The 109,410-nt window shown below is 42.5% G+C and overlaps 1 protein-coding gene across 1 annotated transcript; it reads left to right on the top strand.

Annotated features, from left to right (window-relative positions):
- The first annotated feature begins 30,920 nt into the window (after positions 1-30,920).
- Positions 30,921-82,431, top strand: ELAVL3 (ELAV like RNA binding protein 3). The gene is made up of 6 exons (XM_040415013.1): positions 30,921-31,097; positions 62,138-62,345; positions 68,859-68,962; positions 73,433-73,586; positions 74,147-74,372; positions 82,103-82,431. The coding sequence occupies exons 1-6, from the start codon at positions 31,089-31,091 to the stop codon at positions 82,428-82,430; spliced, it is 1,029 nt and encodes a 342-aa protein (XP_040270947.1). The 5' UTR covers positions 30,921-31,088; the 3' UTR covers position 82,431.
- Positions 82,432-109,410: the final 26,979 nt, after the last annotated feature.

Below are 109,410 nucleotides of genomic sequence, written 5' to 3' on the forward strand. Positions count from 1 at the left end.
TATACAGGAGATGCCCAGGTTATACCAGCATGCTCCATATCACTATATACAAGAAGATGTATAACTTATACCAGCTGTACATATATAATTATATACAGGAGATGCCCAGGTTATACCAGCATGGTCCATATCACTATATACAAGAAGATATATAACTTATACCAGCTGTACATATATAGTTATATACAGGAGATGCCCAGGTTATACCAGCATGGTCCATATCACTATATACAAGAAGATGTATAACTTATACCAGCTGTACATATATAATTATATACAGGAGATGCCCAGGTTATACCAGCATGCTCCATATCACTATATACAAGAAGGAGTATAACTTATACCAGCTGTACATATATAATTATATACAGGAGATACCCAGGTTATACCAGCATGCTTCATATCACTATATAGAAGAAGATGTATAACTTATACCAGCTGTACATATATAGTTATATACAGGAGATGCCCAGGTTATACCAGCATGCTTCATATCACTGTATACAAGAAGATGTATAACTTATACCAGCTATACATATATAATTATACACAGACGGTGCCCAGGTTATACCAGCATGGTCCATATCACTATACACAAGAAGTTGTATAACTTATACCATCTGTACATATATAATTATATACAGGAGATACCCAGGTTATACCAGCATGCTCCATATCACTATATACAAGAAGATGTATAACTTATACTAGCTGTACATACATAATTATATACAGGAGATACCCAGGTTATACCAGCATGGTCCATATCACTATATACAAGAAGATGTATAACTTATACCAGCTGTACATATATAATTATATACAGGAGATACCCAAGTTATACCAGCATGCTTCATATCACTATATACAGGAAGATGTATAACTTATACCAGCTGTACATATATAATTATATACAGGAGATACCCAGGTTATACCAGCATGCTCCATATCACTATATACAGGAAGATGTATAACTTATACCAGCTGTACATATATAATTATATACAGGAGATACCCAGGTTATACCAGCATGCTCCATATCACTATATACAAGATGTATAACTTATACCGGCTGTACATATATAATTATATACAGGAGATGCCCAGGTTATACCAGCATGCTCCATATCACTATATGAAGGAAGATGTATAACTTATAGCAGCTGTACAGATATAATTATATACAGGAGATGCCCAGGTTATACCAGCATGGTCCATATCACTATATACAAGAAGAAGTATAACTTATACCAGCTGTACATATATAATTATATACAGGAGATACCCAGGTTATACCAGCATGGTCCATATCACTATATACAGGAAGAAGTATAACTTATACCAGCTGTACATATATAATTATATACAGGAGATACCCAGGTTATACCAGCATGCTCCATATCACTATATACAAGAAGATGTATAACTTATACCGGCTGTACATATATAATTATATACAGGAGATGCCCAGGTTATACCAGCATAGTCCATATCACTATATACAAGAAGATGTATAACTTATACCAGCTGTACATATATAATTATATACAGGAGATACCCAGGTTATACCAGCATGGTCCATATCACTATATACAAGAAGATGTATAACTTATACCAGCTGTACATATATAATTATATACAGGAGATGCCCAGGTTATACCAGCATGGTCCATATCACTTTATACAGGAAGAAGTATAACTTATACCAGCTGTACATATATAATTATATACAGGAGATGCCCAGGTTATACCAGCATGGTCCATATCACTATACACAAGAAGATGTATAACTTATACCAGCTGTACATATATAATTATATACAGGAGATGCCCAGGTTATACCAGCATGGTCCATATCACTGTATACAAGAAGATGTATAACTTATACCTGCTGTACATATATAATTATATACAGGAGATACCCAGGTTATACCAGCATGGTCCATATCACTATATACAGGAAGATGTATAACTTATACCAGCTGTAAATATATAATTATATATAGGAGATACCCAGGTTATACCAGCATGTTCCATATCACTATATGAAGGAAGATGTACACTGCGTGCAGAATTATTAGGCAAATGAGTATTTTGACCACATCATCCTCTTTATGCATGTTGTCTTACTCCAAGCTGTATAGGCTCGAAAGCCTACTACCAATTAAGCATATTAGGTGATGTGCATCTCTGTAATGAGAAGGGGTGTGGTCTAATGACATCAACACCCTATATTAGGTGTGCATAATTATTAGGCAACTTCCTTTCCTTTGGCAAAATAGGTCAAAAGAAGGACTTGACAGGCTCAGAAAAGTCAAAAATAGTGAGATATCTTGCATAAGGGATGCAGCACTCTTAAAATTGCAAAGCTTCTGAAGCGTGATCATCGAACATTCAAAATAGTCAACAGGGTCGCAAGAAGCGTGTGGAAAAACCAAGGCGCAAAATAACTGCCCATGAACTGAGAAAAGTCAAGCGTGCAGCTGCCAAGATGCCACTTGCCACCAGTTTGGCCATATTTCAGAGCTGCAACATCACTGGAGTGCCCAAAAGCACAAGGTGTGCAATACTCAGAGACATGGCCAAGGTAAGAAAGGCTGAAAGACGACCACCACTGAACAAGACACACAAGCTGAAACGTCAAGACTGGGCCAAGAAATATCTCAAGACTGATTTTTCTAAGGTTTTATGGACTGATGAAATGAGAGTGAGTCTTGATGGGCCAGATGGATGGGCCCGTGGCTGGATTGGTAAGGGGCAGAGAGCTCCAGTCCGACTCAGACGCCAGCAAGGTGGAGGTGGAGTACTGGTTTGGGCTGGTATCCTCAAAAATGAGCTTGTGGGGCCTTTTCGGGTTGAGGATGGAGTCAAGCTCAACTCCCAGTCCTACTGCCAGTTTCTGGAAGACACCTTCTTCAAGCAGTGGTACAGGAAGAAGTCTGCATCCTTCAAGAAAAACATGATTTTCATGCAGGACAATGCTCCATCACACGCATCCAAGTACTCCACAGCGTGGCTGGCAAGAAAGGGTATAAAAGAAGAAAATCTAATGACATGGCCTCCTTGTTCACCTGATCTGAACCCCATTGAGAACCTGTGGTCCATCATCAAATGTGAGATTTACAAGGAGGGAAAACAGTACACCTCTCTGAACAGTGTCTGGGAGGCTGTGGTTGCTGCTGCACGCAATGTTGATGGTGAACAGATCAAAACACTGACAGAATTCATGGATTGCAGGCTTTTAAGTGTCCTTGCAAAGAAAGGTGGCTATATTGGTCACTGATTTGTTTTTGTTTTGTTTTTGAATGTCAGAAATGGATATTTGTGAATGTTGAGATGTTATATTGGTTTCACTGGTAAAAATAAATAATTGAAATGGGTATATATTTGTTTTTTGTTAAGTTGCCTAATAATTATGCACAGTAATAGTCACCTGCACACACAGATATCCCCCTAAAATAGCTAAAACTAAAAACAAACTAAAAACTACTTCCAAAAATATTCAGCTTTGATATTAAGGAGTTTTTTGGGTTCTTTGAGAACATGGTTGTTGTTCAATAATAAAATTAATCCTCAAAAATACAACTTGCCTAATAATTCTGCACTCCCTGTATAACTTATAGCAGCTGTACATATATAATTATATACAGGAGATGCCCAGGTTATACCAGCATAGTCCATATCACTATATACAAGAAGAAGTATAACTTATACCAGCTGTACATATATAATTATATACAGGAGATACCCAGGTTATACCAGCATGGTCCAAATCCCTATATACAGGAAGATATATAACTTATACCAGCTGTACATATATAATTATATACAGGAGATGCCCAGGTTATACCAGCATGCTCCATATCACTATATACAAGAAGATGTATAACTTATACCAGCTGTACATATATAATTATATACAGGAGATGCCCAGGTTATACCAGCATGGTCCATATCACTATATACAAGAAGATGTATAACTTATACCAGCTGTACATATATAATTATATACAGGAGATGCCCAGGTTATACCAGCATGGTCCATATCACAATATACAGGAAGATGTATAACTTATACCAGCTGTACATATATAATTATATACAGGAGATACCCAGGTTATACCAGCATGGTCAATATCACTGTATAGAAGAAGATGTATAACTTATACCAGCTGTACATATATAATTATATACAGGAGATGCCCAGGTTATACCAGCATGGTCCATATCACTATATACAAGAAGATGTATAACTTATACCAGCTGTACATATGTAATTATATACAGGAGATGCCCAGGTTATACCAGCATGGTCCATATCACTATATACAAGAAGATGTATAACTTATACCAGCTGTACATATATAATTATATACAGGAGATGCCCAGGTTATACCAGCATGCTCCATATCACTATATACAAGTGATTTTATTCCGTATGATGGGCCCTTATGTACAAACTCACCATTCTCTGATGCACGTTTACACAGTGCTCTTGTTATATCATTACAAGAACATGGGGTGTCGTTATTTTTGGTAGGTTTATCTACGCTCTGATTAGTAGAGGAGAAAAATCAGTTCTCCGTTCTTTGCAATGAATAATTAATGTCTCCACCTCTGCTCCGCTCTCAATTACCAGCCATTAGCTGTGATCAATAATTAATGACCCTACTGGTCTTGTGTCTGCTGCACTCAGTCTGATCAATCCATCGATTGATCAAGATTCTGAGATGACTTAACCCTTTGTGGCTTCATCCATTCCCATGATGACTAAACAGGGCAGAGAACTTTTTTTATTATCAAATTCAGACATTTTTTAAATATTTTGAAAAATCCTCAGAAATTCTGGTCCAGTTGCCTAAAATATAAATTTTATACAATGTTGCTACCATCATACAGTGCAATAATAATGAACCATGCTAAGCAGTAGTACCATGCTCTGTGCATAAAGTATAAATAATACTGCTATACAATGGTTGATGGTCACAAGCCTCAGCTACCAGACCATCAGGAATGACTGGAAAAAGGAGCTATCCATACTCCTCTGTGAAACCCCATGGTGATTGAAGAATGTTAGTTTCTTGGGTTCCTCACCATTGTCTTGCTCCATAATAGTCCAGGAGGTCACTAAGTTCTATATATACCCCAGTAAATGACCAGACGTCTTGTAGATGAGGTGTGATGGATATTCTGACATACAGAGATCGTTATCAGCAGGTCATGGGACTATAGAAGACTCTGAGAGCCACTTGGGTTTGGACAATATTCAGGGTTCCAAGAAAGCAGTCAATTAGTGGTCTCCACCATTCCAGGTTCTGTGACACCGAGCCTTGATGGTCCAAACACATGGTGAGGCTTAGTAAATACAGAGGCGGTCTTCAATAAGGTGGTTATGACCTGGAAGACTGGGTTACTTTGGGAATGCATATGCCCCGTTTATGAGATATATGTGGAAGTACTGTGAGAGGCCATAAGCAGGGTCCCCCATTTGCCAAGGTTGGCTTAGTGCTAATGCTTGCCCTGTGATAGGATCCAGCAGGACTCAAAGCTTTAAGCTTCATCTTCGGATATCGCATGTTCTATTGCCTCTTTATTAGGTCACATTGTAGCAGTCATGCTAGCAGGAAATCACCACTTTGAAGAGAAGAAAGGGAGGCCTTATATAAAGCATTGGCTGGGCATCCTGTGGGACAGTGCAGGTGTGAGGGAGGTCTCTCTTGGGACCATTATTTTGACTGTAAATAGCTAAGGATTGTACCTTTAAGAGATTGAGCGTGTGAGCGCAAACCAACAAGTTTGATGTGCCCTTGAAGAGACTGTAACCGACATGATTAATGCCCTCATGTGAGAGACTTCAGATTATGTTTATGCAGTGTTGGAAGTCAGCGCCCTCTTCTGGCGAGATTACGTGTACATATTATGTACAGTACAAAGCTGTACTGTTGCCACAAAGAACTTACATGCCTCTGCCTTATGTCTGCCCCCGTAAATTGTCACCCACTCTCTCTGAACTTTAAATGTTCAAGGGTCAATAAAGGCATGAGGGATATAAGTGCACATTGGTGAGTGCAAGGTGTGGCCATATTATCTCTACAGGAAGCAGTAATTAGCTGTCCTCCATCACAGGCTTGGACACCTCTGCTTCTCTTATCCCGTTATCTGCTACTAGAAATCTGTTACTTCTCAGCACTAATTCACATTTGCATATAGACACTAACAAGTACAGATGCCTGAGCCGCTGACCTCTGACCTCCTGACATCTGTTCAGGCCACAAGGATCATTCCTGTTGAGAAACGTATAGGACATAGACATAAGGAAACCAGCAATACTCCCAGGAGCTCAGATGTCCAGAGAGCAACACTTGGACCAGTGCAGGAAAGACCCACGTCATGTCACCACCCCACAGATACCTGGTCTTATAGAACAGGGTGCACTGATATTTAGGACCCCAGAACCATGAGGTTGTGACTTACACTCAGGGATCCAGCAATGAGGAGCACCGATACTAGTGATAGAAGACCAACGGTAAAGTCATGGTAGCTCAAGTCACATTGCCACATCAACCAGTCCACCCAGTATTAGCTGGGCGACAAAACGGTCTCTAACAAACATGGCGACAGTTCATAAAATTAGGGAGGGCGGGTGGGGCGATGTTCTTGAACCTTCTTGGACAATCTCCAACCTCTGGAAAGCGCCGCAATATAAAGGGGAGTTTTTACCGCCACTGGAAGTTTGAACCAATCAGCAAACTCAAATCTTCCCGCTCTTGAACCAGAAAGAACCAGATCAAACTGCTCGTGCTCGGCACATCTAACCCATATCTGACCTCTTCAGATGGTAAGTGCCACTACAACAATAAAAGGGGGAGTGGGGAAGAGACAAACAGGAGAGGGGGAACATGGAAATAGAAGGGGAGAATAACAAATAAAAGGAGACTGACCCCAAAAACAAAGCCCAGAACGATAGTGACTGAGCCACCATGTGTCCCCCTAGTGAACTGCTATGGGAGGCCATCATACACATGACAAACTGACGAGACCAGCAATAATCTGTGAGGTAAACCAGCAGCAAGTGTTTAATTTCCCTGCAGCACCACCACAGGACAAATGAAGTATTACACAATTCCCATTGAAATCAATGGGCGAGCCATGTAATACAAGGACATAGTAGGTCCTCCAGTGGGACGCTCTTTGTACCTCATTCTCCACTACAAATCCATATTCTGAGTGTAGAGCCCCCCGCCCCCCCCCCCTTTTATTCAATTTTTAATTCTGACAGTTTATTCATTGATTTGATCATTTGAAAACCAAAAAAGTTCTAAAATGTCGAGAAAAATACTGACACATGACATCACTGATACTTGTAAGGTCAGTGCAAGCGTTTTACCTTCTTAAATATGAAATCTAACTTATTATATAGTATTTTTAATTTATTTTATCCATTGTTGGTTTTATTCATTAACATAGAGTTGATAGAAGAGAAAAATATCGATATTATTTGTATTTTACAAAAATCTATATATTTTTAAAATTCAGAAAATGTAAGAATAGATTTGGAAAGAAAGAAATTTTGAAATAAATGTAAGAATGTGTATAAGAAATTAAGTAATTTTTAGGAATTTTAATGTTTGTACTTTTTTGTTTTCATCATGACACATTACACAAAGTTCTAAAACCCATGTCAATTTGTGAAACAACTTTTAGAAATGAATTTTAGGCAGAAATGTTATCATTTATATACAGTATTTGTTGAAATCCTATTGTTTCAATTGCATATTATATTCACTTTTTTATTATTGTTTTATACTGGTTTAATGTTATAATTTTTTTACACAATTCCTCACTAGCCCTCTGGTCTGGGATCTCTTCAGGGTGGGCAGATTGCAGTAGATGGAGAGGCAGGGGGCTGGGGTGACAGATGTAAAGAACTATAGTTAATTAGTGGCATATGGTTCTAACCACAACCTTCTAAGAGAGGCGTGGGCAAGACCCGGCCATCTGATCCCATAGAAAACAAGGGTGAAGCCCTTAGTGTGACTGTACCATTCAACCAGAAATAGGAACTCATACTGTAGATACAGGGATCTGTTCTGTAGAACTAAACTGATTACATCCTTACTAATAATGCCTAACTTTATATATTAAATCAGAACCGGCTGTTGAAAGCAGAGGAAATAAAATTAGCACATTAGCACAATTACTAAATTTTATTTCCTCTGCTTTTTCAAATCAGTTATTTTTTTACACTTTTTAAAAAAAAATTCTTACTTATGAATATTACCTTTTCTTAATATTATTATTATTATTATTATGTATCAGCTCCAATAAAATATTTACAATAAATGTAAAGTTTAAATAATTTTTTTTAATTGTTTAAATTTTGGATTTGAAAGAATGGATTTACTGAGATTTCTTATGTTTCAGCTGAACTAGTTTTGCTTTTGAGAAAATGGATGGGCGGAGATTTTGTAAAAAAAAAAAAAAGAAAAAAAAAAGAAAGATTGTTCACTGAATTTTTAATGACTTTTGGTAAATTTCCTGACAGATGGTAACCGTAAAATGTTTTAGACTAAAACACATGCTGAAGCCAAAAACATGACAGCAAGGCCTGAAATGTATAATGATTAGTGAGGCTAAGTGTAATAACACAATATTAAATTATATACAAATTATAAAAAATAAAAATAAATCACAAAAAATAGTAGTAATAGTGGCCGTACCAACATTCACTTTACAGTAGCTCTGCCTAATTCTACTCAAGGCTGGATTTCAGTCTGGGCACAGATGGAGGCACCCCCCAGTGCAGCAACTGGTCAAGGGACTTTATTGTGATCAGTATGGCCCATCTACTACTGGTTCCGTGGACTCAACTTCTTCTCAGATCCTTTACCGAGGCAGTTCATGCAGACTAAAGATTCTGTAAATAATATGCATTGGCACCTTCTTATACTTATAGACAAGGTAAGGAGTGAAGACAGTTAAAAGGAAGAGAGCATATGACTGCAAGTGGTGACATCTGGCACTTCTTGCCCCCAGAGAAGAAAGACAGAAACAGGTGGATGTAGTGGAAAGATGTTCATGGGGTTAATAAAGAGTAATATAATGTATCACTAATATTAATAAGGCACAATGATCATTCATATGTTGTATTCTAAAGAACTAATAAATAATAAATATCGAACTTGAAAAAGTTGTATTCTAAATTACCGCTATTTTAAGGGTCCATTCACACGTCCGCAATTTCGTTCCGCATTTTGCGGAAACGGAATTGCGGACCCATTCATTTCTATGGGGCAGCACGATGTGATGATGCCTGGATACGGAATGGCGGACCCGCACTTCCAGATCCGCAAATTCCGTTCCTGAAAAAAATAGAACATGTCCTATTCTTGTCCGCAATTGCGGACAAGAATAGGCATGTTCTATTAGTGCCGGCAATGTGCGGTCTGCAAAATGCGGAACGCACATTGCCGCTGTCTGTGTTTTTACGGATCTGTGGATGCGCAAAACAAGTCACGGACGTGTGAATGGACCCTAATACTGCTTAGGGTACTTTCACACTAGCGTTATTCTTTTCCAGCATTGAGTTCTGTCCTAGGGGCTCAATACCGGAAAAAACTGATCAGTTTTATCCTAATGCATTCTGAACAGAGAACAATCCGTTCAGGATGCATCAGGACGTCTTCAGTTCAGTCTTTTTGACTTTTCAGGATAGAGATAATACCGCAGAATGCGGAACACTTGCCGGCATTTTTTCCCATTGAAATGCATTAATGCCTGATCCGGCCCCGAGTGTTCCAGCAAAACGGATCCGGCATTGCGGTCTGCGCACGCTCAGACCACAAAAAATTTGAAAAATAATTAATCCGTTTTTCTGGATGATATCGGAGAGACAGATCCGGCATTTCAATGCATTTGTCAGTTTTTCCGGATGACACCGGAGAGACGGATCCAGCATTTCAATGCATTTGTCGTACGGATAAGGATCCTGATCCGTCTGACAAATGCCATCAGTTTGCATACGTTTTGACGGATCCGGCAGGCAGTTCTGGCGACGGAACTGCCTGACGGAATCCACTGCCGCAAGTGTGAAAGTACCCTTAGTACTATAATTAAAACGATTATTACATAATACTGTTCTCTATGTACAAACTACTACAAGGGTGGCCCACGAAAAAGTAGCCTGCCTCCGGCGATAGTATGACAAGAACGAGCTAGTGGATTTTTTTTTTACAAAAGATGCAGAAAGTGGTCCCCGTTCAGGCCTCTGCATCTTTGGGGAGGTCGGTTTATGTTGGCTGATACTTGGTGCTGCAGATGGTGTTTGTGATGTTCTCCTTGAGTTCCTCCAGGGGACGTGGATCGTTAGCAGACACTTTCTGATTTACATTTCCCCACAGATAAAAATCGCATGTGGACAAGTCTGGGGAATGTGGCGGCCATAACCCCTCATCCACAGTTCTCTCCTCCATAAACAGTTCATGAACCCGTCCAGTGAGGTGCGGCATGTTACCCCATCCTGTTGGAAGAAGCAGGAAAAATTTTTTTCTGGTGTTAGTTGGTTGTAAAACTGCTCACAGACGTCCACATAAATGGTGATATTCACAGTTGATTTGAATAACATTAGGCCCACTATATCCTGACACTGCGCACCAAACGCCAATTATCTGGTGGTGACGTGGTGTTTCGTGAGTCAACTGGGGATTTCCATGTGACCTGATAAATGAAACCAAGCTTCGTCCGTCATGACGTCCAGCAATAGGTCCAAATGTCTGTCAGCAAATTATAGTCAGCAACCAAGTCCAGTCATTTCCGCGTTTAGCTTTGTTCAGTTCCTGCACACACGTTATTCGGTGCGGTTTCAGGTTCAGAGATTTCAGCACTCGAGTTCAAGACACACAAACTTGCTGACACAGTTGTCAAGTTGATTTTTGGGGGCTTATTGCAGTCCACTGCTGAATTTCATGCACAACTTCCGACGTTCTGATCGATGGAGGCCTCCAGTTTGATGCCATTTCAGAACCAGACTCAGAGTACAACGTTTGGTTGGTGGTTTTGTTCCTAGGTACTTGTCGGGTCTCTTGCTTTTCCTTAATCGTTCTGCTTCGCACATAGCCTTCCATAATCACTATTTGCTGTTTCAGGGAGCACACCATATTTCTGACACAATAGGCCACTTTTATCAAACCGAATAACAAATCAGTCTTAGTTGCCCATAGCAACCAATCAGAGCTCAGCTTTCAGTTCCTACAGAGCTCTGAAAAAATGAAAGCTGAGCTCTGATTGGTTGCTATGGGGCAATTAAGACAGATTTACTATTAGGTAGCTTGATTTGGGGATATTAGAGGCGGGCTACTTTTTAGTGGGCCACCCTGTATAATACTGCCTCTTATATACAGGAATATAATTACAAGGATATAACTACTATAATACTGCTCCTATGTACAGGAATATAACTACTATAATACTGCCTTCTATGTACAGGAATATAACTACTATAATACTGCTCCTATGTACAAGAATATAACTACTATAATACTGCTCCTATGTACAAGAATATAACTACTATAATACTGCCTCCTATGTACAAGAATATAACTACTATAATACTGCTCCTATGTACAAGAATATAACTACTATAATACTGCTCCTATGTACAAGAATATAACTACTATAATACTGCTCCTATGTACAAGAATATAACTACTATAATACTGCTCCTATGTACAAGGATATAACTACTATAATACTGCCTCCTATGTACAAGAATATAGCTACTATAATACTGCTCCTATATACAAGAATATAACTACTATAATACTGCCTCCTATGTACAAGAATATAACTACTATAATACTGCCTCCTATGTACAAGAATATAACTACTATAATACTGCCTCCTATGTACAAGAATATAACTACTATAATACTGCTCCTATGTACAAGACTATAACTACTATAATACTGCTCCTATGTACAAAAATATATAACTACTATAATACTGCTCCTATGTACAAGAATATAACTACTATAATACTGCTCCTATGTACAGGAATATAACTACTATAATACTGCTCCTATGTGCAAGAATATAACTACTATAATACTGCTCCTATGTACAAGGATATAACTACTATAATACTGCCTCCTATGTACAAGAATATAACTACTATAATACTACCTCCTATGTACAAGAATATAACTACTATAATACTGCCTCCTATGTACAAGAATATAACTGCTATAATACTGCTCCTATGTACAAGTATATAACTACTATAATACTACTCCTCGGTACAAGAATATAACTACTATAATACTGCTCCTATGTACAAGAATATAACTACACTGCGTGCAGAATTATTAGGCAAATGAGTATTTTGACCACATCATCCTCTTTATGCATGTTGTCTTACTCCAAGCTGTATAGGCTCGAAAGCCTACTACCAATTAAGCATATTAGGTGATGTGCATCTCTGTAATGAGAAGGGGTGTGGTCTAATGACATCAACACCCTATATCAGGTGTGCATAATTATTAGGCAACTTCCTTTCCTTTGGCAAAATGGGTCAAAAGAAGGACTTGACAGGCTCAGAAAAGTCAAAAATAGTAAGATATCTTGCAGAGGGATGCAGCACTCTTAAAATTGCAAAGCTTCTGAAGCGTGATCATCGAACAATCAAGCGTTTCATTCAAAATAGTCAACAGGGTCGCAAGAAGCGTGTGGAAAAACCAAGGCGCAAAATAACTGCCCATGAACTGAGAAAAGTCAAGCGTGCAGCTGCCAAGATGCCACTTGCCACCAGTTTGGCCATATTTCAGAGCTGCAACATCACTGGAGTGCCCAAAAGCACAAGGTGTGCAATACTCAGAGACATGGCCAAGGTAAGAAAGGCTGAAAGACGACCACCACTGAACAAGACACACAAGCTGAAACGTCAAGACTGGGCCAAGAAATATCTCAAGACTGATTTTTCTAAGGTTTTATGGACTGATGAAATGAGAGTGAGTCTTGATGGGCCAGATGGATGGGCCCCTGGCTGGATTGGTAAAGGGCAGAGAGCTCCAGTCCGACTCAGACGCCAGCAAGGTGGAGGTGGAATACTGGTTTGGGCTGGTATCATCAAAGATGAGCTTGTGGGGCCTTTTCGGGTTGAGGATGGAGTCAAGCTCAACTCCCAGTCCTACTGCCAGTTTCTGGAAGACACCTTCTTCAAGCAGTGGTACAGGAAGAAGTCTGCATCCTTCAAGAAAAACATGATTTTCATGCAGGACAATGCTCCATCACACGCGTCCAAGTACTCCACAGCGTGGCTGGCAAGAAAGGGTATAAAAGAAGAAAATCTAATGACATGGCCTCCTTGTTCACCTGATCTGAACCCCATTGAGAACCTGTGGTCCATCATCAAATGTGAGATTTACAAGGAGGGAAAACAGTACACCTCTCTGAACAGTGTCTGGGAGGCTGTGGTTGCTGCTGCACGCAATGTTGATGGTGAACAGATCAAAACACTGACAGAATCCATGGATGGCAGGCTTTTGAGTGTCCTTGCAAAGAAAGGTGGCTATATTGGTCACTGATTTGTTTTTGTTTTGTTTTTGAATGTCAGAAATGTATATTTGTGAATGTTGAGATGTTATATTGGTTTCACTGGTAAAAATAAATAATTGAAATGGGTATATATTTGTTTTTTGTTAAGTTGCCTAATAATTATGCACAGTAATAGTCACCTGCACACACAGATATCCCCCTAAAATATCTAAAACTAAAAACAAACTAAAAACTACTTCCAAAAATATTCAGCTTTGATATTAATGAGTTTTTTGGGTTCATTGAGAACATGGTTGTTGTTCAATAATAAAATTAATCCTCAAAAATACAACTTGCCTAATAATTCTGCACTCCCTGTATGTGTATGAAATGTCAACTTTGTATCTTGGATCTTGACCTTATTCAATAAAAAGATAATTGACAAGAATATAACTACTATAATACTGCTCCTATGTACAAGGATATAACTACTATAATACTGCTCCTATGTACAAGAATATAACTACTATAATACTGCTCCTATGTACAAGAATATAACTACTATAATACTGCTCCTATGTACAAGAATATAACTACTATAATACTGCTCCTATGTACAAGAATATAACTACTATAATACTGCTCCTATGTACAAAAATATATAACTACTCTAATACTGCTCCTATGTACAAGAATATAACTACTATAATACTGACATGGGGGCATGATGGCTGACAATGGTGAGCTGATGGCTGACATGGGGGGCTGATGAGTGACATGGGGGCATGATGGGTGACATGGGGGCATGATGGTTGACATGGGGGGCTGATGGCTGACAAGGAGAGCTGATGGCTGACACGGGGGTCTGATCTGAGGCACTGGGGTTCTGATCTGAGGTCTGATTAACATTGGGGGTCTGATTGCTGGTCTGACCTGAGGTGTAATGGAAAATATTTTTTCCTTATTATCCTCCTCTAAAACCTAGGTGTGTCTTATGGGCCTGTGCGTCTTATAGGGCGAAAAATACGATAACTACTATAATACTGCCTCCTATGTACAAGAATATAACTACTATAATTCTGCTTCCTATGTACAAATATATAACTTCTATAATACTGCTCCTATGTACAGGAATATAAGTACTATAATACTGCCTCCTATGCACAAGAATATAACTACTATAATACTGCTCCTATGTACAAGAAAATAACTACTATAATACTGCTCCTACGTACAGAAATATAACTACTATGGCGGAGTCTGACTGCTGACCTGAGCAGACGCATGTAGGAGAAGCTCCTCTGCATGCATTCCAGCATCCTGGTTTATATTGCACCATAACTCATCAAAGTATGGGGAAAGTTGGCAGATACCTCCCTAAAGATAAGACCGACTCTCCGAAGCCGGACAGAGGTTCATCAGATATGGAGAAATACCTGCAAAAGAAGACCTCCGGTGCTGTGTGGGAGGCAGCTAAGATGGCGCCGCATGAACCAGACGACTGGTCACAAGAAGCTGAAAGTGCCACCAGAGATCTAGAGGAAGGGCTGCAACCGGCAGGCATAGCCCCTATATCACAGAAATTTCTCCAGCAGGCTCTCTCAGCAGCTATTGCCCCAGTACTAAATGAGCTCCAGGAGATAAAAGTAGATATTAAGCAAATAGGGCACCGAGTGGAGACGCTGGAGGGGAATCAAGCAGCCATAATTTCCTTTGCACGCACGCTAGGAGATAATACAGCAGCTTGCATGGATTCCCTGGATAATGCCTTCTCACTCATCGAGGACCAGGAGAACCGCAGCAGGCGGAAAAATATTCGGCTGCGCGGTCTCCCAGAGCAGTTCCAGCACGAGGATTTACCTGAAGCAGCGGCGGCCATCTTTGCCAGTCTCCTGGGAGCAGAGAGCACGGAAGGAATTGAAATAGAGCGCATCCATCGGTCACTCAGACCAAAGCCAAAAGAGGGTGAAAACCCTAGGGATGTCATCTGTGGCCTGCTGAAATACACAGATACAGCAGCCATACTGAGAGCGGCCAGAGAAAAGAAAAACCTCACTCATGAGGGCGCTACGATCCTGCTGTTTCAGGACTTGGCGCCAACGACGCTAAACAAAAGGAGAGCCCTCCGACCCCTGACGGACCATCTGAGGCACATCAAGATCCCATATAAATGGTTATTTCCTTTTGGTCTTACGTTTGCGGTCGGGGGCAGAAGATGCACCATCCGGGTTCCAGGAGACCTAGCAGCAGCTTGGGAGCTACTCCAGACCGATCCGTTAGACATTCCGTCCTGGCTGCCATCGTCTGAGGTCGGAGTCCCATTGCCGGACCTGCCAGGAGTACAGAGATGGTCCAAAGCAATGCCAAGAAGGAAGATTGGCCCTAGATCCAGGGACACATGAATATTGTGACTTAAGTGCTTGCCTTAAATTCACACTTGTTTATGCCGTGAGTAATATATTGAGCTGAGGCGAATATATATATCTGTTTTATCAGTCCTGCAAGTATTACTATGTTCTGTATATTTGCTGACAGGATGAGGTTGTGTGTGTTAACCTGATATATATGCTCCGGTCACGCTCCTGTCTCGCTCCGGTTATACATGTCCCCATATATGTGGTCAAAATGTATACAAGCTCGTATGATGAGTTATGTCATCCAGATTCTTAATTGTACTGCACCAGGTTAGCTGGATCTGCTGGTTACCTATGTTCTGTACAAGATCTGTAGGTCCCCCCCATATATCTTACATCAGGGGTAAACTAGCGCAGTCCTGGTGTCAGCGCATTAGCTGGGTGGACGGCATACTGACTGTATGCTCCTTGTTAGGAGTTGTCAGATGTACCCACTCCAAGTTCTGTTATGTGGCCATGTTCCTAAGTTCTGTAAGGAATAATGGCCGGGTTCAGTTATACTCAGTTATGTACAGTTTTCAATCTCTTGTGCACAATATATTGGGCTGCTGTAGGAGGGTTATGCACACATAAAAGATGTCGCTGATTAAATGTACATCCTTTAACGTAAGGGGGTTCAATACTCCGCAAAAAAGATCACAAGTCATTCGTTTGCTACGGAAGTACCGCACAGACATATGCTTTTTTCAAGAGCTGCACTTCAGAACCACGAATGTCCCCACGCTGCAGAAGGGATACTTTAATAATTGGTTCCTGAGCACTTTTGACAAAGCCAAAAGAGGGGTTGGTATTGCCATAGCAAAACGTATACCTTTTAAGATGACAGCCACCCAGACAGATGCTGAAGGTAGATTCATCTTGGTGAAAGGGCTAATAGGCACCCAAACGGTAACCTTAGCGAGTTTATATAGTCCCAACAGAGGTCAGAAAGAATGGATCTCTAAGACAATGCAGGTACTTAAGGCTTTTGCTGAGGGGATCTGTATTGTAGGCGGAGACCTTAATGTGGCTCTGAACCCCAGTATTGATACCTCGGACGGATCCACTCAGCAAACACAGAGGACCTTGGGCTGCATTAATGCTCACATTGCTGATGCTAACTTAACTGATGCCTGGCGTCTGACGCATCCCACAGACAGGGATTACACCTTTTACTCTGCTGCACATAATGTCTACAAAAGACTAGATTATCTTCTGATATCAAATTCCTGCATAGACATGGTGGAACAGACGGTGATCGACCCTATCACTATTTCTGATCATGCCCCTGTATCGATGGTTATACATATTGCCAGTCTACCCTCCCAGTGCAGGCAGTGGAGACTGAATGAAACCTTACTAGATAGAAGGGAGGCAGTAGAGGCCTTATCAAAGAAGCTGTCATGGTATTTTGCAGAAAACCTAACTCCAGAGGTTTCCCAGACTATAGTGTGGGAGGCGCATAAATCTGTCATGAGAGGAGAATTTATAGCCCTGGGGTGTAAAATTAAAAGGGAGAGACAGCAAACACTCCATTCCTTACTCAAGCAGATTTCAGATCTTGAAGCCACTCATAAGAGGTCTAAAGCTCTGAAAATACAGCAAGAACTCCTCCTCCTGAGAACGAAACTGAAGGACCATCTAAACATTTGCCACGCCAAAGCGTATCAATATGCGCAGTTTCGGTTTTTTTCTCATGGGGACAGAGGTTCGAAGCTGATGTCTTCGCTTATAAAACAACGGAAAGATTCTATGTTTATCCCCAGCATAAAAGCTTCGGATGGCAAATTACTACATAGAACTGTAGACATAGCAAAGGAATTTAAAAATTTCTATCAGGAGCTCTATGGGTTAGATAAAAGCTCTATTAGCCCAGACCCAATAGCAAATTCTATGATGGAGGATTTTCTGTCTAACTTAAATTTGCCTCAACTTAGTAGAGAAGAGGGGTCCTCACTGATTGCTCCGGTAACAGAGGAAGAGGTAGGGAAAGTGCTGAGGTCAATGCCCTTGGGAAAATGCCCAGGACCGGACGGAATTCCGGTAGGATATTACAAGAAATTTGCGGATATTTTATGTCCTCATCTCACGAATTGGTGCAACTCTCTCCTTACAGGTGGGCATCTTCCTGCTCAATCTTTAGAAGCTAATGTGACCATACTGCCTAAACCTGGGAAAGACCACACGCTCTGCGGGAGTTACAGGCCCATATCTCTTCTGAACGTCGACGTAAAGGTTTGGGCCAAAATCTTGGCTACCAGGCTTAGTTCCTTCCTTCCCAAACTGATCCACCCTGACCAAGCTGGTTTTGTACCAGGAAGGGAGGGGAACCATAACTCCTGCAGAGTCGTCACGGCAATCCAGTGGGCTAAGAAGCATAGTACTCCACTAATCCTTTTAAGTGTAGATGCGGAGAAGGCCTTCGACCGGGTTAAATGGAGCTTCATGGAGAGAACATTGCAGAGGTTTGGTATCCCTGATCAATTTCAGAAAGCCATTATGACTCTCTACACCAATCCGAGTGCTAAAATTAGAGTAAACGGCACTCTTTCACCTTCCTTTCCCATCTATAATGGCACCCGGCAAGGTTGTCCATTATCTCCTGCGCTATATATTTTAGTGATGGAGACCCTTCTCCAAGCCATTAGAGACCACCCTGGTATAAGAGGGGTTAGGGCCAAGAAAGACACAATTGAATATATTAACGTCGCCTATGCAGACGACCTCTTGGTGATGGTGTCCAACCCGGTCGAGGCCTTCCCGCATCTCCTCTCCTTATTTGAACTGTTCGGTGCGGTCTCTAATTACAAGGTAAATTACACTAAGTCGGAGGTTATGAATATTACAGCCCCATCAAAAAGTGTATCTTCCCTCAAAGCTACAACACCCTTTATTTGGCAGACTTCTCACATCACTTACCTGGGAATTAATATCCCGTCTAAACTGGAGAACATTTTCCAGCTGAATTATACCCCCCTTTTGTCCGATATACAAAGATTATTAGGATCTCTCCGCATCCCCTACACCTCCTGGATGGGGAGAAAGAATCTGCTGAAGGCCTTTGTGTTACCTAAGATATTATATGTCATGCAGATGCTGCCTGTCTTCCTTCCCTCCTCCTTTTTCACGCAGATCCGGAGATTATTTTCTACATATCTGTGGGGGGGGAGGGGAGCCAGGATAGCTTACAGTAGACTGATTCTGAGGAAGACTCAGGGTGGGTTTGCACTGCCGGATGTTCAGTTATACTATAGGGCAATCCACCTTAGACGCTGGATGCAATTACATGCTTCTAACTGCTCAACGTTGGGTGGTGCCTTGGAGTTACTCCAACTCTCTCAACCACAAAGAGCAGCATTGTGGGGTCTGACTACCACATCTCTGCATAACCATACACTACTTAAAGGCACAAGTATGGTGATTAAGCAACTTAACAAAGATCGCGGCTTGTTAGGCGCCCCCTCACTAGTTATGCCAGCAGACTTAGCCCCCTTTGCAGCAAGACCTACATTAGCAAGCACTTCCCCAGCGTGGAGTTCCCTGAGGGAGTTCACTATCAAAGAGTTTTTGGATGCTGCTCTAGGCAGTCTACCAGCTGACCATCCCTTTCACCTAGCCATGCAGTCCTCTAACTTTCTGAGCTTGGCTGACTTTAAGGCAGTTAGTAAGACTCTAATAGATAAACAGATCCATAAACAGGATCAAACATGGTTCGAGAAAATCCTGTCCTCCAGCTCGCCACACAGTAGATTGATCTCCCTATTCTATTTAGGCCTAAACGTACCCAGAGCTAATGACACTCCTCTGTTTCTGAAAACCTGGGAGTCAGAATTAAATAGGTCCTTCACTGAGACGGAGGTTCTTAGATTATATGCACACTCACACGGCTTCTCCAGGTGCGTCAAGGTACAAGAGCACTCTTTTAAAGTACTCACCCAATGGTATATGACACCGAAACAGTTGTTCCTCAGGGGTTTGAGCCCCAGTGATCAATGCTGGAGATGTAAAGATGGTGTGGGTACACTTTCACATATCTTTTGGTCCTGTCCGCTGATACAGCCGTTTTGGGCGACGGTATCTAAGGCCATTAACTCTATTACACACAAGAGGATAACTTTGTCTCCTGAGTTGGTCCTTCTATGGTTACCCACAGAAGATCTTTCCCCTTCTAAGAATAGCTTAGCCACTCAACTGATTCAAGCGGCAAGGTTGATCATTCCACAAAGGTGGCTGAGCGCAGACCCCCCCACTTTAACCCATTGGATGAATAAGGTAGATCATATACAGCGCCTGGAGGAACTAGCCAGCTGGGAGAATAGATCTCATGAGAAGCATGCTAAAATGTGGAACCCTTGGTTACGTTATCGCTTGTCACAAACATCAGTTACTCAATAAAGGTCATCTGACCCTTACGATCTGAACTACTTCACTTTACCTCCAACACCAGATTGCCTTATACTTCTACAAGATGTGCTTAGAGATTTACGTTACGGTTATGAATGTTTTTTGTGAGGCCGTTGCCTTGCTGTTCACCAATTAGATAAATCGTCCCTGTAAACCATGTGACCGACACAAGTACACACTAATGTATGTCCAAGGCGTGCCCCCACAATGATCCACTAGTGCCTATTATATGGATGTTATACTATATTATCTTTGCCTCATGCTATATCTCTGGTCTGTTTAATTGCATTATTAATACTGCTTAAACCTGTTTGGGGGATGTGCCTATCCACCCTGGTTTAGCAAAGGTACATTCTTTTTGCCTTATTACTATGATGCAAGGTCACTGATGTAACAACTTTTTGCTACTTTTCAATAAAAAGAAAATTGTCAAGAAATATAACTACTATAATACTGCCTCCTATGTACAAGAATATAACTACTATAATACTGCCTCCTATGTACAAGAATATAACTACTATAATACTGCTCCTACGTACAGGAATATGACTACTATAATACTGCCTCCTATGTACAAGAATATAACTACTATAATACTGCCTCCTATGTACAAGAATATAACTACTATAATACTGCCTCCTATGTACAAGAATATAACTACTATAATACTGCCTCCTATGTACAAGAATATAACTACTATAATACTGCCTCCTATGTACAAGAATATAACTACTATAATACTGCCTCCTATGTACACGAATATAACTACTATAATACTGCCTCCTATGTACAAGAATATAACTACTATAATACTGCTCCTGACGTACAGGAATATAACTACTATAATACTGCCTCCTATGTACAAGAATATATCTACTATAATACTGCCTCCTATGTACAAGAATATAACTACTATAATTCTGCTTCCTATGTACAAATATATAACTTCTATAATACTGCTCCTATGTACAGGAATATAAGTACTATAATACTGCCTCCTATGCACAAGAATATAACTACTATAATACTGCTCCTATGTACAAGAAAATAACTACTATAATACTGCCCCTATGTACAAGAATATAACTACTATAATACTGCTCCTACGTACAGGAATATAACTACTATAATACTGCCTCCTATGTACAAGAATATAACTACTATAATACTGCCTCCTATGTACAAGAATATAACTACTATAATACTGCCCCTATGTACAAGAAAATAACTACTATAATACTGCTCCTATGTACAAGAATATAACTACTATAATACTGCTCCTATGTACAAGAATATAACTACTATAATACTGCTCCTACGTACAGGAATATGACTACTATAATACTGCCTCCTATGTACAAGAATATAACTACTATAATACTGCCTCCTATGTACAAGAATATAACTACTATAATACTGCCTCCTATGTACAAGAATATAACTACTATAATACTGCCTCCTATGTACAAGAATATAACTACTATAATACTGCCTCCTATGTACAAGAATATAACTACTATAATACTGCCTCCTATGTACAAGAATATAACTACTATAATACTGCTCCTATGTACAAGAATATAACTACTATAATACTGCTCCTACGTACAGGAATATAACTACTATAATACTGCCTCCTATGTACAAGAATATATCTACTATAATACTGCCTCCTATGTACAGAAATATAACTACTATAATACTGCCTCCTATGTACAAGAATATAACTACTATAATACTGCCTCCTATGTACAAGAATATAACTACTATAATACTGCCTCCTATGTAAAGGAATATAACTACTATAATACTGATCCTATGTACAAGAATAACTACTATAATACTGCTCCTATGTACAGGAATATAACTACTATAATACTGATCCTATGTACAAGAATATAACTACTATAATACTGCTCCTATGTACAAGAATATAACTACTATAATACTGCCTCCTATGTACAGGAATATAACTACTATAATACTGCTCCTATGTACAAGAATATAACTACTATAATACTGCTCCTATGTACAAGAATATACTACTATAATACTGCCTCCTATGTACAAGAATATAACTACTATAATACTGCCTCCTATGTACAGGAATATAACTACTATAATACTGCTCCGATGTACAAGAATCTATGATCCAAAATGGTACCAATTGAAACGTCACCTAATCCAGCAAAAAATGAGGCATCACACAAGACCATCGGCAGAAAGATTTTTTAAAAAATATGTCTGTCAGAAAATGGTGACACACCTGGTGACAAATATGCCTTTTTTTCAAAAAAAGCTTTTAATGTGTAAAACCTTTAAAAAATTGAAAAAATTGCATACTTGGTATCGATAGGTTCATATCAACCTGCTCTATAACAATATTACATGATCTACATTGTCAGATGAATGACATAAAAAAGAATAAATAAAAACAATGGCAGCCCATTTTTTGGTCACCTTGCCTTGCAAAAAAAGTAATCAAAAAATCTAATGCACCCCAAAATCCTACCAATGAAATTGTAAACTCATTTGGCAAAAAACGGGCCATTACACAAGACCATCACCAAAAAATAAATAAATATGCCTCTCAGAAAATGGGGACACAAAAACATGATTTGTTTTAAATGCTTTGTGCAAAAGTAGAAAAATCTTAAAAAAAGCTATATAAAATCTGTGTAATCGTACGGACCAGCAGAATAAAGTTAATGTCATTTTTCCCGCACTGTGTACGTCACAACACCAAAACCCAAAAAGCAATGCCTTTTCTTTCTCCTGCTTTCCAAAATGCTAAATAATAAGCAATCAAAAAGTTGTATGTACTCCAACATAGAACGACAGCAACTCATCCCACAAAAAAATACGCTGTCATACAGTGCCATCAAGAGAAAAATAAAAATGTATAGTTGTCAGAAAATAGCGGTACTGGTATCTAGGAGGCTGCCTGAAACAACATGGCGCCTGTAAGGGTATGGCTACACAGTGACACTGGTCGTAGCCAGGATCGTAGGGGTATTGCAATGTAGTGGTGATCCCAAAGAAATTAATGGGGTCACAGCGTAAGTCGCATGAGTTCCTCAACTGCGACCTGTGTGTCACAAAAAATCCAATCAACCAAAATCTGCTGGATTTTTTGTGATGCATGGGTTGTAGTCATGGCACAAGTGCAGATTGCGCTGTGACCCTGTTAATTTCTATGAGATCACCGCTATACTGCAATGCCCCTGAGATCCTGGCCCCAACCAGTGTCACCATGCAGCGGTACCCTAAACCAATCCATCAAAATATGCACTGCAAATACCAAAAGGTGGTCTTTTCCTTCTGAACCCTTCAGTCTATCCAAACAGCAGTTTACATCCACATTTATGGCATTGCCATACCCAGTAGAACTCAGATGACATAAACTGGGCACAACATATAGGGAACGAAATGTCGTATCTGTGGAAAACTTGATGCCCAGCATTCCTTTCTGCAGAACACCTGTGGTGTCAAAATGCTCAATCCATCCCTTGATAAATAACTTGAGGGGTGTAGTTTCCAGCATAGGGTAACTTATTGTAGGTTTCCACTGTACAGGAACCTCAGGGGCTCTGCCAATATGACATAGTGCCCGAAAACCATTCCAGCAACATCCGCGCTCCAAAAAACAAATAGCGCTCCTTCCCTTCTAAACCTTGCCTTGTGCCCATACAGCAGTTTACATCCTTATTTACAGCATTCCTGTGCCCGATAGATCTCGCCTATGTGTGGTGTAAGTCTCAGATGGCACAAGCTGGGCACAACATATTGGGCACTGAAATTACATATCTGTGAATACATTTCCAGTTTTCATTTTTCATGGTCCGCTGCATATACGGTACCTGTGGTGTCAAAATGCTCACTCCACCCTATAATACCTTGAGGGATGTAGTTATCGATATAGGGTAACTTTTTAGGGGTTCCATTTATTATTTAATCCCAGAGCCTCTGCAGTTGTCAGCACACAACTACAACCCTCTCATATGTTCAGGCAAAAGATTGGGGCCACATGTAGGATGTTTTGAAAACCAGGAAACACAGCATGATAATAATAAGAATGCTTGCTTTTTACACTGGCACACGGTCAGCACAACATACTGGTCAGTGAAATGGCATATCTGTGTAAAAATTGCCATTTTCACTTTGCACCATCTGCTGTGCATTAATTTTTACAAAACACCCTGGGGGTCAAAATGCTTACTGCACTCCTTTGTAATATTTGTGAGGGGTGTGGTTTCCAAAATGGAGTCACTTCTTGGGACTTTCTTTTTTTATTTAACCTCGGAGCCTCTACAATTGTTGGCCAGTGCTGTATAAATCACCAAAGTAGGCCTCAAAACAGTCTGAGCACGAGCACCGCGCCAAGGTTTCTCAAGTAGCTCGGGTCCTAACGCTAAACCTACCTGGGCCGTATGGGCAATACCAGGAGCCAGTGGGTGAATTACAGGAGCGCAAGGTCCGACTCATAGCAATCTCCCAGTAACCTCCAGCATGCGACCATGCATACAATGGGAGGAGGCAGAGAGCTCTGAGCTCTGCCTTTATTTCCATCCACAGGCAGCATTCTGGTGCCCATGTGAGGCCCGGGCTATATCAGCCAGTCTTGGGTGGGGCTCAGAGCTCTCTGCCTCCTCCCATTGTATGCATGGTCACATGCTGGAGGTTACTGGGAGATTGCTTTGAGTCGGACCTTGCGCTCCTGTAATTTGGCGACTGCCTCCTGGTATTGCCTATACGGCCCAGGTAGGTTTAGCGTTAGGACCCGAGCTACTTGAGAAACCTTGGCGCGGTGCTCGGGCTCAGACATGTCTTCCAAGCAGGATATGTTGGCTAATTCTCGATTTTACACCAGTACGAGGCTTAGTAAGACCGCAGAGTGCACCTGTCTTTGTTTTTGTTATATTATTTTTACTGTTAAGGGGGCAGGCCGCTGTGGAGGTCACTGTTAAAGGGGCAACTGCTGTGGAGGTCACTTTTAAGGGGGCGGGCCCCTGAGGAGGTCACTGTCAAGGGAGTGGAGTGCTGTGAAACTTACTGTTAAAGGGGTGGGCTGCTGTGAAGGTCAAAGTTAAGGAGATAGGCTGCTGTGGAGGTCCCACTTTAAAGTGACGGGGCACTCCACTAGTGTTAAGGGGTGGGGGACTGTGGAGTTCACTGTTAGGCCTATTGCACACGACCGTATGGCTTTTTCAGTGTTTTGCAGTCCGTTTTTCACGGATCCGTTGTTCCGTTTTTTGTTTCCATTGTGTTTCCGTTTCTGTTTCGTTTTTACGTTCCGTTTTTCCGTATGGCATATACAGTATACAGTAATTACATAGATAATATTGGGTTGGGCATAACATTTTCAATAGATGGTTCAGCAAAAAACGGAACGTAAACGGAAGACATACGGATGCATTTCCGTATGTGTTCCGTTTTTTTGCGGACCCATTGACTTGAATGGAGCCACGGAACGTGATTTGCAAGCAATAATAGGACATGTTCTATGTTAAAACGGAACGGAAAAATGGAAATACGGAAACGGAATGCATACGGAGTACACACCGTTTTTTTTGCGGAACCATTGAAATGAATGGTTCTGTATACGGACCGTATACGGAACGCAAAAAACGGGTCCTTCTGCTAGTATTGCTTCTAAAATTCTAAGCCTTCTAACATCCTAAAAAATAAAATGACATTTACAAAATGATAACAATATAAAGTAAACAATGTTGATTAATATCACTATCTGTCTTAAAAGCACAGAAATAAACATTTAGAAAATTTAGAATTTTTCAAAATTTTTGGATAAATATTGGATTTTTTAACCACCTCAGCTCCCCCTTTTTACAATTCTGCACTACACTACTTTCACGGTTTATTGCTCGGTCATACAACTTACCACCCAAATGAATTTTACCTCCTTTTCTTCTCACTAATAGAGCTTTCATTTGGTGGTATTTTATTGCTGCTGACATTTTTACTTTTTTTGTTATTAATCGAAATTGACCAAAATCTTTGCAAAAAAATGACATTTTTCACTTTCTGTTGTAAAATTTTTCAAACAAAACTACATTTCTATATAAATTTTTCTCTAAATTTATTGTTCTACATGTCTTTGATTAAAAAAAATGCAATAAGTGTATACTTATTGGTTTGCGCAAAAGTTATAGCGTTTACAAACTATGGTACAAAAATGTGAATTTCCGCATTTAGAAGCAGCTCTGACTTTCTGAGCACCTGTCATGTTTCCTGAGGTTCTACAATGCCCAGACAGTAGAAACACCCCACAAATGACCCCATTTCGGAAAGTAGACACCCTAAGATATTCGCTAATGGGCATAGTGAGTTCATGGAAGTTTTTATTTTTTGTCACAAGTTAGCGGAAAATGATATTATTATTTTTTTTTTTTTCTTACAAAGTCTCATATTCCACTACATTGTGACAAAAAATAAAATTTTACATGAACTCACCATACCCCTCACGGAATACCTTGGGGTATCTTCTTTCCAAAATGGGGTCACTTGTGGGGTATTTATACTGCCCTGGCATTTTAGGGGACCTAAAGCGTGAGAAGTAGTTCAATCCAAATGCGTAAAAAATGGGGAATCCAAATGCATAAAAAATGCCCTGTGAAATCGTAAAGATACTCTTTGGAATTTGGGCCCCTTTGCCCACCTAGGCTGCAAAAAAGTGTTACACATGTGGTATCGCCGTACTCAGGAGAAGTAGGGCAATGTGTTTTGGGGTGTCTTTTTCCTCCTCGCCTGGCTGTAGAAACGGCCCTAGGAGGAAGCATGGAATCCGGAAGCCGCAATCCTCAATCGCCGCCTGAACTCCACCGTGGCTCCGTCACTTCCCATCGCAGTCGCATGAGCAGCTCTGCGGGCCGGATAAGGCCACTTTTACACTGGCGTTTTGGCTTTCCGTTTGTGAGATCCGTTCAGGGCTCTCACAAGCGGTCCAAAACAGATCAGTTCAGAACTGTTCCATTCTGAATGGAAAAGGATCCGCTCAGAATGCATCAGTTTGCCTCCGTTTCGTCTCCATTCCGCTTTGGAGGCGGACACCAAAATGCTAATTGCAGTAAACGAAACTGAGCCAAACGGATTCGTTCTGACACACAATGTAAGTCAATGGGGACGGATCCGATTTCTATGACACAATGTGGCACAATAGAAAACTGATCCGTCTTGGCTATGTTAGAGATAATACAAACAGATCCGTTCTGAACGAATGCATGCGGTTGTATTATCTGGACGGATCCGTCTGTGCAGATCCTGTGAAAGTAGCCTAATAAGGTCCACTGGGCCGTATATGGCCCGTGGGCCGTAGTTTGCCCATCACTGCCATAGACTATAATGGGGTCCATTAGGTTTCCACTCAGAAGATGATTTTGAAGCGAGACAAAAGTCCTGCATGCACAACTTTTGTCTCTGCTCCAAAATCATCTTCTGAGCAGAAACCCTAACGGACCCCATTATAGTCTATGGGGGTCCGTAGGCTCCGTTCTGCTCAGTTATGTGCCTTCTCCTAAACGGAGCAGGAGAACGGAAAGGCTGAAGGGTGATGTGAACGAAGCCTAAGCTGAAAACTGTCGGTGTCCTGAAGGAGTTAAGGATAGATTCTGAGAATATTACAGGAAGATGAAGCATGGTCTTCTGCACATGGTAGCACATACTACAGGGCGGGCTATGTGACTCTCCGGGCACAGTCCTGGGACTCCATGTTCAGTACCATGGACAGTGGAGAAGAAGTGCAGATATAATGCGCTGACGTTATACAGTATAGCAACCCTTGGGTCTCCAGCTGTTATACTACAACTCTCAGCAGACATTTTCAGCAGCAGGTCTATCCTCTAGTTCCTTCCCTTCGGGTGTCCCACAGATGTGGTGCTCAGTAGAGGATGAAGGTATTCTGGATATACATGGTCCTTTATCAGAGGTCAGAGTAAAGGTTCACCCCACGGCTGCTGAGAGGAGTAATAGAGGAGACGTGGCAGGTGCTGGACACAGGGACATCACAGCTGGAATGTGAAGAGACTACCCCCCCCCCCCCCTTCCCTTCCCGCACTGTATGGGCCTCTATTGTCTCTTATACAATGCAGAGAGACAATCTCAGCACATCTCTTCTTATAGGGCAACCCCCCACCCCCACCCAGATAAACTGCTGGAGCACGCTTTAGACTATGGGCCTCCTGTCCGTCTTTCCTCCTACCAACTTTCTACTCATTTTCTTTTTCTTTCCTAGTCCTATTTTCACATTCACACTTTCTGCTCCTTCCCTACGTGATTATTTCTTTCCTTCTGTACTCCACTCTATACTCTCTCTTCACTCATTCCTTTATTGCTTCCTTCTTCCCTTATTTTCTGCCCTTCCTTTTATGTCTTTCTTTCTTTCCCATTGTATGCTTTCTTGTTTTTTTTTTTCTTTCCTTCCTTTTACTCCTCTTTCTTTCTTCCTTTCATTATTTCCTTCAGTCTTTCCTTCCTTCATTCCCTTCCTATGTATTTATTTCCTTCCTTACTTGCATAATTCACCCTTTCCTCTATTACTTTCACCTATTTTCTTCCTTCTGCCTTCTTTTTTTCCTCCTACATTTATTCTTTCCTTCTTCCCCTTTCTTTACTTCACTTTCCATCTCTCCCTTCATTACCTCCTTTATTCCTTCCTCCCTTCCTTCCCTCCTACCTTCATTCTTTCTTTCCTTATTTTCCTTCCTTTACTTTCTCTTTCATCTCTCCCTTCCGTATCTCCTGTGTTCTTTTCTCTTTTCTTTTCCTCCTACCTTCATTCTTTCCTTTTTCTCCTCCTCTTTACTTCCCCTTCCATCTTTCTCTTCCTTATCTCCTGTATTCCTTTCTCTTTTCGTTCCCTCCTAGCATTATTTCCCCCTTCTTCCCATCTCTTTACTTCCCTTTCCATCTCTCCCTTCATTAGCTCCTTTATTCTTTCCTCTTTTTCTTTCTTCCTTCCCTCCTACCTTTATTCTTTCCTTCTTTTTACCGCTTTAATTCCCGTTCCATCATTCCCCTCAGTATCTCCTTTACTCCTTCCTCTATTCTTTCTTTCCCTCCTACCTTTATTATTTCCTTCTTTCCCACCTCATTCCTTCCCCTTATTAACTCCTTTATATCTTCCTCTCCTTCTTCCTCCCTCTCCACTTCCTCTTCCAACTCTCCCTTCATTATATCCTTTATCCCCTCATCTTCTCCTTCCTTCCATCCTACCTTGTCTTCTTTCCCCACTCTTTACTTCCTCTTCCATCTCTCCTTTCATTGTCTCCTTTTTTCCTTCTTCTCATCCTTCTCTCCCTCCTACCTTTATTCTTTCATTCTTACCTCCCTCTCTACTTACCCTTCCTTCTTCCCTTTCATTCCTTCCCTCTGTCCTCTTCTGTTGCTTCCTCCTATTCTCAACCTTTACTAATCTGTAGCTTCCTCTTACACATATCACATATTGGGGGAGAATTGTGAAGATGTCAGTCCTTCTGCACACCACAAACAAACCGAAGTTTCACCAAAACAGCCAAAACTTTGATAGATTAGCCGCCCTGATTTCCTGACCACAGGAAATGTACCCTGAAATGGGTACATGGGATGATGTAAGAGTGTCATTTAATAATATAAATATATAGTATTTGGGCTGCAGAAAGGTCCTCTTATGCATACACTCACTTGTCACAACTCCTAGGACTGCAGTACAATGCACATCAAGTCCAGCTCTGCCACCTCAGCTCTGCTACATCAGCCACACACATTACACAACTCCACTTCCGACAGGCTGTAGCAGGGAATCAGACAGGACCAGAGATATGGGCTACAAGTGGCAGAAGGCAGGGAGTAAATGGGGAGAGATGTATGAAAATGGGAGGTATTATACAGAAGAAAGATGCAGAGGAGGATGACTGACACTAGGGTGACTTCCAGAGGACGACCAGCGGCAGATACAAGGGATGGGGGGATTGAATGATAAAGCTGATGGATGGAGACGTAGAGGGGCAGCTTGGCAGGTGTGACCGTCCCCTCCTCTCTGTCCCTCTTCTCAGGGGGCCTGGAGCAAAGAAAAGGAGGAGAAAGGGAAAAAAAAAATCACAAGAAGAGAGGAGGGAGAGATTCATCATCTCCACCTCCCTCCTCCCTCTCCTCGCACCCCCTTCCCACCACACAGCCAATAACGGAGAGAGCTGCACCATCCGCAGTGCCATATATAAATGTGCAGAGGGGGATCAGACCGCTCACATGAAGGGAGAGTAAGGTGACGCTACTTTGGGATTAAGACGAATAACATCAGACTCTTCCCTCTTCCCTTTCTCTCAATCCCTGTCTCCAAAATCTTGTGCCCCCCCCTTCCTTTTCATTCCAGACAAAGACCCCCCCACCCCACTCCGAACGGCCTGCAACTGCACAGCACTTTTTTCCCTGCCTGATCGAGACCATATTTTTTCTATCTATAGATATATCTATTTTGGGATCTTTTTCTACCATTTTTGAAATATTTTTGGATTCCCCCTCCCCCTTTTTTACGAAGCTGGGTGGACCATTTTCACAGTGCTTGAATTTCTTTTTAAATTTTAAATTTTAATTTTTTTATTTTTTCACGTTCCGGTTTCTTGTCTCGATCTCGTGACGGCCGCTGGGAGGGGGCAAGGGAGCGGCGGGGTGGGCAGGCGCACCTCGGACGCCAGAACGTTGAGAAAAGGAACCAGACGGCAAGAGAGACGCAACCGTAAATCTACAGGATCCAACCTACGTTCCCTCAGCATGGTGACTGTAAGTACCGCCATCTTTCTTTTTTTTTTTTTTATGTAGAAAAAAAAGTGGAGGGAAGGAAAGAGTTAATAAGGAGGCTGCTAGGGTTATTTTTTTTGCATTGTGCTAGCAGAGGAGGAGGAAGAAGAAGGTGCAGAGAAAGGTGGAGAGATGGAAAACGAAATCCCAGGGGAGTCCCATCTGGGACTTGAATGGATCTTACAATGCAGCAATGAGAAGGACAGAAAATGGGTGAGGGAGGGGGTGAAGGGATGCTGTGTATGTGCTTAGTGCTCTGTGGTACTGCCGGATGGATGGATGGATGGATGGATGGATGGATGGATAGATAGATAGATAGATAGATAGATAGATAGATGATAGATAGATAGATAGATAGATAGATAGACAGATACGAAATAGATAGATACGAAATAGATAGATAGATAGATAGATACGAAATAGATATAGATAGATAGATAGATAGATAGATAGATAGATAATAGATAGATAGATAGATAGATAGATATTAGATAGATAGATAGATAGATAGATAATAGATAGATAGATAGATAGATAGATATTAGATAGATAGATAGATAGATAGATAGATAGATAGATAGATAGATAGATAGATGGGTAGATAGATAATTTGGGATGGATGGGTGGGATAGGCTATAAAAATGCAGACACTGCACAGACTGATACCACAAACACCCTGCCCAGTTGCAGCTGGTACCTACAGGAACATGGGGGTGGGGGTTCTTGAGAACAATAGAAGAGAAATGGCAGTCACTGGGCGTGTGAGCACGCGGGTGTGTAGGCACGCCTGTATGAAGGATATATACAGTGAACACTTTGTAATATTTCTCCATATCTTATAAATGTCCATACCTTCATGAATACATAGATAGGAGTGGCCGGCTATCCATCAGATCTATACGTGCCCCGTGCGGTCACATGACACACACTATACACTGCTATGTACGGAATCACATACTGACATATACTTTTCCTTGAGTTGCATAAAACGATACACCGACCTATGTCACATAGTGCCTTATCTACACTGTACATGTCATATACCTATCTATCTATCTATCTATCTATCTATCTATTATCTATCTATCTATCTCCTATCTATCTATCTCATATCTATCTATCATCTATCTATCTATCTATCTATCTATCTATCTATCTATCTATCTATCTATCTATCTATCTATTATCTATCTATCTATCTCCTATCTATCTATCTATCTATCTATCTATCTATCTATCTATCTATCTATTATCTATCTATCTATCTCCTATCTATCTATCTCATATCTATCTATCATCTATCTATCTATCTATCTATCTATCTATCTATCTATCTATCTATCTATCTATCTATTATCTATCTATCTATCATCTATCTATCTATCTATCTATCTATCTATCTATCTATCTATCTATCTATCTCATATCTATCTATCTCATATCTATCTATCTATCTATCATCTATCTATCTATCTAATCTTATCCACCATGTACTCTCCTCACTTCATGGTCTCTTGGGTCACACAGTACTTTAGATCTACTGTCTTGCATTACCAATTTCTGGAAACATCCAGCTCCATGTCATACTTCCATGTGTCATCTCACACATTTCCTGGTGTATACAGTCCTACATTACATTTGGCTTGACACAATATTGTGTGTGCCACATTCTGATGCAAAGCATGTGTTACACGTGACCATAATATAGTATCTATCTCATATCTATCTATCTATCTATCTATCTATCTATCTATCTATCTATCTATCATGTATCTATCTATCTATCTATCTATCTATCTATCTAGATATCATGTATTCAAAATTAGAGGCAGCACTCCAAATACATGCTACATCTAGTGTTAGTCTTTGGCCTTTGGCCTAGTGCTGCTGGTTTCTATCTATCTATCTATCTCATATATATCTATCTATCTATCTATCTATCTCATATCTACCTATCACAGTGGGTACCACATACTGTATAACTGGTCTCATAAATGCTACCCCACATCAGCGGTCTAGGTGGTCACCCATGTCCTGCATCACTGCCTGACAGTCCACCTTATGTCACATACTGCCAGTGCCCCCGTCTGTGCCACTCACACCTCTTCAAAGACTCCTTTCTGTAAAGACCTTCTCTCTCCTCCCTCCTCCCCCTGTTTTCTCTGCATTACCCGTCCCTTCCTAGTCCTTTCTCTGCCACACACAATCCATCCTCTGTCTGACACGCTCGGTTTTCACACCCTATGCACACTAACCCAAGATAGTGTACTGTACATTCAGATGTAGCAGAGCTGAATTGAACTCATTGAGAGCACATTAGTAGAGAAAACAGTAAGTGCACCTGCAATGTTAGGTCAATTAACAATGACATGTGGTTTTACAATGAGTTGTGCTGGATATCAAACTCATCTCTGGTGCATCTAACAAACATTTGCATATATATTATAGTCCTGTATCATATGGCACAAGACATATCTGCCGACCAACACACATGTGCCTCACCAACCAGTGTAGAGATTTATATATGGAGGTGCTGTTTATGTGCGGTGGTATTGAACAAGGATGTTAAATTGAAATAGCAGAGTCAGGGGCGGTGGTGCTATTGACAGGGTGATGGATGAAGGAGGCTCTAATGAGATTTGGAGAGAGGCTGCGGAAGGAAGGCACTGATACCCAAGATGGAAGCAGATTGATGAGGAGGAAATTTCTAAGACAGAGACGAGAAGTGAAGACAGGGAGATGAGGCACAGTTTGTAGGCGGCGGTTGTCCCCATGATGCATTGGGTTGGGAAGAGGGTCATAGAATGGTTTAGAAGAAGATGGAGGGGATGTAGAGATCGTTGGAAGGGAAATCTATCATATGGTGCAGCAGGATGTGGAGAAGGAGGAGGAGGGAGAATAGAGGTGAACGCTAAGAGGAATCAAGGATGGTGTGAAGGACATTGGGAAGGAGAAGGGATGAAACTCAGCATTGTAATCAATGGGTCCACCTATGGGGGATTCTGCAAAGCTATCTATGTAGATTGAAAGCTTCGTGTGGTACAGATTTATACTAGTGTGTATAAGATAAAGGAGAAACGCCTCAAATGACTCGACACCATATTGTAAATGCAAAACAATGAAAGGGCTGAGAACATGAAAGCTCTTCATCTAAACATGTTACAGCTGTCTCTGAAAGAGGCCATGTTGCATCGCAACCATACTTCTTTGCCAGAAATATACCTGATTGTGGAGATAAAAGTGGTACCAAGTGCCATTTCACTTGTAACTGAACTATCAATTCCCTAAAAGCGTATTGTATGTTCTGTAAAAATACTTCACTCTAGAAGATACACCGATCCTAAGGAAGATGGAATGAACTAGGGGTGTATGAGGAACCCATAGTGGGACCCAAATGAAAGTTAAAATTTGATGAAAGGGATGAATCCCATTTGGGTACCGCTGTGGGTCCCTCATACACCCCTGGTGTCAACCATGTTATTATTTTCTTGAATACCGTATTTGTGATAACACACTTCTGAAAGTGTAACCTAACAAGACATTTTGGACTCAAAGGGCAAAGTTTTAGCACTGATCTGAGGGTATTAAATCTTATAGGACCTGTACAATTCCGCTTTTTACTGTTATATGGAAATGCACGTTTTAATGAGATGATGGTTCTCGAAGCTTCTGGGACATATTCATTTAGATAGCACTACCAAGCTCTCTCTGCCAATCATAGGCACATATGGGGCCCATTTAACTTCATGAATCCCCTAAATGACCTCCTTATATATAAATGAGTGTATATGTGTCACCCTGTTCCTTTAACAGCACTATCGGCCACAAACATTACCAACAAACTCAAGTCTACACAGCTCCTACCTAGAGCCACTGTAGACCATGGCACCACCACACTTCAGTAGATGGACCATTTAGCTGATGGGCAATACATGTGAATTTTTGAAGGCAGAAATGGCCACTATGAATGGATCTGCCCTAAGAGGGCTTCTGTTTATTTTGTGAATCTAAAGGCACTAAACCAGTAGACAACAACCATTAGATATTCTAATTAAGCAATTAGATGGCAAATTGTCACTTTACAGCACAGCTTCAAAGGGCCAACAATTATACAAGAAAGACCGAATGAGCGACTTAAACTCGAGCAGTTTTGTTTGGACTAATTAGCATTATTTTCCTGGTAATGAGGAGCGAGCACAATGCAGCAAAGAGCCTATTAATGACACTTTATACCAGAGTGATGTGACCTGTGAGCATTAGCATGATGTCTGCAGTGCCCGCCATGTCTTCCCTTCACAGTAAAGACAATCTGTATCCCCTAGCCCTATTCAAGGAGATGCAGGGAGTCCTAGTGCTAGTTATACTCCATTACTGGCTGGTTTACAGTATATTATCACTTCAGAACCACTGGAGAACTGTGGCCTACCAAACCCTATTTCCTCCACATCACCCTCTGATACCAAACTTTTTGAGTTGATTTTATATTTTGTCCATCCTTGCTTGGTTCTTCTTTTACCTTCCTTAAGGTGTTCCATCATTCTTGGCAATTGAGCCAACCTCCGTCAACTCCTCATTCATGCATCACTTGGGGGAGTCCTTACTTCATCTGCTTGATAATTTTGCTCCATCCGTGGGACCATGGCAGTCTCTTGTTATGGCACCTTCTTCCAAGTCTGGTTGTTTATAGCTTCTTTGATGGGTTTTTATATTCCATGTGGCCAAAGACTTTGCCTCAGCTTGTATTTGCTCTGATCAGTCGTAACATTAAAAGCCACTGAAAGTGGCACTTGTTGATGTGTTGGAAGCAGAAAAAATGGACAGGGGTAAGAATATGAGTGACTTCAACAAGAGCCAAATTGTGATGCTTAGATGATGCAGACAGAGCATTTCCAAGATGGTAGATCTTGTGGGGTGATCTTAATAACAGGGTCAAGAACACCCAAGACTCATTGATGTACATGGAAAGTGAAAGCTAGTCCATCTGGTCAGTCCTACAGAGGAGCTACTGCAGAGCAAATTGCTGTAAAAGTAAATTTTGGCTATGACAGAAAGATGTCAGTACACCCAATACATCTCAGGCGGCTATGCATGGGGCTATCCAGCCACAGACCAGTCAGAGTGCACATGATTACTAAGACTAAGATTCTGTGAGCATCAGAAATGGACCATGGAACAATTGAAAAAGACAGCCTGGTCTCATGGTTCACATTTTCCTTTACATCATGGTGGTTGGCAAGATAAGTGAGCATCACTTACTAGGGGAGGGGATGATACCAGGATGCACTAAGGGAAGAAGGCAAGTTGGCAAAGGAAGTGTGATGCCCTGGGCAAGGTTATGCTTGGAAACCATGGGTCCTGGTGTTCATATGGATGTGACATCTACTATCTCAAGTACCTAAACTTTGTATAGACCATGTACCTCCCCCTCATGGCAGTGGTAATGGATTCCCTACTGAAAGTGGCCTCTTTCAGCAGGATAGTGCTCCGGCCACAGTGCAAATATCGCTCAGGAACATTATCAAGAGATCAAGGCGATGACTTGTCTCCAAACTCCCCAAATCTCAATCCAATTGCTATCTGTGCGATGTGCTGGAGAACCAGGTCCAAACCATAAAGGCTGCACCTCACAACGTACAGAACAAAGGATCTCCTCCCAACATCAGACACCAGAGCCACTGTTAGTCCTGAGAAGTCAATGGCTCGATGTCTAAGAGCTGTTTTGGTGACACAGGAGGAACCTACACAATACTAGGCAGTTGGTTAATGTTAATACTGATCAGTATATAATAGTTCTTCCTCTTCTTCTCACACTTCTACCATTAGACCATAACAGGTACACAAAGCAAAGGTATAGTATACACATGTCCTCCTCACACTACTACTACTACTACTACACCATGACAGGTATACACAATACAGGTACAGTACACACATCTCCTCCTCACATTACTACTACTACACCATGACAGGTATACACAGCACAGGAACAGTACACACATCTCCTCCTGATACTACTACTACACCATGACAGGTATACACAGCACAGGAACAGTACACACTTCTCCTCCTCACACTACTACTACACCATGACAGGTATACACAGTACAGGTATAGCACACACATCTCCTCCTCACACTACTACTACACCATGACAGGTATACACAGTACAGGTACAGTACACACATCTCCTCCTGATACTACTACTACACCATGACAGGTATACACAGTACAGGTACAGTACACACATCTCCTCCTCACACTATTACACCATGACAGGTATACACAGTACAGTACACACATCTCCTCCTGATACTACTACTACACCATGACAGGTATACACAGCACAGGTACAGTACACACATCTCCTCCTCACACCACTACTACACCATGACAGGTATACACAGTACAGGTACAGTACACACATCTCCTCCTCACACCACTACTACACCATGACAGGTATACACAGTACAGGTACAGTACACACATCTCCTCCTGATACTACTACTACACCATGACAGGTATACACAGTACAGGTACAGTACACACATCTCCTCCTCACACTACTACTACACCATGACAGGTATACACAGTACAGGTACAGTACACACATCTCCTCCTCACACTACATCTACACCATGACAGGTATACACAGTACAGGTACAGCACACACATCTCCTCCTCACACTACTGTACTACTATTACACCAAGACAGGTATACACAGCACAGGTACAGAATACACACTTCCTCCTCACACTACTACTACTACACAATGACATGAATACACAGTACAGGTACAGTACACACATCTCCTCCTGATACTACTACTACACCATGACAGGTATACACAGTACAGGTACAGTACACACATCTCCTCCTGATACTACTACTACACCATGACAGGTATACACAGTACAGGTACAGTACACACATCTCCTCCTGATACTACTACTACACCATGACAGGTATACACAGTACAGGTACAGTACACACATCTCCTCCTCACACTACTACTACACCATGACAGGTATACACAGTACAGGTACAGTACACACATCTCCTCCTGATACTACTACTACTACTACTACTACTACACCATGACAGGTATACACAGTACAGGCACAGTACACACATCTCCTCCTGATACTACTACTACTACTACTACTACTACTACTACTACTACTACTACTACTACACCATGACAGGTATACACAGTATAGGTACAGTACACACATCTCCTCCTGATACTGGAAAATATACAGTATTTTCCAAGACTTCTGTGGGTCGACTGCATCAGTCTCATTTTTATAAATACATTTTTTAGCAAGTGTTTTTTTGGGGGTATTTATTATTTTAATTGCACGATTAAATTCATATGTAATGTTTTTTTCACATTATTATGTATGCGATGTATACATTATGTGAACACATATGGGCCAGATTTATCATTACTCTGACAGCTCACTCCACTTTCACATATGGCTAAAGTCAGTTTTAGCCAAGTCAGATTTATGATCGGCCCTTTAAGACTGTAATAAATGTGGTTTGACGGTAGCAGTTTATCCGTCAGTAAGCAGCTTTACAAAATCTTTACGAAAAAGTCGCACGTTTTTATGAAAAAGTCGCATGTTCTATTAAGAAGTCTCATAAGATAAGCATGGTCTTTGCTGGAGTGAAATTGCGACTTTTTTGCGACTTTTTTGCGACTTTTTAAATAGTCCCAATAGTAAATCTGTCTAGAGTTATATTTACATAAGAAAACACGCCCCCACTTTCAGAAAACTGGCGAGCATAATGCAGAGCAGAAAAAAGTCGCAAATTTGTGCGCAGTTTTAGCGTTTGGAACTTTTTTTGGGACTTTTTCACTTCATTATTCTGACCTGAGCTAATGATAAATCTGGCCCTATGAATTGTCTAGCACTATGTCAACTTTAGCACTTATGGATTTATTGATTTTAATTATTTAATATAATTACGTGGGACACATTTAATACATAATTTGATTCATTATAGTCTATTCATTGTTTTTATATTATTTATGATAATTATGTGTATAAACATGATTGGTATATGTGATATGGTTTTGATTTAAGATGTTCCGTATATGAATTAATAATTGTATATGGAATACTAACATATGCTGGTATTAGATAAACAATGATAGGTAGTGCCTCCTCTATTAGTATTGTTATACTAGAGGTCCTAGCAAGGATCATGATGTCCCCTTTAAGACGAGAATCACGTGGGCGCACGGACGCGATCCGACTCATGCGCTGCTCCACTCCATCGGGACGTGCTCCGTTACGTCACCACCCGGGCGCGCAGGCGCAGTTGGTGGCGGGGAAGCGCTGAGCGATGGATCGGGACATCATGGCGGATTCGCGCCACTTACAGTGTTTGCTCAGGTGATTTGACTTTACGTCTCCTCCTCTTTGGTATATATGCCACATTCTTTCTATTCAGTATCACCTCCTGACGAAGCCTTGAGGGGTGAAACGCGCGTCAGTGTTTTCCAGCCGAGGGTGGCACTACATTGTAGTATGTCTAAGGGTATGTTTCTTGCTATTATGCATTATTGGATTTTAGGACATGCCAGGTTATTTATTCATTAAATGGGACTACCTATAGGTCCTATAGCATATGCGTTTGTGCTCCTATTTACAGCACTGCAGTAATGTCATATGCTATAGGAACCGTCCATAGCATATGCGTTTGTGCTCTCTTTCACAACGTTGTAGTTTAGCTATTTGAGCACTATTCACTTTGGGGTTATTTTCCCCATTTCCTATTTATAGCGCTGCAGTACAGCCATATGCTATACAGTATATGTCTGTTATTACTTAGTAGTTTAGTACTATTCACTTTCGGGTTATTTCCCCCCCCCTTGAATGTTTGTGTTTAGAGAGCGTGTAGTGCTGTTTTTTATGAAAACATAACTTTAAGTGTGCTTTGATGTGGAAGTACTGGTATATCATCTGCTTTTTGGAATATAGGATTTATCTGTAAAAAGCATGTGGTATATAGTGGCCCCTATATGTAAACGATTTATATAATTTCAGACATCTACCACTTTTTGTGGTTGCACCCCCGTACTCTCTCTGTATCTAGTTTCCATCGTACCTTTTTTCTGCCTGCGGATTCATTAATGATATTTTGTATGGATTAATAAAGATGGTTATCTGAATTTTTACACAAGTATCCCATTGGTTTTCTTTTGGTAGTTTAAATACCGTATATACTCGAGTATAAGCCGAGCCCCTAATTTTACCCCAAAAAAAAGGGAAAAATTATTGACTCGAGTATAAGACTAGGGTGGGAAATGCAGCTATAATGCAGAGTGTATGTGTATATAATGCACACACTCTACATTATATACACACATCTGCAAGAGGGTGACTCCCTGTATTTAATGCAGAGAGTGTGCATTATATACACACACACTCTGCATTAAATACAGGGAGCCATCCACAGATCTCCCCCCTAAACAGTGCCATCCACAGATCCCCCCTCCCCTAAACAGTGCAATGATGGCACTGTTTAGGGGAGGGGGGATCTGTGGATGGCACTGTAGGGGGATCTGTGGATGGCACTGCCATCCACAGATCCCCCTACAGTGCCATCCACAGATCCCCCTACAGTGCCATCCACAGATCCCCCTACAGTGCCATCCACAGATCCCCCTACAGTGCCATCCACAGATCCCCCTACAGTCCCATCCACAGATCCCCCTACAGTGCCATCCACAGATCCCCCTACAGTGCCATCCACAGATCCCCCTCCCCGGCGCTCACAGCAGTATATTTAAACTAATTAATAACCTTTAACTGTGGTTATCTTACTTTGTCTTTGCTCCGGTAATACAGGCAGTGCGGGGAGCGGCGCTCACTCACTGACGTCACGCGCCTTCTCCCACTAGGCAGCGCAGGCGCGTGACGTCAGTGAGTGACCGCCGCCCCCCGCACTGCCTGTATTACCGGAGCTAGACTAGACTCGAGTATAAGACGAGGAGGCTTTTTGAGCACAAAAATATGTGCCAAAAAACTCGTCTTATACTCGAGTATATACGGTAGATGTATCATACCCGTGGGTGTTTATTAATGAGAAACAAGAGGTTTTTGTAGGTTGCCTACTACTACTACACCATGACAGGTAAACACAGTACAGGTACAGTACACACATCTCCTCCTGATACTACTACTACTACACCATGACAGGTATACACAGTACAGGTACAGTACACACATCTCCTCCTGATACTACTACTACTACACCATGACAGGTATACACAGTACAGGTACAGTACACACATCTCCTCCTGATACTACTACTACTACACCATGACAGGTATACACAGTACAGGTACAGTACACACATCTCCTCCTGATACTACTACTACACCAGGACAGGTATACACAGTACAGGTACAGTATACACATCTCCTCCTCACATTACTACTACACCATGACAGGTATACACAGTACAGGTACAGTACACACATATCCTCCTGATACTACTACTACACCATGACAGGTATACACAGCACAGGTACAGTACACACATCTCCTCCTCACATTACTACTACACCATGACAGGTATACACAGTACAGGTACAGTACACACATATCCTCCTGATACTACTACTACACCATGACAGGTATACACAGTACAGGTACAGTACACACATCTCCTCCTGATACTACTACACCATGACAGGTATACACAGTACAGGTACAGCACACACATCTCCTCCTCACATTACTACTACACCATGACAGGTATACACAGTACAGGTACAGTACACACATCTCCTCCTCACACTACTACTACACCATGACAGGTATACACAGTACAGGTACAGTACACACATCTCCTTCTCACACTACTACTACACCATGACAGGTATACACAGCACAGGTAGAGTACACACATCTCCTCCTGATACTACTACTACACCATGACAGGTATACACAGTACAGGTACAGTACACACATCTCCTCCTCACACTACTACTACACCATGACAGGTATACACAGTACAGGTACAGCACACACATCTCCTCCTGATACTACTACACCATGACAGGTATACACAGTACATGTACAGTACACACATCTCCTCCTCACACTACTACTACTACACCATGACAGGTATACACAGTACAGGTACAGTACACACATCTCCTCCTGATACTACACCATGACAGGTATATACAGTACAGGTACAGTACACACATCTCCTCCTCACACTACTACTACACCATGACAGGTATACACAGCACAGGTAGAGTACACACATCTCCTCCTGATACTACTACTACACCATGACAGGTATACACAGTACAGGTACAGTACACACATCTCCTCCTCACACTACTACTACTACACCATGACAGGTATACACAGTACAGGAACAGTACACACATCTCCTCCTCACACTACTACACCATGACAGGTATACACAGTACAGGTACAGCACACACATCTCCTTCTCACACTACTACTACACCATGACAGGTATACACAGTACAGTACACACATCTCCTCCTGATACTACTACTACACCATGACAGGTATACACAGTACAGGTACAGTACACACATCTCCTCCTCACACTACTACTACACCATGACAGGTATACACAGTACAGGTACAGTACACACATCTCCTCCTGATACTACTACTACACCATGACAGGTATACACAGTACAGGTACAGTATACTCATCTTCTCCTCACACTACTACTACTACACCATGACAGGTATACACAGTACAGGAACAGTACACACATCTCCTCCTCACACTACTACTACGCCATGACAGGTATACACAGTACAGGAACAGTACACACATCTCCTCCTCACACTACTACTACTACACCATGACAGGTATACACAGTACAGGTACAGTACACACATCTCCTCCTCGCACTATTACTACACCATGACAGCTATACACAGTACGGGTACAGTACACACATCTCCTCCTGATACTACTACTACACCATGACAGGTATACACAGTACAGGTACAGTACACACATCTCCTCCTGATACTACTACTACACCATGACAGGTATACACAGTACAGGTACAGCACACACATCTCCTCCTCACACTACTACTACACCATGACAGGTATACACAGTACAGGTACAGCACACACATCTCCTCCTCACACTACATCTACACCATGACAGGTATACACAGTACAGGTACAGTACACACATCTCCTCCTCGCACTATTACTACACCATGACAGGTATACACAGTACAGGTACAGCACACACATCTCCTCCTCACACTACTACACCATGACAGGTTTACACAGTACAGGTACAGTACACACATCTCCTCCTGATACTACTACTACTACACCATGACAGGTATACACAGTACAGGTACAGTACACACATCTCCTCCTCACACTACTACTACACCATGACAGGTATACACAGTACAGGAACAGTACACACATCTCCTCCTGATACTACTACTACACCATGACAGGTATACACAGTACAGGTACAGTACACACATCTCCTCCTCACACTACTACTACACCATGACAGGTATACACAGTACAGGTACAGTACACACATCTCCTCCTGATACTACTACTACACCATGACAGGTATACACAGTACAGGTACAGTATACTCATCTTCTCCTCACACTACTACTACTACACCATGACAGGTATACACAGTACAGGAACAGTACACACATCTCCTCCTCACACTACTACTACGTCATGACAGGTATACACAGTACAGGAACAGTACACACATCTCCTCCTCACACTACTACACCATGACAGGTATACACAGTACAGGTACAGTACACACATCTCCTCCTCGCACTATTACTACACCATGACAGGTATACACAGTACGGGTACAGTACACACATCTCCTCCTGAAACTACTACTACACCATGACAGGTATACACAGTACAGGTACAGTACACACATCTCCTCCTGATACTACTACTACACCATGACAGGTATACACAGTACAGGTACAGCACACACATCTCCTCCTCACACTACTACTACTACTACACCATGACAGGTATACACAGTACAGGTACAGTACACACATCTCCTCCTGATACTACTACTACACCATGACAGGTATAAACAGTACAGGTACAGCACACACATCTCCTCCTCACACTACTACTACTACACCATGACAGGTATACACAGTACAGGTACAGTACACACATCTCCTCCTGATACTACTACTACACCATGACAGGTATACACAGTACAGGTACAGTACACACATCTCCTCACACTACTACTACACCATGACAGGTATACACAGTACAAGTACAGTACACACATCTCCTCCTCACACTACTACTACTACACCATGACAGGTATACACAGTACAGGTACAGTACACACATCTCCTCCTGATACTACTACTACTACACCATGACAGATATACACAGTACAGGTACAGTACACACATCTCCTCCTCACACTATTACTACACCATGACAGGTATACACAGTACAGGTACAGCACACACATCTCCTCCTCACACTACTACACCATGACAGGTTTACACAGTACAGGTACAGTACACACATCTCCTCCTGATACTACTACTACTACACCATGACAGGTATACACAGTACAGGTACAGTACACACATCTCCTTTTGATACTACTACTACAGCATGACAGGTATACACAGTACATGTACAGTACACACATATCCTCCTCACACTACTACTACACCATGACAGGTATACACAGTACAGGTACAGTACACACATCTCCTTCTCACATTACTACTACACCATGACAGGTATACACAGTACAGGAACAGTACACACATCTCCTTCTCACATTACTACTACACCATGACAGGTATACACAGCACAGCTACAGTACACATCTCCTTCTCACATTACTACTACTACTTCGCTATGACAGGTATACACAGTACAGGTACAGTACACACATCTCCTCCTCACACTATTACTACACCATGACAGGTATACACAGTACAGGTACAGCACACACATCTTCTCCTCACACTACTACACCATGACAGGTATACACAGTACAGGTACAGTACACACATCTCCTCCTCACACTACTACTACTACACCATGACAGGTATACACAGTACATGTACAGTACACACATATCCTCCTCACACTACTACTACACCATGACAGGTATACACAGTACAGGTACAGTACACACATCTCCTTCTCACATTACTACTACACCATGACAGGTATACACAGTACAGGAACAGTACACACATCTCCTTCTGACATTACTACTACACCATGACAGGTATACACAGTACAGGTACAGTACACACATCTCCTCCTCACACTACTACACCATGACAGGTATACACAGTACAGGAACAGTACACACATCTCCTTCTGACATTACTACTACACCATGACAGGTATACACAGCACAGCTACAGTACACATCTCCTTCTCACATTACTACTACTACTTCGCTATGACAGGTATACACAGGCCACAGCTACTTTTGTCCTATCTCTGTGACACCAGGAGTAATATCGCTGATCAAAACTATACATGTTCCAAAAACTTTCACAATCTCAGTTGACCAATTTGACTGTAACAGGGACAAGTGTCTATCAGAGGGGGTCTTCATTTTGGAGTTTGCCTGTAGGTCAGCGTATGTGTTATAGCCTGTGGGTTACTGTCCTGTGTTCACGTGACTGGTGCCACTGTTATTGGAGCACACATGCATGCCACTAAAGCTTCATGGGAAAAAGGTGCAGTGCATTGGTAACTGTATTGGATATAGTATTTTCTGATGCTATTGTGACCATTTTCTATTACGTACGATGATGAGACGGTTCTAGCAGATGCTGCTGTGTTATAATTGTCTCTGCACCTGCATCATGGCAGAACCTGTGACAGGCACCCTCTCTCCTATAGTCATTATCCTCTGTATTTGTGCGGCTTTGTTCAGATCTGCTCCGATCCCCTCCTCGCTGTCTCTTCTCTATTCATAGATGCCTGCACAGGAGGGGAAGGAGAGCAGCTATTTTTGTGAGATGATTTTATACACCTGGGTTATTTTTATACTGTGAGATCTCTGTGCATTCACCTGAAAAACTCAGACTGTGTAGGCTGCAGCAATGCTCATCACCCAGCGCACGCACTGCTACACTGTCACATGTGCCGCATCCGCTGTCACTATAGTCACTGGAAATGACATACACAGAGTGCACGTAACCTCGTATAGCACTGCACCATGACATGCATGGGCTTCTACCACCATATATAACACACATCACCACTGCGTCACTTTCTACTACATCTCCTCATACCACTACTGCACCATGACAGGTATACACAGTACAGGTACAGTACACACATCTCCTCCTCACACTATAACTACACCATGACAGGTATACACAGTACAGGTACAGTACACACATCTCCTCCTGATACTACTACTACTACTACACCAGGACAGGTATACACAGCACAGGTACAGTACACACATCTCCTCCTCATACCACTACTGCACCATGACAGGTATACACAGTACAGGTACAGTACACACATCTTCTCCTGATACTACTACTACACCATGACAGGTATACACAGCACAGGTACAGTACACACATCTCCTCCTGATACTACTACTACTACTACACCAGGACAGGTATACACAGTACAGGTACAGTACACACATCTCCTCCTGATACTACTACTACACCATGACAGGTATACACAGTACAGGTACAGTACACACATCTCCTCCTGATACTACTACTACACCATGACAGGTATACACAGCACAGGTACAGTACACACATCTCCTCCTGATACTACTACTACTACTACACCATGACAGGTATACACAGTACAGGTACAGTACACACATCTCCTCCTGATACTACTACTACACCATGACAGGTATACACAGCACAGGTACAGTACACACATCTCCTCCTGATACTACTACTACACCATGACAGGTATACACAGCACAGGTACAGTACACACATCTCCTCCTGATACTACTACTACTACTACACCATGACAGGTATACACAGTACAGGTACAGTACACACATCTCCTCCTCACACTACTACTACACCATGACAGGTATACACAGCACAGGTACAGTACACACATCTCCTCCCCACACTACTACACCATGACAGGTATACACAGTACAGGTACAGTATACACATCTCCTCCTCACACTACTACTACACCATGACAGGTATACACAGTACAGGTACAGTACACACATCTCCTCCTCACACTACTACTACACCATGACAGGTATACACAGTGCAGGTACAGTACACACATCTCCTCCTCACACTACTACTACACCATGACAGGTATACACAGCACAGGTACAGTACACACATCTCCTCCTGATACTACTACTACTACACCATGACAGGTATACACAGTACAGGTACAGTACACACATCTCCTCCTCACACTACTACTACACCATGACAGGTATACACAGCACAGGTACAGTACACACATCTCCTCCTGATACTACTACTACTACACCATGACAGGTATACACAGTACAGGTACAGTACACACATCTCCTCCTCACACTACTACTACACCATGACAGGTATACACAGCACAGGTACAGTACACACATCTCCTCCCCACACTACTACACCATGACAGGTATACACAGTACAGGTACAGTACACACATCTCCTCCTCACACTACTACACCATGACAGGTATACACAGTACAGGTACAGTACACACATCTCCTCCTCACACTACTACTACACCATGACAGGTATACACAGTACAGGTACAGCACACACATCTCCTCCTGATACTACTACTACACCATGACAGGTATACACAGTACAGGTACAGTACACACATCTCCTCCTCACACTACTACTACACCAGGACAGGTATACACAGTACAGGTACAGCACACACATCTCCTCCTGATACTACTACTACACCATGACAGGTATATACAGTACAGGTACAGTACACACATCTCCTCCTGATACTACTACTACACCATGACAGGTATACACAGTACAGGTACAGTACACACATCTCCTCCTGATACTACTACTACACCATGACAGGTATACACAGTACAGGTACAGTACACACATCTCCTCCTGATACTACTACTACTACACCATGACAGGTATACACAGTACAGGTACAGCACACACATCTCCTCCTGATACTACTACTACACCATGACAGGTATACACAGTTCAGGTATAGCACACACATCTCCTCCTCACACTACTACTACTACACCATGACAGGTATACACAGTACAGGTACAGTACACACATCTCCTCCTCACACTACTACTACACAGTGACAGGTATACACAGTACAGGTACAGTACACACATCTCCTCCTCACACTACTACTACTATACCATGACAGGTATACACAGTACAGGTACAGTACACACATCTCCTCCTCGCACTACTACTACACCATGACAGGTATACACAGTACAGGTACAGTACACACATCTCCTCCTCACACTATTACTACACCATGACAGGTATACACAGTACAGGTACAGTACACACATCTCCTCCTCACACTACTACTACACCATGACAGGTATACACAGTACAGGTACAGTACACACATCTCCTCCTGATACTACTACTACTACACCATGACAGGTATACACAGTACAGGTACAGTACACACATCTCCTCCTGATACTACTACTACACCATGACAGGTATACACAGTACAGGTACAGTACACACATCTCCTCCTGATACTACTACTACTACACCATGACAGGTATACACAGTTGGATCCATCCTGCCGCTAGTTCACGTGTGCCCCCGGACTGCCGCTCCGTCCCCATTGACTATAATGGGGGCGGCGGGCGGAGGCATGCAGTACTTTTAGTCCGGCTGCCTCTCGGCGTGCACTGCCGTGCTGCTGACGGAACTCTGCCCCCGCCCCCATTATAGTCAGTCGGGACGGAGCGGCAGTCCGGGGGCACACGTGAACTAGCAGTAGGACGGAACCAACAGGCTGTTCACCCGCCGGAACAGTCCTATGTAACACCACAGATAACTGTGATAACTCTCTGAGTACAGATAATGTAGTAGATATCATCTGCAGTCCTATGTAACACCACAGATAACAGTGATAACTCTCTGAGTACAGATAATGTAGTAGATATCACCTGCAGTCCTATGTAACACCACAGATAACAGTGATAACTCTCTGATTACAGATAATGTAGTAGATATCACCTGCAGTCCTATGTAACACCACAGATAACACAGTGATAACTCTCTAAGTACAGATAATGTAGTAGATGTCACCTGCAGTCCTATGTAACACCACAGAGAACAGTGATAACTCTCTGAGTACAGATAATGTAGTAGATATCACCTGCAGTCCTATGTAACACCACAGATAACACAGTGATAACTCTCTGAGTACAGATAATGTAGTAGATGTCACCTGCAGTCCTATGTAACACCACAGATAACAGTGATAACTCTCTGAGTACAGATAATGTAGTAGATGGGTGTGAGCCCCCAGAATTCAGAACATGCACAGTGTGACCTGAAGTCTGGGGCCAGGATGTGGCAGGGTGGGCCATATTCTCAATCTCATCCCCCAACCCTACCGTGAAACAGTACTGTGCTAGAGCCAGACAGAGTGGCCTGAAGCATATGAGGCATAACGGAGGGGACGGGAGCCATAGGCTCCCATGGCCCTCATTGAAATTCCTGCTGCCTGGCGCTCCCTGCAATTTGACCCCCCCGCCCCCCCCCCTCCCCCCCCATGCTACGCCACTGCCCTTTATACCTCTTGGTGGACTGCAAATGCACTGGAACAGGCTAAAAACAGGCCTTAGAATATGCCTTCCTTTAGGTCCCTCCTGGAAAACTGCCCAGATATGTACACACCTTAAAGGGGTTATGCCATAATTAATCTAAAAACTGAAAATCATTCAATATACAGTATAGTACATGACAATATATTTCTAACAAAGCTAGAACCAGCCCTGTACTTCACATGGATCCAGAGATCTCACCATTCATTGGTCCAAGTGTTCTGCTAGATTTAGTTAAAGAGGACCTTTCACTAGAATAAAACCTCTAAACTGACTATACAGACATGGAGAGCGGCGCCCAGGGATCCCCCTGCACTTACTGTTATACCTGGGCGCCGCTCCGTTCTCCCGTTATAGCCTCCGGTATCTTCATACTTAGGCTCCACCCAGGGGAACCTGCCGGCGTCTCATTCTTCCATGTTGTAGCGCTGGCAAATCGCAGCGCTCAGCTCATAGCCTGAGAGAAAAAAAGCCTCTCAGGCTATGAGCCGAGCGCTGCGATTGGCCAGCGCTACAGCATGGGAGAAGGAGACCGCGGCAGGTTCCCCTGGGTGGAGCCTAAGTATGAAGATACCGGAGGCTATAACGGGAGAACGGAGCGGCGCCCAGGTATAACAGTAAGTGCAGGGGGATCCCTGGGCGCCGCTCTCCATGTCTGAATACTTAGTTTAGATGTTTTATTCTAGTGATAGGTCCTCTTTAAGTCTGACAGTTAAGGGGTACTGAAGGGTTGCGTCCTTTCTACTGCAGCTCTCTGCTGTAACTGTCACAGCTTCTAACAGTAGATTTGGCTGGTGGCAGTTACAGGATGGAAATGAGCATGTGCGACCACCTCAGTGATATTACTGAGGTGGACAGAGAAACAAGGAAAAGAACAAACAGTAAGGGTCCATTCACATGTCCGTTTTGGTGTTCCGCATCCGTTACGATTAAAAACGGAACGTTATGCGGATCCATTCATTTTCAATGGAATCCGCAAATAATTGGACAGCACTCATGGTGCTCTCCGAATCCGTGATTCCGTTCCGTTCCGTGGGTTCCGTTATTCGGATCCTGGAAAAAAAATATACCCTGTCCTACTATTTGTCCGATTTTGCGTTCCGTCATCCCATTCTAGTCAATGGAGCCGTCAAAAATGCGGATGACATGCTAAAAGCATCCTCATGTCATCCAGATTTTCGGATCCGCAAAAAACAGGAACGTTTATCTGGAAAGGTAAAAATACTGACGTGTGAATGCACCCTAAGTGGTACTATAGAGATGCAATTTATTGAATAAATGGGTTTGCTACATTTTTAATTACGTGCAAAAAACAGTATTCAGATCCAGGCTCTGGTTTGAAAAAACGTAGAATGTCAAATTTGGTGCTCTTTTGAAATGAGGATTTGGGAGCCCATCACCACCTTCAAATGTATTGATTGTCAACTACTGGGCTTTCTCCCAGAAGGATAGTCCTGTGATAGTCCTAGCTCTTCTGTTGGCAGTATTGGCCATCTTTTAGCAGGAATCCACAAACGGAGCGGCTGTCAAATAAAAGCTGCTTCTTGCATAGATCACCCAAAATCAGAGGGACATATACTTGGTCAGTCCAAAGCTCTGGGTCGGGGATCTTTGAGTCTTTTCGGACTTTGCTTGCTTAGAACAGACCATATTTGTGAAGATGTGCATCCCCTGTTGGAAGTGCGAAAAAGTCAAAGGATCAAGGGAAATTGGATGCAACAAACTTGTGGGCAGCTCTCTTGTGGGTACACCATTCTTGAGGTTCTTCCTTCCAGACATCTGAAAATGCAAAATTTGGGTCATCCCTGATGATCTAAACCTCAGGTACCACATTGATCACAAAAGCATGCTAATGACATTGACTGGTTCTCTGGTGAAAAATACCCCTAATCATGAGAAATATCATTATGGTCATCTCTATTTTGGATTTCATTTTATGTCTCAAGGAAGAGATAAAGGAGTTATGGCCAAGCAGGTTTACCAAAGCACTTTCTCCATAGGACAGAAGGACTTTCTCCATAGGATGCTCCGTTTCTATGGAAACAAGGACAGTAGGCCTCAGGCCTATATTCCAGGCCTAGCGAGACAGATGTCTGCAAAGACATTGCAGGGGGTGGCTAATAATGAAAAGCTTTGCTGCAGGACCAGGCCTGTGAAGACTGAAGCACATCGGATTAATCACAGGGGACGTAGACGGAATACAGAGAAGCTATAGACACAAGATATGAAAGCTGGACCTTAAAAGGCCATGAGTCCATAGGATATTCTTCATCTCATGCTATCAAAAATTGGACTCAGCCATTATGTCTGTATCTGAGAAACCAATATGAGGCCATTGCATTCAGTGTTATTATAGTCGGCCTAAACTAATTTATTTACTATAGATTTTATATGTGGTGGAAATGTCACATTATCTTTACGTCTTCATCTAATTTTATGTAGCACAGTTGTAGAGCAGCGCTCACGGACTTTATGACCACACTGATATGCAACAGCCGAGCCACGTATAGTGTACAAAAAGAGGCCACGGCAGCATCTTCAGTGAGTTCTTTATTGGACAAGCCTTGATAAAGGCTACCATTGTGGCCGAAACGTTGCGGTCTGGTTTTATGGCGCACATTCTGTGAAGCTTGTCCAATGAAGAACTCACTGAAGATGCTGCCGTTGCCTCTTTTTGTACACTTCATCTAATTTAAGGGATCGAAGTGAATCTTTGACATTTTGGGATGACCTATGGTTGTGTCCACACTCCCCATATATAGGGCACTACTTACAGCTATATAAAGATGGGGTATTCGTTGAGTTTTCTGCTTGACTGGGAAGGAAGCCAGAAAAATGCTGCAAGCTAAGCGCAAATGACCGAAGAGTCTCATTGCTTTATCCTCGCTTCAGGACACGGCCCCAGAACATGCATGATGTACATGAAAGATGGTTTGACTCTTATTAGCATTGACTTTGTGGGTGACCTCTACTAAGCAGAAGGTGTACTGTATGTGAAATTCTAATCCTTAATACATACTGTATATTCCCTATAATGCACCAGCATCTTTATATATACTATATGAAATCAGGGGTGAATGGCCCCAATACCCAACAAGATAAGAACTGCTGGCCACCATTTTCGATGCCTATTTGTCGCTCTACTAATAATTATTTTCTTAATTGCAAAAACTATTTTACAAAACAAAATTACCATTTCAGTTTTCAAAGTTCTTATATAAATGGAGTGCCCCTTTAATTGGTTCTTTAAAATTATTGATTTTGATTAATAATTCAGGATGACACAGGGGAGGTCATAATGTGACCAATGCCGTGTCACTTTCTCCATGGTTCTTCACCTAAAGTTATTTATAAAAAAAATAAAAAATCTGATTAATAAAGCAAGTTGACATAGGGAATGTTAAAGAGGACCTTTCATTACGATAAAAAAATCTAAACTAAGTATACAGACATGGGGAGCGGCGCCCAGGGATCTCCCTGCACTTACTATTATCCCTGGGCGCCGCTCCGTTCTCCCGGTATAGGCTCCGGTATCTTCAGATTTTCGGCTCAACCGGGAGGAGCCTGCTCTTGTTCTCCTGGGCGTCTCCTTCTCCCAGGCTGTAGCGCTGGCCAATCGCAGCGCTCAGCTCATAGCCTGAGAGGTTTTTTTCTCCCAGGCTATGAGCTGAGCGCTGCGATTGGCCAGGAGAACAAGGAGACGCCCAGGAGAACAAGAGCAGGCTCCTCCCAGTTGAGCCAAAAATCTGAAGATATCGGAGCCTATACCGGGAGAACGGAGCGGCGCCCAGGGATAATAGTAAGTGCAGGGAGATCCCTGGGCGCCGCTCCCCATGTCTGTATACTTAGTTTAGATTTTTTATTGTAATGAAAGGTCCTCTTTAAGATGTGACCCCTGCTGTGCCACCTTCCTCATTATCTGCTATGATCACCGTGCCAGTTAGCTGAATCGCGTGAGACTGATTGCTATGGATACACTGCCGCACAGCTACAGTTTTAGATGGGGTTGTTTGGCAGCACGCCCCTAGAAACCAATATGTCTGAGATTTCTCAGGTCTTGCGCTCTAAACTGGAATGGCACCGATCTGATGGCAGAAAATCTGCCTTATTAATCAGATTTTTTAAATAAATAAATTAAAGGCTGTTTTAATGTGTAACCAGGCAGATGAAGAAGATATAGAAAAGTGACCGCCTCTATAGGATCTGTAGTGGCTGAACTTCCTGTTTTCCCATCTGGAAAGCTTTGAGGGGAGAAACCATAAAATTATAACCAAGAAATTTTTAAAAGGAGAGATAGAGAGGCAACTCAAAGTTTATGGGGGTAATTTATTAACCACAAATACCCTATATTAGGTGTATTTCTGGCGCTGATTGCAATTTAACCCCTATCACACCAGGTCTAAAATTCAGCATGGCGTGGGCGGGGAAGGGGACGGCCCAGCAGGCCCGTCTTATTTACCATTTTCTATGCTGTTTTAGTCGTAGAAAATGGTCTAAATGTCAGACAGTTCAGAAGATGGCTTACATTTAGACTGGAGCTGGATGGCCGACGCCTCTTCATAATTTCGGCGGATCCACTGCCAGCACTGCCCCTATGTTTTTTATGTTTTGAGGAGAAAACGCCCTTAATTGGAGAACTCCTTTAAGATTCATTAATGGTGGTCACAACCGTCAAGGTTGCAACTGTGATTCCAATGGGATTGTCATACAAATAACTTTTGTCTGCACACTCACCATGATACATTTTGATGAACTTGCTGTGTCTTTTTTCTTTTTGACCCATGTACCAGCCCATGTTTTTATCTTCTGTGCTGTTGGGGAGTCCATGCTGCTCTTGAACCTGTGGGAGCAACCACAATCCATAGCAGACATCCTACAATGTCTGCACGTTAGGAAATATCTCTTTTAGATAATGGGCAACCAGGCTCGGACTGGCCCACCGGGGAGGTGGGGGATTCCTCGGTAGGCCCCCCAGTCTCCTGCGCCAGAGATAAGACGGAGGAGTAATTATTTCTCTTCTTTCTCAGGAGAGATAATTATTGTAGCCACTAGGAGGCAGTATCGCACAGTGATGCAGCCTCCTACTGGTGTACATTGTACAGGAGGCCCCGCTGTATCTTTTAAACTTCCCGGGCTGCTGGCAGTGAAGGAGGGGAGAACATGTCTGGCCATCCTCCTGCCCTCCCTGTTGTCAAAAAACTGTGGTTGCTGGAGAGAAAGACTCCTCTGCGGTGCTGGGCTGATTTCTCAGGTGTTTGACAGTAGTGAACTGTAGGAGACTGTAAGGGGGAAATAGGGGATTTGTTTATAGTAGACTCAGATCTGTGTATGTGTGCTGCTCTCTGCAGAGTTCAAAGTGGCATTGAGGGACTCTGCCCTAGGTCCCCCCAATCCTCTGCTTTAGGTGCACCCCCATAAGTGCCACATCTCCAGATGCCCCCACTCTAAATGCATCGCTAATATTGCCTCTTCTCCAGTTACCGCTGCTCCAGGATCCCCACTATTACCCTGCCTCAGGTGACCCTAATGCCTCTATTTCAATTATGACCCTCCGTTTGTGCCCTTTGCTCATGTTGCTCCTCTAGCACCTTTGCTTGGGCTTTGTTAAAGGTTATGTTCCCCCTTTTTGATGGTGTGGCAGGCCACACATACGCCCTGCTGCTCCAATCATTCTCTTTGGGACCACTGGAAATAGCCAGCGCTGTACTCCGCCATCTCCAGTGACCCCATAGGGAATGGATGGAGAGGCAGGGCATATGCTCGACCTGCCACTCAATCAAGAAGGGGGATCAGTGGGGGCTCCAGCGTTCAGACCCCCATGGATCACTTAGTTATCCCTGATCCTGTGGATACCCGCGAGCATTTCTTTTTTAGTTTGACACATATTTTGGGCCAGATTTTAAATTTAAATTATTTTTTTTTACACCCAAAGAAAACCTTTAAGGATAGGGAATGTGAAAAGGTCCAACAGCTATGACACGACAGGTGATAAGTGTGTAATTGATGGGGGTCTGACTGCTGGGACCCCCATGATCAAGGGAATGTGGCCTTAAGACCCTTGTGTAAATAGATTGGTGGTAATGTAATTGAATGTCTCAGGACCCCTTTTTTCATGATCAGTGGGCTTTCTAGCAGTCAGACCCCAGCAGTCTGATATTTATCACCTATCCTGTAGATAGGTGATAGGTCATTATGTAGATTATGTACAATATGAGGAGGTTAAGATTTCGTAAATTTCATGCCAGACATTTATGCTTAAAGAGGTTAAAGGGTTTGTCTCACTTCAGTAAATGGCATTTATCATGCAGTTAATACAAGGCACTTACTAATGTATTGTGATACTCCATATTGCCTCCTTGTCCATATTAACTCTTTTCCATCACATTATACACAGCATGTATCCGTGGTTATTACCACCGTGTAATCCAGCAGTGGTGGCCGTGCTTACACACTATAAGGAAAGGCTGGAAGTGCGCATAGGCCAACACCTTTACCTATAATGTGTAAGCACGGCCACCGCTGCTGGATTGCAGAGTGGTCAAAACCACGGATAGGTGCTGTGTATAATGTGATGGAAAAGAGTTAATATGGACAATCACAATACATTAGTAAGTGCCTTGTATTAACTTTCTCTACATGATAAATGCCAATTTCTGAAGTGAGACAACCCCTTTAACCCCTTTAAGTGTGCTACACTTAATAGGGCTAGTCATAAATGTCTTGGTGTGTGCATTGCGTGTTTCCATAGTGTGATTGGTGTGTGCTGTATATGTTCAATGTATCAGTGGTGTATGTGCAGCATGTGACATATGCATCAGTGGCATGTGACCCATGTATAAGTGTCTTGTGTGCCACATGTGTCCAATGAGTGATTGGTGTGCGCTGCATTTGTCTTGTTTCTGACTGACTTAAGTGCAGGATATCCATGTATATGTAAATTCTGCCACATGTATGTTTGTGCATTTTGCTGTGAATGTCTGCCATCATACTCCATCTTTAATATTTTTATCACTGTAAGTGCTTATGCACACGACCGTTGGGTGTTTTGCAGTCTGAAAATTGCGGATCCGCAAAACATGGATATCGGGTGTGTGCATTCCACATTATGCGGAACAGAACAGCCGGCCTCTAATAGAACAGTCCTATCCTTGTCTGTATTGCTGACAATAATAGGACATGTTCTATCATTTTGCAGAACGGCCATGCGAACATACAGACACGGAATGCACACAGAGTCATTTAAAAAAAATTTTGCAGCCCCATTGAAGTGAAGTGAACGGTACAGACATGGAAAAAAAATAAGTTTGTGTGCAGGAGCCCTAAGGTGGGCCCCCAGAATCAGTTACACTGGTGGGCCCTAAGTACCCAAGTCCGACACTGTGGGCAACGTCTTCATGACTTGACCTCAAAACCGTAGCTAAAGGAGGTAGCAGTTGCACCTGGAGTTCCCTCTATCACATCTAATCACCAGCATTGGCAAGTTGCAGATGAGGGCCCTTATGCAGATTTTCATTGGGGCCTAGGAGCTTCAAGTTATACCACCTCACTGTGACATGCAATAGGCAACCAACTCAGAATAGGATTGGCCATTATATAGCCAGTCTTGATGTAATAAAGGTCCTGGAGGATCTAGGAACTGGGTTCTTCCCGACATTGATACACTGGTTTCCTAGGGTCTGTCTTGGGCATATCTACAAGGAGTCCAGAAGTTTCATTTGCACCTGGGGACTGGAGCCTGAGAGATCCTAGAGGTCCTTCTGCCCAATATGAATACAACCATACTATAAATTATACATCATAGTTAAAGGGGTTGTCCCACAAAAGATATTCTACATTTTTCAAACCAGCCCCTGCATCTGAATACTTTTATAATTGCATGTAATTAAAAATGTTGTATAGCCACTGAGTTAATCAAGAAAATAAATATGTATAGCGCTACCTGCTGTTTGCCCTTTTTCAAAATTCTTTGTCCAGGTCACTGACATGGAAGCACATGTTCAGTTCCATCCTTTAATTGCCACTAGCTGCAGCAGAAAAGACACAACCCCCTGAGAAAGGACACGAACCCCGAGCTTCCAGTGTGAAATAAATCTAGCAGAGAAATTGGAGCAATAAATGGCAGAAGCTCTGGATCCCTGTGAGGTTCAGGGCTGGTTCGAGGCTTTGTTAGAAAGAGACTGCCATGTACTATATGATGTCAGACTGTCATTTTTTACATTATTCATGGAATAACCCCTTTAAGACAGAAGTCACAGGTTTGGCATCTACCACCAGCTACAATGGAATGAATGTGGGTTGACACACCATGGCACAAAAGACCACGAGGGCGATACAGTATGGCATCATGCAAAAAAAGGTTGTCATGGATGGTGATGCAGAAAGCTGGAACTTATAAATAAAACATCCAACTGGCTTGATCACAAACTAAGGAGCATATGGGTGAGCCCTATAAAACCTTTAGAGCTCTCCCTGACTGCTATGCCCATGCAAAGATCTTTATGGTAGACGATTGCATGCCCACGTACCTTATACTGTGTGACACCTGAAAACCCTATAATAGTGAGGGGACACGACCACCGGCTCCCTGCACTTAATACGGACGGAGTCAGGGTCACCTAGAATCAAGCCAGCAAGGAAACACAAATAAAGGAAAAGGACTTATCTGAGGAATCAGCAGTAGCAGCTTCCAGCAGTGAACAACTCATCTAGGAAGAAGTATAAACCGCAAAGTGAGGCAGTATGGGAGGGAATATAAAGGGAGACAATTAGTGTAAATAGGTGACAGCTGGGAGAAGGAAAGGAGATGACAAAGTGAAACCAAAACAAAGAACCTCATGCAAGAGGTAGAGAAGAACGTCTAACAGACCTTCTCACAGAACTGGCGGTGACAGAGGTCACAACTTCAAGGAGGATTTTGACCCTTTAAGTCTACCCCTTTCTACAGCATTACAAAATGGTTTGGTCCAGTGATGTAATCTACTGGGTGGCAGATATTGTCAGATATTGTCTCTGCTGCTCCTTCTGTGACTTTTTTATGCCATGATTAATGTAAAAAATAAAAATCAGACATCCTATAGTACATGACAATCTCTTTCTAACAAAGCTAGAACCAGCCCTGTACCTCACAAGGGTCCATAGATCTCCCCATTCATTGCTCTGATAGATTTATATCAAGCTGGCATCTCAAGGGAGTGTCCTTTCTGCTGGAGATCAGGAGGCGTGTCTTTTCTGCTACAGCTTTCTCCCTATCACAGCTCAGGACACAGCTGATGGATAAAACTGAGCATGTGCGGCCATCTCAGTGAGCAGGACAGAGAAATTTGAAAAAAAAAGCAAACAGCAGGTGGCGCTATACAGATACATTTTATTAAATAACTCAGTGGCTATGCTAAATTTTAATTACATGCAATTACAAAAGTATTCAGATCCAGGGGCTGGTTTGAAAACTGTAGAATATTTTTTGTGGGACAACTCCTTTAAAAGAAAATCACAATATGAAAACTGAAATGGCCATAGACGCACCCCAGTTGTGATAATTATGACTTTCTGTGATCGACTTTTAGACAACTTGAAGCTCCGGGGGCCCCAGTGCAAAATCTGAAGCATGACCCCCATCTCTTCTTGTGTGGTAGAGGGTCTCTGGCTGCCACCCTAGGTGCCAGGTCCAGGATGCAGCTGTTACTTCTGCTCCCTTATAGCTGTTCCACCGGTGGTGCTTCAACATTATTGGGTACCTGGGGGGAGGGGGTGGTAGTAGTAATTATTATTATAATATTATTATTATTATTATTATTACTACTACTATTATTATCACATATTACTAATACACTATTATTACTATAATTATTATTATTATCACTTTTTACTTATACACTATGGTGATGATTATTATTACTATTATTATGTATTACTAATACATTATCATTATTTTTATCACTTTTTACTTATACACTTATTATTATTATTATCATCACTTATTACTAATACACTGTGATTATTATTATTATTATTATTATCACTTATTACTAATACACTATTATTACGATTATTATGTATTACTAATACACTTATCATTATTATTATCATCATCAATTATTACTAATACACTATCATTTTTATCACTTTATACTAATACACTTTATTTTATCCCTTTTTACTAATACACTTATTATTATTATCATCACTTATTACTAATTCACTGTGATGATGATGATTATGATGATGATGTGCTGATGGGTTGACTAGCGGTGTAATTCCTGCTATATATAGAAGCGGTCCTGATGCCGCCTTTACATATCTGGGTCACTGGCAATGTCTTGGTACCCAGTTAAAAGAACTGTCAGCATTTCATTCTAGGATAAAGATTCGCTTGAAGGGGTTTGATTCAGAAAAATATGGGGGAGGGGGGAGCCTCGTCTTTAACCCATTCGTCGCCATGGACAAAGGGTCTTGGCCTGTAATGAGTTTAAAGCTTTCCCTCTCCCCCTTAATCCCGGCCTGGAGGATGAGAAGGGTCTTTAAGGCATAATGCGGCTGAAATCTTGTTAAAGACGTCCTGCTTATTCCCGGCTGCCGGGCTAATTACATCTACACAGATGTCCTGTCTTTTACATGATGGCGGCCTGTGAGAAGCAAGGGTGGATGGCACACTCGTGACGTGCTTGAACAAGTTTTATGTGTCTCTGTCAGAAGGGAACATAGGAGGACAATCAGCATGTGAAACGGTCTTTGTCACCCATAGCAACCAATCACAGCGCAGTTTTCATTTTATATCCTGCCCTTGACAAATGAAAACTGCGCTGTGATTGGTTGCTAGGGGCCACCAAGACAGCTTTTCATTACAAAATGAAAATCAGTGAAGGCCTTTACCCCTGTGTAACCAGTGGCAGCGCAGATTGTCAACTTTTATAGTGCCATCATATTACATGGCACTGTATACAGCAAGACAAAATGTCACCGATCAGCGGGTGTTAATTGCTGTTCTGCAGCAGCTGGGGCAGCATCTAAGAGCAGGCCGCCTATTGGGGGGCAGAGGTAGCATCTGCACCCGGGCCCTGGTGCCTGAAGGGGCCCAAAGGTCCCTCAGCCACATAAGAAGACCTTAATATTATAAATGGCCCAGGGTAGTTGCTTCAAGTTATACCACTGGGCAAAGAAGGGCATGATACCCACCTCACCTGCTGCAGAACCTCTTTTTAGACAGGTTCTATGAGCTTCGCATCTATCGCTGACAAAGGTCTACCAAGATTTACCAAGAGGCTCTGCAGCAGCTAAGGCAGGTGTTATAAGATGCCTTAGCTGCTACATAACCTCCTATCTCAGACGCAAGCCAATGCCGAGAATAGTTGTCAGTCGGATATTGATGCGAGGTTCTGCAGCAGCATGTGTGTGTGCTAAGGGCTTCCGCAGCAGGATGTGTGTGTACTAAGAGGTTCTCCAGCAGCATGTGTGTAGTAAGATGTTCTGCAGCAGCATGTGTGTGTACAAAGAGGTTCTGCAGCAGCATGTGTGTGTACAAAGAGGTTCTGCAGCAGCATGTGTGTGTACTAAGAGGTTCTGCAGTACGTGTGTGCGTACTATGAGGTTCTGCAGCAGCATGTGTGTACTATGAGGTTCTACAGCAGCATGTGTGTGTACAAATAGGGTTCTGCAGCAGCATGTGTGTGTACTAAAAGTCTGCAGCAGCATGTGTGTGTACTAAGAGGTTCTACAGCAGTATTTGTGTATACTAAGAGGTTCTGCTGCAGCATGTCTGTGTACTAAGAGGTTCTGCAGCAGCATTTGTGTGAATCAAGAGGTTCTGCAGCAGCATGTGTGTGTACTAAGAGGTTCTACAGCAGCTCGGACGTATAGTATGTAATGTCCTGATACCTACCTTAGACTTTGTGTGGTCCGGGGTAATGGGGGTCCTGTGACTGCTCAGTTACCTAGTGATATATGACCTGATCCTGTATCATGCAGGAGTCTGGGAAAGCTGGGGGACCTCATATCCTGATAAATGATAGGATGAGATTTCGGGCACAGGGTGACATAATCACTTGCTTAGTAATGTATGGCGAGAAAGCCGTTAGAGATGACATCACTGGGTGAGGCCATGACATAAAGATGGACGCTGACGTGCTGCTTTCGTCTCTTCTTCTTTTCCCTCCAGCAGATAATAAGCACCATGGAGACACAGGCCAGCAATGGTCCCGGAAGTGTGGGCATTCTCAACGGCACAAACGGGGCAGCGGACGACAGTAAAACCAATTTGATCGTCAACTATCTTCCTCAGAACATGACGCAAGAAGAGTTTAAGAGTCTTTTCGGGAGCATCGGAGAAATTGAGTCCTGTAAACTGGTCAGAGACAAAATCACAGGTATGAGACCACATTAAGGGTTAATAGGGGTACCACTGGGATTGTGCCATCATCCATCATCATCGCCTTCAGACCTCGAGAAGGATGGAGGAACGGCAGATTTATCCTTTACAGACTGTTCCGTCCTTATCGCACATCCCTTTCTGCATGTATGGCCTATAAGTCTCCTCACGCCGACTAAGGCGCTCTCCCCAAGGAGAGACAGTACCCCCCTCCCCAAAATCCTTATCGCACCTCATTAGTGTAGGCTCCATGATGACATTCCTGATGTGGCCGATGATAAGCTGATAACCATCACCATTACTGCTGTAGAGTGCAGACACCATGCGGCCATACATGAAATCATCCTGGTGTTTACTGTCTCCTATCTATCTATCTATCTATCTATCTATCTATCTATCTATCTATCTATCTATCATCTATCTTATATCCACCTAATCTTCACATGTGTCCTTTCCTACCTTTCCTCTTGGTTTCAGATTTAGGGCGCATTCACATGACTGTACTGTTTTGCGAATCCGCAAAACACAGATACCGGCCGTGTGTGTTCTGCAGTTTGAGGACCGCACATGGCCGCAACTATAATAGAAAATTCCTATTCTTGTCTGTCTATCTATCTATCTCATATCTATCTATTATCTATCTCATATCTATCTATCTATACACTCACCTAAAGAATTATTAGGAACACCATACTAATACGGTGTTGGACCCCCTTTTGCCTTCAGAACTGCCTTAATTCTACGTGGCATTGATTCAACAAGGTGCTGATAGCATTCTTTAGAAATGTTGGCCCATATTGATAGGATAGCATCTTGCAGTTGATGGAGATTTGAGGGATGCACATCCAGGGCACGAAGCTCCCGTTCCACCACATCCCAAACATGCTCTATTGGGTTGAGATCTGGTGACTGTGGGGGCCATTTTAGTACAGTGAACTCATTGTCATGTTCAAGAAACCAATTTGAAATGATTCGAGCTTTGTGACATGGTGCATTATCCTGCTGGAAGTAGCCATCAGAGGATGGATACATGTTCTTATTCTGTTTACGCCAAATTCGGACTCTACCATTTGAATGTCTCAACAGAAATCGAGACTCATCAGACCAAGCAACATTTTTCCAGTCTTCAACAGTCCAATTTTGGTGAGCTCGTGCAAATTGTAGCCTCTTTTTCCTATTTGTAGTGGAGATGAGTGGTACCCGGTGGGGTCTTCTGCTGTTGTAGCCCATCCGCCTCAAGGTTGTGCGTGTTGTGGCTTCACAAATGCTTTGCTGCATACCTCAGGTGTAACGAGTGGTTATTTCAGTCAACGTTGCTCTTCTATCAGCTTGAATCAGTCGGCCCATTCTCCTCTGACCTCTAGCATTCACAAGGCATTTTCGCCCACAGGACTGCCGCATACTGGATGTTTTTCCCTTTTCACACCATTCTTTGTAAACCCTAGAAATGGTTGTGCGTGAAAATCCCAGTAACTGAGCAGATTGTGAAATACTCAGACCGGCCCATCTGGCACCAACAACCATGCCACGCTCAAAATTGCTTAAATCACCTTTCTTTCCCATTCTGACATTCAGTTTGGAGTTCAAGAGATTGTCTTGACCAGGACCACCCCCCTAAATGCATTGAAGCAACTGCCATGTGATTGGTTGACTAGATAATTGCATTAATGAGAAATAGAACAGGTGTTCCTAATAATTCTTTAGGTGAGTGTATATATATCTACAGGGTGGGCCATTTATATGGATACACCTTAATAAAATGGGAATGGTTGGTGATATTAACTTCTTGTTTGTGGCACATTAGTATATGTGAGGGGGGAAACTTTTCAAGATGGGTGGTGACCATGGCGGCCATTTTGAAGTCGGCCATTTTGAATCCAACTTTTGTTTTTTCAATAGGAAGAGGGTCATTTGACACATCAAACTTATTGGGAATTTCACAAGAAAAACAATGGTGTGCTTGGTTTTAACGTAACTTTATTCTTTCATGAGTTATTTACAAGTTTCTGACCACTTACAAAATGTGTTCAATGTGCTGCCCATTGTGTTGGATTGTCAATGCAACCCTTTTCTCCCACTCTTCACACACTGATAGCAACACTGCAGGAGAAATGCTAGCACAGGCTTCCAGTATCCGTAGTTTCAGTTGCTGCACATCTCGTATCATCTGAAGGCAATCGTCTATGCTGTGAAGATACGAGATGTGCAGCACCTGAAACTACGGATACTGGAAGCCTGTGCTAGCATTTCTCCTCCGGTGTTGCTATCAGTGCGTGAAGAGTGGGAGAAGAGGGTTGCATTGACAATCCAACACAATGGGCAGCACATTGAACACATTTTATAAGTGGTCAGAAACTTGTAAATAACTCATGAAAGAATAAAGTTACGTTAAAACCAAGCACACCATTGTTTTTCTTGTGAAATTCCCAATAAGTTTGATGTGTCACATGACCCTCTTCCTATTGAAAAAACAAAAATTGGATTCAAAATGGCCAACTTCAAAATAGCCGCCATGGTCACCACCCATCTTGAAAAGTTTCCCCCCTCACATATACTAATGTGCCACAAACAGGAAGTTAATATGCGCTACTGACTAGTGATGAGCGACGCGAGCTTCGGATGTTACATCTGAAGTCGCTTCGTTCATAACTTCGGATTAATACTGTACAGAGATCCACACAGTATTAGATCCCAGACGGATCTCTGTACAGTATTAATCTGAAGTTATGAACGAAGCGACTTCAGATGTAACATCCGAAGCTCGCGTCGCCCATCACTAGTCACTAGCGCACATTTTAGTGTTAACATTTTTTTCATTAAACAGATTTCTAGTAGTCAAAAATGATCACTTTGATAAGGCTGTGTTCACATCAGAAATTAGAGATCACCTGCTCATCACTACTAGTGACTACTGGTGTTATCATGATGATGGATTGTGAAATTCCTTCATGGATCCTATCAAAGTATTGATTACAATCTCGTGTCTTGAATGAGTACACATAGATTCCTGTCTTTATAGAGACTATCCTCATTAGGGCTCATGGACACGGCCGTATGTGTTTTGCCTGCTGCAAAAACACTGATACCAGCCGAGTGAAAGCCACCATTTTTTTTTTACTCCTGCAGAAATGTGCTATTCTTGTCCGCAAAACGGATAAGAATAGGACATGTTCTATTTTTCGGCAGGGCATTGGAACGGAAATACCGTGTGCTGTCCGCATCTTTTCAAGTCCTGTTGAAATGAATCGGTCAACATTTGATCCGCAAAAAAGATCGGAGTGCATGAGCCCTTATTAGAGGGTAAGGTTGAGGTTGCAGCCATATTGGAGAGAGATAAAATAGCTCCTGGGTAAGAGCTGCAAGGTAAAAATCAAATGGGGTAAAACAGTTATCTACTAAGGCCCCATTCACACGACCGTATTTTTGGTCCGCATCCGAACGCATTTTTTGCAGATTGAATGCGGACCTATTTATTTCAGTGGTTCCGCATCCGTTTGTCTGTTCTGTGGTTCCGCAAAAAAGATAGAACATGTCCTGTTCTTGTCCGTTTTGTGGACAAAAGAATAGGCATTGTTATAATGGATCCACAATAAAAAAGATTTTTTGCAGATCACAACCGGCCGGCCCACTAGAGGATCCTCCGGTGGTTCAAAGCTCTGACAATAATGGACCCCTAATAAAAAAAGAGGGTGGGCCCTCAGAATGATATCCTCTGGGGGGCCCAAGGAACTTCAGTCCAATACTGTCTGTATGCTTTTCCTCTCTAAATTACATTTCCAACATATCAGCCAGTTGACTTGGGCTTAAAGGACAACTCCAGTAAAAAGCGATTGTATGTGTCCCCTGTAGATGATAAAAGCCTCACGCTACCTGTATTCACTCTTACAGTGTGGTTTCCACATTGTTGCAACTAGTGGCCGTTATAGTCAAATGTTTATTACCTTTCCCTGCACAAGTGTCAGTTAGAAGATTCAAACAGTCATGTGACAACTAAGCTCCGCCCAGAAAAGATTTTTTTTTTGTTTAGAAAATGAAGGTTTATTATGTACTATGGGATGGGTTATCGTGGCATTATTCACTGACTTTAAATCTACATTATTTACTTTACACGACGGACGGTTAGTAAGTTGTCCTCAAAATCTCTTCAGCGGGTTCTTTTCTCAGAAACCTGGGTTACCAATCCCTTGGCCGCCATTATCCTAAATCACAAACCTACAGCACTGCCTAGCTAGCTTTCCTTTCAGATGTCTGGAAAAGCTGGTTACATCACATAAAGCCATCTATTCCCATTTATCAAAACTCTCAAGTAGTTAAATTGGCCTCGTTGTTCCTAGCAACCAATCACATTGCAGCTTTCCTATTTGCACAGCCGTGTAAGAAATGAAAGCTGATTTCTGATTGGTTACTGTGCGGAACAGTTTTCTCGTCAGACATTTTCATTTACACTTCCACATGTATTGTCTTTATATGGAGATACCAAGACCTGCTATAGTGCAGGGTATACATTACACATACTGAGCACATTCAATCCACATTTCAATAAACTTTATTTAAAACAATATCGAGTCCCCCTTTAAGTGACATATTTGATACACATATGTACAGTACATGGCACGGTAATTTATTTCTGCTTTGACAGATACCAGTGTAGACGATAACATGGCTGTCTTCATACACATACTTCATACTTGACTGACACGCAAGATAAGATTGTGAGATCCGATGTGTTAAGTAGTACCAGGGTAGTGCACCACTTTAGCTGCCCATTGACATTGATTTTTCTGTTGACATGTTCCACCATTTTTAAATGTCTATAACACAGGAAAGCAGATTGACCACCTTGGAATTTGTCACCTATCCTCCTAATCCCAATGGCTACCTATGTCTATGGCTCATGGCCAGGACTATCTCTGTTTTCAACTTATGAGCTCGTGTTGGGGGTCAGAATAATTTTCAGGTGGTCTCTGTTCTTTAGCTTGCTCTCTCCTGCTTCCCCTCGATCTCAATGTGCCTTTTTGTGGTGGAACATCTGGCCAATATGGTGTGCCAGAATATGGAGCTTATATGTCAACCCATATTGACCCTCAATTGCATGTAAACCTGGAGGCAGCCATATATGCTGATATTCTTCTATTAAAGCGATTTAGATAGTGAGCCACCTCATTAGTAAACATGATCAGGCCACCACATGGATTTACTACCACATTGAAGCCCAGAAATTGAACCCCATTGAAGCCCAAAAATTGAACTTCCCTACTAGATGGCAGATGAAGGACAGACGGACACATTTTGGATGTTTTCTCAGCCTAAGGCCACAACTGGATGGTGCAAGACAACCTACCAGTAGGCTTGGTCAAACATGCTCTTTTCCTGTGGGTGTAAATGCAGAGGAAAGGCAAGGTTGGGCGGAGTGGTAGTGACTATGATGGCGGCAGTAGTTCACATAGTTCATGGTGGCAATCATCCCTCTGGCGCTCCCCAGGCTGTGGGAAATGAAATCAGGGCACACTCTTTCTTCCTTTGGGACACAATCTGAGGGCTCCTGCCTGGTAGTAGTTAGGGAGCCCTTGCTGGTGAATAGTTGGCAGGATGGAAGGCAGGTGTGCAGGACCAGTGGGCCGGCAGATGTATAGTGGTAGAGTCAGTGACCAGGCCTGTTTGGTTGCATCAGGTCAGTCTGTCCTTTCTGGGCTGAGGGGTCAAGGTGTTAGATCCGGGTGGCCAGTCCGTCTTAAAGTGTGACGGGTGTTGGAGGCAATTAACCCTTTCCACAGTAGTAAAGTCTTTAATGCCATAAACGAGCGGTACCTAACTGTCTGAATCCAGTTTGCAGCTTTGCTGGTTCTAGCCTTTCTAAAATGTCTGGGGTTTCAGGGGTTTCTTTCAGTTAAGTATGGCAGCTTTTCAGTCTTAAGAGTGATGTTTCCTCGATGAGGCTTCTCTCTGGGCCTACTCATTAGGAGATTTCATACACACATTTTCCCTTTTGCTCTGCTCTGCTCAGCTAAGACTCTCTAACAAACCAGGGGGTGGACCAAGTCTATCACCCTGGTAACGTAACCAGGTCTGCCAGTTTGTTAACCATTTTATTTCCCATACATTGTCATTATGTATACATAGTGCACAAAGAAATAAGCGCTTCAACAGGAAATCACAACATTTATCTCAGCAACATTAAATGAACTCCTAACTCCTTTGCAATGTTCCTCTGGAGAACTTCACAAATGTAGCAATGGTGCATGTGCGAAGTGGCCATTTTATGCTGGATTAGTCTTCAGAAGCCCGCCTCATGTACTCCATTCTTTTATGGGATTCCCCGAAATGGATGTATCTTGGTTTAGGATCTCTGTAAGGGCAGGTGGTGACATTGTGGACACCAAGCTGTCAGGAGACCTCTGACCCGGGAGTGCAGCACTAGCCGGGGTCCTTTTGTGTTTTTGTGACTGATGGTCATCACTGAGTCCTGTCTGATAAGATAACACTGACCACCGTATCTAACTTCTCCCTACAGGTCAGAGCTTGGGATACGGATTTGTAAATTATGTGGATCCTAATGACGCAGATAAAGCCATAAACACCCTGAACGGACTGAAACTCCAGACAAAGACGATCAAGGTGAGGACAGTGTGGGAGCAGCATGTCATCATGAGGGATTTACGGCTGCTTGGTTAACTGTATCACACATGATTGGCTTAGATACACCAGCTGAAGAAACGTCATAGGCTCAGGTACGCTGCGTCAGCAGACAGGATAGGCTTAGATATACTGGCGCAGCAAACAGTATCACACACAGGCTTAGATACTCTGGGCACAACACAATATCCTACAGACTTAGATACGATGTATCACATAATAGGCTTAGATACACAGCTCTGCAGACAGCATCACAAATGATAGGCTTAGGCACTCTGGCTTTACCAGACAGTATCACACATGACAGGCTTAGACCCAGAAGATCAGTAGACATGGTAAGCTTAGATACGCAGGTGCTCATCAGACAGTATCACAGATGATAAGCTTAGATACACAGTATCCAACATGATAGGGTCAGATACACCAACTCATCAGATAATATCCTACATAATAGGCTAACGAACAGAAGTTTAGCAGACAGTATCACACATGATAGGCTTAGATACAGAAGATCAGCAGGCATGGTAAGCTTAGATACGCAGGTGGCTCTGCAGCCAGTATCAGACGATAATTTTAGATACATAAGCTCAGCAAAGTATCACACAAGATACACTAACTCCTCTGACCGCATCACACACTACAGGCTTATATACAGATGATAGGCTTAGATACACCATATCAGCAGGTAGTATCACACATAATAAGCTTAGATACGACATCTCAGCTGACAGTTTTGTATACGAGGGGCTAACATAGGTCAGCTCATCCAAGAATATCACACGTAAAAGGCTTGGATATACCTGCCCAGCCTCACAGTATCAAACACGATACATCACGTCAATGGACAATGCCCATATTTTTGGGATTTGAGTCCTGTAGAAATACAAAAAATGGGAGAAATGATTGCAGCGCACCCTTTATACCAAGAAATCAGCTATCCCCCCCCTCCTCCGCCGGATATCTGCACCTTGCCAGAAGGCCGCACTGACAGATGCCCCCTATCTCTCCATCTTCTCCCTGAAGGTCACGTCTTATAGTAGAGGCAGCAGGTCAGGGACGATGGGGAAAATTCTTTTATTTGTCTTCCTTTTGTCATTCAAATATCCGCCCCTCGGGGAGAGCGATGCTGTGAATAGTGGGGGAGCGGGGGGAGGACGTGAGACAAAGGCGCTCAGCCATCTGTCCCCTCTCCGGCTAATTACGGGGTATTTCCCCTGGAGATTAAGTGAATGGGGGGGGGGGGGGGGGGGGGCAGCCGAGATTGGCACAGGAAGCCAGCTGCTGCCATTAAAACCCAAATCAGCTCCTCACAGGAAAAGTTAAAGGATAAGTCTTGTGTAGCCGAAAAGTGACTTAATCACGGCTAATAATACAAAGGTCAGTCCCACAGAGGCGGCATTGTGACCGAACACAGTGACATGTTTAATGGCTGTCAGCTCCGCTCCGACCTAATGAAAGTGACACGTAGCATGAGGACACACAGCCACCGCTTGTGAGGTACAATGAGACAATGCATTGTTCCTATATGTAATTTATATGTAAATGAGAAGAACGGCAGCACTACAACTCCCAGCAGATGACTGTACAGCAACTTTAATGAGAATTAAAAGGGGTTTAATAGAGAGGATTCCCCCATTTGACAGAGAACAGATACAAAGAGCATCTCTCACCATGGAGGACCCAGGACCTCCATGCATTACACATATAGCTCATTGATTTCAGTGGGAACTGTGTAATACCTTATTTGTCCTGTGGTGGCGCTGCCAAGTTCCCTTACAGATTACAATTTAGGAGTGTGAGTCCTAAACTGTGTTCAGACCCTATTCTTTCAACACATTTCTCCAGAGCTGCACTCACTATTCTGCTTGTGCAGTCACTGTGTACATACATTACTTATCCTGTACTGATCCTGAGTTACATCCTGTATTGTACTCCAGAGCTGCACTCACTATTCTGCTGGTGGAGTCACTGTGTACATACATTACTTATCCTGTACTGATCCTGAGTTACATCTTGTATTATACTCCACAGCTGCACTCACTATTCTGCTGGTGCAGTCACTGTGTACATACATTACATTACTTATCCTGTACTGATCCTGAGTTACATCCTGTATTATACTCCAGAGCTGCACTCGCTATTCTGCTGGTGAAGTCACTGTGTATATACATTACTTATCCTGTACTGATCCTGAGTTACATCCTGTATTATACTCCAGAGCTGCACTCACTATTCTGCTGGTGCAGTCACTATGTACACACATTACATTACTTATCCTATACTAATCCTGAGTTACACCCTGTATTATACTCCAGAGCTGCACTCCCTATTCTGCTGGTGGAATCACTGTGTGCATACATTACTTATTCTGTACTGATCCTAAGTTACATCCAGTATTATACTCCAGAGCTGCACTCGCTATTCTGCTGGTGGAGTCACTGTGTATATACATTACATTACTGTACTGATCCTGAATTACATCCTGCATTATACTCCAGAGCTGCAATCACAGTTCTGCTCATTGCTGTTGGAAACAATCAACAAGCCTGTCTTGAAATACATCTGAGAGCTGACCTAACAGCTGAACTCCTATAATGCAGGAGGGTAGTCCATTCTTCAGTTTCTGGTGTAAAGAGGACACTTCTCAGAATGCTAATCTCCAGACTCCCCCCCCCCCTTCTTCCTGGAATTGCAGGGGGTTCCAAGAGTTATATTACCGCCCTAATTCCCTCATTTCCCAGCATGCCTTATAAACACGACAGCTGCAATCTGATCGGTTGCTGTGTTAGACATCACGGTTTTGGAGGTCTGTAAATTGGGCCCATCTATCAGCTTTGAAAACCGTGCGATTCAGGCCCTGTTTCCCTGGAAACGGACAAAATGGCTGCTGGCGCCCTCCAGTGAGTGATCTATGAGGTGTAGGTTCATGGACAGAGACGATTGCATCAGATCAGTCTCTGCCCTTAACGACAAGTGTGAATGCTGCAAAGGCTCCTGGGAGGCTCCCTAGAGCGACCCAGCATTTCTGTGACAACAGTGTCCAGGGGTGCCACAAACAATCGCTCCCCTCGGGGGGAATCCGATAATTAACCTCTTCACTGCTGCACGTGCTTGTATAACACAGTCATTATGTCAGTCAGTTTGTACCTAGGGGAGAACTAGACACATATGTGAGGGCAACAGGTGCGTTGCTACTAGGGTCTCAAAAGATCCGATGCCCAAGCATTAATGAATATGGCCTAGTTCTCTAAGTCGTCTCTCCTCCCCCCACACTACAGCAGCACATACCTGTCACATCCAGGGTCTCCCAGATGACGTCTCCTCTGATGTAGATCTTCTCATCATCGTCTCCATTTGGTCCGTACAACTTCTTTCAGCCGAGTGTAACACACAGACATCTTAGCTTCCTCACATTTCTATCATCTCCCAACCTGGAGTCCCCACAGTGTTATCCTACTGCTCACTGTGCTCCTCAATACCCCCAAATACTATCCTGAAGAAAAATGAATGCCCCCCATAGTAATAGTGCTCCTCATAGTCCCACCAATAGTAATTCCCTTCTAGAATTCCCTCATTAGTAATACTGACCCCTACAGTGCCCCCAACAGTGATAATGCTCCCCAAGAGTGCCCCCATTAGTAATACTGCCCCTACAGTGCACCAAACCGTGATAACGCTCCCCAAGAGTAACCTCACAGAGCCCCCAGTAGAAATAAGGCCCCCTATTGTTCCCCCAGTGGTAATAAAGTGCTCTACAGACCCCTCAGTAGTAATAAGGCCCCCCATAGTGCTCTTAGTAGTAATAAGGCAGATCTATAAGTCCCTCCTATAGAGCCCCCAGTAGTAATAAGAACGCCTATAATGTCCCCTGGATTTATAATACCCCTACAGTGCCCCCAGTATTTATAATGCCCCCTACTGTTATAATGCTCGTCCTGAAGTGCCCCCAATGTTTAGAATGCCTCTGCAGTTATATTCCTCCCTCCACCATACAGTCCCATGTAAATAACATCACACCATCTCTCCTGCCCCCTCAAAAATACAGTCCTATGTAAATAACATCACTCCCCTCTCTTCAGCCCCTCCAATATATAGTCCCATGTAAATAACACTATTTTCCTCCCTCCGCCCTAGTGTCCCATGTAAATAACATCACAACATCTCTCCAGCCTCCTCCAATATACAGTCCCATGTAAATAACATCACACCATCTCTCCTGCCCCGATTGTTTTAACCTAGCAACTCCCCTGGAGGGCAATATGAAATATTCCACTGCCTGACATTCATACAGGGATCCCAAAAGTCCCATGATCACCATCACACCACCCATTACCCTGACCCAGGAGGGCCTTTCCCATCCTGATGCGTCACCTGGTAGTATATATGGCCACAAAGGCTTCTGGGTCCTATATGTATTCTGTATAAAGTTATGTCATGGTCTATCCTTTACAGGTATCCTACGCCCGCCCAAGCTCAGCCTCCATACGAGATGCCAACCTATACGTGAGCAGTCTGCCAAAAACCATGAATCAGAAAGAGATGGAACAGCTCTTCTCTCAGTACGGCAGAATTATCACCTCACGTATCCTGGTCGACCAGGTCACAGGTATATATTATCACAAGTGTATTGTGCCGGTTGTTCATGTTATTTAGTATAAGGTGACCAAATTTTGTTTTTCAAAAAGGAGGACACTTGGGGAAAGATGTGCTTATTAATAATAGTGCCAGCCCGGTGGGAACCTGGGTGACAATCCCAGACAATTTTGGTAACTTACAAATACTAGCCAGCAATTTTTTTTTAGGTTCCAAAAAGAGGACATGTCCTGAAAAAAAGAGGATGTATGGTCGCCCTAGCCCAGTAATCACCCAACTTCTTCTCTAGGTCACCCATACATCGGGGTGTATGACACTACTTCATTTTATATAATACAGCCCCACAGGTGGTTCCTGGCCAAAACTATGATCCATAATAAAAAAAACATCAAGACAAGGGATGAAGATATCTCCAGGAAAATCACCTTTAACCTACAGATGGGTCATCTGCTCTGAGCTTACTTTCCAAAATGTTTGCAAAGTGGAAATAGTCAGATACGCTCTGTAAGCAGGTGTATCTAAGCCAATAAATGGTGGTTCTTCACATGTGATATTCCTTTTCTCTCCTTGCAGGGGTCTCTCGGGGAGTAGGCTTCATCCGATTCGATAAGAGGATAGAGGCCGAAGAGGCCATCAAGGGGTTGAATGGGCAAAAACCACTTGGTGCCAGTGAACCAATTACAGTGAAATTTGCCAACAACCCTAGTCAGAAGACAGGCCAAGCTCTGCTTACCCACCTTTACCAGACCACAGCCCGGAGGTACACAGGACCTCTGCACCACCAGACACAAAGATTCAGGTGAGAAAACCACCACTGAAAATCCAGCCCCTTTCAGAATATCAAACTTTTCATCTCCCTTCTTGAACTTAATGCCCACTGTATCATAGCTGATATACCTGTCACTAACAATGTCTAGTGAAAGCCTTAAGCCTTCAGACTCTCAATGCCAACTCATCATCTTTTCTATGTACTACCTATAATTTATGACTATGTCTTGCCCAATCCTTTTGCTGGTGTTTTAGATGACATATACAGTCAGGTCCATAAATATTGGGACATCAACACAATTCTAACATTTTTGGCTCTATACACCACCACAATGGATTTGAAATGAAACGGACAAGATGTGCTTTAACTGCAGACTGTCAGCTTTAATTTGAGGGTATTTACATCCAAATCAGGTGAACGGTGTAGGAATTACAACAGTTTGCATATGTGCCTCCCACTTGTTAAGGGACAAAAAGTAATAGGACAATTGGCTTCTCAGCTGTTCCATGGCCAGGTGTGTGTTATTCCCTCATTATCCCAATTACAATGAGCAGATGAAAGGTCCAGATTTAATTTCAAGTGTGCTATTTGCATTTGGAATCTGTTGCTGTCAATTCTCAAGATGAGATCCAGAGAGCTGTCACTATCAGTGAAGCAAGCCATCATTAGGCTGAAAAAAACAAAACAAACCCATCAGAGAGATAGCAAAAACATTAGGCGTGGCCAAAACAACTGTTTGGAACATTCTTAAAAAGAAGGAATGCATCGGTGAGCTCAGCAACACCAGAAGACCACAGAAAACAACTGTGGTTGATGACCGAAGAATTCTTTCCCTGGTGAAGAAAAACACCCTTCACAACAGTTGGCCAGATCAAGAACACTCTCCAGGAGGTAGGTGTATGTGTGTCAAAGTCAACAATCAAGAGAAGACATCACCAGAGTGAATACAGAGGGTTCACCACAAGATGTAAATCATTGGTGAGCCTCAAAAACAGGAAGGCCAGATTAGAGTTTGCCAAAAGACATCTAAAAAAGCCTTCACAGTTCTGGAACAACATCCTATGGACAGATGAGACCAAGATCAATTTGTACCAGAGTGATGGCAAGAGAAGAGTATGGAGAAGGAAAGGAACTGCTCATGGTCCTAAGCATACCACCTCATCAGTGAAGCATGGTGGTGGTAGTGTCATGGCGTGGGCATGTATGGCTGCCAATGGAACTGGTTCTCTTGTATTTATTGATGATGTGACTGCTGACAAAAGCAGCAGGATGAATTCTGAAGTGTTTCGGGCACAATATTATCTGCTCATATTCAGCCAAATGCTTCAGAACTCATTGGACGGCGCTTCATAGTGCAGATAGACAATAACTCAAAGCATACTGCAAAAGCAACCAAAGAGTTTTTAAAGGGAAAGAAGTGGAATGTTATGCAATGGCCAAGTCAATCACCTGACCTGAATCCGATTGAGGATGCATTTCACTTGCTGAAGACAAAACTGAAGGGAAAATTCCCCAAGAACAAGCAGGAATTGAAGACAGTTGCAGTAGAGGCCTGGCAGAGCATCACCAGGGATGAAACCCAGCATCTAGTGATGTCTATGCGATCCAGACTTCAGGCTGTAATTGACTGCAAAAGATTTGCAACCAAGTATTAAAAAGTGAAAGTTTGATATATGATTATTATTCTGTCCCATAACTTTTTGTCCCTTAACAAGTGGGAGGCACATATGCAAACTGTTGTAATTCCTACACCGTTCACCTGATTTGGATCTAAATACCCTCAAATTAAAGCTGACAGTCTGCAGTTAAAGCACATCTTGTTCGTTTCATTTCAAATCCATTGTGGTGGTGTATAGAGCCCAAAATGCTAGAATTGTGTCGATGTCCCAATATTTATGGACCTGACTGTAGATGCCTTATACCTGCAGAAACCATATACAGCAAAAGAAGAATAGAGACAAGGAGTGTTTCCCTCTTTTGAAGGGTCTTATTTGCCTCTAAAATCCTACTGTTCTCTGTACTTGATCATATGATCTGTCCACTTACTTACTCGCTACCAACCTACTACTTCCTCAACATTTCTTCGATTCATTCCCAACTTTTGGCATTTGCTCATACTACTGTATATATGTCATCACCTTCTAAGATCTCTTTTCCTTTTCTTGATTATATATCCAGTCTGGTCTTTAAGATGGTCTTTCAAGACAGTACAATGAAGGACAAGACAACTTGATGTTGTCTCATCCCAGGTCTTTCTTTTGGTCTCCAGCAAAAACTATATCAGACCTTCTCTACATGTTCCTTATGTCTATAGTAAGCATCAGTTTAGGTGTGCCGTCAAACTGTATTACCATGTGCAGCTTTAGTTTCTCTGACTCTGGCATCAGATTTGGTTGTCGTTGAGAAGCCCTCGATCACATCATCCTTATTTAAAAACACTTATGTGGAATACTCTTGAATTGCTGTAGTGTAAACCAAATCATGTCTACAAAATCCTAGTAGAGTTTACTCCCAGTTATAATGGATGGATAACATGACTATTGTTCCAATGGTGCTTGGTTTCTCCATCACGTAGAACATCAAAGATTTCTAGGTCTTCCTACCCATTGCTCATTTAATACCAAGCCTCTGCTTTTTACCCCCTTTACCCTCACTCACATAACCATCTCTGTTGAACTAATCCTTCTTAACCACATTTTCCATATTCTAAGGGATCAAAGTATATATTAAAAAAAAATGTGTGGATATCAAAAGGTTTGTGAACCATGGCCGAGACAGGGACCACATAGTCACTCCATCTCTTCTAAGTTTACAAAGTTGGTTGGTGACTAAGCTTTGGAATTAGAGGTTTCCAAATGGCCATATCGTTGTGTTCTTTGCAAGAGCACTGTCTTTTCTGATGAAGATGTTTGTTAGCATAGCCAAACAATGTCAACAAAATGTCCAACTGATCAATGCATGGAAAGCGTTACTAGTCTTGTCGTTATTGTCTTTTCATAACTGAATTCTGTTTGTACGGACCTATGATTGATGGTGAGAAAGATAGATTAGACCTGGGAAACCTTACTGTGGTTATGGTCACCCAGCTGGAGTTGTTCAATCCAAGTCCAGAAATCATTTCATAAATGTGACATGGTGGAACATATCTGCTGACTTCTGTGGGTACGGTTTTAAATCATTGTGTGACTATGGATGCTGCTGCTCACTGGGTGTCCTATGATGTTGTGCTTCCCTAGACTAGTTTATCCAACCTTCTCATGATCATGTTGTAGCAGATGATGTTATAGGCCTAGAATATAGTGATATTTAGGGATATGTGTAATGTTGTATGTATAAGGTCATTGAAAAGAATTGTGGTTTCTTCCCGCTCTTTTTTTATTTCCCTTTTTAATTTTTGTTCTTCATTTATTTTTAGTACTTTCTTTTTTTTTTTTTCCTTCTGTTTCTCCGGAGCGGCATTGTGGCCCCATCCCTCTATTCCTTGCGCGATGACTAACATACCACTCCCTCTCCTGTCCCTTCTCTCACAGGCTGGACTCTTTAATAAACATGGCGTATGGAGTCAAGAGGTAAATAAGAGACCCAGACCCATCCTTTTGCCCACTTTAAGCTCCTTTCTTAGTCTTTACCCACTGCAGCTTAATGAACGGGCTGAGATACCCTTCTAAAGAGGGCAACATGTTCAACAGTGATGTAGGCGAGTGGATGGAAGGTTTTTAGAGATGTAATTTTTGTTATAGGTAATGGAGGCATTCAATCTTCATATTCACATCAAGGGTCATAGGGCTGGAGTAAATATGAACTCTCTATGCATGTTATATGGCTCCAAAGAATCTACAGGAGTCCATATTCTTCATCATGTCCTATAATGATCCTCTATCCTCTTGGGAAATACCAGCTGGCCATTCTGAGGGCTCTATATCTGGCAGCAATGGTGGAAGGACCAGGTTATACATAATTAAGAGGTAGTATTGTGGTGGCCCAGGAAGAGAGGCCATTTATCAATTACCTATGCCATTGCAAGTAGGGTTCCCCTTCTCTATTGATAAATAATGGGCAAAAACACCTCTGTGTTATTCAGCCCTTCCTAAACGAGGTACCGAAAGGTTGAATAAATGATGGGCCCTCACCAGCCAACACAAGAAGGGGGTCCTTGGTCGGTTCCATTTTTCTTAATACTAACACACTCTGCTGAGTTGGTATCTCTCGCTCGTACATTAACCGGCAGCTTCCCTTCTCTTTCCCTACTTAGATTCATGGCTGGCTAAATTATTTGCTACTTTTTGGCTGCTCTGAGATTTTTTTACTCTTTTTTATTTATTTTTGGTGTTACTTGTTTTCATTTTTTTTTATTCTTTTTGGAGACTTTTTTTTTCCATATTGTTCTGGCTGTGTTGTGTTGTGTGTTGTATAACGCAAGAAGCACATACAATAACATGGTGTTATAATGTACCGTAAGCCATAACAACCAATCAGATATTGGCATCAATTCGACGGTCATTGTAACCTAGGAAGTGCCCAAGTGAGCCAACAGCCACTGTAGGCACCCTTAGCTCTGCCAATAGCACTTAAAACTCCATGGTACGAAGATATCATCTACTATGTATTGCTACAAGGTAGAAATAACCAACCATAGTACTTACATCCAAACTGACCAGATCACCATCTCAGTGGAAGCTCTTAGCTGATTGGTTATTACGTGCAACAGAATTTTGCTTCTATTTCCACCATGTTATTAAGCATAAAGAATTTATGTTATGCTCTGTTCAAAAGATCAACTATAGTCAACATACGTACTGCCCTGTATCTAATTGCGTGTTAGATACCATCCCCAGCAATATGTATCTAACATTTGGCTGTATACTCTACATATTCCTAGGCCAGTCGTCAATCATTCTGTGATAATGATGGCCATACCGCATCATCTTTTTGATGGCCAAAGGTTTGTAGGGACTTGGACGGAAAGTTATATTTGGCGACCAACCATGTACTTGAGCTAACTGCTGGCCAGAAAATGCATCGGCCAGCAGCTGTGACCTCCAAAGGCTGTGTTTTTATTGAAGATGGGGGTTGTTGAATGGCCATGAACAAAAAAAAAAAATCATGGTCAAAATATTTTCCCCCTTACATATTACACCATAGATGGAAATTGATAAATAAGGAAGGGTCAACCAGCAGAGAACATACTGTCCATTCTAGATGGAATATTTCTATACATACATGAGCTTTTCCAAAAATAACCAGCAGAGAATTGTCAAGGAAGGAATGCTTTTGGATTTGCCCCAAACTTTGTCACAGACTAACCTTACATGTAGATCATGTTGTTTTTCGAAATTTCCCAAAGAAGATAATCAAGGCAGCCACAAGGAAAGTACCAGATCTGCCCTCATGTTGCCCACCCATCTGAAATTGCAATGATTCAAGCTGGTAGGTTGTGAACCCTATACCCTATAAACACATGGAAGTATCAGAACAGCTATGTCCACTATGTCCCCTTAACAGAGCTAGATATACTGCATCTTGTGTGTCCATTACTATAGCGCTCTCATGTACCTTCAGAACAGTGAAAGTCATGCATCACCATGAGAGTCAACTTACAACAGTGCTGGCCACAATTTCCTTGTAAAAGAGCCAGCAACAGTGTTCTCATAACATTGCCAGCTATTGTGGACCATAACAGTGCCATCAATAATGACCTTGTACCAAAGCCAGCCCAGTGCTCCATTAAGAACTAGCCATAGTACTCCTATAAGAGAGATACCCGCAGTGCCCACATAACACTGCCAGCCATAGAACCAGCTATAGTGGATCCATAGGAGAAACAACCACAGTGCTCTTATAACAGTTGTGAGCCATAGCGCCACCATAACAGAGCCAACCACAGTGCCCCCATCATAGGTCCATCCACAGTAACCTTGTGACAGAACAAGCCATGGTTCTTTCATAGTACCCCCATAACAGAGCCAACCACAGTGCCCACATAAGCCATAATACCATTATAACAGTCAACTGCAGTGGTCTGAAAACAGTGGCAACCATAGTGCCCATATAAAAGCCACAGAATAAACTTTCCTCCACCACTTTTCCACATTCTAGCATGAAGCTACTGATACACATAGGCCCTGATTTACCAAGACTGGCATGTGCTACTCCAGTCTTGAAAGGGACTGCGCTGCTGGAGAAGGCATGTCATTTATGATAAGGCAGAGGCTGCGTTATAAATTATATGCCTCCTCCGGCAGTCCGTGCAGCAAACTGAAATCTACAGCAGCTCGGAGATGTCATTAGTTATGAAAGTTTGCGGCATAAATAATGAATGTGCTGAGGCCCACACTTCACCTTTGAAATGCCCCGTTTTTGTAAATCTGGTAAACTGGGGTTTTTCAACTTTTAAATGCAAAACAAAGGCATAAGGGAAATGCTAAATTTCCCCCATAGCCTCCACAGACAGCAGGACAGTACCTGTAGCAGCTTGGGAGGTATGACATTGTTTGAGATTATCCCTCAAAATATCTACATTAAAGAAACCTGAAAAATTTGTCAGACCACATGGAGGAGCTGGTTGTATTATTACCTGCTGACAACATCAGAATATCTAAAAGAGCCCTAAAATACTGAATCCATATATTTATTGGCAGCATGATGTGCAGATCAATTCTACAAGGCAGGTTGTCATGGCAAGCATAATTTATGTCCTGCGGGTACCTCCAGCAAGTCTAATATAAAAATTAGTCTTATTAATGTGTTCTCAGGAATATCCATATATAGAGATTAGGTCTACACAAAAAACGGTAAATGGATAAGAAAGCTCACTACCAAAGAACAGGGGCTCCGTCTATCAGTGTTCTTACTTATGTACCACCTCATAGTCCAGTCACGTCTAGAGCTGCATTACCAGTTCTCTTGGCTGCATGTCTTGGCTGCTAGGAGCACTCCTAGAAGTGTATCCACTAATATGCTCCTCATACCTACATCTACTCCATCCCTATTGTAAAATTGACTTGATGTTTCTATCCCCTGAGGAGCCTTTAAAGACGTTCCAAGGAACAGCGCAGTTCCACATAACGCCTGGTTTGGAAACACTGCATACAGCCTAAAAGTTACCAGGAGAAGTTTAAATGTAGATGTATGCAACTGGACTATTAGACCAGGAATATCTCAAGTACAAGAATTCACTAAATGTTATGAATCACTTTGTTCCTCACACTGACCACTAATCTGGTTCCACATAACCCTGGTAGGAAACACAGTAAAAATCCTAAGAGCTACCTAGAAAGCAGCAGAATTGAATCAACTTTGGCCGTAATTGCAGTAGTAGACTTGGTATATCTCAAGATCAAGTCACTGAATGTTATGAATTTTGTGTGCCTCAAGGTGACATAGCTGGAGAATCTTAGAGATTGTATCATCTAATTGAGCATATGTTCTTGTTTTTTAAAGGGTGATCCTTGCCCTTTTGGGGGCCTTTATGTGACTGTGTTCTCCTCTCTCATTTCTGATAAGAATTTCTACAGTAGTTAGTGTCATTTTCATGTCTTCATTTTTCAAGCTATCAACTCAATAGAAAACAAAATGTCGGGCCCTTGTTCAGGTCAAGTAATCAAACAACTATTTTCTGATCAAAATTGTGTAATTGTGTATTCTAATGTCCAGACTCCAGCATCTTCCTAGTGTTCTTCTTTCTTATGTTTCGTTCCTCATTTTCACTCACATGGACCTATTCCTTACACCCAATGTAGTCCGCTCTCTTTCCTCCCCAGGTTCTCACCTATAACCATCGACAGTGTTACCAACCTTGCCGGAGTCAGTTTGACAGGTCCTACCTCTGCCGGTTGGTGCATCTTCGTCTACAACCTATCCCCAGAGGCTGACGAGAGCGTCCTGTGGCAGCTGTTTGGGCCATTCGGTGCAGTGACAAATGTCAAAGTTATCCGGGACTTCACCACAAACAAGTGCAAAGGTTTCGGATTCGTCACCATGACAAACTACGATGAGGCAGCCATGGCAATTGCCAGTCTGAACGGATACCGGCTGGGGGATAGGGTTCTGCAAGTTTCATTCAAAACTAGTAAACAACACAAAGCATGAAAAAGAGGGCAATGAGTGGAGGGGTGGGGTGGGGTGGGGGGAGAGGAAGAAGGTAGAAGTAAGGTATGCCAGTGTCTAGACATTCACATTCTGCCACCCTTGAAATTAGAGGGAAGCTAGGCCCAATCAGTTTCCGAAGACTTCAGCACAAGGATTAGCTTCTTTGATGTAAACTTGAGGTTCACCTGGATAGATTCCATTGCTTTATAATTGAGCAAAACCAGGACTTGGTCACCAATTCTGACTATTCTAAGACTTCATTGATTCCACTGGTGCCAGCCCAGTGGGCATGTGGCCTACTAACTAGTCACAATACATCTCAGACTATCTTAGAACCTTCAGAACTTGGTGTAACTGAAAATGATACGGTTGGGCACTATCCAAGATGGGCAAAATTTGAGTCAAGAAGTTTCCTACCACCATGGTTGGAATGGGACAAGGTTTCAAGGAAGATAGCATGTGGTGATTTTTTTTTTTTACCTCTCTCACTCTGGCTGTGAACTGGTTAAACAACCTGATGCCGTGTCGGCTTAGCACCATTTCACTGCCTATATCTTGACCTCCCCCCATTCCCCCACTCGATATCCTCTCTTCTCCTAAAGAGTAATAAACGAAAAACTGAGAGCGGGAGCAGAAACGAGAGAAAACAAAAAATATCTATTTTTATAAAAAAAAAGGTGAAAAAAAAATCTCAATGAGCATTTTAAGCCTTTCGCACTTGTCCCAAAATAGGAGTCCATAAAAAATATATAGTTACATAATAATAGCTCTTTTAATTCATTACGGGGTAAAGCGATAGAACAAATAAAACTTTTTTATTCGATAAAAACCCCTTTCCATGCTAGTGGCTTCCAGGAAGAATTAAAGTGCACCTATTATGCAAAATAACTTGGGGGCAGGGAAGTCTTTCAAAAATATGAAAATTTCACAATTACATTTTATGTCAGCAACTGTAAAAAATACATTTCGATCAGGTTTGTTTTGTATTTTGTGGACTGGTCATAAAAAGGGACAGTCCCATTTGCTTCAGGAATATCACAGAAAAATACACAGCTTGCAATAATACATATTTTATCATTTTTAATTCCCCCAAGTTGTTATTGCCTAAGAAAAATATCCAAAATTGTGATGCATTTTAGATTTGAACTGCAATATATTTATATGTTCCAGGATTCCCAATTTTTGGGACTTGTTTAAAAGCCTTTTCATTCAGACTGTCTTTCTATATTTTACACAGCGGCCCCTGATTTATTAATGAAAAACCATACAACAACCATACTCATGATGGGAAATCCAAATAATTGTGTATTTTTTATTAATTATTATTATCATTATTGAATATTGTGCCAGGTTTGGGTTAGAAGATATCTAGATTGGTTAAAATTTATGCCTCAGCCCCACTTACTAAGAAAAAAGAAAGAAAGAGAAAATATTTCCAATGTTTTTTCTTAAAGGCAAAAATAAAATTATTTCAGTTCCAAAACTGATTCAGAAGCAGAAAATATCATTTGGATGCCATGCCTTACATTAAGAAACAGCCCTGCTCTTAGGCCAGAAAAAAAATACTGAAAAATGATGTAGAAAATATTGGTTATGATGCTATGTAAGAGATGTACAATAAAAAAAAAACAATATTTCTCCACATCTCCGATGGAAGAAAATTTGAATTATTAAAAAAGGGGTTCTCCCATGATTAATATAAAAAATGAAAATCAGACATGATATAGGACACATGACAACCTCTTTTTCACAAAGCTAGAACCAGCCCTGTACTTCACATGAATCCAGGGATCATCCCATTCTCTGGTCCAATAACTCAGCTAGATTTATTTCAGGCTGGCAGTTCAGAGGGCATGTCCTTTCTAAGGCTGTGCGTCCTGTAACTGTCACAGTTCTAATATATGGCTGGTGGCAAATAAAGGTTAGAACTGAGCAAGATGGGCAGCGAGATGACTAAAAGAGCTGACAACAGGTGGCACTATACATATATAGCTTATTGAATACTTCATTGGCTATACTAAATTTCTACTTTCGTGTAGTATTCAGAATCAGGTGCTGGTTTGAAAAATGTAGAAATATTTTTTAAGGGACTACCCGCTTATATATAATGTTGTATTATAATTATTATAATATTATTTAAAAATAATTTTAAACAATTTAAAAAATTTCAAACAAATTAAAATCTACAATCCATACCATCAAATATTGAGATTATTTTCATGATATTTCATTTTTGAATGCAAACCCATTTACATTTTAATTTGATAAAAATTATGCAAAAGGGAGCAGTAAACTTTCTTTCTAGAGCTGGCTTTTCTCCATGTAATTCTATTCCAAACCCTGTAATAAATGTAAAAAAAAAAAAACACAACAAATAAATTTGAAAAGTGGGACTGGAGTCTAAATAAAACCAAATATCCATAATATATAAGTTGAATTAGCTTGGCGTCGAATTATTTTGTCGTTGAAAAAGCCCTGAAAACTAGCTAGAGAAAATTTGGTTGTTTATTAGTTACCGTCTGTTCTATAACTCGTTTTTTCGTTTATTTTTTTTTAGGTTAACACCCCAGACATTTCTCTAGTAAATGTGGTTTTAATTTTAATATAATTTGATTAAACTTTTTGTGCTTTTTTCTTTCTAATATTAAAAAAAATGTATAAGGTAGTTGGGGTCAGAGGACATCTCTCGACCCCTTAAATTTAGTTAGTTATTTGTGTTCTAGGTTCTGTGTGGTTTCTTTGACTGTGTTTAGTAGAATGTTGTAGGATCTCTGGAAATTTTAAAAAATTCAATGAAAAGTCGACAAGAGCATAAAAAAGACATTTATGTAAAGAAAACAATGTAAAAAAAAAACTGAAAACCTGGCGAGATCTTTTGAAATGTTGTTTTTAACTTATTTGGAAGTATTTATTCTTTATTTGTGTAGGTATAAATATGTGCATATTTATGTTTGTTGAGCCGAAGCAAACAAGGTTTCTTTTTTTTTCTGGTCAAAGCCCGTGTCCGTAGAAGACATAGGGCTAAATTGGGAATTGGAGGAAAAGGTGATAATTTATTTAAAGAACAAAGAAAAAGGAGTTGACACATTGTTTAAAAAAAAAAAAAAAACACAAAAAAATAATAACGTGCATTTTTTATAAGCTGGTTTGAAAGCCATTGCGCTGAGAGCACTGAATAATAAAACGTATAAAAAAGGAAATAAAAAGATAATTATTAATAAAAGAAAATTGTCTTGCTGATTATTTGGTAAGAGCTGAGATATATGGTATGATTGTGATTTAACATGGAGAAAATGTGTTGATGTGAGAACATGGCTGATTTTTCACAATGCAGATTAGTGATGCAGATTCCACACAGCAAACTATGACTGCTAAAATATTCCACTCTATGTACACCAATATAACTACTATAATACTGCCTACTATGTACAAGAATATAACTACTATAATACTGCCTACTATGTACAAGAATATAGCTACTATAATACTGCTCCTATGTACAAGAATATAGCTACTATAATACTGCTCCTATGTACAAGAATATAACTACTATAATACTGCTCCTATGTACAAGAATATAACTACTATAATACTGCCTCCTATGTACAAGAATATAACTACTATAATACTGCCTACTATGTACAAAAATATAGCTACTATAATACTGCCTCCTATGTACAAGAATATAACTACTATAATACTGCTCCTATGTACAAGAATATACAGTATTTTACAGGATTAATATTTATAAATACTGTGGCGGGCCGGTGTATAGGGGGACATTGTTATGAGGGGGATCTGTGGATGACACATATATAGCAATGTCATCCACAGATCCCCCCCATAACAGTGCCATCCACAGATGCCACCCACAGATCTAGCACCCCATAACAGTGCCACCCACAGATCCCCCATAACAGTGCCATCCACAGATCCCCCATAACAGTGCCATCCACAGATCCCCATAACAGTGCCATCCACAGATCCCCCATAAAAGTGCCATCCACAGATCCCCCACATGAAAGTGCCATCCACAGATCCCCCACATGAAAGTGCCATCCACAGATCCCCCACATGACAGTGCCATCCACAGATCCCCCACATGACAGTGCCATCCACAGATCCCCCACATGACAGTGCCATCCACAGATCCCCCACATGACAGTGCCATCCACAGATCCCCCACATGACAGTGCCATCCACAGATCCCCCACATGACAGTGCCATCCACAGATCCCCCACATGACAGTTCCATCCACAGATCCCCCACATGACAGTTCCATCCACAGATCCCCCACATGAAAGTGCCATCAACAGATCCCCCATAACAGTGCCATCCACAGATCCCCCACATGACAGTGCCATCCACAGATCCCCCATAATAGTGTCATGCACAGGCCACCATTAGTTCACAACCCACCAAAAGCACACCTTTTGGTTAAAAAAAATGTCTTTCTTATTTTCCTCCTCAAAAACCTAGGAGCGTCTTATAGTCTAAAAGGTTAAAAATACGGTAACTACTATAAAACTGGCTCCTATGTACAAGAATATAACTACTATAATACTGATCATATGTACAATAATATAACTACTATAATACTGCTCCCTATATACAAGAATATAACTACTATAATACTGCCTCCTATGTACAAGAATATAACTACTATAATACTGCCCCCTATGTACAAGAATATAACTACTATAATACTGCCCCCTATGTACAAGAATATAACTACTATAATACTGCTCCTATGTACAAGAATATAACTACTATAATACTGCCCCCTATGTACAGGAATATAACTACTATAATACTGCTCCTATGTACAAGAATATAACTACTATAATACTGCTCCGATGCACAAGAATATGACTACTATAATACTACTCTTATGTACAAGAATATAAATACTATAATACTGCTCCTATGTACAAGAATATAACTACTATAATACTGCCCCCTATGTACAAGAATATAACTACTATAATACTGCTCCTACATACAGGAATATAACTACTATAATACTGCTCCTATTTACAAGAATATAACTACTATAATACTGCTCCTATGTACAAGATTATAACTACTATAATACTGCCCCTATGTACAAGAATATAACTACTATAATACTGCCCCCTATGTACAAGAATATAACTACTATAATACTGCTCCTATGTACAATAATATAACTACTATAATACTGCCTCCTGTGTGCAAGAATATAGTTACTATAATACTGCTTCTTAGGTACAAGAATATAACTACTATAATACTGACTCCTATGTACAAGAATATAACTACTATAATACTGCCTCCTATGTACAAGAATATAACTACTATAATACTGCTCCTATGTACAAGAATATAACTGCTATAATACTGCCTCCTATGTACAAGAATATAACTACTATAATACTGCTCCTATGTACAAGAATATAACTACTATAATACTGCTGCTATGTACAAGAATATAACTACTATAATACTGCTCCTATGTACAAGAATATAACTACTATAATACTGCTCCTATGTACAAGAATATAACTACTATAATACTGCTCCTATGTACAAGAATATAACTACTATAATACTGCTCCTATGTACAAGAATATAACTACTATAATACTGCTCCTATGTACAAGAATATAACTACTATAATACTGCCTCCTATGTACAAGAATATAACTACTATAATACTGCTCCTATGTACAAGAATATAACTACTATAATACTGCTCCTATGTACAAGAATATACAGTATTTTACAGGATTAATATTTATAAATACTGTGGCGGGCCGGTGTATAGGGGGACATTGTTATGAGGGGGATCTGTGGATGACACATATATAGCAATGTCATCCACAGATCCCCCCCATAACAAGTATAAGTCTCTTCATGCTCTCCCCCCAAGGAGAGATGCAATGCAACAGCACTATGCAAACCAAATAAAGTACAAAAAAGTATTTTGACGCTAATGCTACACCTATTTAGTAAATTTGAGACTCTTGGCAAATACATTTTGTACAAAATTATTTGGGCCTGTCTGCCAAACGTCAAGGCGATCTCTGTAAGACGGGAACCTAACACTAAATACTACCTGTTATGTGCCATAACGTCCACCATAAAATTCAGGGAGTGCAGGTTCCACATGCATGCTGGGCCCACTCTGCTTTATGTCATTTTTGGTGCCAAAATGGCCTCCATTAAATCCAGGGAATGCAGGTACCAACATGTATGCCGAGCCCACTCCACACCTCTCCTGGTGCCAGATGGCCTCTAATGAATGCAATGAGAGTCCACTCTATACCTCTCCTGGTGCCAAAAGGCTTCCAGTGAGTGCAGGCTACAGCTTTATACTTACACTAATTAAAATCAGCCTATGGGGCAGACAGACTGTTTAGGAGTGCATGGCTGAATAGAGTCAGCCACACCTCCGGTACAAAGTGGAGTGGACTCTCATTGCATTCATTAGAGGCCATCTGGCACCAGGAGAGGTATGGAGTGGGCTCGGCATGCATGTTGGTACCTGCATTCTCTGGATTTAATGGAGGCCATTTTGGATCCAAAAATGACATAAAGAAGTGGGTCCAGCATGCATGTGAAACCTACACTCCCTGAATTTTATGGTGGCCGTTATGGCACATAACAGGTAGTATTTAGTGTTAGGTTCCCGTCTTACAGAGATCGTCTTGACGTGTGGCAGATGGGCTCAAATAATTTTGTACAAAGTGTAATTGCCAAGAGTCTCAAATTTACTAAATAGGTGTAGCATTAGCGTCAAAATACTTTTTTGTACTTTATTTGGTTTGCAGAGTGCTGTTGCATTGTGTTATTTTCCTACTATAATGCTGCCTCCTATGCATGACTATCTACTACTATAATATTGCTCCTATATACAAGAATATAACTACTATAATACTGCCTCCTATGTACAAGAATATAACTACTATAATACTGCTTCTATGTACAAGAATATAACTATTATAATACTGCTCCTATGTACAAGAATATAACTACTATAATACTGCTTCTATGTACAAGAATATAACTACTATAATACTGCTCCTGTGTACAAGAATATAACTACTATAATACTTCTCCTATGTACAAGAATATAACTGCTATAATACTGCTCCTATGTACAAGAATATAACTACTATAATACTGCTCCTATGTACAAGAATATAACTACTATAATACTTCTCCTATGTACAAGAATATAACTACTATAATACTGCTCCTATGTACAAGAATATCATTACTATAATACTGCCTCTATGTACAAGAATATAATTACTATAATACTGCCTCCTATGTACAAGAATATAACTACTATAATACTGCCTCCTATGTACAAGAATATAACTACTATAATACTGCCTCCTATGTACAAGAATATAACTACTATAATACTGCTCCTATGTACAAGAATATAACTACTATAATACTGCCTCCTATGTACAAGAATATAACTACTATAATACTGCCTCCTATGTACAAGAATATAGTTACTATAATACTGCCTCTTAGGTACAAGAATATAACTACTATAATACTATTCCTATGTACAAGAATATAACTACTATAATACTGCCTCCTATGTACAAGAATATAACTACTATAATACTGCCTCCTATGTACAAGAATATAGTTACTATAATACTGCCTCCTATGTACAAGAATATAACTACTATAATACTGCTCCTATGTACAAGAATATAACTACTATAATACTGCCTCCTATGTACAAGAATATAACTACTATAATACTGCCTCCTATGTACAAGAATATAGTTACTATAATACTGCCTCTTAGGTACAAGAATATAACTACTATAATACTATTCCTATGTACAAGAATATAACTACTATAATACTGCCTCCTATGTACAAGAATATAAGTACTATAATACTACCTCCTATGTACAAGAATATAGTTACTATAATACTGCCTCTTAGGTACAAGAATATAACTACTATAATACTGCTCCTATGTACAAGAATATAACTACTATAATACTGCTATGTACAAGAATATAACTACTATAATTCTGCCTCCTGTGTACAAGAATATAGTTACTATAATACTGTCTCCTAGGTACAAGAATATAACTACTATAATACTGCTCCTATGTACAAGAATATAACTACTATAATACTGCTATGTACAAGAATATAACTACTATAACACTGCCCCTATGTACAAGAATATAACTACTATAATACTGCTCCTATGTACAAGAATATAACTACTATAATACTGCTCCTATGTACAAGAATATAACTACTATAATACTGCTCCTATGTACAAGAATATAACTGCTATAATACTGCTCCTATGTACAAGAATATAACTATTATAATACTGCCTCCTATGTACAAGAATATAACTACTATAATACTGCTCCTATGTACAAGAATATAACTACTATAATACTGCCTCCTATGTACAAGAATATAACTACTATAATACTGCTCCTATGTACAAGAATATAACTACTATAATACTGCTCCTATGTACAAGAATATAACTACTATAATACTGCTCCTATGTACAAGAATATAACTACTATAATACTGCTCCTATGTACAAGAATATAACTACTATAATACTGCTCCTATGTACAAGAATATAACTACTATAATACTGCTCCTATGTACAAGAATATAACTACTATAATACTGCTCCTATGTACAAGAATATAACTACTATAATACTGCTCCTATGTACAAGAATATAACTACTATAATACTGCTCCTATGTACAAGAATATAACTACTATAATACTGCTCCTATGTACAAGAATATAACTACTATAATACTGCTCCTATGTACAAGAATATAACTACTATAATACTGCCTCCTATGTACAAGAATATAACTACTATGGGGGCGGAGTCTGACTGCTGACCTGAGCAGACGCATGTAAGAGAAGCTCCTCTACATGCATTCCAGCATCCTGGTTTATATTGCACCATAACTCATCAAATTATGGGGAAAGTTGGCAGATACCTCCCTAAAGATAAGACCGACTCTCCGAAACCGGACAGAGGTTCATCAGATATGGAGAAATACCTGCAAAAGAAGACCTCCGGGGCTGTGTGTGAGGCAGCTAAGATGGCGCCGCATGAACCAGACGACTGGTCACAAGAAGCTGAAAGTGCCACTAGAGATCTAGAGGAAGGGCTGCAACCGACAGGCATAGCCCCTATATCACAAAAATTCCTCCAACAGGCTCTCTCAGCAGCTATTGCCCCAGTACTAAATGAGCTCCAGGAGATAAAAGTAGATATTAAGCAAATAGGGCACCGAGTGGAGACGCTGGAGGGGAATCAAGCAGCCATAATTTCCTTTGCACGTACGCTAGGAGATAATACAGCAGCTTGCATGGATTCCTTGGATAATGCCTTCTCACTCATCGAGGACCAGGAGAACCGCAGCAGGCGGAAAAATATTCGGCTGCGCGGCCTCCCAGAGCAGTTCCAGCACGAGGATTTACCTGAAGCAGCGGCGGCCATCTTTGCCAGTCTCCTGGGAGCAGAGAGCACGGAAGGAATTGAAATAGAGCGCATCCATCGGTCACTCAGACCAAAGCCAAAAGAGGGTGAAAACCCTAGGGATGTCATCTGTGGCCTGTTGAAATACACAGATACAGCAGCCATACTGAGAGCGGCCAGAGAAAAGAAAAACCTCACTCATGAGGGCGCTACGATCCTGCTGTTTCAGGACTTGGCGCCAACAACGCTAAACAAAAGGAGAGCCCTCCGACCCCTGACGGACCATCTGAGGCACATCAAGATCCCATATAAATGGTTATTTCCTTTTGGTCTTACGTTTGCGGTCGGGGGCAGAAGATGCACCATCCGGGTTCCAGGAGACCTAGCCGCAGCTTGGGAGCTACTCCAGACCGATCCGTTAGACATTCCGTCCTGGCTACCATCGTCTGAGGTCGGAGTCCCATTGCCGGACTTGCCAGGAGTACAGAGATGGTCCAAAGCAATGCCAAGGAGGAAGATTGGCCCTAGATCCAGGGACACATGAATATTGTGACTTAAGTGCTTGCCTTAAATTCACACTTGTTTGTGCCGTGAGTAATATATTGAGCTGAGGCGAATATATATATCTGTTTTATCAGTCCTGCAAGTATTACTATGTTCTGTATGTTTGCTGACAGGATAAGGTTGTGTGAGTTAACCAGATATATATGCTCCGGTCACGCTCCGGTTATACATGTCCCCATATATGTGGTCAAAGTGTATACAAGCTCGTATGATGAGTTATGTCATCCAGATTCTTAAATATACTGCACCAGGTTAGCTGGATCTGCTGGTTACCTATGGTCTATACAAGATCTTTAGGTCCCCCCCACATATCTTACATCAGGGGTTTACTAGCGCAGTCCTGGTGTCAGCGCATTAGCTGGGTGGACGGCATACTGACTGTATGCTCCTTGTTAGGGGTTGTCAGATGTACCCACTCCAAGTTCTGTTATGTGGCCATGTTCCTAAGTTCTGTAAGGAATAATGGCCGGGTTCAGTTATACTCAGTTATGTACAGTTTTCAATCTCTTGTGTACAATATATTGGGCTGCTGTAGGAGGGTTATGCACACATAAAAGATGTCGCTGATTAAATGTACATCCTTTAACGTAAGGGGGTTCAATACTCCGCAAAAAAGATCACAAGTCATTCGTTTGCTACGGAAGTACCGCACAGACATATGCTTTTTTCAAGAGCTGCACTTTAGAACCACGAATGTCCCCACGCTGCAAAAAGGATACTTTAATAATTGGTTCCTGAGCACTTTTGACAAAGCCAAAAGAGGGGTTGGTATTGCCATAGCAAAACGTATACCTTTTAAGATGACAGCCACCCAGACAGATGCTGAAGGCAGATTCATCTTGGTGAAAGGGGTAATAGGCACCCAAACGGTAACCTTAGCGAGTTTATATAGTCCCAACAGAGGTCAGAAAGAATGGATCTCTAAGACATTGCAGGTACTTAAGGCTTTTGCTGAGGGGATCTGTATTGTAGGCGGAGACCTAAATGTGGCTCTGAATCCCAGTATTGATACCTCGGACGGATCCACTCAGCAAACACAGAGGACCTTGGGCTGCATTAATGCTCATATTGCTGATGCTAACTTAACTGATGCCTGGCGTCTGACGCATCCCACAGACAGGGATTACACCTTTTACTCTGCTGCACATAATGTCTACAAAAGACTAGATTATCTTCTGATATCAAATTCCTGCATAGACATGGTGGAACAGACGGTGATCGACCCTATCACTATTTCAGATCATGCCCCTGTGTCGATGGTTATACATATTGCCAGTCTACCCTCCCAGTGTAGGCAGTGGAGACTGAATGAAACCTTACTGGATAGAAGAGAGGCAGTAGAGGCCTTATCAAAGAAATTGTCCTGGTATTTTGCAGAAAACCTAACTCCAGACGTTCCCCAGACTGTGGTGTGGGAAGCGCATAAATCTGTCATGAGAGGAGAATTTATAGCCCTGGGGTGTAAAATTAAAAGGGAGAGACAGCAAACACTTCATACCTTACTCAAGCAGATTTCAGATCTTGAAGCCACTCATAAGAGATCTAAAGCTCTGAAAATACAGCAAGAACTCCTCCTCCTGAGAACGAAACTGAAGGACCACCTAAACATATGCCACGCCAAAGCGTATCAATATGCGCAGTTTCGGTTTTTTTCTCATGGGGACAGAGGTTCGAAGCTGATGTCTTCGCTTATAAAACAACGGAAAGATGCTATGTTTATCCCCAGCATAAAAGCTTCGGATGGCAAATTACTACATAGAACTATAGACATAGCAAAGGAATTTAAAAATTTCTATCAGGAGCTCTATGGGTTAGATAAAAGCTCTATTAGCACAGACCCAATAGCAAATTCTATGATGGAGGATTTTCTGTCTAACTTAAATTTGCCTCAACTTAGTAGTGAAGAGGGGTCCTCACTGATTGCTCCGGTAACAGAGGAAGAGGTAGGGAAAGTGCTGAAATCAATGCCCTTGGGAAAATGCCCAGGACCGGACGGAATTCCGGTAGGATATTACAAGAAATTTGCGGATATTTTATGTCCTCATCTCACGAATTGGTGCAACTCTCTCCTTACAGGTGGGCATCTTCCTGCTCAATCTTTAGAAGCTAATGTGACTATTCTGCCTAAACCTGGGAAAGACCACACGCTCTGCGGGAGTTACAGGCCCATATCTCTTCTGAACGTCGACGTAAAGGTTTGGGCCAAAATCTTGGCTACCAGACTTAGTTCCTTCCTTCCCAAATTGATCCACCCTGACCAAGCTGGTTTTGTGCCAGGAAGGAAGGGGAACCATAACTCCTGCAGAGTCGTCACGGCAATCCAGTGGGCTAAGAAGCATAGTACTCCACTAATCCTTTTAAGTGTGGATGCGGAGAAGGCCTTTGACCGGGTTAAATGGAGCTTCATGGAGAGAACATTGCAGAGGTTTGGTATCCCTGATCAATTTCAGAAAGCCATTATGACTCTCTACACCAATCCGAGTGCTAAAATTAGAGTAAACGGCACCCTTTCACCTTCCTTTCCCATCTATAATGGCACCCGGCAAGGTTGTCCATTATCTCCTGCGCTATATATTTTAGTGATGGAGACCCTTCTCCAAGCCAATAGAGACCACCCTGGTATAAGAGGGGTTAGGGCCAAGAAAGACACAATTGAATATATTAACGTCGCCTATGCAGACGACCTCTTGGTGATGGTGTCCAACCCGGTCGAGGCCTTCCCGCATCTCCTCTCCTTATTTGAACTGTTCGGTGCAGTCTCTAATTACAAGGTAAATTACACTAAGTCGGAGGTCATGAATATTACAGCCCCATCAAAAAGTGTATCTTCCCTCAAAGCTACAACACCCTTTATTTGGCAGACTTCTCACATCACTTACCTGGGAATTAATATCCCGTCTAAACTGGAGAACATTTTCCAGCTGAATTATACCCCCCTTTTGTCTGATATACAAAGATTATTAGGATCTCTCCGCATCCCCTACACCTCCTGGATGGGGAGAAAGAATCTGCTGAAGGCCTTTGTGTTACCTAAGATATTATATGTCATGCAGATGCTGCCTGTCTTCCTTCCCTCCTCCTTTTTCACGCAGGTCCGGAGATTATTTTCTACATATCTGTGGGGGGGGGGGAGGGGAGCTAGGATAGCTTACAGTAGACTGATTCTGAGGAAGACTCAGGGTGGGTTTGCGCTGCCAGATGTTCAGTTATACTATAGGGCTATCCACCTTAAACGTTGGATGCAGTTACATGCTTCTAACTGCTCAACGTTGGGTGGTGCCTTGGAGTTACTCCAACTCTCTCAATCAGAAAGAGCAGCATTGTGGGGTCTGACTACCACATCTCTGCATAACCATACACTACTTAAAGGCACAAGTATGGTGATTAAGCAACTTAACAAAGATCGCGGCTTGTTGGGTGCCCCCTCACCAGTCATGCCAGCAGAATTGGCCCCCTTTGCAGCAAGACCTACATTAGCAAGCACTTCCCCAGCGTGGAGTTCCCTGAGGGAGTTCACTACCAAAGAGTTTTTGGATGCTGCTCTAGGCAGTTTACCAGCTGACCATCCCATTCACCTAGCCATGCAGTCCTCTAACTTTCTGAGCTTGGCTGATTTTAAGGCAGTTAGTAAGACTCTAATAGATAAATAGGTTCTTAAACAGGATCAAACATGGTTCGAGAAAATCCTGTCCTCCAGCTCGCCACACAGTAGATTGATCTCCCTATTCTATCTAGGCCTAAACGTACCCAGAGCTAATGACACTCCTCTGTTCCTGAAAACCTGGGAGTCAGAATTAAATAGGTCCTTCACTGAGACGGAGGTTCTTAGATTATATGCACACTCGCACGGCTTCTCCAGGTGCGTCAAGGTACAAGAGCACTCTTTTAAAGTACTCACCCAATGGTATATGACACCGAAACAGTTGTTCTTCAGGGGTTTGAGTCCCAGTGATCAGTGCTGGAGATGTAAAGATGGTGTGGGTACACTTTCACATATCTTTTGGTCCTGTCCGCTGATACAGCCGTTTTGGGCGACGGTATCTAAGGCCATTAACTCTATTACACACAAGAGGATACCTTTGTCTCCTGAGTTGGTCCTTCTATGGTTACCCACCAAAGATCTTTCCCCTTCTAAGAATAGCTTAGCCACTCAACTGATTCAAGCGGCAAGGTTGATCATTCCACAAAGGTGGCTAAGTGTAGATCCCCCCACTTTAACTCATTGGATGAATAAGGTAGATCATATACAGCGCCTGGAGGAATTAGCCAGCTGGGAGAATAGATCTCATGAGAAGCATGCTAAAATGTGGAACCCTTGGTTGCGTTATCGCTTGTCACAATCATCAGCTACTCAATAAAGGTCACTGACCCTTACGATCTGAACTACTTCACTTTACCTCCAACACCAGATTACCTTATACTTCTACAAGATGTGCTTAGAGATTTACGTTACGGTTATGTATGTTTTTTGTGAGGCCGTTGCCTTGCTGTTCACCAATTAGATAAATTGTCCCTGTAAACCATGTGACCGACACAAGTACACACTAATGTATGTCCAAGGCGTGTCCCCACAAGGATCAACTAGGGCCTATCATATGGATGTTATGCTGTATTATCTTTGCCTCATGCTATATCTCTGGTCTGTTTAATTGCATTATTAATACTGCTTAGACATGTTTGGGGGATGTGCCTATCCACCCTGGTGCTGCAATGGTACATTCTTTTTGCCTTATCACTATGATGCAAGGTCACTGGTGTAACAACTTTTTGCTACTTTTCAATAAAAAGAAAATTGTCAAGAATATAACTACTATAATACTGCTCCTTGTACAAGAATATAACTACTATAATACTGCCTCCTATGTACAAGAATATAACTACTATAATGATCTTTTTATTTAAAAACAGGCTACAAAATATTACAATACATTTACAATAAAAATCATAGAAAATAATAAATATTATAAAGTGACATCACTTTGATAATAAACATCACAACACATTATACAATTGCTGACACATGGATGTTCCTCCAGTACACGTTATTGCGGTTATTTTTCATGTCTTTCTTATATATCATCCTCAGACTTTCCAGGATATTATATAAGATTTTATCACAGGTCAGGACCTCTCTGTTGATGACCAGGCAGCACCGCGCACACCACAGATGGTACATGGTCACCACATTCACTACATACAAGGAACTTCCACTGTATTGTCTGAGATCTGGGGGGAAGTCTCCATCCAAGAGCTGATTATACGGCTGTCCCACTAGATGTGGTAACTGAAGGGACAGTGACACGGCCTCCCATACCTGGACACTGAACGGACAGTCCAGCAGAAGATGCTCCATGGTCTCCAGTACCTGATGGCATTGCTCTCTAGGGCAGGATCTGTCTGGTACATTTCTACAATTTAGATTGTCCCTGACATACATTTTACCATGAAATACCAACAAATACACATCCTTCATGTGAGCGGGGACTCTGGGGTCCTCCAGGATTTTCACAGCTTGTTTTAAGTCCAGGTTCGGGGCGTTCCTCAGCTGAATGTGGGCACTGAACTGAGACGTCAGCAGGTTCTTATACATCTCTTTCCTACTGAGCTGCTTTACATCACCATATAGGATTTTCCATTTAATGATCTTACTAATTACATGTACCGCGTACCAGGAAACATTATTCTTTATGCTCCCCAAGATCCTCTCAATGGGGTCACCTACTGACCACACAGAGACAAACTGCTGGATCTGGATCTTAAACAGACTACTCCATAGTTTCAACTCTGAACTCTTACAAAAAAAAAATTCATCATCAGAAATAATAGGGTAAAGAAGAGCTCTGGGCAGGGCATGGACATCTTCTGGGGGAGATAGACAATGTTCCTCTTGACTTTATTCACTCTATTACCCCACAAGAAGTGGAAAAAGATATTGGTCAGTCTGGTAAGTAACTTATCGGGCACTGGGAACACCACACTGACATAGAGGAATAGCGGGAGAAGGAAGCTTTTCAGCAGGCGGATCTTCTCCTGATAAGTCAGCTTCCAGTGCCTCCAGCACCGCACCTTCTGCTCACACACCGCCAGCTTCTCCTCCCAGTTCACCTTCCCATCATCTACAGTTCCAAACTGAACCCCTAAAATCTTTATCTTATCCTGCACTGTTCTGAAGAGCACTAAGAAGACCCCACGGTCAGCCCCCAGCCACAACGCCTCACTCTTATCCATATTCACAGCAGAATTCGACACTCCAGAGAAAGCTGCTATCTCCTGTTGTCTGACAGTTTTTTTAAGATTTCCTTTCTTTGCCAGGAGAAGCAGAACAGATTTATACTGTGACTGTAGAAGTTTCTTAGCAGAAAGGCAATCATTATAGACCTGCGCCAGGTCTGGAGCTAATATATTTCTGAATTCCTTATATAATTCACTTGTGAGACTATCCAGGCCCGGGCTCTTCTTGGTTTTTCAGAATCAGAATCAGCTTTATTCGCCAAACACGACACGGTCGATCGTGCTCGGAATTGGGTTAGGCACAGGTACAGGCATAATACTAGGGGGAGGGGGGGGGTAGGGTTATGCAATGGGCACATCAGGGGCGAGGGATTATGGGCGGGAGATGGGGTGTGGTGAGTTCAGCAGTCTGACGGCCGTTAGGAAGAAAGTGTTCAGCCTCCTCGATGTCCTTGCAGGGATGGCCTGATACCTGCGGCCGGACTTTAGACGCTATCAGGCCATCCCTGCAAGGACATCGAGGAGGCTGAACACTTTCTTCCTAACGGCCGTCAGACTGCTGAAGGAGTCAATGCTCGTCTTCACCTCCTCCTCCTCAGTTATGGACTTGGCCAAGCCATCTGCGTGTGCATTATCCAGTTTTGGGAATTTGACACCTTTCAGGTAAGTTCTGATGCCGTCACCACTTATCTGACAACCTTTAAACAGATTTTTGTAATAATCTCCAATAATCTTGTGGAGTTTAGTCTGATCTGATTGCTCCACCTCATGCTCATCTAACAGGCTGGTCATAAGCTTCCTGCTGACCCTGTTCTTACAGGCAATATAGGGGTCTGGATTGTGAACCCCCAATTATCAAACTGCCCCTCTGCTTTGAGAGACTTGAGGCGGTCGTACTGCAGCTCTCTCATCTTCTGCTTTATCTGACTGACGTACTTACCATCTATCTTCTCACCACTATTGATCTTACCATATAACCTGCTTAGCTGCAGCCTCCGTGCAGAATACCTCATATACTCCCCATCACTATGCCTCTTCGCAGCACATATGAGAAACTGCTTGATATCACCCTTCATTCCCTCCCACCACTCCGCTGTGTCATCACACATACACCGGGTGGTCCTCCGGTCATTATAGAGGGTAATAAAGGCCTCTCTGAACTCTGGATCTTGCAGCACCGAGCTGTTCACCTTCCAGTAGCCCCTACCACAGACCATGGCCTCGGCCAGATCTAGCGTGACACTCACCATACAATGGTCCTGTAGTCAGAGCTCCTCACTTCACGTTTTATATACACCCGGTCTATTCTACTGGCGTTACCAGGCTTATGGTAAGTGTAGGCTGTATTGGAGCCACGCAAACCATAGGGATCCACTAAATGAGCCTGCTGGACTATATTGCTAAGGAAGTTCTCATCATATATCAGTTGCTTATGACTACTGGAACGGTCCACATTACAGGAGACACTATTAAAATCCCCGCACATTATAAACACCCTGGATGTAAAACAATATGGCTTCATCTGCTGGAATAATTCCCTCCTCTCCTTTCTAGTCTGAGGAGCATAGATATTAATGGCTCTATAATACACAGTGTCCAGTATAAAGTCCAGCATCCGGCAGCGGCCCGGACAGATCTCCAGGACTCTTTCCACCTCAACTTCTATCTTGTTGAAAAGAATCGCCACATCGTCATTTCTCTCCAGCCCGAAGGACCAAAAACATGCTCCATGTCTCCAGTCTCTCTTGGCTGCAAACACCTGAGCATTGCTCTTCAAATAAGTCTCCTGCAAGAAGAACATGTCAGATCTCTCCTGAGACAGACGCCTGTTCTTAGTCTTCACACTGTTCACATTTATAGAGCTGATTCTCAGCCTCATCCAGGTCACTTATTTTTCTTGCTCTTTTTCCTCCTTCCACTACTGTGACCTGTAGTGCCCCATCATTTGATGGACATTGGAGGGTCAGGATCATCTTCAGAGGGTCACCATCAGGGTTATGTGAAGAAACATACTCTATTTCTGCCTTTTCTTCTGACTCTTCTTCTCCCAGCACACGGTACTGCCCGGAGGTTATGGCCAGCACTGGCGGATCCGGGGTTTTCTTTGCTGCAGTGCTGTTCTTTCTTTTTACAGTCTGGAACCCCTCTTCATCCACAGAGGACCTCCTGAGCTTCCTGAGCCCTGCAGCTGGACCATCAGGCTTTGTAGACGTAGAGGGCAGTTGTTTAGGTCGTTTGGCAAATGGTTTACTGGTCACTTTACTCTGCATATGAGAATTCTCTTCAGTGGCTGGTACTTGTAGTGCTACAGATGGTACTTTAGTTTCCACAGCAAGATTTCTGGATTTAAAATCCTTTTCAATGGCTGGTATTTGTAGTTCAGCCGATGATGGTACTTGTACTGGAGCATATGGGCTATCAACCTCTACCTCTACTGCATCAAGTGGGCCATCACCATCTACAGCAGGGTCACTAGTACTTTGCATTACTTCAGTATGAGGACTTTCTGTTTTTGGGGCTGTATCCGCTCTTGCAGTGACATCCTCTTGACCTTCCTCCATGGCCTCTGTAAAGATCTCATCACTGCCGTTATTATGATCCGCATGCGGACAGTCCCAGAACGTATGACCCGCTCCTAAACACAGGTTACAGATGACCGGACCTGTACAGTCGTCCTCTGAATGTCCAAACTGTCCACAAAATGAGCACTTAAGCAGTTGATGGCGAGGTGTCTGCCCCCACATCTGTGACACAGCCACGGCTGACCGAGGTAGTAGCATATCCCTCTCTCTGAGCCGAGGTAGAAGGAGTGCGGCAGATGTCTGGTCACACCATTGTTTTGCTCTAGTTGTATCCTCACGGTGTATCTGCCATTCCAGATATCTTCCTCATCATAGATTTTTTCCAGATGACTTTTCAACAGACACTGTCTGCTCAGCCAGTGCTGCAGATCTGCCAGCGCCACCACCTCAGACTGGAACAAGATGGTGGCCCTCACTACCTGTGGCTTGGACAGCTGGATCACCTGTAGATGCTCCCAGATTGACTGTCCTTTTGTGTTATTATATATATTCCAGAAAAAATCCAGATCATACTGAAGCTGATATCATGGATCCTGCTGGAGGGGATATGGATCAGGGCGTACACATCAGATGCCTTAAACTTCATGAAGTCCTTTAGAAGAACCTTCCCAATGTACAGTCTGGAGGGGAGGTTTTCTTCTGGACCCGTATACTTAATCCTGACAGCGTTCCTCCTCTGAGGTGGAGGGTTAGCCGGCCTTGTAACATTGGAGAACAGTCTCCTGAATTGTGGACAGTCTTCAGGAGGATCAGTGCTAGGCCTCTCCTCTACAGGCTTTCTGATTCTAGATTGTCCTGCAGATCCACCTGCGTCTGCTCCATACTGATGTGCAGCTGACACTGTGGACAGCAGAGTATCCAGGTCTGCTCCAGTCCGTGTATTTGTTTCCCCTGAGAGCCGACTTTCAATCACAGCACTGAGTGGGGTCTCACCCACAGCACCGAGTGGGGTCTCGTTCACAGCACCGAGCGGGGTCTCATTCACAATGTCCGTACATGAAGCACTCTCCTGCTCACACACAGGATTGCTGCTCGCATTCACTTCACCAAAGTTGCAAGCTGAGTCCACGGAAATTAATCCCTTGTTGGATGACTCACTTTGCTTATAGTATTCCCAGCATTTTCAGAGACTGATTGCTCAGACCCCATACATAGTGACCCTCCAGGCGCTGCACCCACACATCTCTGAGGGGTTCCTTGCTTCACCATATTGTACACATCGCCATAACCTTTACCTTTTATTTCTATGATTTCTTTTATCTTCACATTTTGGGCTCTGGCCTCCCTCTTTTTCTCCATTGCCCAGCTTTCTACTTTAGGTATTGTGTTTGTGCCTTTATCTAGTTTATCTTTCAATATGGCAAGTTCACGCATGGAGTCATCCAGGCATTCATACTTCATCAGCTTTTTCTTTGGATCAGTCTCTGTCTTAATCTCATCTCTTAATTTAGAAATGCGCCTTTCCAGTTTAAATAAACTTTTCTTTGTCACAGTTGAACTCGATCCAGAGGCACTACAAGTTTCAGTTGACTCACCAGCCACCATTTCCAGATTATCGCTTCCACCATCTCCATGCTGCAGGCCACACTCCGAGCTCTGGGCTTTCCCAGGATCATCAGCCCAGCTCCCCTCCCCTCCACCTGGGTCAGAAGCCATGACCCCTCCCTGCAGGGAGCTCAGCAGCACACGTCTATCCTTTCCTATGGACAAGAATCAGGGGCGTTGCTAGGGTCTCAAAAGATCCGGGGCACAAGCCCCAATAAATATGTCCCCCCCCCCCCCCCAGCACTTTGCTGTACTTGCTATACAGCAGCACTTACCAGCAGGGCCGGCCTTTGGGGTGTGCGAGCTGTGCGGCCTCACAGGGCGCCATGGCAACAGGGGCGCCCAGCGGCCGACACAGCTCACAGTCGGTCTCTACAGGCTACAGCAGCCGGCCGGCCTGACCTGAGCCGATATTGGGTGCAAAATTGCAGGGGGCGCCAGGCAGCAAACACTAAAATGAGGATCATGGGAGCCTATGTCTCCCGTCCCCTCCGTTCTTCCTCATAGGCTTCAGGCTAGTGGCCTGAAGCCTATGAGGCAGTAGAGCGAGCGTAGTGTGTAGAATGTAGTTGATCCTAGGAGGTATGATGTCAGGGGAAGAGGCGGAGTCTCGTCATCCAGGGGGCGGGACCTAATGATGTGCGGGAGATTCTACAGAGCAGGAGCAAAGTCTGCAGGTAAGTATGTGGAGGAGAATAGTGACTGTTATTTTTACTTGGGGGCTTTTTGCAGGGGCTGAAGGGAGAAGGAATCATCTTTGTACTGGAGACTGTATGTTAGAGGGGTCTGAAAAGAGGGTAGTTGGGGTGATATTATTTACATGGGACTGTATGCTGGAGAGGCTGAAGGCAAGGGAGTGATATTATTTTACATAGGGCTGTATGCTGGAGGGGCTAAGGCAGGGAAGTGATGTGTCTTACATGGGACTGTATGCTGGAGGAGCTGAAGACAGGGGGAGTGATATATTTTACATTGGACTGTATGCTGGAGGGGCTGAAGGCAGGGGGAGTGATGTTTTTTACATAGGACTGTATGCTGGAGGGGCTGAAGGCAGGATGAGTGATGCATTTTACATGGGACTGTGCAAGAAGGACTGGAAGGCAGGGGTGTGATGTATCTTACATGGGACTGTATGCTGGAGGGGCTGAAGGCAGACGGCAAAGAGAGGGAGTGTGATATTATTTACATAGGACTGTATGTTGGAGGGGCTGAAGGCGGGGAGTGACGTACCTTACTTGGGACTGTATGCTGGAGGGGCTGAAGGCAGGGAAGTAATGTGTCTTACATGGGACTGTATGCTGGAGGGGCTGAAGGCAGGGGGAAGGTTGTATCTTACATGGGACTGTATGCTGGAGGGGCTGAAGGGGGGGCATAATTATTACTATAATACTACAGAGGGGGCCATTATAATATTATTAATAATAATAATAATAATAATAATAATAATAATAATACAGAGGAGGAAATAATAATAATAATAATAATAATAATAATAATATAAAGGGGCCAGTATATATTATTATTATACAGAGGGCATTATAGTTATGGGCACTACGGGGGAGATCTGTTATCTGAGGATGATAGTAAAGTGAGGAATCCCCCAATTTTCTGTGAAACTCTACAGAGATGAGACGCGGCTGAAAGAAGTTATCATGACGGTCCTATCTCCGAATGAAGATGCTGAGGAAAGTCTAAATCACAGGAGATGTCACTGGATGTAACAGGTATGGTGCGGTACTCTTTTTTTTTTTTTTTTTTAAACAAATATCTTTCTTTAAATTGGGCCTGGGGGCAGGGGACTGGATAAGGGTGACAGACCTAGGTCTGCTAGGGAGCTTCCTGAGGTTCTTTGTGAGAAGTTGGGTAAGGAGGTGTCTTTGGGTAGAGTCAAGGGGCCGTTTCAATCTATTCCGTTTCCTAACCTTAGAGTGTCTCCTTTGGGTATTGTTCCCAAGAAGGAACCTGGTAAGTTTCGCCTCATACACCACTTATCCCACCCCAAGGGTTCGTCGGTCAATGATGCTATTCTGCCTGAGGAGGCCTCAGTGTCATATGTATCCTTTGATCGGGCGGTTTCGCTGGTTAGGAATGCAGGTCGTGGCGCCCTTCTGGCGAAATCGGACATTGAATCGGCTTTCCGGCTTTTGCCTGTTCACCCGGATTGTCATCATCTTCTTGGTTGTTCCTTTGACGGTCTGTTTTATTATGATACTTGTCTCCCCATGGGGTGTTCTATTTCCTGCCACTATTTTAAGATGTTTGGTTGTTTTTTGGAATGGGTGGTCAGGTATGAGACTTTATCCTCGTCGGTCATACACTACTTGGACGATTTTTGTTTGTTTCCCCGGGATCGGGGGACGGTTGTCTTTCCCTCCTTAATACGTTTTTGTCCTGTATGGCTAGGTTTTGGGTTCCCATATCAGCAGAAAAAACTGAGGGTCCGGTCACGTGTTTGTCCTTTTTGGGCATTGAAATTGATTCTGTCGAGATGGTTTTTCGTTTGCCCAGTGATAAGTTGCAGAAGTTGTTGTATTTGATAGAGGGTTTTTTGGTAGTGCGTAAGGTTACCCTTCAACAGCTGCAATCATTATTAGGTTTGCTTTGTTTTGCATGTCGTGTTATGCCCATGGGCCGTGTTTTTTCCAGGCGTTTGTCATTGGCCACCCGGGGGGCTAAGTCCCCGCATCATCGCATTCGTCTGACTAGGTCCCTGAAAGCCAACTTGCGTGTATGGCAGGAGTTTTTATGCTCTTACAATGGGCACACGTGTGTGATCTCTGACGAGATGCCTAATTCGGTTCTGTCCCTTTTTTCAGATGCCTCCGGTGACTGTGGTTTTGGCACAATTTTTGGCAAGGAATGGTGCTCTGCTCCTTGGCCGGACTTGTGGCGCTCGCAGGGCTTCTGTAAGAATTTGACGTTGCTGGAGTTATTTCCGATTGTGGTGGCGGTGGAGATTTGGGGTCATGACCTTTCAGATCACCACGTCTGCTTTTGGTCTGATAATCTGAGTGTGGTCCATTGTATCAACCGCCTGTCTTCTTCTTCCCTTCTGGTGATTGCGCTGTTGCGACATTTGGTCTTGCGTTGTCTGGAGCATAATATCTATTTCAGGGCTCGACATGTTCCAGGTGTTGATAACAGTATTGCTGATGCTCTTTCCCGTTTTCGTTGGCAGGTTTTTCGGGAGCTGCTTCCAGAGGCGGAGCACATCGGGAAGGAATGTCCGGAGTACCTATGGCGTTTGGAGGCCAACAACTGATGTCCCTGGTTGGGACTTCAGTGTCTCCAGCGACCTGGCGGGGTCACGGTAAGGCATGGGCCGACTGGTTATCAGGGGTAGGCGCTAGGAACGTCTCCACGCAGGATTCCCTTCGTTTGGAGGTGACAGTGGAATGGTTGCTCAAACTTAGATCCATGGGTGTGTCTGCACCAGTTGCGCAGCGGCGGTTGTCTGGAGTAGCCTTTTTCTTTCGCCTTTGTGGTTGGCCTAATGTCTCAAAACATTTTGTCATCAGGCAGGCCATGAAGGGTTGGAAGAAGGAATATGTGCTTAAGGATTGTAGACGGCCTATTTCATTTGGCCTGTTGTGTAGGCTGGTCGAGGTATGTTCGGGGGTGTGTACTTCAGCGTTTGAAGCAACGTTGTTCTCGGCTTGTTTTAGTTTGGCCTTTTTTTGCTGCCCTTCGAGTGGGCGAATTGCTCCCCCCTTCTGGTAAGAAACCAGGGGGCTTGTTGTTTCAGGATGTGGTCTGCGGGAATGGGGCTATTAGGGTCCTGGTTCGTAGATCTAAAACGGATCAGTTTGGCAGGGGGGTGTGGATCCCTCTTCATCAGGTGGCGGGCGTGGCTTGTCCAGTTCGTTTGGTTTCTGCTTACTGCGCGTTGCGCGCTGGGGGTACCAATTTCTTCACTCACCAGGATGTTCCCCCCTCCGACAAAATTTCAGTTTGTATCTGTTTTTCGCGCTTGCTTGTTTCGGTTGGGAGTTGAGCCGAAGGATTTCGGCACCCACTTGTTTCGCATTGGTGCTGCTATAGAGGCGGCCAGAGCGGGTTTGCCGGAGTCGGAGGTAATGCGCATTGGTAGGTGGCAGTCTGCCTGTTATCCCAGGTACATCAGGCCGGATCTCTTGATTAAAAAAATAAAATAAAATATGGAAATTATACATATGTGAACTCTTTTGTTTCCAGATTGTTACGCATGGTTTTATACCAGTGAGTGTGCAGCGCGAGTTCGCAGCGTCATCTTATGTTACATTTGTGCTAACTGTTTTTTCTTTTAGGTGTGGTACGCCCGGCGGTCTGGTTGGTTGGCCACTCGTACATTTTTTGGGCGGCTCAAAGGGCGGAGTGCAGGCCTGGAGGTCGGATGCTGGGATTTCGTGAAGTGGATGTATCCTGGAGGGGTATCCGAGGTCTCAAATGGTCCCAGATTCTTACAGAGGTGGTAGATATCGGTTTTCATTCCAGGGGTCCCGTGATTCTTGTCATTCATGCCGGTGGCAATGACCTATGCCTATCACGTTTGGCTGAGCTCATGACCCTCATGCGCTCTGACATTGAGAGGTTCCCGTCCTTTTTTGCTGAGATGGTGCTGGTATGGTCCGAAATCATCCCTCGGGTGGTTTGGCACAGTGCCAGGGATGCCAAGGCTGCTGAAAAACGTAGGAGGACAGTCAATTCCCGCATGTCCCGGTTTGTGCGGTCCAGTGGGGGAATTGTGGTGAGACATCGCCAACTAGAGGGTGATAATAGGTCCCTTATGAGGCCCGATGGTGTTCACTTAATGGAGATTGGTCTGGACATCTTTATTTCCGGCTTGCAGGACGGTATTGAACAGGCCATGTTTTTGCTGGGTGGTGGTCGGAGCCCTGTTTAAGGCTGTGGGTCTCCTCCGTGGCGGCATTTGATACAGCGGAGTGTTGGAGATGGCTGATGGCGTACTTGCCCGCCGGGAGTCCGGCGGTTGGCATACCGCTCCAAGATGATGTTCTTTGGTTTTGCCGTTTAAAATAAATAAGCTGTGGCCGATCATCACCCAGCTAAAGGTTACCTGTTGTCTCGAGTGTTTATTAACTGGTTCAGTTTCAGTTAGGGGGAGCTACAGGTAGGCAGAGGTGCCGGCCCGGTTCCTATCTCTCCTCCGCCCTCTCCTGATTACCAACAGTCTGGCAAGCGCCCGACTTTTTAGGGAGGGTGCTTAGGGACTGGTGGTCCCCCTCCCCCTTCCCAGCCTTGGGTCATGTGTAGCACCTTGCCCTGTGGTTAGGTACCTAAGGGGTTAAGGGATTATGGAAATACGTCACTATAAGGGGCGTAGGATATGCTCCTCCCTCTAACCAAGATATATAACCCCCTCCTCTGCTGCTGCACTTCCTCTTTGTCAGCGGAAGCCGAGTTGCCCACCCTCCCGCCCTTGAATGGGTAGTTTCAGTGTGGAGTTGCCTTGGGGATTCTGGTTTTCTCCAGGGTTGTTAAAAAAAAAAATATATATATATATAATATATAAAAAGAGATAGTTGGAGAGAAAGGTGTAGGAACAAGTATAACTGTTGTTTTGGATATATTTACGTTGTCTTCTTCTTTTAAGAATGGCGGTATGATTTGAGATATGAAGTCACAGCTGGCGGCATTTGATACAGCGGAGTGTTGGAGATGGCTGATGGCGTACTTGACCGCCGGGAGTCCGGCGGTTGGCATACCGCTCCAAGATGATGTTCTTTGGTTTTGCCGTTTAAAATAAATAAGCTGTGGCCGATCATCACCCAGCTAAAGGTTACCTGTTGTCTCGAGTGTTTATTAACTGGTTCAGTTTCAGTTAGGGGGAGCTACAGGTAGGCAGAGGTGCCGGCCCGGTTCCTATCTCTCCTCCGCCCTCTCCTGATTACCAACAGTCCCAACCGTGATAATGCTCCTCAACAACGCCCCCATTAGTAGAAGAGCCCTCCCATATTAATAATACCCTCACAGAGTCCCCAGTAGAAATAAGGCCCCCTATTGTTCCCCCAGTGGTAATAAAGCTCCCTACAGACCCCTCAGTAGTAATAAGGCCCCCCATAGTGCGCTTAGTAGAAATAAGGCGGATCTATAAGACCCTCCTATAGAGCCCCCAGTAGTAATAAGACCGCCTATAATGTCCCCTGGATCTGCAGTGCCCCCTGCAGTTATAATCCTCCCTCCACCATACAGTCCCATGTAAATAACATCACCTCCTCCCCAGCCGCCTCCAACGCACAGTCCCATGTAAACATCACCCCCTAAGGCTACTTTCACACTTGCGTTCGTGCGGATCTGTCCTGTACTTGTACAGGACGGATCCGCACCGATAATACAAACGAATGCATCCGTTCAGGGCCGATTCGTTTGTATTAGATTTGAATTTCTAAGTCCCAATACGGATCCGTCCTGACTTACATTGAAAGTCAATGGGGGACGGATCCGTTTACAGTTGCATTATTTTGTGTCAATGCAAACGGATCAGTCCCCATTGACTTACATTGTAAGTCAGGACGGATCCGTTTGGCTCCGCAAGGCCATGCGGACACAAAAAACGCTG

The sequence above is a fragment of the Bufo bufo genome, chromosome 1 (assembly GCF_905171765.1).
Source record: "Bufo bufo chromosome 1, aBufBuf1.1, whole genome shotgun sequence".
Taxonomy (NCBI): domain Eukaryota; kingdom Metazoa; phylum Chordata; class Amphibia; order Anura; family Bufonidae; genus Bufo; species Bufo bufo.

Excerpts from the sequence above, each read along its gene's own strand:
- ELAVL3 (XM_040415013.1), top strand. Across the intron at positions 62,346-68,858 it reads GGTCAGAGACAAAATCACAG|GTCAGAGCTTGGGATACGGA; the intron begins GTATGAGACCAC and ends TTCTCCCTACAG. Across the intron at positions 68,963-73,432 it reads TCCAGACAAAGACGATCAAG|GTATCCTACGCCCGCCCAAG; the intron begins GTGAGGACAGTG and ends TATCCTTTACAG.